Below are 123,776 nucleotides of genomic sequence, written 5' to 3'. Positions count from 1 at the left end.
AAAAAAAACGCCTTACTATACTATGTCGAAAAAAAATGCCATTTTTCAAACATGTTGTGAAAACCTGCCATATGATGAAATAATGCAAAGGAGGGCGTGAAAAACACTCCAGAAAGGTTTTCTTTGAAAAAAAGAACATCATCAATTTTGGCGCAAAAAAAAACCGCCTTACTATACTATGTCGAAAAAAAATGCCATTTTTCAAACATGTTGTAAAAACGTGCCATATGATGAAATAATGCAAAGGAGGGTGTGAAAAACACTCCAGAAAGGTTTTCTTTGAAAAAAAAAAACATCATGAATTTTGGCGCAAAAAAAAACGCCTTACTATACTATGTCGAAAAAAAATGCCATTTTTCAAACATGTTGTAAAAACGTGCCATATGATGAAATAATGTAAAGGAGGGCGTGAAAAACACTCCAGAAAGGTTTTCTTTGAAAAAAACATTATCATCAATTTTGGCGCAAAAAAAACGCCTTACTATACTATGTCGAAAAAAAATGCCATTTTTCAAACATGTTGTAAAAACATGCCATATGATAAAATAATGCAAAGGAGGGTGTGAAAAACACTCCAGAAAGGTTTTGTTTGAAAAAAAAAAAAAAAACATCATGAATTTTGGTGCAAAAAAACGCCTTACTATACTATGTCGAAAAAAAATGCCATTTTTCAAACATGTTGTAAAAACGTGCCATATGATAAAATAATGTAAAGGAGGGCGTGAAAAACACTCCAGAAAGGTTTTCTTTGAACAAAAAAAAAAACATCATGAATTTTGGCGCAAAAAAAACACCTTACTATACAATGTCGAAAAAAAATGCCATTTTTCAAACATGTTGTAAAAACATGCCATATGATGAAATAATGCAAAGAAGCGTGTGAAAAACACTCCAGAAAGGTTTTGTTTGAAAAAAAAAAAAAAAAAACATCATGAATTTTGGTGCAAAAAACGCCTTACTATACTATGTCGAAAAAAAATGCCATTTTTCAAACATGTTGTAAAAACATGCCATATGATAAAATACAATACATTTTGGACAACATACTAAACTATGACGTTTTTTCCATATTTTGGTCGACACTAAATTATAACATTTTTTTCCACATTTTGGATGACATTATGACGTTTTTGTCATATTTTGGTCGACATACTAAATTATGATGCATTTTCCACATTTTGGACGACAAACTAAACTATGACATTTTTGTGACATTTTGGTCGACATACTAAATTATGACATTTTTTTCCACATTTTGGACCACATACTAAACTGTGACATTTTGACAACTGTTATGACCGGCTCTGTAGGCCGCATCAAAGAAGGAAATGTACAGACGTTTTACGTGAACCAAAAGATTATTTACAAATAAAAAACATAATAATAGGGTGTGGTAGTTAGGATCAGTGGTGTGTGAGGGTGTGTGGTGGTAGTGGAAAATGTGTAGTGCATATTGTCAGTGTAAAACAAAACCAAATACCACAAAGGGCCGCATGGCTGGCTGCAGGTGTGGAATGGAGCAGAGAGGAGCTGAGCAGTGGCAAAGCAAAGCAGATCAGAGAGCAGAGGCGAGGAAGAGGCAGAGAGAGCGCTGGCTCAGCCAGCTGGCTTATACAACCTGCTGCACTTCCTAGGTGTGGCTGATTAGTTGATTACAGCTCCGCCCAGCCAGAGACCTGTAAGAAGAGCAGCAGAAGACAACCGTAACAGTAGTATGCCGTAACAACGACATACTAAACTATGATTTTTTTTTTCACATTTTGGACGACATACTAAACTATGATGTTTTTTTTCCACATTTTGGACGACATACTAAACGATGATGTCTTAATTACATTTTGGACAACATACTAAACTATGACGTTTTTGTCTAAGTTGTTTTTTGGGCCCTTTTGTTGGTTTTATTCTACAGGTAAGTAGAGAGGAAGACAGGAAAGCAGGGAAGACCTGGAGTAAAGGGCCATGAGCTGGAATTGAACCTGCATGTTTGACTCAGTCCTGTTTATGAGCTGCCCTCTCAACCAGTTGAGCTACCTGGGCACCTATTTTCCATTTGTTGGACGACATACTAAACTATGACTTTTTTCCCACATTTAGGACGACATAGTTGTTTTTTGCGCCCTGTTGTTGGTTTTATTCAATAAGTAAGTAGAAAGGGATGACCTGCAGTAAAGGGCCACAAGCTGGAATTGAGCCTGCGTCGCCAAGACAGTCCTGTTTACGAGTCTCCCTCTCAACCAGTTGAGCTACCTGAGCACCTTTTTTCTGTTTGTTCGACGACATACTAAACTATGACTTCTTCGTGATATTTTGGACGACATACTAAACTATGATGTTTTTGTCACATTTTTTAATGACATTTTGGAAGACATATTAAACTACTAGAAAAGCACTCAGAGAGCGCAGTTCTCCGCCAAGGCTGTTCGGCTGAGGTATTATTTCCGACGAATGAAATATTTAATAATAAATGACCTTGTGCTGAGCACAAGCATGTGTTGTGCATGTGCATGTTATGTATGGATACCAACTTGCAGGTAATTGACACAATGTTCACGTCATGGTTACAGTGATACCGTGCCGGCAGCTATATCTCGCAATGGGAAATCCTTAACAAAGCCATGGATCCAGACTATAAGCTGCATCACTTTGAAAATTTAATGAACTGGTCCTTGTGTCATTTCTGACCTCCCCTGAAAATTTCATCCAAATCTGTTGGTCCATTTTTGAGTAATGTTTCACAGACAGACAGACAGACAGACAGACAGATTCACAGACAAACGTATGCCAATAATCACATAACTCTGCTGTTCCTCAGTGAAGTAACTATAAGGATAATGATCTATATCCAACCTTGTAGTTTTTATGTAATCCTGCTTATAGACAAAACGCAACAAAACACACTGAAAACTGAGAAATTATTTCCCAAATCCTAAAATGTCTTCACATGAACGGAGCATTGTAAAAACAGTTGACAGTGAGAGTCATGGCAGCATTTGTCTAATTTTTTTTCTTTTCTTTTTTGCAACTGGTCTCAAAAATTATCCAGTTCATGGTTCAAAGTAGTGATACAATCCAAACCATGATTTTCTTGATATGTTGCACTCTTAGTACTTGATCCAGTCACCAGTATGAGTAGACATATTAATCATTCATGTCTTTCATCCCAATAATGATTGTGATCCCAGTGTCGTTTTTAGCTGTAATTCTTTGAGAATTAATGTCCTTTTTGTAAACTTGTGGGCCTGTAAAAGCCTTTAAGATGACAGCATGTTATCTGTGCAGGAGAAGAGCAGCAAGCTCAGAATCTGCCTCTAGAACAGTAATAAAATAAATTTGCCAATACTGACAGACTTTTTTGTGTTGGACATTGCCATGTTGTCAGATAAATTTTAAGTGTCTTTATAGTTGATAAAAATCAGTGGCTCAGTGATTTACTCCATCAGATTCGTGTATTTCTCTGAGCAGTTACTGCAATCTGCTGGCAGTTCAGCTCGACGTGAGTCAAGCGGCGGCTCTAAACTGGTCATGAGTGTGAATGTGACGCACTGTGATAAAGTGAGGGCCTGTTTCCCTGTCTCACACTTAAAGCATGTTGGAATAGTCGACAGCCCAATATGGCCAGAAACAAAACTAAGATGGTGGAAGTGATTAATTGTTTAGTGAAAATGTTCTTTTTAAAACTGAAAAACAGATAAATATTTACTATACACAGTAAAAAAAAAAAAAGAAAAAGAAAAAAGAAATGCAGCCAAATTCTAACAGTAGTGTACTGTTTTTCCAAAGTATGGTTAAATACTGGAAAATCTGATGTCTTTTTGAAACCAAAAATAAAACAATGACCCTGAACAGCAGGCTAGTGTAACAACTAATGCTGAGAATTGAACAAAATGTGTTCACATAACACTGTTTAGACTAGCGACTTGATTTAGACAGCTAAGAATAATATCGCCGACTTTACACTGATGTTTGGTGTTTCTTACTTTTCTTTTTTTTTACATTAAGTTAAATAATTTTTCTTTGTTTTTTAAGATCCATTTAATACAGTACAGTTAGTCATATATTGTTACTGCCATTGACAAAATGTTCCCAATCTATAAAAATGTAACACATCTTTTACACTTTTTTTTTTAGGTGTTATAGTGGTATATAAATGTTAAACAGAGTTAGTGGATCGTAATTTTGGATCATAAAGATTGAAGACGTATTGTAACTTATGCTATTTATCTGCAATTCACAGCAGTGTTTATACATTTTAACAGAAGAAACTGTTGTAAATTTACAGGAAACTACAGTTAAAGTTAATGCTGACTATAGTGACAAAAACTATGTAAATGCAGCATATTAGTGGAAAGCTCAGTCACTGTAAAAAAAAATAGTGTAGAAGTAGAGTGTAGAATAGTTTAATAAATTATACAACAGTTAACTGTTTAAATAAATTTCAATAGAAACACTTAAAATACTTTGAAATACAACCACAGCTGCCTGTATTTTTACTTTAATTTTACAGGAAAACTTCTTACATTGTGACCTATTTTGAGAGTAAACGCCAAACTATGACGTGATAATCTGCAGTAGGATAATAGCGGATGTACCAAACAGTATGTCAGCGTATGAAGCTACACCTGCAGGAGTAAGTGTTTCTTATCAGACAGCAGTGTGGAGCTTTTATACAGGCCTTTATTCCAGCCGCAGGATCTCCAGACTGCAGACACTGTGGAGGTGTTGGTCGCTATCGGTCAGACATGCCAGAGCTGGAAGCCACTTCCTGATAGCTGCACCACTCACACTCACCGAGACCACTTTGATTTCCCTGCCAGGGTCCTGGGCTGCCCGGCATATCTGCTGCCCCGTGGCGTCACGAGTGGCCCGGCACTCAGCGGCTCTACAGCAGGGGAGCAGAGTGTACAGACAGACGGACAGACGGACGGACGGACAGATCTGGAGGTAGGAAACAGGGTCAGAGCTCTCTGACAGCAGGGGAGAGGAAGCTGGGTGAGGAGGGGGCAACGGTGTTTGGGAGAGAGACAGGTGGTAGGTGTGTGTGTGTGTGTGTGTGTGTGTGTGTCAGTGTGAGTTGCTCTGACCTTTACTCTGACTGATGGGTTGATTAACAGCCTTCAAACACATACAGCAAACACACATCTGCTTCCTGATGCAGATGGGCAAGAAGGAAGCCCTGTACACATCAGTAAGATGTTAAAATCAGTTTTTAAATGTGTTATTTGGTCATTTATCTAATATATCTATTATAAAAAGTAGCTGTAAATTACGAAGTACAATCATCTACACGTCAACCTTTGAGAAGCAAACTCATACAATAAGCATAAGACTCCTCTTAAAATTAAGTATTAGTAACACTGAAGAGTCTTAGCCCTAATGTTTATTGCGGTCAGGCAAAACTGCAATTTTTAAGAATGTTTTGTCGGGTTTTAATCCTTACTATGTTAATTACTCTGTTAAATTTACACAATAAATAACACCGTAGGGTCTAAACTCCAATACTTAAACTCAGTTCCTAATGCCAGTCACTGTTTTCTCCAGGAAAACCCTCTGGCAACAGTTGTTGTTTTAAATGTGCTTTAAAAAAACGAGAATTAACTTGACTTTCCTCAAGAGACCGTCTGTCTCAACTAAGCAGGACAAAAACCCTTGTTGTCAAAATGGCAGTGCCAAAATGTGCCACTTAGGAATGGAAACTATTTTGGAGTTTTAATACAGATATGTAAGGTGTTTAAACTTTTTGAAATGTACATTAGAGTTTCAAAAAGTTCATGCAACAAAGAAGACCGGAGTTTTCAGTTGTATTATCTTTGAGAAAGCCTTTAAAAATAATTTTGAGATCAGAATTTCACAGGGATAAAGGGCCAAAGTTTGCAAAATCCAGTTTTGCATCATTTTTGTGCATAATGTTTCATTAGTGAGTTTAGAGACGAACAAAATATGAAGAAAGACACATTTCCTCATTTTTTTCCCCTATTTCTATAGATAACAGCTCAAAAAGGGCATCCTGAATGAGCCATTCAAGTTTGCAGCGTGTTATGTCACAACAGGTACGTTTCTGGCTCCTCCTCTTCCTCTGAGCTTCTTACAGCCACTAACTGCACAGAGAAGATGCATAGAAAGTTGTTCTGCAGCAGCTCTGTAAACATTGAATGATTATTTCTAATTTGAAAGTTAGGTTTTAATTTTTTGGGCAAATTATGTGTCAAAAGTCGGAATATTATTTTAGCAGCAAACAAGTGAGACACCTTTCTTGTTTACTGAATCTGTGTGAATTTGAAACTTAAGTCATCAAAAAGCACTTGTCTGAAATTGGTTCTATTGTTGGCTTTGAAAAAAATACAGTTATAAAGTCTTAGATCTGGAGCAACCGTTTAGTGGAATTAGGTTCAGCTTACTCAATAAAAGGAGCTAGGCAATTTCTTATCAAGTTGTTTCTTATATTGTTGTCAAAACTGTAATATTCAATAAAATCACAAACATATTATTTTGTAAAAGTGAAATTTGGGCCTGTATATATGCTGTAGTGGCATCAAGCAAGCCCCTGAATGCCATTAAGACAAGATAATTTACCAGAAAGTTTCTTGTAATGGCACAGAAAAAAAAGACCGTCCATCAAATCACTATTTGATTGATAGCTTGTTAAGATCCTAATATTTATTTCAGTCTTAAATCAAGTCTATATTTTCATCTTTTACTGGATCCCCTGGAGAGATTTCTTGGTAGAAACTGACCACCAGTGAGATCCTAGTACATTAATGTTCTATACGAGGTTAGTGAGGCTCCTGCACAGTGATGGGGTTGCACCTGCTTCTACCTACAACATGGATTCATCCTTACATGAATGTTCAGACTGACCAGGGAGGTAGAGGGAAGTGCAGCAAACTTCACTGTCAGGAATCAATAAGCACAGGGCTGCTGTGAATTATTCATAGTTCCAGATACCGAGAAGGACTAGACCTGGAAAAGTGGTGCAAAATGGACTAACGGAGGAACGGATAAATGTTTCTGTATGTAAAATGAGTTGTATTTTTAAACTGTGACCTATATTTGAACATTTTAAAATGCAGTTTTTTATTACAAACTGCATTCAAATACCCAGTTCTCTATTCAATATTTGGCACATGAAATATTGGGATCTTTTACTAGACTTGGCAGATAATCAGAAACAACCATGTAAACAGTCAATATTCTGACACTTGAACAACAACATGATGACTAACAGAAGGCAGAGGCTTCACCATCATGTGCCTTTATTGCATTGAGGAATTCTGCTTCTATTATGATGCAAAATTACTACCACACAGCCCGTTTGTGTTTATTTTTTCCCAACATGCCAACCCAAAAATGAATCAGCTAAACATGAAGCAGTGGAATCACACCGTATTCAAATACAATTTATTGGTTTTCCTTTGTACATGTATTGCAGTGGGATATAAGTGACAGTGATGTTTGCATTGTGAGGAGGTTTGCATTTTCTTTTTACAGCCACACACACAAAGAATATACTACATGTATGTGGAGACTACGATATTTGCTAGGCACTAGGTATGCACAGTACATATTATGGGATGTGACAACTGTAGAGTGGCTCAATAATAGAAAATCAGGTCCCTGACACAGAAAAAAACCAAATGAAAAACGCCTATACTGCACCGTTAATGTCTGATTTCACAGACCGTGACCGCCTGAGATCGTCTGCTTGCCTCAAGGGCGTTCATGATTCCTGCAGGAGAAGAGCGCAGTGTACATTAGCTAGCCTACATTTGTCTGCAGTATTTAAGGTATCGATTAGTCTGGCTTTGTACCAAGTCACTGTATTACTGAATGTCGTTATTCACACTAACAAGGTTCTGAGGATAAAGCAAGAATGAAGTATGCAAACAACAAAGTAAATAAATAGTGTAGTGTATCCCATGAAATACAGAAACAACTAGTATAAAAAAGTGCATTATGTAGTTTTCTAGTTGTTATTTGCTAAAAAGATAATAATAATGTTAGACACAAAATCACATCCTTGCTCGATTCAAATGAACAGCCCTTGTAGATGCACGTTTTAAACACTCTGAATCACCATCCGTTACTCCCATTGATGAAAACTGTAATGGTAAATACTGCAGTTCTAACTGTAGTATTGAAGATAAGAAAAACGAAAAAAAAAGAAAGAATTTTTGAAAAGCACAACTTTGCAAATACAGACGCTTCTGTTGATGTTGCTGCTGCGCTTGCATGCATGTGTGCAGCCCAGATGCTATCCTAAGCAAAAGCCTTGAGGGTGTATTGAAAGAGCTGAACAGCTGAGTTGTTGTAACATTTACATAACACTAAACATGTTTGTAAAGTTGCAAAAAGGAGCTAAAAATGCACTTACACAGTTTCTGGGCAACATGCTAATTAGGTGTGAGCGGTAAACAGTATCAAAGGGAGAATAAATCTGAAAGCGCCGTCGGTAAAAGGAGCAGGTTTCGCTAATTTACTCGGGTGTGAGATTAGAAAACTAAACAAATAAGAGTAAGAAGAGTCATGCAGACCTCACAGCAACTGGCACAGGATTATATACAAACTCTGGATGGTTCTGTGAGCGACTGTAGAAAAAGAAGTGATACGTCTTCTGCAAAGCAAAAGTTTTTCTTCTGCTTTAATTATAATGTTCAAGTAATATCGGTTCACACCAGATGATAATATGCAGTTTGTCAGAGACTAAGATGAGATTCCTTTTTCAAACATTTTTTAGTAGGTCTACAGTAGTTTATAGTAAACTAGGATACATAAATAAGCAGTCAGGTTTACATGAAACACACATAGAAATAACTAAGTTGTTTTTAGTCAAGAGTGTGATTTAAATCTGAATATTTGCTTCCAACAACAAAATATCAGTAAAGTTTGGAAAATCAATCCGAAAGCTGAAATATTGCATCTCCATTAACATCTCAAAGATACAACAGAACATCATATGCATAAAGGTGACCACTTGCTCTTTTTCAAACAGTTATTGCTTTGTGTGATAAACATCACTTTCAGACAATACGACTGAATGAGTTTAGTGTATTATTGACTGATTTGCCTGAAATTTAGTGAGATTTGCATACAAAACACTCCACAAACTTTGGTGTGATTCTCTTCATTTTTAAGTTGAAAATTGTGGGGTTGATTTTGAACAATTAAGCTTGAGAATATCTGCGATTTGAGTTTAGGTACTGATCCTGACCACCTTTTGCTGCAGATCCTGTTTTCTGTTTCTCTGTGCGATCTCCAGTTAAGTTAAATAAAAATTAAAAAAAAAAAAATCTGCAAACTAATTTTGTCACCTAATGCATTTTGTGTCCTAAGACAGTGCCTCCAGGACACGATGTGAATTTCAGTAAAACACCACGCTCATAACAAGCCTCTATTAATTATTTTTTGAGCATCCAAATAGGTTCCACAGGGCATAATTTGGGCATAGAACAAAAACACAACAGACCTAAAAAAAAAACACTGTGTAAAAATACTTAAAAACCTTCAACTTTGTCCCATTCAGAAACTCTCAAGGTGGATAACAACGCAGGAGCCGAAACTAAACAAAATGAAAATGCAAAATGATCATAGAAGAGGAACTCATTATTGGCACTGTATAATGAAATCCAATTGAAGGAGAATAATAACAGTCCCAAACAGACCCGAGGGATTCCAATTTCCACTCTCATTACCCAGTAATGGCTCGGGCATTAGTGAGATGAGGTGAATAGAATGTCAGGTCCAGGAGAAAAGGTTCCCTTCCTAATGCTTTTGGACACAAATCAGCGGCATCCGATGAACTCTTATTGAGGCATTTATAACAGAGGCACACTGCAATATACATCCTGCAAAAATATCCGCACTGTCCTTGGCTGTTGATCAAAACTGTAGCGTTATAACAGCAGGGTTGAGCTTCGCAGCAGTTTCAATATCTGTGTGAATTGACTTTGGCATAGCGACACGTCGGCCAAACTGCTGCTGGAGGAGAGTGAGATTCAGGGTTAGAAAAGAAATGGATTCATGGATTTACATTGTGATGATCTGAATTTACATTTTGACTCGTATAAAATTTCTTGTAATTAACTGGCAGTGTCTCTCTTCTAAGATACAGTAGAATATTGTGTGGCATATTACTACTCACATGACTATGGTCCATACACCCATCAAAACCCATTCTAAATCAGCTGTAAGACAGGGTGTTGCTTATTTTAATTGGGAATATTCTCACTAAGCCATGTTCATTCATTAGTCTTAAATCTGCATTAATCAATTGCTAACTTCTGGAGTGCCATCTTTTTCCTTATTATGTCTGTAAAGATTATTTTTCTGGGCTCCCCACATAGCTCCACTTTGGTCTCCACCAGCGTATGAAGAAAATGTTTGATTTTCGTCATGAACTAGCTGCTAAATATGTCTTTCATTCTTTCTTTCATTATAAAGCAGCTTCTTGCTCAAAGTGGTGAAAGAGATGAGGAGGTTTGTGGATCTTAAACCAAAACAATGAGCTAAAAGAGGCTAGAAAGCTACAATGAGATCCAGAGTTGAGTGATCTTTCTCTTTTGGTTCACTGCACTTAGTCATTTGATTCACTGTTAATATTATGTGTATTGATTAATGCAGCTTTAAATGAAACAAACATGCAGACATTTCCCATAGAAATCGATGGCTTGGCTGGAACAAGACAATTTGTCCCACAGCTGTAATTTCAGTATGAAGGATATATTCATTGTCTTTGATCTGAAATGCCCCCGGACTCATATTTGTCTGACTATCAGAGGCAGGGAAGACTTACAAAAGAGGCCGACTGAATTCTGAAAATGTCATTTTGATTCATAAATATACTCATTCATCCATTTGTAACAATAGAGTGGGGAAAACATGGCTTAAAATATTTGTGAACATAAGGGTATTCAAAGGGGAGTGCTTTTACCTTGTATTTTTATATCACACTTAATATTGTCCAGTTTTGTGCTTAGAAATTTGGTCTTTAGAGTTTTTCATGGGAATCCTTGAAAAACACAAAAAGCACTCCAGTCTGTATGATTTTTTTTTTTTTTTAACAAAACTACATTTACTCTTATGCCTGTGTGAGAAGATCATCTTTTTCAGCCAGCCTACCAACAACGTGCGATAGATACAGTAGTTAAACCTCACTAAAGTGCCAACTTCTGATATCTGAAGCAGGTCCCTGAATTTCTTTTAACCCCATCTAACCCCAAGTTTGCATTAAATGAGGTGAATGAGAGGATAGTGAAGCAATTATGCCCATATTGTTGTCGACTATGTTGTGAAATAAAGATGCTACTTCACCACTACCAATCTGTGCAACTACTGTGTGAGTACAAACATCTCAATGCTGCAGTTTTCAAACATCTCCATACAGACTTTATTATGTTAGAACAGTCTCCTCTCTTCCCTGTTGCTGCTCACTCAACATTCATACATTCGGATAGTCAAACTAGAGTAGACGGAGGAGGAACTGTAGGGAAGAGAACACGAATTTCCCCTAGTTCCTGCAGTCGAGCTCCCCCACTGAGTCACGTTTCCAGCACAATTTAATTAAGATCACAAGTTTGAGGATAGCCTGGATCTGACTTTGATGTGGTCTGTCTCAGGAAGGCTCGATATTGAGTCCTTCTTGGGTAGTCCCGAGTCCCCTAGACCTGTTCCCAGACCTCCTACTGCCAGTCCTGTGCCAGGAGTGAAACCAGGCACAGAACCAGGCAGGGATGCTACAGGAAATGCTCCGACGGACATTTGGTGGGGGAGTACTACCCTATGTGGTATAGCGCTCCGGACGCCTGTAAGACCTGTTGGGGTCTGAGGGGGTCCAATGGAAGTGGAGGAGACTCGTGTTGATTGGGGAGGACTAGGGGCACCTGGTTGTACCCCCTCATGAGGCAGTGAGGGCTGAGAGGCTGACAGCGCCCTGGCATCTTGGCTCAGGCTGCCCATTTGCAAGGAATGGGTACTCTTATGTGTGCTGGGCCGGTGTGCAGGGCTGGTTATGTGCTGCTGGGCTAGAGAAAGCTGGGAGCCTGAGGTAGGACTGGCTCCATACTGGAATGATCGTCCTCCAACCACCAGTGGGCTCTGGACAGGAGGGCTGGACAGAACCGGAGCAAAGGCACCAGAAGCAAGAAGTTGAGACTGCAGTGGAGAGGCTGATACAGGGCTGGAAACGCCTTGTATCACCTGGAATCTCCTCACCATCCTGGGAGACTGCAGGGTCCCTGTTCCCACCGAGTTCCCTTGCACGGGGGGACAAAAGTTCATGGCTACGGCCTGCTGCAGAGTGGCAATTGCTGAATTCTGGGGCTGGGTGGAGGAACCTGAAGGAGTATAGATCCCACCAGGCAGAGGAGGCGTCATGGACATGGCCCGAGGTCGTGGAACATCCACCTGTTGTACCATCTCCCGATCGTATTTAACTATTTCCTGGATCATCTCGTTCTCACGATTGTTGAAAACACCTGAGTTGAGATCATGCTGAACTTTGTGCATCAGGATTGAATTCTTCTTGCCTGTAATGACACAAAGATGGGAAATTGCAACAGTTTTAGTTGTGCAACTGAAGTTTTGCTACCTTGCATTTCTTCCAACCTTATTTTTAGTCTTTTTCTTTTGCTTAACAAAAATAATCAATCACCTTTACATTTTATTCTACCAGAGGTAAAATAAAAGGTCCAGCCTTGCTGGATCTGCAGTTTTTGGTCAACTATATTTTTCTGTACACATAAAATCCATCACTGAAAAACACATACAGAAAAAAAAGGATAACAACTCAGACACTCATTCCCTGTGATGAACATGGGCAGACAGTGTTTTTGCAAACTCACTTCAGTGCAGAAGATATGGGACAGAGCATGTCCATTGTTAGAATGTTTGTTTACTCTGGTTCTCTGCATGCATTAGCCCGCCAGAAAAAGATAATTATTACCTTGATGCAATTCCAACTGTGTATATATGTAGCCATCGAAGAGGAATTACTACTCCCAACTAGCTTAAGTCCCATCAGTTTGCAGCACCAAGAACAACTGAGGCATTCCCTACTGATTTAATGGTATGCCATATGAAGGAGCCACAAGCTCAACAAACCATAAACAAGAGACAAGTGCTGGAGATAGAACTCCATGTTCCACCTACTATGCATCTAAGACTCGCATCTGTGGCTCACTTGTGTTTAATGAGATGTTGGCCAGCTGCATGCCCTCTTTAGATCCAAAGGACTAGGTTAGCTTTGGCTTATTAGAAGCATGGAGATGGCATCAGAGTTGCCTGCAGTGCACTGCATCCAGCAGCAGTTCAAAGCACAGCTGGATGCAGTGGTCCCAACTTTACAAGCAGATGTGCAGCTGACTTGAGGGCAAACAGAGACATCACCATCTCAGACATGAGTGTAGTGGCAAAAAAAGAAACAACAAATGCTTGAGCAAGCACTGAATCTGTTGACTTAACTTTAGCGCCCACTTTTTGTATTTGGTGGTACAGCAGAATTCCCAACTGCAATGTCTCCAGAAAAATAAGCAAGGCAGAGAGGACACACCCAAATATAAGAGGAGAGCTGTGGTATATACACTCTATCAAGGAGCTACACGAAACCCTTGACAGGAGTGAAGCCAAAATTAACTACAAGACTCTTCGCCTTCCTGACATGCCTTCGCACTATATCATACCTCAGTTCCGTCGTCTCTCATGACTCATATGAAGGTCATGTCACTTTACGAATCTCACATGTGACCTCAACAAGTCTCTCGAGTGTGATCTCAGGCCGTGAATATCTCACAGAAATGTACTCCTTCTCACCCGTACGTAAAACTGATGAAGCCTCTTCAAAGCACTTCAGACTAAAAGAGCAAGTCCCAGTTTCCTTCTGCCATTACAGATTTGAGATAAGACTTGTAGAAGGCACCTGGATTTAGGAAGCTGGCCAGTGAACTGTAGAATTGCACTTAGTCCTGAAAAAGCTGGTTAATGCTGGGTATCTCTCTGAAAGTAGAAGTGCATTTGAGCAGAGGACCCATCCAGGATCACAGAGAAAAACATAATGGGATCACACAAGTTCAAACTCACTATTGTTAGATTGTTAGCCTGAGTGATGAATTTACAAGTTCTTCTCTCTGGTGTAATGATCAGGAAGGGGGATGGAGCAGGTAAACCGAGTTCTTGTTTCAGCTAAACCTTTCTAACCAGAATATGACTTGCTCTGATTTGTGAAGAAAATTAACTAAAGATACAGTGAGGCAGACAACACCTCAACATTTCAGCTGCTACCTTTATTAACCACATAATAAATTCAAGAAAAAAGGAAAAAGTCTGTTGTAGGTGAGCATTAGATACACAATCTACCCAGAACTGCTACAGAATGAGGTTCAGGTAATGAAGATTCCTTGATGAATGATATCATGTGATGGGCAACAAATGCTACAGGACTTAAAGGTTGACACCAACGGCAAGATTTTGGCTCAGTCTTAGCTTTAGCTGCATCCAGATGATCCGACATCTGTTGTTTCTTGGGGACAAAGGGGGACTCAGCGGAAATGGGCATGCAGAGAATTTTCAGTGTGGTAACTGTAGCAGTGGATGTACCGTAGCTCTTCTGTGCTACTGTCACTGGCAGTGGGCTCGGTTCTCTGGTGCAGAAGGCGGTCCAGAAAGCTGACTAGAAAGTGAAGTTATTAGTCAGTGCAACAGCCTGAGAAACACTCACATAACCAAGAGGTCAAAAAGCCTGGCCATGAACTTGTTCCTTCCCAACACAGTCAGCTAACTAGCCAGAAGGAGGAGCTTCGGAGGGGGCAGATGATGATTGTGATGAACTGAAAACACACAGTCTGGCAGCCTAAGCTTGGTTTCAGGGTCCTTTCTCAAAGTTTGGAAGGAGGAGGCAGAGGAATCCCCATTTGGTGTGCAGCATATTGGAAAAGCTTGGCAGTAACGCAGAGAGTGTTCTTAGTTTCTCAAATATACAATCTTTCTTGTTGTACATCCTCCTGAGGATGCTATAAACTGGCAGCATAGGCCTCTGCTAGCCAAATGTCCTTCCTGAGGAAACACGGATGGCAAACAGATGCTACAAGTGACGAGAAAGGGCGACAATAACTTGCTAAGAGCACTTGAGGGTGAGCTGAAAGCAGATGGTAGGCCGAAGCTGCCTCTTTTGCAGAACTTACTGATGCAGGCATCCAAAGATATAACACATTCTGTGCATCACTGCCTTCTCAACAATGCCTATTCATTACCGAGTAACACCTCCATCCCCCATCCAATCACGGCCCTGCAGTTTCTTCAGCAGATTTTATGTGACACTATGTACATGGCATTGTAATGAATAATAACTCACATACTCAAGGTTCTACTACAACCGATAGTTCCCAACAGCCAACACAATGTGATACATATAGACTTAAAGACAATGTAGAACAGTCTATCTGCCTGGCAACAAAGCCAAAGAGTTTTTTTATAGACAGGAGTGGATGTCTGATAGCAACCGTGGTTCCATTAAATATATGAATAGATTTCTGGTTGCAAATACTCATAAAAAAATCATAAAACTTGTCAATCTTGAAGTATAATTTTTAAGCAGGAATCTTAACCCTTTGAACTCCTTGCATTTTCTGGCTGTTTTTAACCTCCTGTCACATTTTTAGTCACTGTGGAAACATTTTTTTCGCTGAAAAAAAGCTAAAACCATCTTTTATGCAGTATGACAAAGTTAAAATGTTGTCATTCATTAAAAAAACAGCAAATTAAAGCTGAATTTCTTTATTCTTTTTTAAATTATTTTACCTGGAATCAATATGTAAAACAATAATTAAAAGGAAAAAAGGAGAGATTCTTTGATGACTTATTTCACAAAAATTGTGCCTCGTAGTGTTACAATATTGGAAAAAAGAAATTGTGGCACATACATACTGTAGATGTTCTGCTATTTACATTTTTGCAATCTCTACAAACGAGCTGTTTTTTTTCTACTATTTATACTCTTTATACTATTGTTGGAAGATATTTCACCGTGCAGAATGTATCTTTTAACAACTTGCTGACAACATGCTCCACTGTATACTGTTTTTGACCGAGGTCGCATTCATTACATTGCTCAAGCATGTTTTTATTTTCTGTCACTCTGTTTTGTTTCCATGCTTGTCACCTATCTGATCTATGTCAGCACTCCTTGCAGTTCTGCCAAAATAATTTTTTTCCAGGTTGGTTGCAGCTGAGTCATTAATAGCTTCATGGTTTCACTGTGGACCTCAGATGGTTTTAGTTTTTTTTTTTTGAGTATCTAGTTAGAGGTGGAGCACCACTTTATTTATAGCATCTTTTTATATAACACATTTACCAAAATTACAACCTTAGTTTTAGTTACACTTTCCAACAGAACAGATAAGTAGTTTTAAGATGGCTGAAAATTCAACAATTCTTCCTGTTTTTTGCAGTCTCCGGCTCTGATAAATGGTGTAATTTTGGTGATTTTACATAACAACATCCCTTCAAAACCTGCTGGTGGGTTCTGGAGTTTAGAGGGTTAAGGAGATTTATCCAACTATTTCTCATAGCAGTTAAAAGAAACAAATGTTGTGGGTTTGAGTTGGGATTTTATAGATCTAAAATGGCTTCTGATAGCCCACGATGTGTTTGATCCAGATGTTTTTCCTGACAATGACTTTTAAAAAAGCCAAACAAAAGAGCACATTTTTAACGAATAACATGCATCAAGTCACACATGGAGCCCAGTGGGAACATTTGTTTGGTGTTCAAGTCTTCATGCAGCCATGTCAGCCTCCATCCAAATATGTGAGCTGCTCATGTGTGGAATCTGGCTGCTATGGCAACAGCTGGCAGGTGGCACATGCAGGGCTCTTTTTTTGAAAATGTGAAGTGCAATCATGTGATGGGGGGATGTGACATCAGCCGCACTGCTGACCTTGGGGGGCAATGTTGAGAAGAGGAAGGTGGATCTACAGTCAGTGTGCCTGTTTGTGTTAACATGTTTGTGCATTCAAACTGAAACTGTTCACTCACTGCTGAGCCATCATATCACAAATCAAAATTAAACATCTCAAGGTTCTCAGATATCTGTTTTCCAAAATAGCAAATATGTGAAGCATTAAACTGCAGCACCATTAATACATTTTCACCCTGGGTTCCCTTCCTCCACCCGACACCACCCAGGCCTTGTTAGAATCATCCATACAGTATATCACAGCTGTCAGGCAGAGCAGTGTTTTGACAGAAACATGACACTAATGAATGAATACATTTTCTTTATGCTCCATTTCATCTCATGAGTGACTCATATGCTTATGAGACACCATACCTGTGGCTTTTATCAGTGAGGCGTAATGCTAATTATCCAGAACTAAATCTCCGAGACACATTTCAGAAATTAAATCTGGATGGAAATATGAAATCATTACCAGTTTCAGTGTGTTGCTTTGATTTTAAAGGTTTGTTTTATGTTAGTATAGGTCAGCACTATTACAGTTTTAGTATAAATTGGACAGATGGATTGGACTGAGGGGATCTATGACAGTATATGGGGTAACTATTTCTTACATTTTACTCTTCCAAAAATCAGCCTTGATCTACACCAAATGAAACTAAAGCTCTCAATCCTACAATTCCAAAAAAGTGTAGCTGTTTTCCCTCCTTTGCACACAACTTTTTCTAGTGCAATTTTATGTTGATGTCAAATAAAAGCACCAGCTGGAGTCTACAAGTCCTCCTCTTTGTTGAACAATGTTACGGTCTTACCTATCCTGTCCAATCTGTCGATGGCAACCGTCTCAAAGGCCCTCCTCATCATGGGATACTCCTCCAGGACCTCGTTGAAATTGTCCACCGAGAGAGAGTACAGGCGACAGTAGGTGTCTGCTCGCACGCTGGCCGTCCGTCTGCCACGGGTCAGTAGACAGATCTCTGGTGGGGTGAAAGAAAACCAGACAAGATTGAGAAAAATGGCAGACTGACAAATTTCCAGGTGTCAGACAAAGAAAAGAACAGAGACGCTACGAATGAGTGACTTATTGAGCAGTCTGACATCGATCACCAGTTATAAAACTGCCACAAAACTTTGATGTTAATTTTCTCTGAGCTGGAAAAATTTTTGGCCTTTAGCAAATCTGTGATCAAAATCAAAGTGTTTTATGCATGCAGAGGTCGTGACAGAGTATTTCTTCCATCACTGGAACAGCACTGACAGCTGTGTGAGGAAGCTCACACTATATTTAGAGATGTGCAGCTAAGCTTCGTTACATTCAGTTGTTCCCCTTCCCTTCCCTTACTATCTTCTTCTCTCTAGCTTTTCCTCTTTATGGGCTGGGGTGAACTGTTGTCTTGACAACCATATGCCCTCCTTTTCCTTCGCCTGAAAGGTCGACCTCCTGACTCTGTGGGAAAGAGTGGAAAGTCACGAAATGCAAGGAAATTCCGTTGGGAACAGGCACTGCACGGGATGGACTGTAACTATCTGTTTTGAAGTGAAGTGTGGTTCAGTAGCTTGGAAAACAAGCACATTTGCTTCCTTGATGAAAAGCCTGGCTGTGCATAAAAGATGGATGTGGCCACCATGACATCACTAATTGGTTTGTGGATTATCATTTTGAAATTTTGAGTTCGGAATCTGACCATCTGGCTGCATTTTTTTAAAATCAGACATAATGAAGTGGATATAACCGAGAACTCTAACGATGATATGGCAGCGACCTGTCAATGTCACCTCTGTTTTCTCATCTATTTTACTCTGAATAGGACCACAATTTACATGATTACATCATGTTGTATTCAAAAAGCCTTGAAATTAGTAATTGAGACCATAAACTAATTTGGAAAATGTTCACTGAGGTAAAAGTTGGTTGATTTTCTCATAAACTACTTCACAACTAGACTATTTTTGCAGCCAGAACAATCGCCCCCTGCTGGCTGTTAGAAAGAGTACGAGTTTAAGGCACTTTCCCATTGGCTCTCCCTTTCAGACCTCGAGGCTATACAGTGTGACTTCCTTTTGCCACCATAGACTTTACGTGAAACATGGACCTAGTTGCTGTGACATCACTCATTGGTTTGTGGACAATCACTCTGAAGCCTCAAATTTATAGTTTGACATCACCAACTTGGTCTGTTGAATCAGTCATATTATGAGAGTGGTGGATTGGACTGGAGAACCAAAGGACATTATGCATGGTGGTATGGTAGCAACATAGTCTTAAGGTAGCATCGCCCTAAAACAACACTGTGCTTTATCCCCCATTTCACTCTAAATGGGACCATAATTGCCAAAATAACATAATGCTATATTCAAAAACGCTTGAAACTAACAATTGAGGCCATAAACCCATTTGTAAAATGTGTAATGAAGTAACAGATTAATTGAGAAATAGACTAATTTTCTCATAGACTTCTATATAATCTGGCTCTTTTGGCAACCAGAAGAGTCACCCTCTGCTGGCTGTTGGCACTTCTGCATTGACTTAACTTTTCAGTCCCACTCCCACTACATTCATCTTTTATATACAGTCAATGCCATGCCCATTGAATATGAAGCTACTGCCAGTGATCAGTTAGCTTACCTTTGGCCTGGCTTCACGTAGTGCTAAACAAAGCCTACCACTAGCTCTGAAGGTCGTGAATACCAAAGTGTATAAACTGGACTCTTTCTTTCTATTACACTTTCTTTTCATACAGATTTTGCTTCGACTGGACAGAGTCAGGCTTGCTGCTTTTTTACCTTGTCAACTATATGTATGCCAAGCTAAGCTACCTGGCAACTGGTTGTACCCTTAGAATAAAGATATGAGTGAGATATAATTCTACTTGTCTCACTCTTGGAAATAAGAAAAAGACAACCTAAGATGTAAAACTATTCCTTTATGTTGGAAAATTGCAAAAATATTCATAGTGGTGAGACATAGGTCACAACTGTCTTCACTTGTATGTAAACACACACACATTGTCTTTAAACAGCAGAAGTAAACTATACATAAAATACATTCAGATACATTCACTGTGAGTCAGAACACAGTAGCTTTGTTTAGAGGTTACTGAAGTGAAATGTGATCATGTTTTCTGTCTGATAAAGGATTTATATTTTCCCGGTAGATTAAGGACTAATATCCTATACAGACAGATGATGCAATGTTTACTGTTATGTTGTTCGTGGTCAGCTGGTATAATGGAAATAAAAGCTGTAGAATTAACTGTATAAAGCCCTTCAGTTATTATGCTGTCTATTGATGAATGTTTATGGAAAAAAACAACAGTCTGCAGATGGGTTTTCTTTGTTATATAAGTTGTGCCCAGTCATGTTACAGAAACAGTGTAGGAGCTCCAACTTTTATGAAAGTTGTGTCACAACTCTCCTCAAACTGCCCCCAACATGCTTCTTTCATAGATTCTCACTTGGGATCCTCCTGGTTATACATAACACAGCCATTTGCATATTGCTAGCATCATTAGCATGCTGTGGGAAGTGCTGGTGGAGGATAATAGCAGTAATGAAACCACCAGGGCTGAATTAAAAGGTTGTTCAAACCGCTGGGTAACCATTTGTAGCTGACGGATCATACCACTGTCTCTGAAATGTGAAGAAAAACACTGGGAAGCTGTGAAGTGGATTTTCGCTGGGATTTGAATATTCCCTAGCACTATTTGGAATCATGACAGTTTTAACCTTTATCCTTCGAATTGGTTGCACCATTTCCCCATTCCTATTAGTAGACGATTTAAGCTAAGTTTTACTACCTGAAATTCCTCATTTTCTAGTCTCCATTTAAACATATTTTTATCTCTTCTCCTTGGGGAGGAGTTTGCTCATCATTGGAGGCATGATTCAGACTGTCAAAACGGTTGTCGTATAAAGTCTTCTTTATTCAAGTCTGACAAATTAATTGAGATGACGTCTTCAGGGGAATCTTTGGTTGGTAGGCGCTGCACAGGGATGGACTGTAACTGAGGGTTTTTAAATGGTAAAAGTGATTTATAAGCCTATTTGCTTCCTTGATGAGAAATCCAACTGTATAATAAACATGGGTGCAGCCACCGTGACATCAACCATTTTGAAATCTTGTTTTTTGAATTTTGCCATTGTTGCATCTTGCTCTTTTGAAACTAGATGTAATCGCAACCTGTCAATCGCATGTTTTATCATCCATTTTCCTCTAAATGGGACCTTAATTTACAAAATGAACATCAAGTGGTATTCAGAAAGTGTTAAAACTAGTGAATGAGACCATAAACTCATTCGGAAAATGTTAACCGAGGTAACAGATCAAGAGAGAAATTGACTCATTTCCTCATAAATCTCTATACTACCAGGCTTCTTTTTGCAACTAGAGAAGTCGCCCCCTGCTGGATGTTAGACAGAATGCAGTTTTAAGGCACTTCTGCATTCACTTTTCAGACCAAGTTGCTATCCAATCGGACTTCTTTTTGCAACTCAGGCTAGCCTTGGAAGACATAAGTATTAGAATTTGAAAGATGCAGGCACCTGCTAGGTCTATAGGATCAAATGAAAGATGTTCTGAGCTGTGCTACTGGAAATGTAGAATCCACTGTTTACATATTCAAACATATTATGAAAGTTTTGGAAGTCTAGCCTCACAACATTCAGTATATCGTTATGGTATAAATAAAGTGAATATGCAGTTGTACAGAATGTTGCAGTATTTTTAAGGCATCCACTTTTACACAGTCACATAGTTATTGTATGATATATGTAAACAGATAGGGATGTGATGGCAGTGGCTGGACAAGTAGTGGTTTGTTCTGCTAGCTTGCAATTTCAAGAAACTGAGCTACAAAGACATGGTATGATAAGGCTAAAGAAATAGAAATGAATGCTAGAAGATACAACCATTGCTTTCCAAGTGCAACGGTCTCTAACCAAAATCTGAAAGCAGAAGAAATTGCATGTAAGTTTCACAGTGATGTTAACATCTGCTTAGTAATTCAGAGACTTTACCACTCACACACTCCTGCAGTGGTTAAATCTTGTTGTCCCTCCAACCCGCTGCTTGTTTTGTTCAGATAGGAAGACCTGTGGCTTCCTACCTAGCGACAGACTCGGCTTTCAACAGTGTATGTTTGACATTGCAAATGGCCCCGTCGTCACCGTTCTGCCATGCTAATTAGCTGTTATTAATTGGCTGTGTGTGTATGTATGTGTGTGTGTGTTTGCATGTGCATGCCATGGATTTGTGTGACACTTTTCTCTGGGCAACTGCAACATGAACATCGCTGCCAGTGAACTCTGGCCGGCTGCAGAGGGCACCGGATGTTAGAAACGGAGCCCAAACAGTCAAAACCATAGGACTTACATGATAACAGTAATGAAAAAAGAAAGTATGTGTGTGTTATGCCTGTGCGGGTTTTATGGGCAGCAGCAGAGGCACCACATGCTCCTAAACAGCCACAGAGAAACAACAGCCGGTGGAAAGTGGGACAGAAGTGGCTGGAAGGCAGGGCTGCACAAGTAAAATGTCAGGGTGTTGTTTTCATTTTTCATTTTTGTTTTACATCTGCTTGTTGCTGTGATTCTCATCTAAGTAGTAAACACACATCTGGGGGATGTTACTGTAACGAAGACAGTGAGGTACCTCCGAAGTAGGAGCCGTCCATCAGCTTCATGCCCATGCTTCCTTTGGTCAGGACGGTCACCACCCCGTGCTGGATGAAGTACATCTTCTTGCCGATGGTGCCCTCTCTGATGATGTAGTCTCCGGGCTGGAAGACTTCAAACCTCAGTTTGGTCAGCATGGCCGTCACAAAGTTGGGATCGGCGTTGGCAAACAACGGCATGGAGGCCACCAGCTTGCGGCAGTTGAAGTTGACGATTTCCTAAATGGTGACAGCAGAAAGCCTTTGGGTTAGGGTTGTTTTTTTTTTTTTTGCATTGGGATCTGCAGCTAATGATACAACCACTGATTTCATAATGGCTGTGCATGAGAAATGTGGCGAATATTAGTTCTTTTTTTCAAAGTAAAACTGAAATACAGTAATAAAAACACAGTTTCCATTAATAACACGGTGCAGACTCAAGCCTTTTTGTAGCTATGTTCTTATTCATTACCTTGAGGGACCTTGACACAGCTCATTTTAGCTTCCCCTTCTATTTTTCTCTCATTTTCCGTTACCTGAAGTGCACTTGGAGCCGTCCTCGAAGCCAGAGGACTTTGTTTACTGTAAAATGCAGTAAACAGTATCCACTAGCAGCAGGGGAAACATTTTTTCAAGTGTGGGAGTATTAAATCCACATTAAAATCATATTTCTTTCTTGTAACATTATTTTTCAGTAGAAAAAAACACCGACTCATTGAATAACCACCAAGCGAGTAAGAAAACAAGACCAGTTAATGAGCAAACTGATACAGAGAAGGCTGTAAATGACTTCTTTCTACTGTTATGGTTTTCAGAGACCATAACTGAGCATTATAAAGCATTTGTTCCAGGCTACCTACTCAGTGGATAGTTGAGAGGTCTGTGTATTTATGGGTGAATGAGCACATTACAGTGAAGGTTCGGATGTTTTCATACCTCACGTAGAGGCTCATTAAGCTCCTCCAGGATGCTCTCCTCATCAAACATCTTGCCCTGGTATCTGTGCTCGTAGTAGTCATGGATTTTCTGTCGGAAGTCGGCCGGTAGCTTGTGGAATGACATGTACTGCTCCACTTGTTTGTACTGGAAGATGGAAAAAAAAAAAGGCATGAAAGGCAAAACAGAAGCAGAAATCAATAACAGAAAGGATATTTCGGCTACTTTTTTGCTAATTGGAGAAGTTTGGAGCATCATGTTGATTTTACTGCACAGGTTAGAGCAGCTGAGAAGGCGTCATGTGCTGCTTGTTTCTGCTTAAAATGATTATTTCTCATCAGCTCCTTGTGTTTCCGAAGCTACTGAGATGTACAGCTCTGCACACATGAGGATTCTGTGACCCATTTATACCTTGTAGCTATGGGAAGAAAACTGCAATGAAGCTGTTAAGGAAACATGACAGCTCTGTAAAGCCCACGAGGATTCATCACGCTCTGCTGTGTTTAGGCAAGAAAGACGCTGCGATTGTAGACGTTAACCACAGACTCTCTGGTGATCCTGGTTTACTAAATGCTGTTTTATTGAAGCGACAAATCTACAGGAAATATAATCACCTGGGAAAACATATCTGTTACTGTTCTGTGTTCCATTTTTTCATGAGAAAAACATGTGAAACAAATCTCGCATGATCTGTAAAGATGGAATGGGGGGAATGACAAGATACAGGTAAATAATTAAATGGAACCACTGGGCATTTGTGAGTTTCTAGAAAACATGCTTGTTATTTATGTCAGAATTGATAAATATGTAACTGCATGGCTGGAAATAAGGATCTGAAAACAGAGGTTGGGTCCATCACATCATGTTTGCTTAGTGGAGAGTCAAACTGAAACCAAGTGACTGACAAAATCACATGTTCACCACTGTTTTATCAAGTCATTCTGATGCTTCCTAACACATTTCATGTCTGTTTTAATTTGTATAGCTTTCTTTCAAATAACAGCACATATCTGGAAAACAATGATAATTTTGACTGATTTCAATAGTAAAAGTGATAATGTTAAATGGAACCTCTGGGCATTTGTGAGTTTCTATTCAGAGAAAAGATGTTTATTTATGTCAGAATTGTGGGTGGAAGTAAGAAGCTGAAGACAGAAATTGGGTCCAACTCATCATGTTTGTTCACTGGAGGGTCAAACTGAAACCAAGTGAATCACAAAATCACATATTCACCACGAATGCAGCCCGAATGTCCACTTTTATCAGCTCATTGTGATGCTCCATAACACATTTCACGCCTGGTTTCCTCCACAGCTGGATCTACTGTATAGCTTTAAGGTGGAACTGCATGGCGGCGGTGTCAACTGGGGGATAAATTCCTTATTCATTGTACGCAAATGGCTTCGGGTTTGCTTTGTTTATTCCAGGAACACGGGTCATCTATGCGGTTTCATGCATCGCTACCTTCTTGTAAACAAAAGAAGGAGAAAAAAAACAACAGATCTTTACGCCCTGAGGATGAAAAGTGGTCACGTGATTTAGAAGAACAGGCCGAGAAGATAACCTCTGTAGCTCTCTTCTTTATGGGTCAATATATATAATTGAGAGACTTTTGAAGTCCATGGGATATATCTTGCATACACTTTTATTAAATATAAAAATATAATGCTTTTTATGTTCATTATGATCATGTCTTTACAAATTCCATCATTATTTATTGTGGAAGCAATCATTTATGAATAAAAAATGGCTGGATATCACTAAAATGTCAACTAAATAATCGACCGAATTTAATACCAACCACCTTCTAATGAGCTAAACAATAATAAAATGAACTGATTCAGAAATAGTTTGGATTGTGTTCTTTTTATTAAGTTGAGATAATCATGACAGATATTCCTTTTTTGGCAGTATATCAAATTTTATATGGAAAGTAACAAATTGTATCTGTGTCTGAGAAATCACTTTCAACTAAGTTACTCATTACAAAAACACCTCAAGGAAGTGTGTTAATTCCAGATCACATGACCTGCTCCACATGATGTCATTTCCTCCTGAAGAAAAGACTGGCCAGACTCCAAGGCTTTCTGAGTTATTTAATATAAAGTAGTGTGTGAGTCAAGTGTGGATTTATCACATGTCAACATTGTTTCTACAATATCCTTATTAATAACTTTAAATTTCAATTTTACTCAATTGTATATATAATATTTAGAAGAATATTTCTCCAAAAATGCCATGTGGTGTTTGGTTATAGGCAGCCATGTTGATTTTAGACCTGAAAACAGCAAAAATGTCAACTATGATACCTGTCAACTATGTCGCAAGAAGTCCCACAATTATACATTGACCCTTATAGATGCACGAAACACACGAAATCACAGAGCAAAATACAGTATAAAAGACAATCAGAATTGTGGGTGAATACTATGAATTAATCTGAAAAGCTGTTTAAAAATCAATACTGTGCAACAAATCCACGTGGCCCTGTGGTCGGAGTTGTTTTAAATGTTACATAAGGTCGCTCTCCCTCCCCGGCGACTGTCTTTGTGTTAAGCAGTGTGAGTCATCCCTCAGTGGAATAAACTGTCAACTGGACAAGTAGTAGATTTCAAACAGGGTTGAGGGAGAACCTCCTCCTGTCCAACACCGACAGTCGGATTTAGAGTGCGCAGGAGCAGCGGGGGAGCTGACAATGACCTTCCATGTAACAGTCAATGACACACAAGCGTCGGACAGCATCGCTCGCTGTCTGGGAAAATTAAATTTTGTCACATTGTAAGGTGACATATGGCTCAGAGAATAAAAAGGCTTGACCTCGGTGGCATGGGTGACACAGCAAATCACAATATTATTAATACGGCACACGCTGGCTGTCACGGTAGGACATCATTTCTCTACAGGAGGATTGTCTCCTCATATATGAAGTGATGAAGGTTGCCACAAAAGGGGAAAAAGTTCACTTTATGCAAGAATTACAAACAGAGGAGTGACATTTCTCCCTAGTTTCTATAATAAACCCACCCTTTCTCCTATAATCCTCCTATTTTCTGCTTTTTAATCAGTCTTTTCTTCATTTTCCCCCCTTGTTCTGCACACATAAAGACCCCTACATGTACATACAGGACAACGTGGCCTCATACATGACAAAAAGATAATCTGAGTGGATCACTTACTTTAATGAACCACATAATCAAATTACATCTGCAAAAACAATTTACAGCATCCTCTCCTTTCTTACATAAACCAATTTTAATCTCCATCTCATTCAGTCTTAATTAATTGCCTTGGGTCACGGTTCATTTAGCGTGAAAAGCCGTGGCAGCGCTGAATGGAAACCTTCACAGGTTGTGTAACTCACATTTAAACAAATCTTCACTGTAAAAACACAATCCAGACAGAGTTTCTTTTCCAATCTTTACCTCATTTATTTACTATACAGGAGGGGATTCCCTAAAAAGGAACACACTCCAGTAAAACTGCACTGAAACTCACTGAAACTTGACAAATTCCTCCCAATTTGCCACGTGTCAGGAACAATAAAGATGCAGCCGCCTCTCAGAGTATCCGGTCATTCAGTCGAGCACGAAGGATAAACTGTGTGGCTCCTATTAAGTGTTTCCTGCCTCGGGATTCACTGTGTGACAGTCTTAATTAAACTGGGATGACATCTCTGTCTCGCTCGCTCCCTCGTCCTCCCACTCCTTTAAAAGTGGTCGGAGGAGAGGCTCAGCTTTATTGACTTGCTGATTTTCTCAGCATTAGACTCAGATTAGCGACCACGTCAGTCAAAGTCAGCGGGATGGGAGTGAGATTTTAAATGGTCTCATGATTCCAAAAATAAAAAAAGCATAAAAAACATTCTTGTGGGGAAAATATTTAGAAATGATGTTCTGGAAAACAGCAAGGCACAAATGTTGAGAGAAAAAGAAAGGGAAAAAATGGAAATGTTTCTTCCTACCCTGAACATAAATACATTCTTAAAGCACAGAAAGTGTACATACACTGTAAAAAAAAAAAAAAAAAAAAAAACTAAAAAGGGAAAAAAACTGAAAATATGATAACAGGGGTGTCAAAAAATATGTTCTAAAAATGATAGAATACTGTAATGTTCAGAAAAAAACCTGTGGAAACAGTAAAAATAAAACCAGCCAATATCTAAAGTAGTGATGTTTTTAGCTGAATTACATTCAGTAAAATGGTGTAATTTTACAATTTTTTTTAACATAATTTTAACATAGTAAAAGAACAAATTCTGATTTGTAAAAAATAAAAGCAGAGAGAATATGAATTATTATTAAATTTTTTTACAGTCGACATGTAATTTATATTCTTTTTCTGTGATTTCACAAAATATAATCTGTAGAAAACTGTCAAAAGTTACACAGTGAAAGCATTTTTTAAAAAACGTTTTTTCCATCGCAATTGTACATAATTTTTCTTTTAAATATCAGCAACTATCTGTTAAATATATTTTTTAGCTGATTTAAATACAGTAAAAATAGTGCAATTTTATGGTCAAACTCTGTAAAATAACAAATTATTATCTGTAAAAATATAGATTACTGATGTGGACATTATGCATACTTTTTTATAGTCAGTATGGAAATTAATACCGTTTTCCAGTAAATTTTCCTTTATTTGTAATTTCACAAAACAGATGAACTCTAATAATTTTCATTTCAAATAACATCAAATTTCCCTAAAGTAGTTTGATTTAAATATAGGAAAAAATAGTGTAATTCTATGGTCAAAAATTGTAAAAGAAGGAATTTGCATTTGGAATTTTATTTTTAATGTGGATATCATTTACACTTTTGGCCTGTTTTCTTTAAAGCCAACATGTAAATGAATATTTTTTTCTGTAATTTTACTACATTTTATCTGTAATTTAACAAAACAGAAAATATTTACAATTTTAAAAATTATGATTTAAAAACTATTTTAAAAATACATTCTTTTTTACAATGTATATGAGCACATTCACATTTTCAGGCAAAATATACACTTATACAATGAATATTTATCATTTCAGACATCAAGTTTAAAAAGTCTAAACTTCAAAATATATATGCTTTCTTAATCGTGCTAATAAGGTCAAATCCATCTTATAAAATCAAACTTTGAGGAAAGGATGCAGATAAAACTGGACTCAGATCATCCTGCAGTCTCATATAAACCTAACAAATGCATTACATTCGTGAAATTAAATCTGCTTGTGGACTTATCAAGGGCCAGAACCTGCTCTGAGGTTCTTTTTGTGGGACATGAAGCCCAGAGTTGGTGGCTTGATGCGCGACTGTACGACTGTCGCTCTAAGCTGCCGCAGAGGGAAAGCAGAGATTGAATTGGCTTCTTAGTAATGGGCCATGTCACCGAGCGTCATGGCTCAGGATGTGACATGTCTTATATCTGTGGGTGTGTGTGTGTGTGTGTGTGTGTGTGTGTGTGCATGATGTCCTGAGACTATAAAACGCAAGTTGACTGAAGCAGTATCCTTTGGCTTATCGACTGAACAGCAGAGACAGACCCAAAACAAACACACATACAGTGAACACTAATGTGCTCCCTATCAGTTACGCACAAATGAACTCATATCACTATAAACTGCGTGACCAATGTGTGTGTGTGTGTGTGTGTGTGTGTGTGTGTGTGTGCGTGTGTGTGTGTGTGTGTGTGTTGATGATGGCATGGACGGATTAACAAATGATGAAAAAATGGGTTCACACAAGCAAAACAAAGCGTTAGGGGAAGTCGACACTGTAAAAAATGAAGTTGTTAACTAGAATTTTTGAACAATTTACTGTTATTTTACAGATTTTTCCTGTTTTGTGCAGAAAAAAATATTATTTTGGACCTTAACCTTAAAAAAAGAACAGGCCAAAAGTGTAAATAATGTTTATTATTCCAAATGGTACTTCATTCCTTTAGATTTGACTGTAAAATTACACAGTTTTACTGCATTTAAATCAGCAAAAATGTCATTATTTCACAGATATTTGCTTTATTTGAAAGAAAAATGGCACATAAGATTAAAATTGAGGATCATTTTATTATTTTACGGATTATTAAAAGCTGTTTAACAGTTTTGTTAAACTAATTGGTCAAATTACAGATAATAACTACTAAAGTCAGAGAAAAAAAATTATTTTCATGTTGACTACTAAAATTAAATTTAAAAAAAGTCGAAACTGCAAATCATGTCCACACCAAAACTGCATTTTTAGAAATAGCAATTTGTCCTTTTATGACATTTCACGTAAAAATTACTAAATCCTTGCACATTTGCTGCCAGATTTCCTCTTTTTAAATGTTTTTTTATAGTGCATCTAACAAATTCTGTAATTAAATCTGTCTTTCAAACCTATAACTTCAGTATCAGAGAGTTCCTATTTTTATTAAATGCACTGATAACACGGATTTTCAAATGATGCGTAAGAAAATGTACAGAATGTTTAGATGTGGATTATATGTGGAGTAATTCAAGCAAACACTCTTTTCACCTGACTTCAGTTTACTTGTTTTGGGGACTTTGAGGTTATTAACTTGATTTGCACTGAGACACTTTAAATCCTTAACAGAAAGCCTATGATATAAGCTGGGGGCAGTGGTTTCCAAGAACAGAAATTTAACTCTTACAAAACTCCACTACAGAAGCGCATTACCTAAATCACTGGAGTTCTCCTTCAAAGCCACTACACGAGTAATTTGAAAACTTAGTATGATTAGTGGTAACGTGAAAAAAAAGGTACCAGCATCAATCAGAATGACACAGTCTTTCCACAAACACAAAATCATTCCATTTAAATTTCAGAGGACCGACAATCCAGGAAACAAAGCCACACATAGTAGCTAAAACAGTACCAGTAATGAGCCAATATAGACTCTCTTTGAAATACAGTAGGAGCATCCCAAACTCAGACAAATTCCAGGTGAAGCTGAGTGTAAATGTTTGAATTAATTACCAAAGAAATCTTAACTTTACTTACTAAATTTCTGGAACTTTCAACTGCAACTGAGAGTTTGGTGTTTGTCATTTTCAGCCATGAGAAATGGCTGAAAGCTCCAGAAAAAAGAAAGTAAACGGAGACAATGGACATCACCCATAGGTTTCCTGAAAAGCCGTTTAAAGCTCAGTGCAGTAGCTCCGACTGATGACATGTTGGTAATGACTGACTCCAAATAACTCCCAGCTAATCCAAAAATGAGCAAAGAGGTGGAATGTGAGTGGAGCTGAGTCTCTTGGTCATGGAATTTAAGGCCTAATAAAATTTAAATTAATGATTTATATAAAAAATTCTCACTTGTATCATTTTCATGAATGGAGAAACTAGTTATAGAGACCAAACCCAGTTTTTATACAATGCAGCAAACATATTTATTTCTGCTGTAAAGTTCGGCATTTTAACATGGAGGTCTATGAGGATTGACTCAGTTTTGGAGCCACTAGTGGTCATTTGAGGAAGTGCAGTTTCTGGCACTTTCTTGTTTGCTATATTTTTCAGCCCTGGAGGCTGCTGCTTGGCAGAGACTTGAGTAAAAATCTTTTTTTTTGTCAAACGTCACATCATGTCGTTAATCTCTAAAGTGTCAGACCCCTGGTACTGCGGGTCAGGCCTCGGTGATTGTCCAGGTTATGAACGGAGCAGTTCGTCGAATGGCTGTTTGATGCGTCAAGGCCAAGTGCATGAGTGCTCATCACTGAGGCCCCGGGGGGTCGCATCTCGCTCCTCTCACAACTATTTGGACACGCTGCTCCACGGCTCTTGAGGGGGGGAGGAAGAGAAGCGGGAGAGCGGTTACATAATGGCTAATGCCCTCTGTCCATGTGCAGTGTCCGCTGGCAGATGGTGTATTGCCCAACAGTCAAGGGCAAACGGACAGATGAAACGGAGGAGGGCTGGAGGTACAAAGATGGGAAGAGGGTTGTGGAGGGACACAGGATGAGGACAGGGTCACCTCAACGTGAAGGAGGGGATGACAAAGGAACGCTGAGCTGCCTCATCATTTCTACTGTAGCACTGTTAGTGGAGATGATGTAAACACTGAACACCATCTAAAGCTTGACAAGCCAACCACCAGGGAACCTCTCAAACTCTTGCAACATATTCTTGCATGTTAAAAAGTCATATGTTCCTTGGTTTTTCTACAGTTGATTCCCAAGCAGATGTACCTCTATCACTGGAAGGTCCATGGAAATATCATGGAGCAACCAGGACTACATCTTGGTATGATAGAGATCTGATACAGAAACCAGAAAGCTACCAGCTACAGTGAGATGACTGCACAGTAGATCAACCTGAGTCAGTTGTAACCTAACCATGTTGCCAGAGAGTGCATGAAAGCTAGACTATAAAACAAATATGTAAAATCTAGCACTAAGGGTGCCAGAAAAGATGTGTTAAAAAACTGTTATGTTAAAAAATGTGATATCTGCAGAAACAAAATGATATTTTCAGCTGATTTAGATACAGTAAAACATTATAAATGTATGGTCACATATGTAAAAGAATGAATTAATATGTGTAAAAATATTTTTTTATGTAGACATTATGTATAGTTTGGGCCTTTTTTTTTTACAATTAACACGTAAATTTATAGGTTATTCAGCGATTTTAATAGTTACTATGTATAATTTGACAAAACACAGAAAAAAGGAAAAACAGCTAGATTTCATTATTTACTATTTTTTCAACCTCGTTATACACAACTTTTCTATTAAATAATGGAAAGTATCTGTAGAATAATGAGATTTTCCTGATTTAAATACAGTAAAAACAGTGTAATTTTATTGTTGCACATTGTATAAGAACAATTTTCTATTATTATTATTATTATTTCCTATAAAATATAAATCTATTTATTTTTCAATTTAACCTGTAAATTAATAATTTTTTCTGTGATCCGAGGTATTTCCTTCAATTTAACAAAACAAGGAAAATATGTAAAATAACCGTAAATAGTTCTAAAAATTACAGCTAAAGCCTAATTTTAACGTGCAGTTAGCAAACAAGCAGAGAGTTAGCTAAGAAGACATGGAGTTACTGTTCTTTCCCTATTCAAAAGCACAGTCTTGCAACTTCAGTCTATTATTTATTGTTTACAGGTTCAGATTTTCTGCTCTCTTTTTTAAATAGTCCCTTAGGTGCAAATCTGCTCTGCATCTGCTCAAAACTCTGACTGCATTCAGATACACTTCTGCTTACAAAAATATCGTGTCGTGCTTCAGTTTTAGTGGGTTTCCAGATTGCTTCTGTGCACTTGCAAAACTTCTGCTCTCAGATTTGTGTTTTATGTAAACATAAATATAGATAAACATAGACAGAAAAGGTTGGGAATCACTGTTCACTAGTGCTTCTAGTGTCTCTCAGTTACTGTTTCCATTTTCATTCTCGTCCACAGAGCTGCTGCACACCCTAATAACCAAACAACATATGTCTGTTCTGATAAAGTCGACAAACGCTGGCATGCTTTGTGTAACTCAAACCCACAGTAAACAGCTAGAATCCTCGTCTCTCTTTGGTCGGCGGAACAAACGGGACTAGATGCTCAGCGCCGAAGCTATTATGACATTTCTGTCTCAACACGGAAAGCAATGCAAACTGTTTACTCAGTTTTATGTCAACACAAGTCCACGTCGTCGCTAGCATTCAGACTAACTTATACAAAGAGTTCCAAGCCATAGCTCTGTCTCCAGTCTGTTATCTGGTGGCCGGATGGTTCAGTTCAGCGGCTAATGATGCACAAACAGTCGTGAAGTCCTGGAGACCGAACAGGATGCTGATGAGGTGTCTTGGCTGAGCCTTGCAGGGTGGAGCTGCTGCTCTGGTAAGTATTTCACTGTTGTGCATCATGGAAGAATCAGATAGACGGCAGCGACTGATTAGAGACGTCACAGGACTGACAAAGCACAGCTATACATAACTGACACAAAACAGACTCCAGCACAGAGTCTGCGGCTCATTTCCCCTTTACTTCCTACTTTTCTCTTGAGTCTCTATTAGAAGCAGAACTGTGGTTTGTGCTCACTGAAAAAGAACCGTCACACTTGTGGCTTTAATGTCAAATAGCACCTGGAAACCAATTACATTACAACTGTAAGGCAACTTTGTTCAGATCCATCCAAGGAAGTCAAAGAATGGTTTAAAATGTCAAAATGGTGGAGGGCTTGCTGAGGTAAAAACACAAATCAATACCAGAAAACAAGGAGGATTCATCTACACCTTAAGATTCAGGTAGTAGGAGGCAAAACGTAAAGCAAATTCCAATAAAATCTGATTTTACCAGACAAACAAACTCAAGCAGAACCAGTGATACGATATAACCGTCTTTTCAAGGGTAATATGGACAAGAAGAACAAGAAATTTTGAAAATAACCAAACAAAGTTGACAAAATTCATTACAGGACAGCGAGAAGGCAAGAAGGAAATAATAAAAAGACAAACTAATAAAAGATAAAAACACAACAGGGATATAAGAATAGAAAACATGATCAAAAGAAAAGTAACTTCAAAAAATGAAATTAGTTTTTTTCTAAAGATGCACGGCTAAGCATCACAAGGTTAAAAGTTGGCAAGATCAAAAGGCAATTACATAAAAGCGAGTCTGTGAGAGTGTATTTGGAGACGTGGATTTAAAGGATGGAGCTGAATTAGTGGCTCTGGTTTGTTTGAGCAGATCTGAGGTCACTGACTGGAAAGTTAGAAAAGCAGAAAACTGTTTAGAGAAGTTTGTGGATTATCAAGAGGGTCTTTGAACTGTGTTGCATTTTCAAGGAATCAACCCTTTTGATTGTTGTTTGCCTTCGACCAACATCACTGAGGTGAAATCGAGGCCACAGAGCAGTTTGTTTTATGTTGGTACGTATACATGACATACATTTATACATGAAGTTCAGTATGGTGTAACCCAGATACACTCATTATGGATCCATTTCCTGCTGCAGCTACCAGGCTCATATATTCAACACATACATACATAAATACAGCAGAACTATTTCATTTCAGAGGCGAGTCAGCCTGCTATAATCTCAACATCATCATGGATGCTCACTGATATCATGACCTACAAAATAAAGCAAGACGATCATCTCTCCAACGTGATGCTTCCGCAAGACAACCGTCTTCAGTCAGAATAAAAAGCAGGTTCATTTCATCTCAAATGTCCACATTTTTAGAACAATTTCTGCTCGACTCTCACAGATTTACCTGAAATCTTTATAGCATTCAGTATTTTGGATATTTTTAAAGATATTTGTGAAATTTTAGCTTGATATATCCAAAATTTTCCAAGATAAAAGTTTTAAAAATATTGTCCGGTAACCCACCTACTCAGCATGTTTTTGGTTTTTTGTTGAAGTTTGAGGCCGTTTGAATGACAGTATCTCAGGAACTATTTAAGACAAAAGCTTGAATTGTTCACTTTTATTTTTCATCATAACATTGATTCAGAATCTACAATATTGGACATATAGATAAAATAATCTCTGATTATGGATAAGTTGAAAAAAAAATTGAAGGCGTCATGGAAAGTCCCATCTTTGAGCTCATGTTAACAAAAAAAATGATAATGAAGAAGTCAACTAGTGAAATTTTCTGGACCAAATGTAGTTTCATTTCACAATAAAAGAAGATAAAACATATAGAATAACTTTTAATATAAAATACTTGATCACAAAAATGACAAAAAGTTATTTTCACATAATTTTCATAACTAAATGAGCAGGTATGACAAGGTGTACCACAAGAATAAACATATTGCCAGATTGCCTAATCCAAGTAAAACAAAGTTCTGGGGTTTTGAAATAGTTCTGAAAGTGTAGCTAAGACAGTATTTTTTTCAATATGGACATAATTTCAAATGAAATCAATATCAAAATCAAAATATACTTTATTAATCCTGAAGGAAACTGAGGTATCCAGCAGCTCCCTCCCCACAACTCTGCAAACCTTTACACATTTAGACCCCCTTCTGTAGGCATTTGGAGGCGACTGTTCATGTAGTTTTGTGGAATTTCATTGTAAATTACAACGGCATTAGGTCATTAAGATGACATCAGCTTAATATAACCAAAAACATAGATAGATGGGATAGTGGGACTTTTCTTGAGGATAATGTTCCTGCCTTGACTAAATCTAATCTAATAGGTAATAGTTTTCAGCCTACAAAGTGAGATCAGAAAATTAAAAATATGCTCAAATTATCAATAAAATCCTATCTCAGTTCAGCATATCATAGATTATTTAATCTATTTGTCCAATACTGCAGATTTGATTCATTTTAATGGTCGATGAGAAATAACTGTGAAATCTCAGTTTTTTATCTTAATAGTTCTGAGATACTATACCTCAAATTTTAAAATGCAAAAAATCGTCCTAGAAGTGTGCTGATAAGCAGTTTTTAAAAAATGATCTTGGAAAGCACTTATTACATCATTCAAACATTTCTCGGAAACCATTTCAAATATCCTTAGTTTATGATAAAAGAGTTTGAAGCTAATCAGAAGTGTCTGAGCAGAAGGCCTCTGATGATCTGAGACTGAAAAACAAAGCATAGAGCTCCATTTTTATCATGAGTCAGAAAGAGAGAATAAAATCTAATCAGCCTTTGTTCTACACATTGTCCAGAGACTTCAACCGCACAGCTAAGCTCGACCATTCACTCTGATGTCTGTGCCTGCATGGATGAGTCTGTGGGACAGACAGCACCAGACTTCTCCACATCATCCAGGATCTGAGGAAGCTATGAAGACTCAGAGCACTGCTGACACCGAGGCCTTACAAAGCAGGAGGCGCTTCTCTCCCAGACACCCGAAGCTTTGATCTGCTGCTCAGAGACGACAGACGGGCCGAGGCCCAGCAAGACGCAGCCATGAATATCGAACTAATAGAACAGATGCTGTTCCTATCAAAGTGAGTTGGAATCAAATGAGCAATCCCTCTCTGTTCAAATTAAATGTGATAACCACGCTGTTGTAAAGGACAAACAATGTAGATTAAATCTCTTATGGCGTCAGACGGAGACAGAGGAGCCACCTGGTTAGAAGTAATCCTGTAGCTAAACACACGATCTATAACACTATAGATAGACTTAGTGCAATCATCCCTCTTTCGTTTAACTGATTTTTCTTAACAAAGCAACAAAAGTACAAGTTAACAAACTGTGCTATTTACTCAGCCATCCACGTATGCTAAGATTTGTAAAATTTTTAAAAATCTACCTCTGGAATTGTGTTTTTAGTGCAAGTGAGTAAAATTCTGTTTGTGATGCTGACAGTCCACAGTATTCAAGATGATTATTCCTTCAGAAGTAAGAAACATTTCCAAAGATAACTGCAAATAGTATCTGTAATATCTGTGTATTAGTCAAGAATTGTTTCTGAAAAGTGTTTTTCTAAAAATTTTTATGCTCTGAACAACACATACCTCAGAGACATATTTTATAATCTGTACAAATAAAAAGCAAAACTATCTTTATGGTGCATCGTAAGACTGAGTTTGCATTATTTTGTGAACTCAGTCTAAAAACCTGTATTATTTTAAGTCTTTTGGGGGATAATCAATCTATGTACATCCATAACTTGTCAGCAAACAACTACTCATCTATAAAGATGTAGAGTGACACTAGCATTCATTTAGAGTCACCTTTTAGCTCAGTTTTTGGTCTCCACCAGTTTCTTGATGCTAACTTTGTCTGCCAAGTAGTATACAACGGGCTTAATAATGCTTTTTTGTTGTTGAAAATAGCTGCTTTTGGAAGCAAACCTGGCAGTGAACCAAAAACAATAACAATATGGGCTGGAAAACAAGAATAGTCAGCTGAAAGACAGTAGGTTGTTTTTTTACTACAGTTAATCATCCGATTCTTTCCTAACAAAAACAGTTGATTATGGCGGCTTTCACTTCTTTAAATCTCAGACATGTCTGCTCTATTCAAAAATGACGCAGCAACTTTAAAAACCAGGATCCCAGGAATTAGCCAGATCCTTACCTTCTCCTGGTACTGTCGTCTGGACGAGTCGAGTGACTGGATGAGGGCGGTTGCGTGGCCGATGAACATGGCGTAGCAGGTGGCTCCTACGATCATACTGAGCATGGTGAGCCAGATGTCCGACATGCTCTCTGGGGCTTGTCTTCCATATCCGATGCACAGCATGTGGCTCATGGCCTTAAAGAGAGCGAAGGAGTAGAGCTCGCTCCACGAGTCATTCTGCAGGAAGAGACATGGGAGGATAACAAGATATATGTAAGAACACAAAGATGGGTATTCAGCTCTTGTAAAAGTTTGAGTTTCGTGCAACAGCTGCTTTGACCTGATGACCTGAGCCTGCCAAAGGTAGAAAATTTATACCAGTTAGAGTGCTACAGAAGTGGTGGCAGAGAGAGTAAAATGAAAAAACAAGAGGTCTAGAGAGCAAGATGTTCCTGGTGAAGTCTTTAGTTCTGTGTCTGGTGATTGTTTCAGGGCCTAATCATCATCACTGAGCAGCCTCGCCTTGTCTTCATGGAGCAGGAGGGGATGAGCAAAAGGCGAGTGGTTAATGAGGAGCCCGTACATCTGCCTGCTTCAGTCCGCCTTTGATTGGAGCTCGCACACTCAGTCAGCCCTAATTCTCCCATGTTGGATTCATTAGAAAGCCCTCCACAGGCACTGCTGAACCTCACATCCTCCCCTTATAACAGCGCCCGTTCACACTGGTTGTCCAGAGATTACTGCTGCATATGTGAGTGTTTCTTCTAAAAACTACTAAGCCCCTCAGCTGCTGATTGACTGGATAGATTCTTATCTCATTTCTATTTTTCCTTCGGGGCGATTTGCATTTAATTTGGGATTCAAATTTGGTTGGTTTTTGGAGGAGGTGAAAGAGGACGGACTGGCAGAGGGCTGACATCAGATGTTGTGAAGATTAGAAAGGTGATTTGAGAGGCCTGCAAAGAAAGAAAGCAGATGAGATTTCCAAGGCCTTCAGCCTCCAGAAACTCAGCCCTGGTGTCACTCTGTGAGCTCAGCTCCAGCTCCGAGCGTGGCTTAAAGTTTGGAGCTGTCTGCTGTATCGGTTGTTTTGATTTGTCCGAGGAGATAAACTGGACCCTCTAATCTTAGATAAAAGACCGATGACGGCGGTTTGAATCATTTAAGATTATAAGCACCATCATCATATCTCCAGCTTTGTTGTTATTTCAATGCGATGCTGCCTTGTAACTGCAATACCCCTTAAGCCCAATATAATAAAAAATATCTCCCGCAAACTCGGACAGAACGTGTAAAAGCCCGGCCTCAGACAGAACCGCTGCCACAGGTGGTGAACAGACGTGGATTTGCCATCAGCATGCTCGCCACACTGCCGGTGGATAAACAGCAGGAGTAGGGAGCCCTAACCCCGAGCTGAGGCACACAAACAAACACCTTTTTCCCTTGGATGCATCTGTCTGGGTCTGTTTCAAGCTTAATCTCTTATAGCCAAACACACACACACAAAAAAAGTGTACAGTGTGTGCAGTATTTCAATGCACAGACAGATACACCGATCAGCCACAGCATTCTGACCACTGACAGGTGAAGAAAATAGCATTGATCATCTTGTAATAATGCAACGTTCCACTGGGAGTCCTGACATTCACGTGGATGTTCGACACCCACCTAAGCATTGCAGGTCCAGCAACCCCCCCCAAACCTCAGCCCCCCATGGCAGCAGCAGTCCTTGATGCCAGCTGCCACCCTCATCAGGACAATGCACCCTGACACACTGCAAAAACTGCTCAGGAGTGACCCAGGAACACGACAGAGCAAATGTGTTCACCCGGGTTCCACTCTCTCCAGATCCAAACCTTACTGAGCATCTATGGGATGTGCCAGGACAAGTCTGATGTAGGTAGGTCCCACCCTGCAACCCACAGGACCCACAGAATTCACTGCCACCAGGACATCCCCAGAGGTCCTCTATCCATGACCTACTGGGTCAGAAGAGTTTTAAAGGGGATCAACACAATATCAGGCAGGTGGTCATAATGTTGTGCCTGATCGGTGTATATTCTACAGTATATGTGTAAAAATGATTTGTCACTGAGGAGAAACTGCACGTAAAATCATAAGTAATACCTAATCCATCTATTCATACTCCTGGGTCGATCAGTTCATGACCACACCCTGTTCAACATCAAGAAATAGCCCTCATCTTGTCTGTCTGTGCTCCATCCAACAACTCCTCATGGTAAAATATGTCTCCCTACTACTGTCAAGATGCTATTGTGACATTTATAGGACATCATTACTGTAAACCCATGGTGCCTGCCAATAGTTTTTTTTTTTTTTTTTTACTGTCTTGGCACAGATACAGGAGGTGGCCATATAACTCATCTATGGGTCGAAGGTACATTATCCTGAATGTCTGTCTGTGTGAGTATTAGTAAAAGCCCACAAGTATAAATCAGCTCATCGCTCCAGCTTTCCTAGAAATGTTTGTATTGACGTCAAGGCCTGCGTTGGGCGAGTCTCCTGTTTCATGCAAATATACAGCACGAGGATCTGGGTGGCACAGGATTGTTGTTTCAAGCTGCACGTGCTGAAGCATGTGGTTGCAATCTTACATTACGAAGGATTGCTTTTGTTAAAGTAAAATGGATATAGCATGTCTAGTTACATGTTTACTGATTAAAATCCAAAAGGGTTATTTCTGTGTATCATAGTTATACATTTAGAAGCTTTTTTTCCCCATGGAAATAATCCCAACCTGCCTTGAAAGGACTTAGGTGTAACGATACCATCGCCACTTTTAGAATATGTGGATTAAGCTGCACACACTACCTGCAGCAGCTCAAGCACACCAGCTCACCTACTATAAACCAAACTCTTTGCTGCACAGTGGCAAGCTGTAACAGAATGATTCAGCAAAACATGTTCCAACAAGAAATTAGTTATAAGGATGAATGATGACGCGGAAAAGCCCACCCTGGTGACTGGTTTGGATATTCAGGTTTGTGACATATGAAACCCTGGAAGTCTAAATCTGTGTTTCTGAGGCTATCGTTGGTACACTGCGGTTTCAGAGAGGAAATGCTCAGCCATGGCGTTGACCACTGATTTTAATCGCTATATATCTTCTAGCATATAAAAAACACCAAATACACCTCAAGGCCAAGAGTTCTGCTGGAAAAACATTGCACTATTTTTGTTACACCTATCCAGGAACAACATGGGGCTGTGGTGATGCCTGTTGGAGACTTTGCAGGACTAATGAAGCCAGTAGCTTTCAGATCTTTTGGGACTGCCAGGTTATTAGAACTTATTGGAAATGGGTCAATGAACATATAAATTATATTATTTGTTTAAAGATCAAATGTCAAATTGTGTATTTGGGCAATTTTTTTGTACTTCAGCCTACCTGTAATTCTTCATCTACTTTTCGTTTTCATCTTTTTTTATTTGGTGATGTGAAGATAATTATAGAGGAACTTTCCTGGTTCTGCTGTTCTTATGCAATGACAAAAGAGTGTTTAAAAAAGGTTTTTGATGTTGTAAATGTGATATACATTGGAAATTAGTAATAACTTTTTCTTTCGATTCAAATAGAATACAAACAAAATATTTTATTGATCCCCAAGGGGAAATTCTGTTATTACAGTAGCGAGCAGGAGTAAAGTGGTCGCTAACGCAAGAGAAAAATATAAAATATAATAGAAATAGAAATATAACAGAAAGAAATATACTAAGATGCAATATGTACAATAAAGTGTAAAATATACTATCAATACAAAATGTACTCAATTGAAAAATGCACCCAAAAGTATCAAATGCTAACAATAAAAATACACAGTAAATGAGGAAATGAATGTCCTGTAAAAAGCAGTGCATCATGTGCAAGTAATGCAATGAAGTCAACATCAACAATATAAAAATAGTATGAATAAAACACAAAATAGCAAATGTTTACAAGGTAAAATACCTGGTTTTCAAGGATAGCACTCAGAAATTTGAGAAACATCTGCATTTTTGCATTCTAGAGAGTAGTACAAATCAAATTTGCTCTCAGAAAGAAAGCAAGTCAGTATATTTGTCTAAACGTTGAGCTGCTCCTTCATATGTGGAAAACCCTTTGAGATGGCACACACTGGCCAGCTGCAACCAGTCAGTATGTGTTTAAGTTGGAGATAATAGCTGATTAAAGCTGACAGTGCACAGCTGTCTCTTACTATTAACATCTACAAGCTTCATAGTAACACAATAAACTAATTCTACAGAGATACCACCCTTTGTGAGGGTGGGTGAGGAGGGCAAAAGACAGAGGAAACAAATGAAATTAGCTCTTGTGTTCATTTTATTTGCTATCGGTCTTAACTGAGCTGCATGGTAAGCTAATTGTACATAATACATTTAGTGAGGAACACAAAGGTAGCACGGGACATCTATGATGCATGGTGGCGTAATTATAGAATAGTGAGTGTATGTGCACGCTGGCAGTCCCTCTCCCAGAGTCCAAAACTGACAGTTTGTTTTGCTTCAAAGGACTTTTAATATGTAAACTTCCATAAAAGAGCTTGTTAGCAGTGGTAAGATTCATTATTCAGAGCCAGCGGGTCTGTGTTTGTATTTATTATTCATCAGCAAATGAGTAGAGAAAGTTGCAAGATGGTTTGGTGTCTGCTAGAATCACTTAATGGTAATTAGGAAAGCTGATTTTCACAAAATAATTATATTTTTTGATTAGTTAACTTAGTGTAATTTAGAGCATCAATGCTAAATAAAGGACCAATGAGCAAACTGTGAATCAAGATAGCAAAGACAACAGCTATAACAAGTCTGAATCTCTAACTTTAACCAGGGATCAACCGATATGTTTTTTGTTTGCTTTGTTGGTCAATATTTATGCTGAATATTGGCAATCAAGAGGGCCGACAACCAATATTTGAAACCAATATACACTATATTGCCAAAAGTATTCGCTCACCTGCCTTGACTCGCATATGAACGTAAGTGACATCCCATTCCTAATCCACAGGGTTCAATATGACGTCGGTCCACCCTTTGCAGCTAGAACAGCTTCAACTCCACCCCGCTCCGTCAGTTTACATGTCCTACCACTTGGTGGCTGAGTTGCTGTCGTTCCTACACACTTCCACTTTCTTATAATACAGCTGACAGTTGACTGTGGAATATTTAGGAGCCAGGAAATGTCACGACTGGATTTGTTGCACAGGTGGCATCCTATCACAGTTCCACGCTGGAATTCACTGAGCTCCTGAGAGCGACTCATTCTTTCACAAATGTTTGTAAAAGCAGTCTGCAGCCTAGGTGCTGGATTTTATACACCTGTGGACATGGAAGTGATTGGAACACCTGATTCTGATTATTTGGATGGGTGAGCCAATACTTAATATAGCCAATATAGTGTACATTACATGTAATGTTCTTCAAGCATGTGATAACAGGGAACTTGACTAGACTTCTTCATTAATAAGGGGGATTATAACTAACTATGTAAAACAGAAATAGGAGTTATTGAATTAGGACACTCTCCTCTGTTTATGTGAGATCGATTGAGATGGATTAGTTTATCTCCTGTTTTCTTAATCTTGCAATGTTTTATCACTTTCACTATCCTCTAAGGTCCATAACCTAAAATATGATTATTTTTTGTTTTCCAGACTCTGTTTCAGGGTAATCTGTGATTGCCTTCTTCCTTTTTTTTTCTTATTTTTTGGCTTTGGTTCAGCTTTACTGACAGTAATGACAGGAAAAAAATGGAGAAGGACCTGCAGCAAAGGCCCATGGGCTGGAATCAAACCCCTGACTACTGCTTTGGTGACTACAGCCCCTGTTTATTGGTCGCCTGTTTAACCTGTTGAGCTACAGGGGTGCCCATGGTCTTCTCGGTTTGTGGCAGCTGTTTGTGTTTCTTGTTCAGTTTGTGCAATCGCTGCTTGAGAGACATATATGAGACCACAGAGTGACTACAGACAGAGAGAGGAGGCTGCGTCACACCTGAAGTAGCACATCTGATTTATCAATAATCAGCCATGATAATCGACCAGGTTGACAATCGGTGTATCCCTAACTTAAACTGAACCTTTAATGTTGTTTTTAAGTGAATTAAAGTCAACCAAATGCAGCATTTTTCTACTTTCTGAAAAACAAAAACAGCTGTGAATTGTAACTGTAGCATCATCATGCAAAACTGAATATACTTTAGACTGAGTTATTGCAATAAATGAGAAATATTTCAAAGTGATACATTAAAAAAGAAGAAAATGCAAATAAAAAGTTTCAGGGTTTGCATTTGTCCTTATACTCGTCATCAAATCCATTATGATCCATCTAAATCTTCTTGAGATATTTTAATGTGGGCTGAACTGGTTGGTCCCTAGAGCTTTGCAACTAGCATGGCTGAAAAGTAAACGAACACTAAAAGAACATTTGTGTTGTGCATGATAATCAATTTAATATTATATTCTAGTCTGGTTTATGAAATTCTTACCCCTGTGTATTCTTTAACTGACTATATCAGATGTGAAATGGATCCTTGTAAATTACTTTGCGGGACATAATGGATTTGCAAGAAGAATTTGACTCAGTGGATCTTGACTTGCTGCTCAATAAGCTGCTGTTACTGGGTTTGAGCTCATTAGCCTTTAACTGGTATTTATCCTTTGACAGATACACTGAGGAAGAAGTCCATGTGATCAAATAACAGCTACCACATAATAGAAATTAGATCTGATGAACTGGTTATTTGTTGGCTACACGCAGTATTTCACGTATAAAAACTGAAAACCATTCAGTAGTTGGCTGCATTGTTGCCAGCTTGACATCTGTATTTTTGGGGGATTTTGTTTTGTGGAAGTTGTTTTTATCCAAACATTAAGCCCTGAGGTACTCAGTACTGGCAGCACTGCAACAAAAAACACCACAGCTGTCATCCCTCTGCATTCAGAGACACTGAGAATCTAGCCATGCAAGAGGAATTTATTGCAGACAAGGGCGGAAATCACTGGTGCACTACTGTAACTAGGAGTAATTTGGATCATTTCTGAGAAAAAAAAGCAGATTGAAGTCCTCTGAGAGCTCCACCTTCATGTAAAGTTGGATGATCCAGCCTCTGAACTGAGACACAGCTGTAGAGTTCAGATCGCTGTTGGTGTGCAACCATGTGCATCTGGAGAATGTGTTGAGCTGATGATGCAAGCTGTGCCCATATGAGTCAAGTCCAAAGTATATTCTGCTCTGCTCGCATCAAATGTGAGGACGGGCCTTTGATGCAGCAGTAACAAAAAGAAAAAAATCTGTATTGCTGCTTTGAACATACAGTAACAACACTGTGGAGAGCTGGTTATCTTTGTTGCCATAGTCACATGATCTGTTTATTTAGTTCATAACAGCTACTGGATGGACTCACATTCAAGTTTTAATGGACAAAGCTCTTCTCACCCAGTACTCTACATAAGTGCCTCCTCATACATCAAGCCCTTCAGATTAGGGCCAAACCAACTATCAGCCTGATCGATGGCTGATATTTTCCATTTTTACAAATATAGGTATCATTATTTTGATCGACCGATTATTGATAAATTAAATTCTCTGTTCAGGTCTGATGCAGCCTCCTCTCTCTGTCTGTCATCACTCTATGGTCTCAGAAATGCCTCACAAGCAGAAACTAAACAATAATTAATAAGGCTTAAGAGATTTGGACCTCAGTGGACAATAAAAGTGATAGAACAGTGAAAGATCCTAATTTAATCACTCTGATTTCTAATTCACATATTCAGTTATAGTTACATTTATAAATGAAGAAGCCTCGTTAGAAATGACAGGTTCCCTGTTAGAACATGCTGTTAAAACATTACATTTAATGTATGTCGGGCCAAAATATCGATTAACTACCTTTCTTTATTAATATGTAAAACCCATGTCAGTCGGTCCCTACTTCAGATGCCGACATCTATCACTCAAAGGAAAAACCTGCAAAATCCTTACAAAATCTGTATAATCTATAAATGGCAGCAAAATGCACTAGATATTAGCATTGTATTTTTTAAAAAAGGAATAAAAATCAATGCTGCTGTGTCACTGTATGAGAAAAAAACATCCACTGCACAGTTTGTGTGTGAGACATCAAGGTGGCAGCGTCTGGTGTGATGCAAAGGAGCATTTTAAAGTGAAACCGCATGAGAGGAAACTACATCAGAGGGAGAACCAGCCCAGAAAGTGAAACATAAGCTTACATACATTATATTTAAACTACACAAAGTTGATCAATCATTCTGAGAGTGTACCTGTGTTTGGAAAAAGCACCACCTCTCTTACACAAATCTGAATTATTGTTAATTCTACTTGTGTTATTTCAAGATATATAATAAGGAAAGTGTACAAAAAAGTTAATGTTATTCAATAAAAAGCTGCACTCACTGTATTTCAGTGCATATCTAAAAATGGCAACTTTTCCTTTATAGAATGGGGTTGGTTTCACAGGGCCGACTTGCCCCACAAAGACTAACCAGCCTGTGAAGCTACTTTCTTTGACTAGCTACCACATGGTGTGACCCAGCAAAAAAAAAAACAAAACTCAAATCTGAGCTTATAATCTCCTTCCAACAAAAATACATATTCATGGATACCTTAAATATTGTAATAGTGACCTTAATTTTCTTTATATAACATAGAATCCTGCATGATTCTGCAATAAATCGACCTTGTGGGGCAGCAAAACAGCGTACTCTCATACACGTGCCTGACATGCCATTGGAAAACCTCAATTTACTGAGGATTCAACCAATTTCTACAAGCCTCTCACTCTTATTGGTTCTGTTTTATATCGTTCACTGTACTGTGTCACCCACTTTAATTTATTCTCTCTGAAAAATTCTGATTGTGTTACTGAGCTCTGTAGCAAATTAGTGCTGAGCGTTGCTGTCGGATCCTAAGAGGCAGTTGTCAGTCACACACACACCAACACCTCCACCCACCAATCCCACACCGGAACTGTCCATTATTCTCATGTGCGCTGACAGTCCTGCCTGCCAGTTAGATGCCCTCAGTTATTGAATGAATGGAGGATCTCCCTATTAACTTTCAAAGCATGAGTGTGTCTCATACAGCGCACATGAATAAATAAGGCCGCACAAATTGGTGCACGATCGTAGTCACAGCAGCAACTCTTCTCCTTCTACTATGGTAAAATGTCTCCCAGCAGCCCTAAATATTAAACCACAGAAACACAGTTCAGCCTGAGGCACGGGGAAGAAGTTGAGAGGGAAAAGAGCGGCTTTATTCTCATGCCATTGATCTAACAGTCAATCAGGCTGAGATAGATTGGACAAAAGCACCTGTCATCATCCACATAACAGAGTCACTTACATAACAGACCGAGGTGATCCGGTCTCTTGTGATCACGATGCTGCAGGAGCCTGATTATCGGGATTACAGTAAACACCACTGTCTGCTGCGTGCATGTCTTTCACAAGTCGCAGATTTTGTTTTTGAGCATCTGGACACAGAGATGAATACATTACAGGACAAAAAGAACCTGAAAGGAGGCTTTTACGGTTATTTCCATAGTCTCATGGGCACATAAAGCTAAAAAAAATAAGCACATGGATGTAAGAGCAGGTATAATAGTTCTCATAAGATTGATATGAGAGCAAGTGTCACATGCTTTTCAATGCAATAAAGGCAAAAAGGAAAGTCCAGCAGCCTGAGGTGAAGCCTTAGGATCATTTAACGCTGCGTCTCTCATCCTCCAAAGAGGATCTGACCTTGATTACCCCGAGATGGCAGCGGCACAACGTACCAGGTGGCCACGCCCACATGGGTGCTCGCTGGTATCGTGGCACTGAGCTCAGAAACAGGCACAAACAACACGGCGAGGCATCAAAGAGGGAAAACTGATACCGTAGACAGAACGAGAGGGAGATGAGGCGAAGTGAGCAATGCATTTTCTCTGTATTCATAGGCATCTGTGATAATTAACAGTATATACAAAAGTGTCACAGTGCAATATAAGAGCTGAGACGTCTGTGAGATTGGAAAACATCCACATCGACCCAAAATATCTCTTTAGATTGGAGCTGAATGCTGACAAGAGGCTCATTTAAAGCTGCCACTGGGAACTGGGAGATATGTTTGAGCAATATGGGAAATATGCAAGATTATTTCTTCACACAGTCTAAGTCAAACTCTACAGAAGTGACATAAAGAGATAGAAAAAAAAAAGCGTGTGTAGAGAGTAAAAAGAGGGCCAGAGATGAAACGAGAAAACCGAGATGGAGCGACAGGGAAGCAACAGCGATGTCCCCCAGGGTCAATGGGTGTGAGATCCATCTGTTCCCGGAGATCACATATACACACCTATCAGCACGAACACATGCACCAGTGTGTCGCAGTGTTGTTTTCAGGGGCCCTGAATGTCACAATATCTACGAGCCAAAATTAGAAGGTTCCCTCTCGGCCTATGGAACATTTCTTAGCAGATAGCAGCAGAATCAGAGCGGCTCATGAAAACAGCCTGACAAAAGCATGAAGGAGGAATTAGCCAGTCGACCGAACTTCCTTAGATGCAGCAAAGATCTAGCTTTCCCTCCAAAAAATAAAAAATGTTGCAACACAGCTACAGTCATGTGCAGATTCTGATATTGCAGCAGTGAACTTATAACATCTTTCCACTTGGTTTCTGTTACAGATGATTTTAATTCAAAAACTGCAATTTCTATTAAGTCAGTCATTTACAACACATTCTTCCTGCATTTATTCCTCGAATATCAGCGCAAATCGTCCCCTGTAACTCCCTGTAAATCTATTTATTTCATTAGTGCAAGTCTCTCTTTCTCTGTGGCTACATGCAAATCACTTCTCCAGTGTTTGCTCATCTGTTTTGCCAAAGCTGCTCCCCGAACCAGTCATCACCTCTTTGTTAAATACACACTCCCTCTACCAACTGTAGGCAACAGATCAGGGGAAAAAAAAGCCTTTCTTTGAGTTCATCACATCAACTGCAAGAAGTACTGAAATATCCCTCAAGTATTAAATAAAAAAGGTTCAAACCAGTGTCAGAGTTTAAGTTTAATTCTCATGCATGTTTAAAAAAAAGCACAAACAGCTTGTATTGCTGCTTTAAGTGTTAATAAAACTGAAGATAATGCTTCATCTGTAATCTTTTTTTTTTGCTGGTGCACAAACATGCTGTATATGTGAATGCAGATACACATGTGAATAGTAACAAAAACAAGTGTTAAAGTGGCACATATTGAGTGACAAGGTTTACAGTTTACACAGTTCATATCCTCTGACTTCTCGCTGCCTCCGGCCCTGTCAGTCACCAACTTCCAATCTGTTATCTCCAATACAGAAAGACGAGTCAGGCTGGATGGAAGGGCTTAAGTCCAAAAGGATAAAGACCCATACAGCATTCTTTTTTTTGTGTGTGTGTGTGTGTGTGTGTGTGTAAGTAAGGGGGTGGGGGTTCTTCTGTATTTGTGTCCAGATTTGGGATTTATTGGAGATCTCAAATAGCATTAAGATAGGCAGGTATTTGTCCTTGCTAGAATATTTAGGGACAGCAACGATTTAGAGGTTTTTGCAATCTGTGTGGATGTATTATTACTGTTTAGCTGCTTAAAGGGAATGCTAAAGGGAGAATTGGGGTTCAAAAGGTTAACTGAGCAAGTGATGCTCCTGTTCTGCAAATATTGGCCGGTTGATAAAGATTGCAATTACAAAATGAACGTGTTTTTAGTCCTGACTGTTCATTAATGATCTAGTTAGGTAATTGTTTTCCATGCAGCTCGAGTGTTACACCACTCTCCAGAGAGGTTTTGTTTTTTCATGCCAGCATTAATGTTGGAGAAAACCTCTCCTAATGGTCTGTCTGTCAGCAGATGGCCAGAAGCTACCTGCCAGCTAGAAGGAAGGAAGAACATCTGAGAGGAGAAGCAAAGAAGAGAAAATGCTCAATAACAAACGGCATGACAGTGCTGTACGGACCGAGTGAAAAGAGGCTTCTTCTGCATGCTAGCACGTCTGCTGGGTTTAACTAGTAGAGGTTTTAATTGAGGCCAGTGCTGCGTATGTATCTGTGCACGAATATGTGCAAAACTCAGCTTTACATGAATCCTATTTCCCCATCTGAGAAGAAAACAAAACACCTCTGTGCTCCACAGGGATTGTGGTTTTATGATTTTGGTTTTGCCATAGCTGTTGCTTTGCTAACAAACACTTTTGCGATTGCGTCACCCACAAACATATTTTCTGCTTACCACCATCTTGTTGAGGGAGACCCAGCAGTCAGCTGGAAAGTCCTGCAGCATCGGAACGAGGAACTGGAGACATCCATCCCAGTGGCACAGCAGCAGCATCATACCGATCAGGTTGAATATTCGCATCACAGCGCTGGCCAGGTCATAGGTCATGTGGAAGATCTGTCAGCAGGAGGAGGAGAGAGGGAGAAAAAGTCGGGTTAGATGTGTGAGGAGAATGAAAAATCAGTGTTTATACAGATGGAGTCAGAAGTGAATGGATGGTAAACACTGCTGAAGTGGCACATCCAGGATATTGTCATACTGAGGAGAGCTCGGCTATAGTTTGGCCGATAATGAGGTTATTTTCAGTAGATCTGCACACCTCAATGCAATTTCTCATTCACTCTGTCGTTCGAAATCTTTCAGTGCATATTATACTGCTTACATATTAGGATTTATGAGCTAACAGTGAAGGATAAGTTGTTTAACTTTGAAGAATAATTACTTCAGTGAACGTTGCACTCTTAATACCCTGCCCTCTCGCCCAGTGTCAGCTGGGATCGACTCCAGGCCCAAGCAACCCTCCACAGGATTCTGCAGGTGCAGTTGATGGATGGATGGATAAATCATAGGTCCAATCTCAGTCCCCACGCTCATGGATGAACAGACTTTGAGATGCGTTCCTGCTAACTGCATGAGGCTTTAGGAGTGTCCCGCTGTCAGAGCATCAAGCGGCGCTCTGGTGCAAACTTTTGGACTTCCTGAGTCTGCAGACTTCCCTGAGGGACTTTCCCATAGCTCATAGAGAAGTTGGTGACGTTGATGGTGATGTTCATGGCTTTTCTGACTTTTCATAGTGTGCTATGATATACAAACACTGTAATGTCACAAATCAAGAAAGATCAACTGAGCAGCTGATTAAACTGCGAGTCCAAATTCACTTTTTTCATGCTAATCACAATATATTGTCAGATTTCTCCGTTTTGTATCATTTAGAGCCCCCAGAAGCTCATACAATCAGTAGCATTGCAGCTGCAAAGTCAGTTGAGCCTGTGAGAGTTTAGTGCTTGAGCCTCTGGGTGGAGACTGGGACACGGCTATACTCCAGGCAGGTTTAACTAGTCTGTTTTGGCCACTTGGGGGTGTGTGAAAAGTTGTACACACAACATCAACATGTTCACCTCACCTCTTATATTTACAGGTTAACAAACAGTATTTACACATTTGGTAAGGTTAGTTGCTAAATTTGGAGTGAGAGTGACTCAAAACAATAAAGTTGGGATCTGGAAAGCCAAAACAATGGGCTAAAAGAGGCATTCGAGCTGAGAGGAGCTGCAAAGTCAATAGTTTAAGAGCAGCCCCATTCTCGTTGGCTTATTAGTAGTTATTTAGCCTATTTTTATATAAAAATACAGGCAGGTGCAGCTGAAAAGAGGAACTGTAGGGAATAATATCTTTATGAATGTATTTGTGCTTAACGTTACAAGGGATACACTTTAATTGGGGTTTTTGCATAATGTGCTATATTGTGGCCTCTAAGTCTCAGCAGAATCATGTCTCAAGTTCTCCCTTATAACTAGGTGTGGAAAAAACTCAACAGGGTGCGTGGTTTGTAATCATTTATGACAAAACAAGATGCTGATGAAGCTTTGATCAGCCTCAGGTAAGGAGGCTCATTCGTGTGAGAGCTGGTCACAACCTTGTAAACGCAACTCAGTGTGGCTTCGTTGGATATCAGCCAGGCCTTATTACCGCCGTGTGTGTGAGTGTGTGTGTTTTACATGCATGTGTGTGTGCACTGGTGTGAAATCCTTGCTTAACTGGGCCAACTGGATGCTTCACTAAATCATAAGTAAACGCATATTTCCCAACCAGGGGCCAAGAAAAATGTCCAACAGGGAAGAGAAGTAGGCCAGACACTGTACATCTCCATTATATATATATATATATCTTACATATATATATATATATATATATATATATATATATATATATATATATATATATATATATATATATATATATATATATATATATATATATATATATATATATATATATATATATATATATATATATATATATATATATATATACACATACATACATATTGGAAAGTCCTGTCTTATGAGCCCATTTGGTGGTTTCTTATATCAGAAACAAAGGCACATTTCTCACTTGAGTCATGAGAATCGTCCTACATGTGAACTAGGCCAAATACTGTGTGTGTATGTGTGTGTGTGTGCGTGTGTGTGCGTGTGTGTGTGTGTGTGCGTGTGTGTGCGTGTGTGTGCGTGCGTCTGCAGACGAGCCGCCTGTTTTGAATTTCCACTTGGGGAGCAGCCAGGTCGGGACGATCTGTGACTCATCCCGTCACTTCAGAGGCCTCGCTGCCCTCGACTTGCAGCTCACTTGAATATCAAAACCTCACACACATTATACTCGACTTGTTAATGTGCATAATTCCGGCTCAAACAGCTCCGGGCCATTCTCTTACAGTCTGTGTTTGGCTGAATAATGACATGTTTACAAAAAAAACATGAATTTCTCCCATGTGCAATTTACACGATGAGTGCACAAAACGATCTCTCATTTACAACGAGAGCTCAAGGGCTCAGAAAAATGTGGTATCTTATCTGTGTGCAGCATTTCACATCACATCTCTCCTCTAAATCTAAAATACCTACATATCTTCAGCATCTGGCTGCTTTTACGATGTGGATAACATCTTTTAATATATGCTGAATATTCCTTCTTCTTTATTCTCTCTACTGCTCGCCGTCATTGGGTCAAAAAATGTAATTTAGCCACAAACCACCACAGTCGCCACTTTCTTTGCTTTGTTTTTTGAGTATCTTCCATAACGGCTAATGGCCCTGGGTCATTTTGGAGAAGCAGAAAGGGAAACACACTGTGAGGCCCTGCCCTGTGATTAGGAAGCATTCCCATCATGATTAATGAGGCTCCAGGACTAATGTTCCCCTCGACACCAGAACAGCACCTGGCCATGTGTCACTGTCAGACCACAATCTGGGTCAAGGCATATTACTGTGACCACAAGTCACAGCCTGGAAAACACAGATAAACTATTTTCTGCTCCTCTCTGTTGCACATGGTCAAATGCATTTAGAGAAAAACTAGTTACCATGATGAATGTGAGCCCTGCTACCAATATGTCACTCTTGTGGATACACTCCCACCCATTCAAAATCATCATCTAGCACATGAAAAAGGCATCAATACGACCTCCCTGCCTCAGGAAATTGCTCTGGACACTCTCAGCAATGCTCGTCATGAGCTTCCATGAACTCATACATCAATTTATACTAAGATCATGCCAGAAATATGGATATTAAGTTTGTGCGTGGTCCAGTGCTCGCCACTGTGCTGGTCTACAGCTGAGTTTTATGGTGAAATCATCACAATACTAAGGCGATCTTTTTAGGAAACCCCCACTGCTGCCTATTTGAGCTGAGCCGAGCTGAGCTGGGCAGAGGGGGAAACACAGTCAGCCACGTTTGGATCGAGCTGAGCAGAGCAGAGCTGAGCTGAACTAAGAGGATCAGGGCAGGGCTGAGTCGCAGCAAAGGAGCCTTCGGTTGTGTGTGTTTGAATCGGTAATTATGGTTCTCGCCGAGCTCAAATTACCACTCTGTAATCAGCAAAGTAGCGGTCATTGTCAGAGTGAGGGAACACACATTGGGTAGGTATATGTTCAGTTAATCCAAGCAGGGATCCTCGTACAAGGAAACGCCTGCTGAGAGTAGACGGGGGTTAATTGTGTTTATGTAGCATGAGGGCATATGATGGATGATAATGCAACTATCTATAGATGGACATTGTTTCCTGGTGTGTAATGGAATCAATGAAGCCTGAGTGTATGCATTAGCCAGTCTGTCAGCATCCATTAACCACCATTTGATGCTTTAATTGGTTGAAATGCCACATATAGGAACAGGGGGGAAAGGTATTCTTGCTATGAGATTTTTAAAAAGTTGGTGTTTGTGTTAATTTCTCAGAAAATTCCTCTCCCGTTGAGCACAGATTATTTTTTCATGAATTCTTAGCTGCATCGGTAAAGTGAAAAGAAAGTAGAGGAGCCAAACTCACCTTACTTCTGCACAATAACTTCAGTGATAATCGATACAGCTCTAACAGCTTTCATTTGTGGGAGAAGTAATGCTAATGAGGCTCTTCTGTGAGACACTGAAACTCACCAGCAGGATTCATTAGAGAAACATACTATTGTGTTAACATTTAATTAAATTCCACACATGCTAATATAATCTACAAATGCAACATACATCATACAAAAAACACAGAAAGTGTTTCTAATTCAATTGTTGCTGTTTTCTGTTCAAGATTTTGGTACAGAAAATGCTTATATTGTAAAGTTTCAGTAGGTGACTAAAGAAAGATGTTTAAAATGATGCTAATGTGGACAAATATCAACTAACATCAATATATGAGCTACCACTGCTTAAATATAGTGAACAACCTAAAACAGGGGAGTCCCAGGCATATGCCATGTGATTCTCCTGAGTAATCCGTGTTTCCTGGGTAACAGTGCCACATGATTTACTCTACTCATGATTTACTCTAAATCCAGCGAATTTCACTGGATTTTGGTTGATTTTTATGTGAATGTTCTTAAAGAAAATATTAGAAGTTTAACTGATATATATGTAATCACTTTAGATATTTTTAGGATTTTTTGGAAGATTTTTACTCATTTTTTGAAAATATTTACAAGAATTTTCTTGCCAAATTTGGGGGATTTTGTTAAAATGAAAATTTTAAAGGAAACTTTTATGGAATTGTTGGAATTTTCTTTTTCTAATTTTTAGATCTCAATATTCTAAATATCATATCTTATTTCAAGAAATCTTACCAAGCCATTTTTCACTTGTTCTATTGGCAGATTTTTTCCACTTATTTTAAGGTAAAAAATTCCTTGAAATAAGTTTTTTTCTTGTTTTGAGAGGGGCATTTTTTCCAGTGCAGTGGTTCCCCAGTCTGACCTTACATGGTCGCCTAAAGCCTCCATCCCTCCTGAGCTTATATAACAACCCCATCGTACCTCCTCCCACTGGTGGATGTAGCGGATGAGTCTGGACAGCCTCAGCAGCCGCAGCAGACTGAGGATCTTGGTGAAGCGGACGATGCGGAGTGCCCGGGCTGTTTTGTACACCTCCGAGTCGATGCCCTTCTCCACGATGAGGAAGATATAATCCACAGGTATGGAGGAGACAAAGTCCACAATGAACCAGCTCTTCAGGTACTTCTTCTTGATCTTCTTGGGGTCCAGGATGATCTCCGTGTTGTCCTCGAATACGATGCCAGTCCTGAAATTGAGCACCAGGTCCATGAGGAAGAAGGTGTCTGAGACCACGTTGAAGATGATCCACGGCGTCGTGGTCTCGTCCTTGAAGAAGGTGATGCCCACGGGGATGATGATCAGGTTGCCCACCATGAACATCAGCATGGTGAAGTCCCAGTAGAACCTGTGGGGATGCAGAACATGATTAGAGATGGAGAAGGTGCACATTTAATCCTTCATACATGTAAAATGCACAAAAACACCAAACCAGAGACTGTAAATAACTGCATGTATTCGATCCAACTGTAAAATCTGAGAGGATATCAGATAACACAGTATCAGGCAGAATTTGAGCCTCAGTGTAGCAGCCAAAATAAACACACCTAAAAATTCAAACACTGGGGTCAGGACTAAGGATTGACCATTTATCTTCCTGGATGATGATCATATTATGGTGGATATTTGCCATTTTTCCAATTATCAGCATCTGTAAATTATTGATAAATTAAAGGTGGTACTTCAGGTCTAAAGCAGCTCCATCTCTGTCATCAATCTGTGGTCTCAGTAATGACTCTCAAGCAGAGACCACAAAAACTGAACAAGAAACACAAACCAGGAAATCAGCTTCTCTCACAGTGACTAAGGCTAACGGCTAGTGGCTGTAAAACAATAATTAATGCTACACTTGGCCAACAAAAGGCACCTGACACAACCACCACAACAGGGCCCAAGGTTGACAGCTAGACGCTTCTCCTCTGTGGTTCTCCAGTGGTGGAACAAGTCACCAAACTCTGTTCGATCTGCAGAATCCCTCTCTGTCTTTAAGAAAGGACTAAGGACCCAGCTTAACACCTTTAACAGACTGCTAAACATAAAAATTAAAAAAAAAAAAAATCCTATTACTTCCCACACTGCCTGTAAGCACCAAGGTTCTATCAGACTTGAACTTATTTAATGGCACTTATCCAGGTTGTGTTCTCCTGACTAGATCCTGGCTTGTGATGTATCTACCCTCAGATGTGCGTTGCTTTGGATAAAAGCGTCTGCTAAATGAAGTTGTAGAATTGTAGAAATTGTAATAAGCTCTAAGATCTGGACCTTAGTGGACGATAAAAGTGACAGAACAGTGAAATATTAAGAAAATAGAGAGGAACAGCAGATGTAACTTCAGGAAATAAGCTGATTGAACTCAGTTGATCCCACATAAACAGATGAGAGCGTTGTAATTTAATCACTCCTATTTCTATTTTACATATTCAGTTATAGTCACCCTTTTTAATGAAGAAGTCTAGTTTTGAATGACAGGTTCTCTGCTATCACGTGCTGTTGAAACATTACATTTAATATATATCGATTCCAAATATCATTTCTCTGCCTTTCTTGAATACTAATAATCGGCATCAGCCCTTAAAAAACCATATCAGTGGATCCCTAGTCCAGACACTCAAAGTGCTGCTGTTTGCTATGGATATCACATGCCAGCAAAGATGCTGATTCTGCTTGATTTGTGACAAGTGGAGATTCTAGCTTCCTCTGTGTTGTGAAGAAATGCACTCTCATGGGTCACACACACTCAGAAAACAGCTCTACCTGAAACACAAAGGCTCGATATTTTATGAAAACACGCATTTTTGTTTCCGCTAAGTGCATTATATCAACCTAAGTTAACTCACACCATCAGGGTCAAGACCAGGTCAAACAAAAGCAACACAAAACTGCTAAATTCATTCCAAATCAAGTCCAAATAGACTCAGGGACCTCAAATCTCCATAGCAACTACAGGGGACACAATCAGAAGTCATCACGGCTGCAGTTCTGTGCTCCATCAACGAACCCAAGCAGTGAATTTTTTGACATGTATTTGTCCAAAACAACTCAAATCAGCAAATCATTCAAAAGTGGCACCAAGGTGTTTATAGCTGAAGATAAAAATCACATTTAAAGGTGTCCCTACTGATTTGCCCACTTCCTTAACATATGGAGGTAACATATTAGGAATAAAAAAAGCAAACTTAAAAATAAATTATCATAAAGTAGAAATATAACCTTGTAGTTAAGCATTGTACAAGCAGGATTTATGGCAGGGCTGTGGATTGCATTACATTTCACTGGTTTCAGGTTTAATACATTCTGATAAAGTGGTTGGTGATTGTATATGCAAATAGAATGAATATACATCAATTATCGAGTTACTTTTAAAGCAAAAGAAAAAAAGCCAAACTTACTCTATATCTGTCTGTTCCACTGCAAAGATTCTCTGCTTTCTTTTTCATACAGTATGTGACTTTAAACTTCATGTCTCAGGGTTTTAGATGATTGGTGAGACAAAAAAAAGGCATTTTTAGAATGTAATTGTGGACAAATTGTGCTTTTTTTCACCATTTCATTACATTTGACAGACCAAGCCATCAATAGCTGGCAGAATAATAATTTGTCAGTGTCGCTAAACGAGCCTGAGACACACTCTGCTGTCTGATCAGCTGAAAGTAAGCCGGGGGAAACTGACGGAAGTGCCTTGCTGAGTCATGACTTGAACGCTCCGTTTCAGAAAATGTCCTACTGTTAAACATCGTCTGTCACTTCACAGAATGAAACCACTGACAAATAATCAAAAGAATGATATTTTGATGAAACACGTCCTAATAAAAAGCGGTGAAGACAAGAAATCACTGGTTTAGATAATGAGGGGAACTGTCCTCGGTGCTGAAACTCAACTTTACGTTTCTAAAGGCTTTTTTTTGGTGGAATATATCACTTGCAGCACACTGTATAGGAATAAGGAAGATCTGTGTGGACAGTGACTGCAATCGTTTAAAAAGAGGGTCTACAATAGAGTGACTATGTTCCCTTGCTCCGTAAAATAGGGAATGCTGCCCTCTAAATATTATATTTCTGGAATAAAAACTAACTTTGCCTTCATTATGTGAGCTTATAATTCTTTTTAAACATCGTGCGTAAAAAAAACATCTGTTTTTATCACTTATTCAAGTTTATATTTTTGTTTTTTAGTGTGTTTATAGGTACAATGCATTCATTTTTTCTTCATTTAAAGTTGTTGGATTTGGAGAAGAGAACAAACATCATTTTCTCTTTATCCTCCAAGCAGAGCAGCTCAGTGTAGCAGCCCGCCCTGTTCATGAACCTAACTCAATTTGACCCATACCTGAAGTCGCTGTATGGGTGGATAATCCAATTACCCGCTGACTTTACGCGCTCTTGTTCCTTCTCCACCGCCTTCTGGCTGCCAAACATGCGCAGGGAGAACTTGTTAACTCCGGGCTGCAGCATGGAACTAAACTGCCGCTGCATGTACGTCTGGTTCGACCTGGACTCTCCATCATCCGGCACTATCTGTGATCCGTCCTCCGCTTTGGAGAAAGTGACAGAATTTCTCGACTGCTGACTCGGAGTCTGTCCTTTACTAGTCGGGGCGTTGGAGAAGGAAACTCTGGAGTCCTTCTTCTCCATCGCTGCCACGGTCTTGACCTCGGGCCCCACTGAAGGGACAGAGCCGTCCATGCTTGCGATCTTGCCGTCTTCGGCTGCCACTACTCCATCTGGCTGCTTCTCCTGCCTGGAGATGAGAGAGGAGAGGCTCCCTGAACTGGCCGGGTCCCTTCTACAGTCTCCGTTTTTGTTGCATATCATGCCGATGCCCCCCTCTGCTGTGTCCCTTCTGAGGTGTGACTCTGAGCCGCCTTGGCCGCCGGCAGCCTCCCTCTGGCTCGACAGGGCAGAGGCAGCGCTGCCACTGGCACTGAGCGGCGCGCAGCAGTCCTCGTCTTGCAGGAGCCACAGCTCATTGCTGTTGGAGTTTTTGCGCGCAATGGACGCGGCTCCGCCTCCTGGCGTAAATTTCTTCATCTTGGCTCCTCCGCTGCTCCCATGATCCTCGCAACCGGTCGAGCTGCCTGCTGGGGGCTGTGGAGGCTGCAGGAATTTGGGCTCCTCCTCGCCGTCCTCCGCCTCGTCCATGGACACAGACAGAGACAGACAGACGGACGCACGGACGGACACTCCTTGAACCTGGCGAGACTGAACGGCGGTTTCAAAGCAGCAGCATCCCTCTGCTTTCCATCCGCACCACTTTAGGATAAACAGCGCGCCGGTGCCGTTGCCATGGATGCAACCTGGATGCTGTTATTGTGTGTGTGAAAGAGGGGTGAAAAGACGACAGCATCACCATCACCAATAAACCTCAGGTAGCTGAAAGTGGAACACAAAAAAGAAATTTTCTCCACGCAGGACACACCCAACCTGACAGTGTAATCACACAGAAAGCTCTACTAAACACAAATAAACCCATGAATCCATCATTTTAACTCACCTGCAGGGTTGAGATGACAAATGAAGGTCACCACAGATCAAGTTCTGCCTCTTTTTGCATCCATTGTTGATCTGAGCAGCTATAAATGAAAAAAAAACCTCATGTTGCAATAATCAGATGATCAATACAATAATATCACGTTTATCCATTTAAAAACAAACTGGACAGGGAGGGTAGCAACAGCGCCCGCCTGTTGCTCTCGTTCGCTGGTAGCGTTCCAAAATGATGAGGCTCTCCTGGTCAAATGGCGCCACCTGGTGGAGAAATATGCAGATTGCACAGCTTCAACAAAATCTGCAGCCCGAGAGCTTCAGGAAAAAGCAACTGGATTTCTCTTTCTGGTTCTTGAAGATGTTTCACCTCCAGTCCAAGAGGTTTCAGATATATACTGCCCTACCAACAGCCCCAACATGGTTAAAAGTCGATTAAAGACCCAAACATCTGACTTGGATGAGAGTTGAAAGATCTTCCAAGAACCAAAGAGGAGTTCTGTTGTTCTAAGACTGCCATAAAAACTGCCATAAAACCTTTTTCTGTCGACAGGACTTTGAGGTAAACCCTCATTGTTTCTTTATCGCTACTTCTACAACATTTGTCATATTTAAACTTTTTTTTAAAAAAAAGTGGTATCACGTAATCTAGACCCCTAGACGGCACTCACTAATGCCAGTGATGCAAATTATTGAGTTAAACATATTAGAATGGGGCAACTATTTAGGTTCTCAAATAAACAAGGTAAATTATCTATAAAAAAAACATATCACATTTTATTCAGAGTTTTGCTAAGCGGGTCTTTTCTGAAGGAGATTTGCTCTGTATGCTTATTACTTAGAATTCATAAGCATTAATGCATTCTAATTAATAAGACAAAGCAAACTCCTTGTTTAAAACACCTTTTTTTCCCTTCATGATTCACAGGAGTAAACATTTTCAGAAAAGGCTTCTTCTGTATTGCAACTATTCTATGCAACTCTTACATCCGAGTAAACACGAAAGAAGTAAAACACACATAAATTTCAATACCTTTATTCAGCTTGTGGAAGTTGTACAAGAGGTGGTGTTTCCATGTACTTGGATGGTACAACTACTTACACAATTCTGACTAGGTCTCTTAATCAGTGTAATTCTGAAATGGTAACATCCAGTCACAACACTATTCAGGTTAAATGGAACGTATGGCTTCTGTATAATCTACACAGTGAAGAAAGAGACAATCGCGCATACATTTCAGATCACTTTAAAAATAAAACATCCATGATTATCTGCAGTTTTAAACATCAGTGCGCTGTAGAAAAGTTGCATTCAACAGAAGCAACAGTTGCATCTCTTGCACTTGGTCCTAAAGAGATTACTGTAGATGTGAAATCAGCAACACAAGCATTGGTGGCTAAAACTTAATTTACAATATGTGAACAGGAAAAGGAAATAAAGTACTATTTAAATATAAAGTTTCTTACTCAAAACTAATTTTTTATGGCAAGAAAACCTAGCTTTTATCTTGGTCATTTCTAGGGTTGGGCATCGCTTGTAACGATTCTGCTTATCGATTTTGGTTCTTCATTATTCCGATTCAAAGGCCAGGTTAGGGTTAGCACATCAGTAAAATCTCACTTTTTCCATCAATGTATGAGAAATAAATTAATAATATAATTTAGGGTATTCCAGTATACAGGAGACATTACTGGTTCAGACAGACAGCAGTAGATACACGGTAGTGTTTGCAGTATATCATTTAAGAACTAGCACAGGTGAAAACTGTTCAGGAATCAATAAGCAGAATAGAAACTAAACTTTCTTCATGATTCCTTTGGAGTTGCGACTTGATGCCCAACCCTAGTCATTTCTGCATTATTTTAATTGTCACTTTGAAGTCTTGTAACAGTTAGCACTATGCAAAAAGACAAGAGAAATGGTGCTTCTTAAGGCAAAGTATAGAACTCTGCTAAGGGAGTTTTGTGGATGTGTAGGGACAGACCAAACATGAATTCAAACGCACACCAGTCTTTGCTATAAGAATGGCAGTGATGTATCCGGATCCAAAAACGTTTCCGATCCTCTAAACAGATCTTGTGCTGCTTTACAAGTAACCATTCCAGATCTGAATAAAATAAAAAGCAAAGACTGACAGCTGTGAGGTCATTGTAGGAAGCATCTGCATCGACGGAACATAACCACAAACTAAGCATTCCTCACGTGAACGTTAATGATTTTACAACAAACACACACTTGGCTAGAACGGCATTTAAACTCATGCAATATTTGCCCCACGGCCTCAAGCAGAAATTATTTCACACTATGTTCTCTGGCTGCACAATGTGGAGAAGAATATAGAAGAAACCAAAAATAGGAGGAAATCATTTTCTTAAAACATTAACACCCAAGCACAAAAAGGTACTTAAAATTGCAGGGTGCACAGTATAATGTGCCACACAACCGCTGAATGCTGGACTGACATCTGGACGTCTATCTAAGAAAGAAATAAAAAGACAGGAGTGACAAACAACACTCATTAAAATGTTCTATTTTTTTTTCTATATAATAAAAAATGAACTTGCAGATTTTGACAGCTTTATTCTCCAATGGACAGTTCCACATACCTCTTTCAGCTTCTAGTTAGAGTTCCTTTGCCTAACATTCTTGTCTTTGTGGTTTGCAGTAGAATTGCTCTTCCTGAAAAACGTCATGTAACATGAGCTCTGTGACAAAATGCAATATCCAAAGTGACAATAAGCACAGGAAGTTGTTGAATGTACTTACAGAGGAGCAGATCCTGAGTCGTCATCTGAACACCAGTAAGTAAGTGAAGAAAGGTGGAAAAAAGAAGAAAAAAAACGGTCAGTTAAAAGCAGATATATAGTCTGTGATTGGTGTAAGACATTCATGCCAACCCCCCTGCCCACAAATGATGGTAGAAAATGTTATAACATGACAACCTCTGTAACGTGATTGCAATGAGGTTATGATTAAATCCAACTAAACATGAATAAAAGCATGCCCACCTGTTGCATTTCAGATGACTGACAGAACAAAATCCTTAGAAAAATCATTTATCAAGCCATTCCACACACAATCATCCCTGTTCTAGAAAAGACTTATTGCTAAATACTGGTACTTTGAATACTGCATGTGGCTTCAGTACATCTAAAACATTTGAAAATAAACAGCTATTTATGAACATTATAATGCACTATCCTGTGTCACCCCTTAGCATCACAGAGGTTCATGCAATACAAGCAAAGGACACCAAAATCACACTGCAGTGGCTGTGTATGAAGAAAAACAGTCTTTAAACTGGACATCCTGGCATGTACAGTGGCAGTATTCACACGGAGCAAGAGCACGTATTCACAAGAATAGGCAGAAAGTAGGCTAACTGGCCAAATGATGAACGAGACAAATGGTGTATGATATACTGATCTCTTGAGAAGAGGGTTGTCTGTCATTTCTCATGCATAAAGTACAAGATGCAGAAAGCATGCAGACAGATCGCTGAAACCTCTTTTAAACCTACTCAGTTCCATTTCAAACCATGACGCTGTGGTGTCTCATTTGACTCTTTCATTGGCTCAAACATATGATTTTGAGGACCAAAACAAATGAAGTGAAAAAGAAAGAACTGGAGCTTGTATTAAGACTCAGGGCCAGTGAAAGAGTGACCAAATCCTCGAGCACATTCATCTTAGAAGTGGTTACTATGAAAGCAGTTCATTCAGACTCCCATAGCTTTTCTCCACACGGTCATCTCAGCTCAACCACTTCAGTCTGACATGCAGTTTTGTTCACTTACCAAAATGCAAAATCAGCAGCGAACAGAGAAGTAAAAATGTAAATAATAAAATAATATGTTTCTATCACAGATTGTTTACACAGAGGCGGAAGCCAATTCCTGATTTTTTTTACGTACATAAACGTAAATAATGACAAAACCAAAGACAATACGGGTTCACGTTGAATGCATGCAACTAGTCGATACACCTCCCTGATACGTCCCCAAACGATCTCAGTCTTCTGAACTAGTGGCTCAGTAAACTAGGTTTGCAGTTTGATGCATTTTTGTTCTATTAGAAGCTGAATAACGTAAAAGGAGGATTCTTTACATAGAGAACAACAAAAGTTTGAGTTGAAGAGTTCAGATACAGGTTGAGAAATGAGCAAATTTCATATATTGTGCAATCATTTTCTGGCAGATATTTTTACATCCAGTTGGGCAGCAAAATACTAGTAATAAGAATTTTCCACAAAAATCTGTGAAATTACTATACCAGCAAAAAGGCCTGCAAATTTTGCAAACCACTGCCAACCACTGTGACCAACAAACAAAAGTGGAAACGGTAGCAGAATTAAAACAAAAAGAAAAAGGGCCAGCATTCATGGAGGCTCGTCGCTACAGGTATCCATGAGGATGTTAAATACAGTCTAGGCAAGAGTCCAGGTGATGCCCTAAACATTACAATCGTACCGTGAGATATGATTGAGTCAGAACAGTTTTAAACCACTTTTTAAATACTTTCAGCGACAAGTTATCAAACCAGTACTAACTTCATCTTTTGATATTTGTAAGAGAAAACAGTGGAATTAAATAGAATGTGAACTTGCACATATTTGACTTGCAAATGTAGTGCCAAGACAGAGGACTTTCAACAAAAGTTCAGGGTGTTTTATAAACTGCTGGAACGCTGCGATGTCCTCACTGTGTCAAGTCTGTAGTCTCATTAATATGAACGAGAAGAATTTATTACGCAATATCAGTCCGAACACGGCCAAGTTGGTGTCACGTGTAATACTATAAGTAACATGGCCTACGTACCGTCATTGACTTCATCAGGCTTTCTCCTCTTCTCGTAGATGAAGATGATGGTCACGAGGATGATGACCTCAGCCACGATGCCGAGGAAGGGCCAGAGAGCAGCCAGGCGACTGCGGACACGCAGGTGGATCTTATCGCTGCCTGGGCCCAGTTCATTGGTTCCGAGGCAGGTGTAGTCCCCGATGTCGTCCTGGATGCTCAGTTCATTAATGGTCAGAGTGGTCTTGTTGGGGGTGCTCTTGATCTCATATTTGTCACCAGTGCCATTGAGGATTTGCTGGAGGTTACATTGAAGTGACAAGTTAGTGATGCAAAACATTTTTTTACATTTTCATTTTTATAGTTGGGCAGGCATAATCATTTAACACAATACTAATTTTAGCATTCTCTACTTTTAGGATTAGGCCTGAAACTTCCAACTTCAATAAATCGCATAGCTAGTTGCTGGTCTACCGGTGCCCTGATCAGTTAGTTTGCTTGTCATTGTGTGACTTTTGTGCTAGTTCTGATCCTAACTAATGTGTTACAACACAAAAGCAACAAAAAGCAAACTACCTGAGACAGCAATAGACCAGTAACTCCAATGTGCTCAGAGGTAAAACTACTGTTTTGTCAAAGGAGTCTGGTGGCTTTGAAAAGATTAAAATAACTGCTTCAGTTCCCCATGTGAAAAAGCTGCCTACAGACATGGTAAAGTGGTGAAAATATTTCAAATATACTTTAACTGATACAGATCCTTTTCAGCTGGACTACTGCTATTGTAAAGGGGCTAAAATTAAGTTTGCTGCTGTAGTTTGTTCTTTATCCTCTCTCCCTGTACCTTTTCAGGTATCTCTGGCTGCATATTTCTGACCTGCCCAGTGTTTGTTGGTAAACTGTTTGTTTCTTGCTGCTCATCTTCTCCTGACACAGATGGACAAATTCCCTGAGTCTGGTCCTGCCTGCAGTTTCTTCCTGTTATGTGGGAGTTTTTTCCTCCCCATCGTCACCAAATGCTCACTCAATGGAAAATTGCTGGGTTTCTCTCTATGATATTGCATGATCTTGACCTGACAATGTAAACATATTTTGTGCTATTGCACTACATAAATAAAACTTATTTAAAATGTTAAATTCGTAGTCAAAATTCATAGCCTAACAGACACATACCTTGCGGTTGCCATCTTCCTCTTTGAACCAGCCCCAGTCAGTGGGCAGTGGATGGCCATGACCCACACAGACCATCACACCTTTGTCATTCTCATTTCCATGCTCAGAGTGCTTGTAGGCAACAACATGAGGGAGTGCTATATAAAGAAGAGAAACACATTCAGATTATTTTATTACTGATTGTGAATTAAATAACAAACTGATCTGAAATGTATTTCCTGGAAGAAGAAGCGACTCAACATAAACATTGGCCAAATAATGAAAAATATATTTTTATTATTTAATTGATTCACATGATTTTTTTGTTTTTAAACATTTCTATGATGTGAAAATGAATTTAAAGCTAATATCCAACTATTACATGTGATTGTTCTCATGTGCAGGCGAGTCAGAGTTTGCAGCTCCTACAGATTTTCCTTATATGCAAAGACAAAGCAACAACAACAACAAAAAACAATACAGACAGAAGATAGACTGGAAGAGATAACCCATTCAGTAATTACAGTAAAGCTGTAATGTTATGGATGTTCAATAGTGTCTTTTCTTAAAAAAAATAAAATAAAATACACAAAAACAAAATGCAGTTTCAATTACTCAGTATTTCATTCATTAAAGGTGCAAATGATGTTGATGTGAACAGCCATAGTTCCCGTAGATGTGATCAGTATATCAATCATCGGTATAAACATCTGGCTCTAAAAGTAAAATGTAATCTAAAGCATATTCTTTAATCTACAGACAACACAATTAGTTACTATAAAAACATAACATTTGCACCCCATGTCAGGTAAAACATGATTTAAATGACCACTGATACGAAAAACAACTTTAATGTGAAATATTTGTTTACTTACTTTTGACTTCGATTGTCTGCTTCACTTGTGGCTCAGTCTTGAACACACATTCATACGTTCCACTATTACTGTGGGTGATCTTATCCAAACTAAGGAAAGAAAAACAGTTGAGGCCTGTTAAGTACCCACACAAAATTAATCTAATAAAAATCAGATGTATTGGTTCCCTCTGGGCCTCAGCATCTAACATGTAGCAGGTGACTAGTGACCAAAGCTGAAGCTACTATCACTTCGCTAAGTAAACATTTCACAGTGCAATCCTGTTTACATGCAACAGCTGGAGGTAGAACTAATGCTGCTTGTCCATCCAACACATATTCCAAATTTCCCCCTCTTAATCACAGTCCCACCTTTGTTTGGTGCTACTGTACTGTACAGTCCTGCCTTTTCTCCCTAATGGGGAATTAAGGTCAGCCCAAGTGAGCACACTGCTAGGGGCGCTTATCCCTGCTGCCAAGACTACAGGCAAAGCTGCACGTCTGCACGCTCCATCTCTCTGCTAATCAAGAGCAGTGAATGCCCGAATGGTGCCCCTAGCTCTGCTGCTAATGGAGGCAGTCAGGGAGGGAGGGAGGGAGAAAAGGGAGAGAGGGGGAGGGATGGCATACATGCAAAAGGCAACATGCAAAGAGAGAACATTAGAGGATAAAGATGGCAATATAGTGTACAAACAGAGCCAGAGAAATGGACAGTATAAGAGTTGGAACAAAGGAAGAGGAGAGAGAAAGGCTACAGCAAGACATGCAAAACCAAAATAGCTATCTTACTGGCAAATTAACTCTTAAATGTTCTCTATGCAAAAGATGCTCAGTCTTCAGTATATGGAACACTTAGAAATTAATTTACTTGTATGGTTCATATACTCAGTGGTGCCAATATGTGAACTGCATCGCTGTACATAACAGGCCTCTCAGGAAAAAAAGCCTTTGGCTTTATCAGGGAGGAAGAACACACCTAACAAATGTATACAATTGATGAATAAGAGCCGTTCTCTGCTATAGTGTTGGTAATCATCAACAGTTCTGAATCCATATGGGACCCAAGTGACGTCTGGACACAATCTCCTACCCCCTAGTGTTCTGAAACTTTAATCTCATCACCTTCTTTGTTTTTTGCCAGACCTTTCGATCTCCTTACATTTGATCATTGTTAAGTACCTACATGCAAACCATCCAAACTACTGATGTATTTACATCCTGTCCTCTTTCTACATTTTAACCATTCCTGTACCCTGTCAATGCTCTAGGTCAGCTTTTTTTCCCAGACCAGTTTTGCATCTGTACGCCCACCCTACACTGGAATACCAACAAAAATAGCTCACAGTGGCAAACCATGGAACAGTACTGAGTCAATGTAAATACTTACCGGTGAACTGTGAATGGACTGGCATCAGCAGATACGGAATCCTCAAGGATATTGCCATTGAGTGTCCAGTAGGAGCCCTTGATGAGAAGGCTGGAGTCGGTCAAGTTGCAGCTGAGCACCGCAGAGGTTTGGTTGCTGACCTCATGAGGCTCGGTAACGATGTTTGGAGCTTAAGGTAAAAAGAAGCAGGAACAAAAATTATCTTCTTTTAACAAGGTGTAAAATGATGGTTAGACATTTTAACACGCTTGTATGTCAATAATGATTTTAAAACTAATGTACTCAGATACTGAAAATACAGTCTTGCCTTAAAAAGCATCATTATTAATGGATGAATTTTTTTATAGTTTAAGTTACATTTTGTTCCAACACTCAACCGCTGTCTCTGGGAAAAACAAAGTAACAAAGTGAAATGTCAGAGTGCAAATCATGTACCATGACAACTTCACGTTCACACTCATTGATGTGCCAAACAGTTTACAAGTATGTAGAAGTAAAGAACAGTACATCATTCCCTAGTTAGTTATCATAATTTTACCGTTGCCAGGAGTAGATTTTGGTGGTTGTTTTTTCTTTTTTTTTTTAGTTAAAACAACTGTTGAGTGTTGGCTAGTCAAGTAGGAACTAACAAGTTCCATCAACTTGCAAAGTCTGGGAAGGAAAAAACATCCACTTCACAAATTTAACCATAGACACAACGTGACATGACCACAAGTTCTGTAGAAATTCACAGAACTTTCCAAGAAAGGTGGAAAGAGCTCCCCAAAATTGGGAGATCTGCCACACCAACGGTAAAAAGGGAGGAAGAATAGGACATGTACTGGGAAGGTAATATATACAGTAACTACAAAAGGTTGTGGGGAAAAGATCCTTTAATAAATACATGCAGAAGAAGCAACAACAGGCAGATACAATTAATTGGCAGTTTAAATGCCAATCACATGACTAAAAGGAAACACTAAAGTAATGCATTTAAAGTAAAGTAGTTTTGCTTTAATTGAATGTAGAAACTGACCTTGTAAACATAATACTGGGCCACAAGGCAGAAAGATGCCCCATGGCTGAAATATGTATCTTTAAAAATGAGTTGCCATCTTCTGTGCCTACAGTTCAGTAGGCTGTTAGCCACAGGAATGGACTACAAGCATTAACAAAAGGGGCATCGTCAATGTTAGTATAAATTAAGGAAAATGCTAGCAATATAAATATCTACCAAGAGGAAACGCTAATGAAGAAATCTGACACCCCTTTTCATCTTTCTTTGACTCCCATTAGTCAAATTAACTAAATATTATATTATGTAGATATACAAAAATGTTTCTGCAGGAGCCATTTGCAAATTTCCAACCTTATGGCCAGTATTATATGCAAGAAAAACCTATGAGGTTATCTAAGCCTTGACACAAGGGGGAAAAAAAGGCATCAGATTGAAGACGTATTCTGTCGGGTAATACAGGATTAGGAAGCAGCCCAGCCATGCTTCATGACCAGGTTCGAATTCTACTACAGGACAGCTTTGGAGCTTTTGAGGAAAGAGGGAGACTGTGTACTGGGTGAAGCAGGATGGAGAGGGTACTGGGCCGGGAAACATGGCAGTTGGGTGTAACGGGAGTTGAATGCCCAGGACTTCACTAATGAGGAGATAACAGTCGACTGCTTCGACTGGAGTCTCCTCGTGCTTCCTCTGCCACTCACTTTCAATCACAATAATGTTTGCCTGCGAGCGGATCCACTTGATTTTTGGCGTCTTCTTCAGTTCATTGCGGTCAGGGTCGTTGGAAGCACGGCACTCATATGTGCCTGAGTCGTCGAGGGTGAGGCTAGTGAGGTGAATGATGCTAGTGGCATGTACTATATATGTAGCATTTATTTGTACACGGTCATTCCGTGCTCCGTCAAACAGCTGGGTGAAGGTCTCATTGGGCTCTTCACCCTCTACGAACCACCACTGCACCTCAGGGATGGGGTTCCCTATTACCTCGCAGTGCAGCTCTGCACTGTCATCGATCAACTTCATCTGAGACAGGGGAGACTTGGTAAAACCCGCTGAGCACCATTTACAGTCAGCCCAGCAAACAGATTTTAAGAAATTTTGAATGTGGTGGGTTTAAAGCAAACAGGGTGATTTTATGGATTAATGATTAAATGCAATAATGGAAAAAGAAAAGACAAGCAAACAGGAAAGAGAAAAATAATAGTTAATAAAACACAAATGAAATGAAAATATGAACGTAAGGACATAGAAAAGGCATAGATCAGAGCAGCATTATCGCCCAATTATTTTGGCTAATGTTTTGATCAATCTTGGTACTCTGACCCATTAATATAAATATAATAAATGCAAAATAGAAGGCAGTTAGGGATGACTCGAGCTGATCTGAGTGCAGCATCATACTCAGTTTCCAATATATTATACTTTTCTAACTAAACTTATTTACAACACCCTTTCAGAAAAATCCTACCTTGATGAAACATAATTAACAACTTTTCTTACTTTAACTATCTTAGAAACTGTGCTGATTCAATAACATAAAGGCTTTGGATACAGGCTGGGATTGTTGCCAAAAGAGCTTGATCAAAACATCCCTAAAAGCAGGAATAACACACACAAAAAAACAAAAAAGAACAATGACAACAAGACACTAAAAGCACACAATAGCATTCCCATGAAATTAAGACAGTATGTAATGAGTGAAACAGAACATGAAAAGCAGATGAGGCTGAGATGGAAAAACATTTCACATTACAAAATCAAACCAAAAATGCATGAAAAATGCACAAAGCATTTTGGGCTGATTATGTTTGTCTGTTGAACCAAGTTCAAACTACAGTGGTCACTGTGTTAAACTGGGTCAACACACTTGTTTTTAAAAGAAAAAAATCTGCAAGTGATTTCTTATTTAGCTGTCGCACAAACCTGACCGTACTATTTTGAAAGAAATGTATGTGTATGAACAGTAATATAGGTTTTTTAAATTCTAAGCCTGGAAAAATAATCAGTGTTCCATGGCATGTTGTGGTGTCTTTGATTAGGCTGTAAAATCCTGCCTCTGTGTGTATGATGACTGTCAGGAGACTTATTTTCTGGCAGCACCTTAAGATGTAAATAAGTTCAGAGTGCACTGGGATCTGAATGTGATCGGATCAACCCGACCACCTTCGGAGGGAGTCAGGCTTGTACTGTATTTGATCTCAGCCAGGCGTAAATGCTGTATGTACAGACTGACCACATTCTTGAGGAGAAAAAAATAAAACAACCGCCTAGCAAGTTGAAAGGTCACTTGTCTCCACCGCTTAACACTAACTGAAGAAAAGCTACAGGTGCAGCCCTCTGCTACAGGGAGTAGCAGTAGTGTTAGTGCGATGAGAGCCTGGTACCAATTCCTGAGACCTGGGGGGCTGCATATCTGTTGTCAAGGCAGCCAACCTACGTAAACAGCATCTTCAGATCAAGTTGTGGACACAATTGAGAAAACAAGAGTTATTTTAATACCCAGTGTGAATCCAAGGCAGATGGATCAGGTGTCACTATTTATAATGAAACTGTGGAACATATGTTTCCAAAGTATGGTATATCCTTTGTATTCTGAAGGACTGACTTTTAAAAATATTTCTTCTCCTCCAGGTATTCCAGCTTTACGTGACCATAGCAGGCAGAGTGGAATTCTTTGGTCACTCCATAGACCAAGCATGTTCCCCTTATTTTAGAAACAACACTGAACTAACACCAAATACAACAAAACCTATGTTGGGCTGAAATGCCAAGCATCCCCATTTTTAAGCTCACAAAGAAACTTTTTCTACATATTTTTCATGAAGTTGGACCAGATTTTGGGATAGTCATTTTGAGTTTTCATTTTCCATTAAAATATTTAGCAAATAAAGATCCAACTAAAGATGCATACATGTGAACATGTCAACAAGATCCCCAGTCTCCACATGTATATCGTGTAACATTCCCAGCTTAGAATGGCTTCCCCATACTCACAAAAAGGTCACCTTCATAGCACATGCTGCATGAAAGTTCATGATTAAATATAGTCTAGGCTGAAATCCCAGCTCTTATTAAATGTAAATGACATGAATCTTGACAGTGTAATTCACTGCCTTTAACCCTCTGCCCTATAACACGAGAATCTGTTCGTTGTGCTTAGAGCCCCTTCAAAGATCAAATTTCCAAGCGAGTATTTGACATTTACGTGTGGTAAACAGCAAGTGAAATGGCCTGAACAATGCAACCGGATTGGCCTGAAAAATCTAACTGGTTACAAGGCAGGTAAGAAAGATTAGAGATTGTATTTGAAAAGGACATGCCATGAAATTTGTTGGCAAAAGAAGCCCACACTATGGGAGTACATGCTTTATCTTATTCACAGAAAGTTTGTCCTCTCTTTTCATTCAACCAGCTGGTTGAAAATTAACAACTCAAGTAGGAATTTGCTGAAAAGACAAAAATCTTTTCACAGGCTGAAATTTGTAATCCTCAGGCTACTTTCAACACTCATGCAACAAATATAAGAACATTGTGAAGCTGAATAGGAAAGGCTAGTACAATGCATTGTGCTTCCTAATAGAAGATGGATGCAAATGGTTTCAACGTGATGAAAGTGACGAATTGGGAAACAATCACACTGATGTTTAAACAGGCCATTTCAAGCTGTCATTTCAGCCACGTATTATCTAGTCAAGGTCACTGCATGGAAATAAACAACTGAGGGGAGAAGCTCTTGTCTCATACAGCCCACATAAATCCATTAGATGCTCAGTTATCCAAAGCAACTAACTTTCTATGTCTATATATCCAGAGTGCACTTACCAAGTAGCTCACTTTGTTCATTGCAACCATTTAACTGTGGTAGACCAGCACAGATTTGTCACTGCTATTAAAAGGATGTCACCTCTTACAGATGGAAAAAAAAATGTGCGATCATCACTGCTACTGCATAGAGCTGCAGGCTTATATCATGAAAGGATAATTTAAGTGAGAGCAGGTTAAGCAGATGGAGTCTCAAAATGGTGGGCAATAACAAAATGAGTCCGTATTCCCCAGCATTTGCCAAATTACTTGAACTGAACAACAAGTACCCAATATGTGAAAAAAACAGGTCTGTTTACTTTTAGGAGCCTCTTTTCAAACACAGAGCAGCCTTATCTACCCATCTGCTTTGTAACCTATTTTTCATGTTATAGTTAAAGCTGGGGAAGAAGCTGAAACTCTACAGAAATATAATTTTACCCCTGATCTACTATAGAGTAGGCATTACCAAAGCAGAAAACAAGAAGTGGCATGAGGGCTTCTTAGGTATGTTTGTCTAACGTGCATATGACATTCACAAACAATCTGACTATTGGGAGCAACTCTCGATAAAATAAAAGCTATAATTAAGCTTGTGAGAAACAAAACAAAATGAAGTGAAGTCCATATTTGCACAACACATTAAGTCAGTGCATGTACTTGCCCATTTCTCTTAACTGTCTTATGGTGAAGAAACACAGAAAGGAAAATGACTCAGCTTGGCTCAACATGATTGGGGTTACAGCTCAGCATCAAACAAATATATCGAAGCAATTTTTAACATGTCTTGTTGAACAACACTGCAATGTTGAAAGCTGTTGGGTTGCTCGACTAGAATTCAGCTTCAAACATGCTCAACTGTGACTGGTAAGACACGCAAAGCTGACTGGTTTTACAGACTCTCCTAATCAAAAACAACCATTTAGACAGAGTAAGATAATCACTCAACGAAGCTGATTATTTAAAGGCTACAGGCTAATACTCTGGCTTCTTAAAGGCTGTAATGCAAGACTCGCCAAAAAACAAGATTACTTTACCATTTAGACGGTTTTGGTAGATGTAAACAGGGCGGGTTAAAACAATATTTAACCTAACTACGAATGGTAATCAACCATTTTAAACGTTACGCAACTGCGAGTTTACACAGTCCGTGACTACAATCGTTACCAGACCACCATAGGGTATAAATTAACAGCAGGCATCACGTGTCCCATTAAATCCGCTGGCAGAAATCACAGTATCTTTCTGTAAAACGCTAACACTCGAAGGAGGTTCCGAAAAACAGATGGCTTTCTACATTAATTTGGTCTAACTGCCATCACGAAACAGACAGACCAGGATTTCTTGACCGCTAATTAGCAAAATATGTTGGCTAACAACAATGCTGCGCCTAACGGAGCTAACATTATCGGCACCAGTGGCCTGTTTAGTTCCTGCTAACCGTTGTTACTGTAGAGTAGCAGCTCTAGGACACAGTATTCGACGTCGAAAACCATAAAATGTCGTAACATTAACATAGCGGAGTCCCCGAAGAAAACATTTTGTTAATGTTCGTACTGAGGGCAAAGTCTACATCTTCAAACAAACATGGCTGACGCAAAACTGTTACCTGTGGACGCATCGGTTCGCCAACAGCTGAGCAGAAGGGCACTGACAGCCCACAGTAACTTCATGGTTAATGCTAGACCGTCGACTTATAAAGCAACGCTGAGCTTCGTTCTTCTGAATCTTCTCCCTCTTGTTTTTTTTTCGTGTGGTCCTCAGGCAGCGGTATGTAGGGGCTGAACGTTTCGACTCTGAGCCGTTGGAGCTGCTCGTCCTCTAGTTGCACCACACGCACGCACACGCCCTGAGCGGCACGTACGCATGACGTGTTGCTTAGGGGCGTGGCCACGTCACACAAGTTAGATTGTTTTTGTTTAGCGCCATAGATTTTGCAACCATTCTACTTAGGCCTCTTAAACTAATTACATATTCTTATGAAAATGTCTTTGAAAATGATCAGAGTTTGCTCCCCATGACAACAAAATGTAAAACTGTGTTCTCTCTTTACAGCTCTTCTAGATCAATCGACAAATTAACACTTCTTATGCAGGCTTTCGTTCTTTTTTTTCTCTCAGCTCATAATGTCTAATAGCATCATGTTAACACTGGTCTTTTCTTTCAATTACATATTTAACTACAATAACATAAATGTAGGTACAGTATCTCCCATGACATACCTCTACATATGTAAATTCCTCATGTCATATGTGTATATATCCATATTTCAATTCATCATGCCTTGTCCATGGTCTTCATGATACCTTTATTATAATTTTATTTTCAGCCCTGTTGTACTTTTTGTCATTGCTGTCCTGCTTCTTCCATGCCTCATCTGTATGTAGCACCTAGAACATGTACATTTTTCCAGTGAGGTATCAATAAAGTTTGTCATCTTAGTGTATTTCATACTTAATTTCTAAGGTGCAATATTTGAATTTCATATGCAATATTTCTTTGCAATGTGCAACATTTGGTTACATGTGCAGTATTTCACTTTCATGTACAACAGTCACTGTAATGTGCAATATATCAGTTCAATCTTATTTTTCAGGTGCACTAATTCATTTTCATGTGCAATATTTTATTATTGCATATGTGATACTACTTAGTACCTCACTATAATTGCCAGCATTGTTTTTTACTGTTATATTCTGGCCTTATTATTGCTCACTTATTTTATTTCAGTCATGTATCTTACTTATATTTATTGGTTATCTAAACTCTAGGCTATGCATTTCTTATGTCATTTTTTTCTGGCACAAAAATGTTCTTCATGATTAGTAGTTTATCTTAATAGTGTGGTAATTTTACTCATCTACAAGTATTTTAAAAGTGTTTTTAAGATACTAGTATCATATTTTTTATTATATTATGCTTTTGTTTACAGAATTATGTCTTTAACCTGCATATTTGGAATGCATTCCAGTAAAATTGACAAATCAGAAGCAAAAATAATCACTACTCAGTCACACCTTTCAGATTTAAAATTAAAAAACAAATATTGCACATTCAGGCTCAATAAGTTCCTCAGCCAGTGTCTGAGTGCATATATTGAGCCATTGCAGGGAAATGTTTGCAGTATTAACACACTGAATTGTTAAGATTCCTCTCCCTGGATTGCAATAACTAACTCAGTACTGAAATGCTGGATGCTTATAAGAGTGTAGGCTCAGTCTTTAGCAATCTGAGACAAAATCAGAAGATTAAAAGCCTTTCTTAGTAATATAATCCACACAGAAGAAACTCATCCCGCCCTGCACACCAAACATCGCGACTGTTTTACAGGGAAGCCAACGTGACCATATATACAAGCTAAAGACCACAGCTGGACTTTGAACATGACAGAACTGAAATGCTAAGAGTATATGTAACTAAAACAGAGACTTGTGAAAGAAAAAGTGATAAAGCAAAGTGTACTAGAGCCAAAAGACAGTGTGTTGAGTAGCCTGACTAAAATTTACAATTCAGTGGAGTATATTTAAAGTTTACTACTCAGATATTCCCAAAGTGCTATGGTATTGACGGTTTTCTAAAAAAAAATGCTGCCAACATTTTTAACCAGTTTTTGTTTCCTATGTTCTCCCTCTGTTACAAGATGTTTTTTTGCAGCATCACAAAATCTAAATTCAAACTCTAACACCAGAAAAAGTTTCAAACCTACATTTTCACAATTTAAAGTGCTAAATGGTAGCGCTAGACATTGAATTGCAGTACAGCTGAACCTATAAAAACCAAACATTGAGTTTGTCATACTCCCCGGTATGTCATTACAAGGCACAGACATTTCACATCAACCACAATATTCTGAAAAAAAAAACAGAATATGAATCAACAAATTCACAATGTAAAGTCAAATGTATTAATTTGTCTTGCAGCTACACTAATGCTCTGTCCGTAACAACAATCCCCTCAGATTAAAGGCCTTTGAAAATGAACCCCTGAGGAGAGAAGCTGTACAATGTGGAGGAAATACACCCATGTGGCTAACAATAAAAGGAAGCAGATTTTATTGGTTCATTGATAACATGAAGCAGGAAAGCTTTTCTAATACACACTCTGTTTACTATCCGCATGCCTGTGGACCGGGGCCTCACTTTGAAAGTACAAAATGATCTCAAAACCTTATTATGCATTGAAAGCACGTCCAACAGTGCTCGCCAATAGGTTTATTGTTCCCTGGATGCTGCCTGGTTGTTCTAAGAGCCTGCAAGTCGTCATGAAAGGAACAAGTAATTTAGACCAGGAAACACAGAGCAGAACAACACACAACTTTCCCAGTTTTCCAAAAGAATTTCATCATACTAGTGTTTTTGCATTTGAACAACTGTTGATAAATTATCTATTTATTGTCTTACTGCACTTCTACTATCTGAATAAAGAGGTATATATTTAAATGGTCTGCATGTGTACTGCGCTATTCCAGATAACTGGCACTCAAAGCACTTTATAACGTATATCTAATTCATCAATTCACTGACACATTCACACACCAATGGATGCAGAGCTTCCATGCAAGGTGCTTGCCTTTTTGCCTTAGGTTTAGTGTTTTGCCCGAGGACACTCCAGCATGCAGAGAGGTCAGGGATCAAATCACAACCTTGCAATTAGTAGACAATCTGCTCTAGAGCTGCCCAAGAATCTCATCGTTAATATTTTTGATTTTATGACCATTTTTGCTCCTTAATTATCCTTTAAAAGAATACTATAAACACAGACACTTAAAATGTCTTACATGAAATGAGTGGTAGCACCCAAATATCTTTATTTTCATATCAGTTAATTCTTTTTGTACATGTTCATACTGCAAATCAAGGTTTTCAACTGGCAAAACATTTATCTTTAAGTTAAAAAGCACAACTGTACTGAAATGTTTCCGAGTGTATTGTGTGTAAAGTCAATCCACATTTTAGGCTTGCAGATAAAATGTAACTAAATCTTGATGTAGTTTCATTATCGACATTACTATTCAAACACACAAATTACTGCAATTATGCACATCATTTCAAGTGCCAACAGTTCTACCTGTGTGGTGTCAGGTAATCTTAAAACGGCAAGTGGAGACTGACAATAAAATAATTATATGAAGTACTGTCAGGTTATCTGCAGAGCTAAAGGGATCAAATGTAATATTCTTCCACATCATGAAGAAACTTCTGTGCACACTTCACCAGTGCACAACAGTGCACTTTGCGTCATCTGATCTGTGCGATATGAATGCTACCTATAAAAAAAGGAATAACTGTACATTTCTTTTTGCTTCATTGGCAAAAGTGTTTCATCTTAAACCATACAAGTCTAGAGTTTAAAAAAAAGAACAAAAACTGTCTTGTTGTTCACGATCTTCTACCTTTGGATTCCGTTATTTGCTCTTCTTGTATGAAGTGATTCAAGCAGATCGAGCCTCTTGAAGTTTCAATGCTTCTCCACATCCTCCCTGACAGAAGCTGCACCCCAGGCCTCCGCCCTTCCTTTGTTCAGATTCCTGATGAAGGTGGGAGCAACAGGACAGGCAGAAATACATGAACCTCATGTATCACTTACCCCTGAATCAGGCGCGAGTGTTCCTGGCGAGATGCACTCAGCTCTCTGCCCTTCTGCAGGGAGAGAATGGAGGTCACTGCTCTGAGATACAGCAGCCTAGGAGCTATAAACAGCTCGTAGGGTGAGAAGGACAGTCGTCCTTACTAAGAGTTATCAGTGGAGTTCTCATTGCTGGTCGAACTTGAGGACTGGGGGGTTGAGGAGGATGAAGAGGATGAGGAGGAGGAAGATGAGGAGGTAAAGTTCATCCCTGATAGTTCTGGAGGGTTTGTTGCTGTGTTCTGTCCACTCAAGCTCTTCCTGCACACTGGACAAGTGTCATGCTGGAGAAAAATATGAAGCAGCTTTAGTGGCACTACCCCGAGGTTTTACATAGCAACCGATGAATATGTTGTGTAAGTGGAAGGAGAATTGTGTAGATGGTGTGTAGTACCTGTTCCAGCCACGGGACTATGCAATCATTGTGGAACATGTGATTGCATGGGAGCTGCCTCACATTTTCTCCCACACTGTAATCTTCTTTACACACTGGACATTCTAGTCCCAAAGCTGAATGTCAGACATATAAAAAAGTGATGTTAAACATGATATGTAACTTGGTTTTAGCTGTATTTTTAACCAAAAAGGGACACTGCATTACAAGCTACTAATGTTCTTTGAAAAAAAATCACAGTTCAACAGTCTGAACCCTAAAACCCAATAGTGTGTTTCAAAGGCATGCAAAAACTGCTTGAGCTTATCATGTGTGATGTGCAGGTCTATCACAAAATCTAACCAAACTGAAGTTTAAAATTGTGATATTTCATCAAAACTGTATTCTGAATGTTTCATTTGAAAATATGCCAATAAATAAACCACTTTCCCTAACTGGATTCTCTGAAAAACTGAAAATTTTGTGCTTCTCAGCAAAAGCCATGAGTAACTCGGCTGCGAACAACAGTCACATGACAAAAACAGGAATTATTCATTTGGCCTGGGCTTAACTGCATGTTGTGTTCACATGGAGCAGATAGGAAACATGTACAGAAACAAATTTAAGTAGTAAAATATCTTCAGGGCATATTATGTATGTCTGTGAATAATCTCTTTTTTCTCCGATTTTGTTAATAGTATTTGAAAAAATGTTGTGGATATGCATTTCAGGTTTGGGATATTTTTGTAAAACAAATAAATCAAAGAAAATCAACTTTTGTTTGTGTCATTTTTAATGATTTCTGGCTTTGTAAGTGTGTCATATGGCACGAAAAACATTTTTGAACTCTCTCTCTACTCCTATCCATTGTTATAATTATATTATATTATATATAATTAATTATAATTACACACTATAATTCAGTAAAAAAAATACGTGAATAAAAATGTGACAGTATCAGAAACACCAAGAAACTTCTTGGGGTTTAGAGGGTTAACAGATATTGAAATCTCCAAAATTTTAATATCAGATCTGAAAACCAAAAGTGCTATTTTCAGAAAGATGCTTCGATGCTATGCTACTGGACTCACTTTCCATTAGATGTGTAGATAACAGTTGCAAACCAGTTCCCAAAAAACTGATGTGATGAGCGTGTTAAGTTTTAAAATGCCATAAAGTGGAAGTTTCTGATGCAAAACATGCCTGACTATTTAGAAAGTTTTTTTAAGGAATTGTTACATGGTGATTTCAGTAAGACATCTGTTGTGGTTGATGATTAATCTACAAATAAGAGAAATTAAGTACATTTCAAATCAGTAACCAGTAATATTTTGACAATATCATAGTCCATGCCTTTGAACCCAGTGTAGTTATTAACTCAAGTCCAGAGGCGTCAAGTAAGATGCTTCAAATTAAACATTTTTAAGTTCAAAACTGATAAACTCATACAGCTGAAGTCTCACGGAGCCACCTTGTCAGGCAAATGGTACTTGCGTCAATTAAATTGCAATTAAATTTGACCTTGTAACAGTCGGTTTTCAAGAAAATTATACTGCTGCTCAATTTTGAAAATAATACAGTTTATCTAATAGAAAAGAAGGGAACCAACCATAAAACATTTTATGCCACCAGTGGTGATCATCATCCTTTAACTTACCAACATGTTCATCTGTAATTTGTACTGTAGGAAGACTTTTTATTTTATCCCTATCAGCAGGCGGCGGTCCCGTGTTCTCAAACTGGTTTAATAACTACACATTAGAGGAGAAAATTGTTAGATAGGGAGTTAAATGAAACACATGCTGAATGCACATTAGTGTGTGTGTAGTGCAGACTTCCTTACACAACATCTACAATCTTTAGTCCAATAATACCAATTAAAATTGTTCCTTTTTGACACTGTAAATGGTCATACCTGTGTTATAATAGCATCTAATCCATTAGCCCCCCAAGCATAGTCCATAGGATTTGAGTGAAGAACACCCCTTTAAAAAAAGAGAGACATTAGTTCAAATTAAGCACATTTTGTTTGGATTTTACTTTTCATTTTTTTACAGCTCCACTCCACATACTCACCAGGGTCCAACACCAATATTTGGCATTGCTGTAGGTGCAATTATTCCATTCACTAGCTGCTGAATTATTCTACAAAAAAGAACATAAAAAGGGATGAAATAGTTGTGGGAGAGCGCCATTTGGGCTGTTACATTAATAATTAATTCTCAGGGAAAAACTGATGAATGATTAAAAGAATGGAAGACTTCAGTTCAGCAAGTCAGTAATTGTACTTCTCACCCCTCTAAAGTTGGAACTCCCTCATGCCGCCCTGCTTGCCGCCTTGAACCATGACGACTTCTCGGCTGCCTGGCACCATATCGTTGCCGTGATGCCGTTTCCCTTTCCCGACGATTCTCTGCATCCCGGTTGTCCTCTGTTCCAAGTCCAGCCCCGAAGTCGAAGCTGTCATCAAAGACACCCAGGGCAAACTGACCATAGCCAGAAGGGAATGTAAACAAGTGCTGGTCTGCATTCTGGAAGACAAATACAATAAAGAAAACTGACTGAAAAACAATCAGCAAAGCAGAAAGCAATTAAGATTCCTCCACATAACCCGAATTATTTACAGTATAAACAACACTCTTGGAACGTTCAAGAGCCATGTTGACTATCAGGTCAAATTTCATCCCAATGGGAAAAAAAACAAAACACAGATTGCCTGCTGACATATCCCTGTGTAGATTCTCAATCATCCAGGTCATGGTAATCTCACGAACTTCAGTAAAAAAACAACTGGACTTCTCTCCTAGGTTCTTAGAGACATTTCACATCCCTTCCAAGAGGCTTTTTGAGTTCTCAGTTCTCATAACTAAAGAAGCCTCTAGGCTGAGGGATGAAACACCTGCTGACATACAAACTTTCATCGATTACTGAGAAAACAGTATCATTACAACCCTTGTGTGTTTCAACCAAAATGTTCCCAAAAAAGTTACACAAACTACAAATCAGGTTAAAATGGCACTCATTTGACTGGACAAAGCTAAAAAAACCCATTGACTCAATATAATACCACTGTAAAGTGTAGCTGCAAAAGCAGAAGTGGAAACCTATGATACCAGATCAGCACAAATGTCATTGGAAGCAGTTTTAAGAAATGATGACTCTATTATGCAACAGTATGCGTACCAGAGTCAGAGTGGTGCAGAGCACAGAAAGGTTAAGTGACAGAGATAAAGTCTAAGTAAAGAATGAGTTACAAACCTCAAATGGTTGTTGGTTCTGAGGTCCGCTGGAGATGGTAGACATGGAGCCATTGTCAGTACTAAACAGGAGACAAATAGTGGACAAAGTTACATCAAGTTTTTCATCACCATGTCATAGCTTTCATAATTTCTAACATTTATGACAGCATAGTTTTCTATTATTGCTTCTCCAAAACTCCTCCACTTTCTGATTTTACATGTGAAATACAGCAGCTGTGGCCTTAGTTTTAAATGTTTTTTTTTTTAAATTGTACTACCATGATCATATGATAATAAATCAGAAATACAATATCAAGCTGACTTAAAAAAGATTGAAACCATTGAAAGGACTGTTGAGTGGCACCCAATGTTAACTTGAGTGTTTTTATGAAGGTCACTCCAAATGAAAAACATTCCGCAACACATGGCTTTAAAGTAGCATCTATTAGTATGAACAACAAAATTTAGCAAAACAACAAATACGATCCACTATGCATTTGAGACTCAAATCAAATGTGTATGTTTAAAAGCGGACGTGCATATTTTGATTACAGTGGCACAAAGTCAAGCCTGCATTGCTATTCTTTATAGTTGCAGGTGTACAGCTGGGTTTGACAGGTTCTGTCCATCCTAAATGCTAGCTACTGTCGTTGAAACATTACAATGAATAACAGCAAAACATATGAAGGGGAAAAAAACCCTAATAAAAATGCAGAATTTCTTTCATGAAGACTATTTCAGAAATTGCATCATAGTCAATGCATGATGTCAGTCTCTTGATAGTGATTCTGTGATAAATGCAATACAATATTCACATGTTGGGGAAAAGATATTACTTTTGATTAAGTAAACTAGACACATGATGCATTTTATACACACCTCCTCTCTTCCAGCAGCTCCTCGATGAACCCTGACTCACATCTTGGACATGTATACTCCTGCAGCGAAACAGACATTAGTAGAAACCAAAACATAAAATTCAATCTTCACTGTGAAATTAGAGAAAGAAAGCGCTCATTAGAGCGTCACTGTGTGGCAAATGTAAACTGTAACTAGCTGATTAAACTCATAATAAAGCTCCAGCTGAAGAAACACAAACTGTTTCAGTCCAGAGAACTGACACAAGGTTGTCTAGCTAAACAGGAAAAAGACGATGTAAAGTCATGAGCAAAGAAGCAGCACCAAATTGTCTCTTATTAAGGTACTACAGATTTGTGCTTTATCAATCTCCTGGATAAGAAGTTCAGCAGAAGAAGCACCACTTCCTGTCCTCAACACCATCTACTGATAGTGATGAGAATGCAACATGAATGCATTCAAACCTGTGCATTATGGACATTTGATACATTAAGAAGACTGTATAATATTAATGCTTTCTAAATACAATACAGTGTTTCTTCTAGGATTTTTTTCAGCAGCGATGGCAGGCTCTCCGGAAAAAAGAGTAGATACTGAGCAAGGTAGTTATCTGTAGTCAACCTTAGTACTCGCGAGTACCCGACACAGTGCAGCACTCTGCTGTGAAGGTGGAGACATGCGGCGGTGGTGTATTTGCGAGGATTTTTTAAAAAAAAAAAAAAAAAAAAAAAGAAATTTGAAGGAGCGGCGGCTGGGATTTCAGCAGCGGCGGGCTGCTGCTGCTGAATGAATGTAGAGGAAACCCTGCAATAAGAATGTACATATTGAATAACCCTGTGCAATGTTGCTGTTTCCCACATTTTTATTTTTTTATATATATATATATATATATATATATATATATATATATATATATATATATATATATATATATATATATATATATATATATATATACACACATTTTTTTCTGCATATAGAAAAAAACCCTTACAATATCAGTGATTTTCTTTTCTTTTTTTTTTTCAGATGTTTTTAAAAAAATCCTACATTTCTGCACTGTCCCTTTTGCTGCTGTGATACTGTGAATTTTCCTTCTTTGGAATCAAATCATTATATTGTCTTGTTCAACCAGCTGCTGCATCATTACCGGATGTGTAGTTCATATGTATGTAATCCAATCAGTGAACCCTTAGGTGGACTGAAAGGTTCAGAAGCGACGGTGTTTTCTTCAAAGTGTGTCCATGCTTACAGTGGAGCTTGACCACCTGAATATGCAGTCTGCCTGATTGATTGCATTCTGATTCCAATGCATGCATTTATAATAGGCCTGCATGATAAAAGGAAAATCTTTGAAATTAAAGTTTAATCTGGTTGGTCAAATGGTGTGAATGCATGGCCTGTATGTTCAGGGCACCATCTGATGGGCCAAGGTTCGAGTATGAATGCATGGCACATTTAAATAAAATAATTTTCTTTACTCATTGCATATTCAGTCTCTTGCCATGTGTTTATTAGGCATGTTCATATTGCAATGAGGATGTAATACGACTTGTTAGTCAGCAGTACCCCTGAGTATTGTCAAGCTGTGCAGATTGCATTTATGCCAAGCTGAGATCATACAGCAACATGAGTTTGACCACCTGCAAATGCAATCTGGCAGATGTGATTACGTTCCAAATATGATGCACAGATTTACATTTATCCTGGCACAAATGACACGTTAACCCTTCACACACTACCGGACCTCATGCTAAACACCTTATTGCAGAACAGCATTCAAACACAGCATAAAAACAGACTTACACCTTGTGACCTTACATAAATTTAACATCTTCTACTCGAGCTGCACAATATATTGTTTCAACATTGCCATTGCCATGTGTGCATATGCAGTAGTCACATCGCAGGAAGTGCAAAGTGAAGTAAATCACATGTTATAGCTTTTTTGTTGCTTGTGACATAAAGAAGACACACTCAGCTCTCATTTTCTATGAGCAATCTGCAAGACAAGTCTTTCTGATACAACATAATGTACTCTGATTTCAGGGTTCTTGGTTATGCTGATTGTTTTTTTGAAACTTTATTTACAAGACACAGAGTTTGTTGACATGCAGGCTCCACATGTGCACGGTAAAAAGAAAGGTTTGGCAGCAAAAAGAAGCGCAACATCAATCATTACTCCGCCAAGGAACACAGTGGAGTTTGGTGACAATCGGCATACCTTTGTCCTTCCATCTGTTTGTCTGTGCGCAACATTACTCAAAAACGGATTTGTAGGACATTTTTAGGAAAGGTCAGAAATGACATAAGGACCAAGTGATTAGATTTTGGCAGTGATGCGGCTTATAGTCTGAATCCATGAATTTGTTAAAGATTTGTGTGCCATTGTGAGATAGCATCATTCATTGTCACTGTAACCATGACAACAAGTGAACGCTACGTCAGCTGCCTGCTGATGATCACATGATTGCGATCCAACTAAAAATCGACTGTTGCGGATTTATCAAAACTTATCTGTTGGAAATCATACAAGGAACAATTGATTTAATTGTGGGGCTGTTTCCAAGTCCCATCAATTCCCACCGCCTGCTACATATTTAGGTCATGCAATTTGGTGTCCTTCCATAATGTACACATGCATAACACACACGTGCTCATCACAATGTCATTTTGTTTGTGGGTACATCTATACAAAATGACAACATTCTATGATGCTGTGGTTTCTGCCACAAATTTTTTTTCAAGATTTCAGGAGTTGGAAATCATACAATGACTAAGCAGCTTTGGTGGAGTACTGCGCTCTCTTGTTTGGTAATGTTTTGGCAAAACAAAGAATGATGTTGACCAGGAACTTGAATTTGTTTGGCTATTGAAAATCAACACTACAAAGCTCTGTATGATGGATGCAAACCCAAAGCAGAAAACATTTTGGATACCTTTGCCAGTATCACACAAAATAAGAGAGATTCCAAATAGCTTATTTTCAAAAACAAACAAAAAGATAAATCAAATGCAGATGCACTCTCCTACAGAATCTCCTCAGTTACTCTAAAATAATGAATCCTTTGTAGGTGGAGTTATTCAAGTCAACTATATTCCTATATTTTTTCACGTCACAATGCATGTTGAAGAAAAACAATATACTCCAAAGTCTGTTTTGCTTTCCACATACAATACATATCCATATGTGTTGTCTTTGTTTGGTGTTGCATTTGCTGTTATTTTGTTTTGCTGTGTTCTTATACCCTAATCCTGATTTCAACATGTTACTTGATTGCATGTTTTTAAAGACTGAATTACAAATGAATACTAAAAGACTACTCTATACAATAAAGCAGCAGCTACATGGCATGCTCATGTGACTACAGGTCTTTGCCAGCAATCTACAGAAACAACCTACAGACGGCTGATGTTTTACATTGTAAAGAGCACATTTACTGTCCTGTGACGGATCATTCTAGCTTGTGACAGACATGACACTTATGCGTTTCACTGAATGACAACGCAAGAATAAGGACGCAGAGGCATTGTTGCCGCTGGTACATTCACATAATTGATTACCAATCTGGTACACGCAGCCTCAAGACAGACTAGTGACAATAAAGTTCACTAACGAGAGAAATAAATGGATTTTTTACACGCGATCACAGCCTTAACATTACAACATACTAACGGTTAACGGTTAGTCAATACAGCTAACGATGGGGCTAACACGCCACGAAAAACACACACAACATAATTACCCAACAACTACGCCTTACGTCACTGCACATTATGTACGCAAAGCAGCAGTGTCCCGTGTGTACTGACTACGCAGTTAGAGTTAGTATGTTGACAGATCCTCTGTTTAGATAACGAGCTAAATGAGAAGCGTTAGCAAGACGAACGGGAGCTAGCTCAAACTGTTAGCATGCTAACAGTTGTCCCGCTGCTACAACGATATCTGCTGAAGAAACACCAACACCGGTGTGTTGTTTGGTTGTCCAACTGTCCAAATCCACAAATTCAGTCTGTGGTACTCACGGGAAGCCGTGGACTAATCTCTGCGGAGCACCTGTGACAGAAGAACCGGCTGGGCCATGGAGGAGCTTCAGCCATCTTTAGCCACTAAACGGGCAGGCGGAGAGGAGGAGGAAGGACTACGGAGCACCGAGAGGGACAATGATAACTCGCTGGAACATACGACGACCATGTGATTTAAATGTATTGCATCACAGACGCTCAATATCTAAATGTGTTTCATAAATACAAATTATATCAAAATACTTACATTTTCACGCATCTTAAGAAAATTTCCGTGAATGTGAAATTTTCACTAAAGACTCTTTTTCAATAAATGCATTCTATACAGCATAAACAAATGAATCCAAACAACAAAACACACACAAACACAAAAAGTGCTCATAAAGAACTAAATAATTCATATATCTTAATTCTACATCCACAAACCTGAATTACAAAATATTGCCACATGGTGGTGCTTTTGTGTATCAAGTGCTGAGTTACTGCATTTCACGTTGTTGCCAGTGACTGAAGATACAATAAACCCCTAGTAGGTTTCCTTTCTTTTTGTCTATAGGAACCAGTCAGATTGTCATATGCTACAGAATCTGGCTGTATATTTCACTAATCCATACTTACATCCTGAGGCAAAAGCTGTAATAGATGACTGGTTAATGTAACCCCCCAACAAACCTGTACCATGCGCCACCACACTGTGTCTCCACTGAACTCATGTTGTCCCTGCAGGTTTACAGCAACCAGTTCCCCCTCCTCACATGAAATCCAAAGATGTGTTTTTGCGATCTGGCATCAAACTTTGATTTATTTTTATTTTGACACATGTTACTTTTCCACTGGATTCCTGTCAACCACCTTATGAGCCCAACAGGCGTACTTGAAGTGTTCATAAGTTGTGCAGCATCTGTTTTTGAACAACACATCTCTTTAATGGTGGATTTGTATTTTGTTCTTGGTTATCTGACAGCTTTTCCAGGAAGCATTTTATTGAGTGTCAACCCTGAGACACAAAACTGTAAAGAAGTAGCCTTTCAAATTGTGTCTTGCTTTACATGAACACAACCAAATTCTCGCTGGCGCCTATCTGGTGGCCCTGAGACAGCAACGAAGGTTTCAGAAATCACTTTGTTACGTAGGATCTGAGGGCAAAATTACAAATCTTATTTGGTTTTCAGGCCTGTCAAGTTGTCAAATAAAATTTCAGCGATATATTTTTTCACAGGTATCCTTAATGTGAGTACTTGAGCTGCAGACTGCTGGCTATAAACATGCCACTCATGTCTGGAGTATATTGTGTGCTTGGCAGGAGATGTTGAAAGTAAGTAGGAGTTCCCATCCGACTGCCTGTCAGCCAATCGTGGCTCTCAGGCATTCTGGCCTGATTTTTACGTAAAAACATTTGGTTTCATGGTCTTGAGGACAGTATCTCTGGATGCTACCAGCTCCCCTTATATTTTATGGGTTTACTGTTTTTGCATGAAAAATACTGGATGGATTTAGTCACGTATATATGTATGTGTGCATGTATGCATGCAGAAAAACCTTTTTTGTTATGTATTCTGTGAACCAACTGCAAAATGTTAGAGAAACTATAACTAGTTTGCAACATTTTCAAACTGAAATGCAAAATATAGTTATTATTGAGTATGAAAAGACTGGATGTTTCTGTATAGCAGAGCTCACCATCTAACCTAGTTAGGTCCGAATGTGCTTTCTAAGTCGGTGTTGTGTCTGATCTGGACACGTGGGAGCTGGAAAGACACTGCTGTCCCATGGACTGAGATTAGAGAGGGTCTGATAGCACCGAGGTTTGCTATGTCTGCCTGGCTGAGGTAAGCCATTGTCTCCCTGCACCCAGTGCGTCACAGCCATTGCAGTCGAATGCTCATTGTAGCCATGCAATCTGGGGAGTGAGTGACTGTGGGTCAGAGTGAGGTCATGTGAGCAGCAGAAAACAACACTTGCCAGACTGAGAGGCCTCCCATTTCGTGTAGTTTTAGGTTAATCAGTAAGCTGATTTGGGGTATTTAAACCAAAAATGTTTTGTTCTGCAGGTAAACCACTATATTAGATGTTTTCTTGCTGCGATATGGGTTAAAACACTGCACTCTGCAAGGTATAAAAATATGCTGCCACTGTAATAGAGTAGCTTTAAGTGTGAATTGCATATATATATATGCACATGCATCCAAGTCAGCTACTCATTTAACACATTATTTTCTTGACCTACTTTTTATGGTTTCATTCTATTACACTCTAAAAAAAACAGTAAAGTGTTGGAGCCAAGGCAGCAGACAGATATGCTGCAAGGGACACTGCTGCTTTTGTCACTCCACAGAGTTTTTCCAGACACTCCAGCCAGGATTGCCCCACACTGTCCCTGTGGGCCCCCGAATCACACTCGCATACACACACAAACACACACGCGCAGACACGCACATCCACACAATCAGCAATAACAGCCGCCTGCTGGAACTTCCTGGGCCTCTTAGTCATGCGTCACTTGTTTTCAGTCCCACCCATCGAAGACTCTCTCCCCTCCAGACACACTCTGTCTGAGGCCATGTGTCACAAGACCTGTGCATCAGGCGCGCACATACACACACACACACACACACACTGTAAGATCCCTGAACAAACAGCAAGAAGGTAGTGATGGTCAAAGCTGCCTCTAACAAAATAAACCCAACACATCCATGACCATGCATATACTCATATCTGGATCCCAGCAGGTATCTCTTCTGTTCTGTGCAGTGTTTTTCCACTCTACTTGTGTTCCAGAACAAAATCCCATGATACGGCGTTGGTACACAAGTGTTTGGGATTACATCACTGAGCAGCTAACAAAATATAGATGTTGCTAGAGGAACATATGTGCACAATTAACAATTCAGGGTTCAACCAACTGTGTTGTAGTGGGGTGTTTGTGGTTACTCACTGCAGATGTTTCAGCTGAGTTCAACTTGGTCTGCTTTTATTGTTTCATTAGATTGTGGCAACCTGTCCCGATCATTACACCGCAGGGTTTTTGTTTGCACATTTTATTCTTTCAGCATATCTCTGTGTTTATTTCAGTGCTACAGTGCAATTTGTTTTTACTGTCAGGCATGCTTCAACAATGCTAATGGCGTGGAATAGGAATAGCAAAGTCCATTATTTTGATCCAGACTGAAACAACTTTGACAGCTATTAAATTGTCTCAAAAACTATCAGATGGATTGTCATAAATGTGATCACCTACATGCATTCATAATCCCCCACAAATAGTTTTAATAACTTTGCTAATCGATCAAAATACATGCACTTCCAATATCATGTCAAAATAGAATTAATAAGTACAAGGAGCTATTTTGGGCATTCTTAGTTCTGAAAATAAAATTCCCACTCATCCTCCTCCTGTTTTTCCATTGATGTATTAAAAGATCTTCTTCCTGATACGTCCATAATTTTGTTTTATTTTTTTCCCCAATATCAGTGTTAAATGTAGGATGACTCACACTTGGAGCACCTCTGGTGCGTTGGAGGAGTATAAAAATCTCTTGGTTAAATCATCAGTTCCTGGTCAACTGTTGCATTTTGAGATGTCTGGTTCTTTGATTTAAAAAAAGGTATAGCCTGTCTGTGCTGGAATTCTGGAAACTGGTTCATGGGTTGTGTACTATTTTGACCCATCCGATATGTCGAAATGGCAGACAAGGGATGTTTTCCCAGAAACAAAGCTGAAAGGATTATAATGAAATGATTAAACGGAGTTGCTAAAACATCAAACTATGCAGTTGTTGCATTATCTGGGGGAGTCCAGTGTTTCTGTGAAAATCCAAAAAAAATTGGAAAAAAACCCTTCTGGAACTGGTGGCCTCTTTCATTTTCCAAGTCTTATGTAATCTCTTACCAAATGCATTAAAAATAACATTCTACTCAACGTTTATGGTACCTACGGCTTAGTATTGTGTTAATTAGCCACTGTTAGCATGTCAACCATTATACATGCTAAACATCAGCAAGTCAGCCTCATCATTGTGAGCATTTTTCCATGTTAACCTTTGCACTTAGCTCAGAACAAAGCTCAGACTAGACTTTTTAAATTATTTACACTGACTGATGCAATTATGAAATTTACAGAATGGTCTAAGACTTGACTGTGATAATTTACAGTAAGTACAATCAAACCAACCATTATTCACAGGACAAAATGATGCACTTGATTGTGCATCACACTCCCACTTGAGGGTAGAAAATTCCCTACTGGAGTTGCTAATGTTTTGTTTTTGACATGTAGTGTATTCCTAAGTATGTGGTAAATGTCTGTTTGAATGTATGCTGAGGTGGATATCCAATACAGAGTCCAGAAAGTTACTGGAATATTTTGTACACACAGCATATGTGAGTTATCAAGTGTTTGCTAACACAGGTGTCCACGCCCTGCAACCCTCCTGGCTGTATACATGAGGTCAGTTAATCTACAAGTGACCCTCTTTCTATGTCTGCAGTCTGTGGGAAGAGGCACCATGTGGGCCTCCTGTGTTTACTTGTGGTATACTGGCCTACTTTGACAAGCAGATGATTTGATTAGTTGTGTCCTTGTAGCTATTGTAGCTGTTTGACTAAAAGAAGCTGTTGATAATGTGCAGGACAAAAAATCTCACGAAATCCAAGCCAAGGGAACTTTTCCACGCTCATCTTTGCTGAATTTGTGTAATGCATGACAGCAAATTAAGTGCCTGAGCAATTTTCCACAACGACCAACCAACTTTCCATTATAAACAAGGTAGGTATCAGGCCAAGGCTTATAAAAAATAAGGTATTTTTGTCTCGTTTCCATGCGAGAGCCACCTGAAAAGCTGATGTTAAATTATGGTCACGGTCTGGTGATCTTCCAAGCCTCAAACTTGCACAATTGGACTCAATTTGAATCAGGTTTGGGAGCTAAGCGCAGCCCAATTATCACACTTCGTTGCCTTCTTTCATATTGTGCAGCTTGATATTTCAATGCAAACTCAAACCAGAGTTGATTCAATGACCTTGTTGCTGCCAAGGCAGAGAGGCAATCATCTCGTATATGGTCCCAGGCACACGTTCCTAAACACTTAAGCCCCACTTAGGAGACTTTTCCACAATATTTATCGACCACAACGAAGTAAATTCATCACAGATAACAACTATTATTCTATAATCATTTTAACATATTTTTAGAGCCTTGCAGTTGATTTTGTTGTGCTTCTTGTACGTTTGCCTCGTGTTAAGCCTTGGTACATATGGGCCGGACCACACGCAGCGCCCGTGGAGAAGCCATCCAGAGGTCACAATGAGGAAGTAAAACAACTCACCAAGAATAATTAGGGATAATTAGCATTTACACAACTTCCTAACTCTGCTGATTTGTTGTTGATGATCTGATGCTGAAAAACACAGTTGATTTGCAGTGCGCTCGCTTGGATCTCAGTTGTTGCTTAAAGCGATTGCGAAGAGAGCTGATTTTAGTGCAAAGCTTTGCTGTCAATGTTTCTGTCAGATGAGTTAATCAATAGTTTTGCAGCTTTTTAAGAGCACTGTCCTTTGCCTGACATCCTCCCTGAGGCTTTCAAAGCACGAACTGATCAGACCTGTAATAAGACTTCAAAGATTTTCCTTCCTTGTCATGTTCACCAGGTTTAAATCTGTTCAATGAGTTGTAATCTGTGCTGACAGTTTGATTGACCGTCCGTGTAATTTCCCCCTAACACAATCTGTATTACCTCAGATTATAGAAAGCTTAAAAAAAACATTTCCGAGAACTACATGAAACATCATCTGTAACATTACTGGCTATATGACTGGAGTGTGGGCTGCTGTGTCGGTGTAATGATCAATTGTCAGAAGTAAAATATTATACACGTGGAAAATTAAAAGGACATGCCATGTAACAAAGCAGCTCTGAGAAATAACATCTGAGGCAGATATAGTCTAATGGAGTGATGGATCTGATATCTATTAGTTTCAGCTGTGAGATGGAGCTGTTTACAATCTAGTGGCGCGATCCAGAGAGTGGGTGGTCTCCGAAACACTCCGCAGCGCCTCGGTTTCATCACAACATCATTTCAGATCTAAATGTTGGCTGTTAACTTACTGGAAGTAGTATGGCAAGCTGGAGGAAATGATACCATGTGGACGTCGTTGAGAAAGAAGCTCGACATGTCAGAGCGGGATGATTACGCATCCCTGAAATGTCAGTGTGGGCGTCACATTATGGCCCCATGTGTTTGTCGGGATATAAACAACTCAGCCAGGGGTTGTGATGTAATGTGTGTGACTGATCCTACGGTCATAACAGGTGAGCTCCAACAGGAGGGATGCAGCCATAATGACACCCACACACTCACTCACATGAAGCGATGTTGCAGTGGAAGGGAGCCTGACACCTTTTTGGACACACCACAAACCGTAAGTTGTAAAAAAAAGAGAATGAAATATGGAGCGAAGTGGGCAGAGAATTCCTGAGGTCTCTTGTTGAGTGTAATTAGAATAGCTCTGAAATGGCTCATAGGTTTAGGCTGTGGTTATGTCATTACCACCCCTGGTGTGACAGAGGCGCATCATATCCGACATCCGTCAGAGGGCTGTGTGAGTAAAAAATGATATACAGGTTGTTCCTGGTGAAGGTATTACACAGTCATAATGACAACAGCAAATGGGATTTTTGTTTGTCTTGAACAACATGTACCTATCGGGATGGTTTGTCCAGACACATGTACCAAAAGTGCTGACTCAACCTTATTTTTGTGTGTTTTTTCTGAAAAAAAAAGAAACTAATGTACACCTCAAAGGGTGGCAAATGCCATATTCCAGTTGGTGTTCATTGCAAATTCCTGTGGGGTCACCATATTTCAAACTGTGACACAGAACTCTGGTTTGGTGAGTTTATTGTGTGGGTCACACAAGAATTTAAAGATGAGGAATAAATGGTTTAAACATTCCATGTAGCACATGTTGTGATGAAGCAGGTAAAGCCATAATATTTGGAATATTCATCCCATAACTTATAAAACTCAGAGAATACTGATGTGATGTCTACATGCCTGATGACAAAGTCTGACCAGTATGTTTGTGTGGTGCCAAGCTTCTCTGATTTCTCTGGATCGATCAATCACATATGATTTTGTACACAATGCGTCACAAACTTCCAATGATCCGTCTCTGAAAAAAGGCATTCTTGTGTGTTTTATGTGTGGGCACAGGAACAGCCCCTCGGTGGCATCGTTATGTGGCCTGTTCGAACTAACAAAACATCTAATTCCATTCCCAGTGTAATAAAAGGGTACTTGGACAGGAATATAAACATCTCCCTAAAGTTGAACCAGATGCTGCTGCATGGCCGAGTGCAGGATTCAGAGGAGGGAGAGCTACAGACAGAAAAACAAGGGAGGTACTTTACACAGGAAAGTGAGTCAGTACCCAGGCCTTGGCGCTTTGAAATATTCATTCCTTTGCTCCTTCGCCCTCCGTCCCCCTGACCCTTCCTGCCTTAATCCAGAGCAGGGGGATATCCCTGAGGAGAGAGCGAGAGGAAAGCTACCCAGCCTGGATTTGATTCCCCGCCGCCTTGAGAGGTCTTTCGTAGAGGCGACTCAGCTGCTGCACGCACAGCAGAAGAGGTCTAACCACTGCACGCACAGACTGGCAGCATCTAGGTGGCTGATCCACCACCCAAAACCCCAGTGTGAGAGCAAAACTGTGCAGGGTGCAAGTCACATTTAGTTGGAACTGACTACAATTGGGACTCTGACATAGATTAGCAAATATAAAATATTATAAATCGCATCTCGGACACTCTTTCTCAGTTTTAGAGCCCTGGTTGTATTGTTTTTAATCGCCAATGGTGAGATATAATCGAGAAAGCAGATTGTTAACTTCAATCTGTTTCCAAGAATGAAGAATGTTCCTGTTTTATTTTAAAAGAAACAAGACATGTTGTGACAAATATTAAACTTTATGCTGTTTTGAAGTGGCAGTACAAAAATACAAAAATATGTTGATGCATTTATCATTCAAATTTCACAGTAGGTACACAGGCAGGTACACACAAGTCTGTTATTTACAGAAGAATCATTAAAATGTGACACTAGAAGGTACTAAAGTATCCAGACATCTGCTTTGAGTTTGGAGGATTTAACTGGATCACTTGACCGTTTGAAATCCATCTGTGTGCAGGTTTACCGGCGTCAACAGCAGATTGTCTCCTTTCTGATGGCAGTATAATCATGTATGTTCAATTGGTCCAAATGACGAACCATTCCCAGACAAATTTAATTTTCCTTAAAGTCAGGCGGTGCTAATTACATTGGTCTTTCCGGTAAAAAAAAAAAAAAAGAAATTCAACCCAATCAAAGCGGCAAAACAGCATCAGAACCAACTAGCAAGAGCTACAAAACTGCATTTACAGAACAAAGCTAAGCCTTCAACAGAGGAGGTATTGTAGAGTGCTTGGGGTTGTACCAGCAGAGTCCTACAAACACATCAAACTGTTAATTTTGGTGATCAGTGGGTGGCCAAGAGTTTGGATCAGGATCCAGAGTAAACATGTGTAGTCGGGGGGGGGGACTATATAGGTCTGTTTAGATTGAACCCCTTCCTCACCACCCCAACTAAAGCTCGAGTACGTACAGTAGACTATAGCTATCTTGTTATTGTTTTTGTGGTGAATTGAAACCACATTGGCAGACTATAAACTGGAATCAGCTTTCCAAACAAATTAGGATTGCTTTCCATCAGCTCGAGGGGAATGATGAAGAATGTAAAACTCCAGAAAGCTGTGAAAAGCCAATACCAGTGATGGCTATTGTACATACACAATGAACAACAACAAAAAATAACAATAAATACATTTCTTTTTCTTTTTTTGCATCAGCTTTCCCAAGGGTATATAAAGTTGTTACTGGGATAAAAACATAAATAGAGCTTGCTACCTTCTCCAATAAATAGTACTGGTATTCTATTTACAATATGCACACATCTCCCAAAGAGCTCATAGGTAAATTTCCATTCATGTGCTTCCACTTCCCAGTTTAACACAAGGTTATCACAGATCATTTCATATCAAATGTATTGTCATTTTGTGTACAAAAGAGGAGTGATTGTCAAATAAAAAAGAGGTCATGTTGGGAAGCTAGTGGTGTGAAATGTTTCTGGCAAGAAGGCTGTGAAGGATCCTCCATTTAGACTGAGTTTTCCTCGCTGCCTTCGGTGGATTTCCGAGGTGGATCTAGACGAAAAAAGGAGTTCAAATTGACATGATTGTACCAATAATGTTAGAAATGAGTAAAGAGAAGTGATAGGTGTGTACTTACTGTTGCAGTGGCCATAGTGGCGGACTCCTATGGAGCGTCCGAGGAAGCAGGTGGCCCGGCGGAGGTGGCAGGCACTCGGATAGGTCACATTGTCGTTGCCACAGATCGGCTGCTCAGACGGCATTGGTATCGGGCAAGGCGTGGTGCGGCACACGACGCAGTGGGCGCTGTTGGTCTGGTCGGTCACGCAGGTGTGAGTTCCTGGACAAACCACGCTGGAGCACGACTCTGCAAAAGGCACAAGGAATGCATTCAGACTAATTTGCTTTTGTGCAGGACAGCTCAGCTTGCACGAACGAGATGAATCTTGCTTACTCTTGCACTCTCCCTGGTACATGACCTCCAGGTCCGGATGTCCCATACAGCGGGCCATGAGCAGAGTGCACTCATCCTTATATGACTTCCCATCGCTGCCGCACACAGCATGCTTCCGGGAAATGTGAGAGCAGTCTGGAGAGCACACACACTGGGGCCTTCCCGTCTTCATCTTACAAACCTTCCCGGGGCTGCATTTGACTCCTTCACATGTCTCTGCACGCGCGCACACACACACACACACACACACACACACACACACACGCACACATGCACACACGCACGCACACACACACACACACACACACACACGCACACACACACAAAAGCACAGCGAGAAGCTTCAGTGTGCATCAGTGTCAGTTACTGTATTAACAAGTCTGCAGACATCAGGTGATTTCGCAGGCATTTTCACACAAAACAAGCCTGAAATCTTGGGGTTTCCCAGACCGTAACACAAGTTTCACCTTGCACAATATTTACAATAATCACATCTCTTTATTGACCGTTACACACAGAGGTGTCTCGCCGGGTGGAATGTGAGGCTGGCGTGTTTTCATAACACATCTATGTGTACGGCTGCACTCAGACTGGGCTGAGCTCCTGCAGGGGGAACGGAGGAGGTAGATGGAGTTCAAATAGCTGTCGGAGAAGTTTACTGGATGAGAAATGAGGAAGCCCTGGGCTCTTCTGACACCCAATAATGTCAAAGCACAGGGGGAACTGTAACCTTACACAGTGCAGAGTCAACACAAGACAGTGCTCACAGGTTTCTTCCCAGGACCTTTTTTTGAGTCTGTGGAGATGATGCCTGGTCACAGTCCTGAGGATTCAATAAACAATCGGGAACTTATTTCCTGCATCTGCCACCACTTCAATATCCTGTGTTTTTGTTCTCTTATTCCAGTGCTCTGTTTTTGGTTGATTCCCGTCTCTTATATTTGCTTCTTGCAGCACATGCATTTTCTCTCTACCTCCTCTGTTTATCACAATAAGGTGGTCTTTGAATACAAGCTGCGGTCTGGTGAGGATGTTGGTGTCTTTCAATTAATGTGGCATTAGTAATACCAATGTTTTTCCTCCTACGGAATTCCACATGATGAAGACACATTATGATTCCCAGGCATCTGTGCATGTGGCAGGCATTTATTCCAGACGGCAGGAATGTATTTTCTTGTTTTGCTTGTGAAAGCAAACAGCTTCTTTTTAACTAGCTTTGGAAAAATTCAACACATAATGAAGGGAGGGAAGGTTCTGATTCATTTGCAATGAAATACAGTTGTTTGGCTTTATGCAAGAGTGAGTTTAACAAAGCTGTGTGCTACCTTTAACGGCCCACTTATCCCAGGTTAATCAAGCTACTTCCCACATCTCTTCATGATAAGCCAGAAAAAGCCAAAGTTAAGGCTGGGCGCGTTTTTATAAAATTGTTAGTAGTTTTTTTTTTTTTTTTTTGCTGGAATTTACCATCAGACTGATCACATCATGCAGGAGCAGCTTATGAAAACGGACTTTATCTGCGAGTGAACCTGAATGAACCTTGCACAGATTCCAGGACGTTTCTCAGGACAGCTGGAGTTATGCGGATCGCCTCTCCTTGATCCACGTCTGCTATTTTTTAGAAAGCTGCATCGGGAACTCATTGTTTAAATGTCATGATTCATAAATGATGTGTTTTAACTGAACTTTCACTAACTCTCTGAGAGATGCCAGGGGTTATATTGTGTAATGGAATAGCCAATTTATCAGTTACAGCTGTGATATTTCAAAGTTCGTCAGTTTTACGTCAGAAAATTAAATCTAAACAGTTACTGAAAATGTTAGTGCTCACCATAAAACAACCACCTGATAGTAGCAGCATGAGTCCAGTAAAACATTTTTTATACTGTTTAATCCAAATGTGACTGTTTGGAATTTAAATGTAGCTTTAAAGCGGTTTAGTTTGGCATTTAGCTTTGACTAATAAGGTGTCCTGCAGTGATTAATCAAAGCAGCATATGGTAACTTCTTCTTGGCAGATTTAACTCATTACTTTTTCTTTTTGGTTGTTTACCTTTGCACGGTTTACAGGAGACGATTCCAAGGAAGCCCAGCAGGCTGACCTCATTCATGGGCAGGCTGGTGTTGGACCACGCGGTGTCCAGGCGGTCCCCGGCACAGCACTCCTCCCTGGTCACCCCTCTCATCAGCACCATGTCGCAGCGCTGTTCCTGACTCTGCTGCAGCCAGCACATCCCGGCTGGAGGACACAAGTTCATTTAAACACACGGAAACTAATATAGAAAGTATATTTCGGAATTTGTATTGATTGTCAGTTAAATTTTAAGATTTATGGCTCATCATAAAACATTTTTTAATGTAAAATCCTCATATAAAGCTGTGTCTGTTGCTGCAGCAGGTTTTCTTTGTATAGAGTTTCTACTTTACTAATAGACAAATAGCAGGACATTTGTCTTCTATGTATTAATTTAAAACAGAAATATACAATACTTTTTCATAAGGTTGATTGACAGTAAATGCAGGACGTGAAAAGCATCTCATCCACAAAAAAAGTTCACTCACCAGCGGCAGGATTCCTTCCAATCTGATAGAAAGTGAGAATCACCCCCAAAACAGAAAACAAAGGGCTCATTGTGTATTCTGAATTAGTATAAAAACCTGTAATTTTTACTCCCAGACGGTTGTCTAAGTAAATATCTACAAGGAGAAGTGATGTTCCAAACACGGCGTCTCACTCTAACTCAACTCTGCAAGTAGCTCTCCCTTATGTGAATGAATGTGTTGTGGATAAGTGATGTCGTTCCCCCTCTGTATAAATATTTAGCCCAGATGGAATTATGCTGCTGGGATGGGCGATCCTCTCAGCCAGTAATAAGCCAGGGCAGGACACAGTTTGACTCTGACTCAATTTCCAGAGTCGGGAAATGATCCATGCCCTCCAGCGCCAGACGCTGGGCACTTAAATGACCTCACAAAACATTTTCACACCATATTAGATTAATTAAAGGCTAATGAAGTCCTGGAAAAGACTGATGTTTTTTCTTGAAAAGGCTTTTTTAAATTAAACTTTTCAGCTTTTTCACAGACAGTAGACTTATTTTTAAAAAGATAAATCCCAGGTTGAGGTATTTTTAAAAAAATACCTTCTTTAATAGCAACCTCTGAATGTGACATTTATTTGCCTGTTGGGTACTTTATTCTGAAATGTCTCCTTTTAAATGCTCCATAACTCTGAGATCTTCTTACAAAGCATATACTGCTGGACTGTTTTCTTTCTATACGCTAATTCTATGTGGTTTTTTGTTTGTTCGTTTGTTTTGTTCTGTTTTTTTCTGGTGGAAAAGGGGTTCTATAGAGATGGCAAACTTATTTGTTATTTCATTATTGTGTTTAAAAAATACTCTTTTAAACAACATGATCCAGTAGTTAGGCTCAGTTGTGCTTCTTTGTAGTAGCGATGGAAAAGCACCACCTTTTTAAGGTTCATCTTAAATGATTCATTTAAATATTCTGCTAAATTATATTACAATCAAGTGCCCACATACATATATATTAGTATATATATCGAGCACTTCAATAAATAGGCCCATTTGCCTGTCAGACTGCCTTTTGTTGACTGTCTGGGTTTATCAATGAATATTTCACTCTACAGCTGCGGTTAGAATAATACCTAAAGAGATGACAGGGAGGAGAGGGAGTGAAGAAGGTGGTCTGCCCTTGAGCAATTTATCAAGTTCAATAAACAAAACTATGTTGGAGCTTATCAAGAAACACTCACATCTACCCCCTCATTGTTAGTTACTGTGATCAGACACAGACAGCCACAGACTGAACACACACTGAAAAAAAAAATACCGTGGGTAAAAATACAGTATCTGTCAGCCGTAGGGACAGATGTGTTTGTTCAGCACCACCCAGTCTTCAAAAAACGCCACACTAGAGGTGACTAAAGGCTAAACTGTGCTGGATCAGAACATCTGCGCTGCTCGTCTCTCTTCCTGCACTCATTCACCCCTGACACTGAGAGGTATGCACTAATGACAAAGTTATGTGCCCATCTGTCTGTCACAGCTTTTTTTCCCCTTCTTTCTGCTCCTAAATGTTCCCGTTTGATCACTGGTGGGGGGGAAATGAAGGTAGCATATGCTGTAGCATCTATGTGAATGATGTTGGCTTCTTCAGCCAAGATCCCCAAGGGCAACGAAGGAATGCTGCCTGACCTAGGAGGGGAGGAAAGACGAAAAAGAGAGCACTGAGTGATGGCTGTGGGTGGCCTGCCTCCTCACTGGCTCTCTGCAGATCCACTCAGCTCCTCATATGGTTTGGATCATCACTGCCGAGCCATACAAATGAATACAGCATGGCGGGGACTCTGGAGCACCCACTTATGTATGATCTTTATTAAGGTGCAGCTTACTGTGTCCGATCTTTGAGGAATACTGGTCTGTTTCATGTGGTTGCACATATGAGGGGCGGCATTAAATTGGAGAAACACACTGTGGACTGTGTCTAATGTGGAATAGAGTGAGTGCATCCCATGACAGGGCAGGTGTGGGGCTCAGTGTCCTACTGTACATGAGTCTGTAACCACACAGAGAAGGTAAGAACACCACTGCCATCTAGTGGAAGAGGCTGGTACATATATATACACAATACATACAGTCCTTTAAAGGAGTGCTACAGACCTAGCATTATACAGCCATCACCCATTACATTAACCCACTTACTTGTGAGGTGAACAACACTGACCGTCTTGTTACAATGCAGTCATTCTACTGGAAAACCCGGTGCCTTGGCATGTATGTGGATGTTGTTTTGGAACACACCACCCACATTGTTGCAGTTCAAGTGCACCCTCCCGTGGGAACAGCATTATCTAACTGCAATGGTCTCTCCCAGCAGAGTAAGGCATCCTACCATATCACAAAACTCCTCAGTAACAGCTTAAAGAACACGGAAAAGAGCCCAAGACATTGACCCAGCCTCCAGACTCCCCAGATCCCAATCCAATGGAGCATCTGCAGAATGCTCTGAAACAATCCCAATCCATGGAGGCCCCACCCCATGACCTACAGGTCCGGGAGGATTCACTGCCATTGGCCAAACACCATGGGATGGATGGATGGATAGATGGATAGATGGATAGATACTTTATTAATTCAGAGGGAAATTCAAGGTAGGTGGTTTTTACTGTTGTGGCTAATCAGTGTAGCTATATTATGCATATGTTACAGTTATACATCAGCCTTAGATATAAAATATACTAGTATACAGACAAATGTGAATACTTTCTGCTTAAAATGGGTGACAAAATTAGAGGCATTGACACAAAAGAGGCCCCAAACACAAATAGTTGAGGATAGAAATGCAAGCTTCAGCTGCCAATTTAAATGGAGATAAAAATCGTTAGCTGAGTTTCAGGAGCAGGACCACACCTTAATCACTCCCCTTCCTATACATACCACTCACACTTTGTGTGCCCCACCCATCCTCGCTTTACTTCTGAATTCTTTTTCTGTCTTCTCTTCAGCCCAACTCAGTCATTGCTAGCAAAACACTCATTTGCATCCAATAAGCAATGAAGCTTCAAATTGACGGTGTGGTCCTAGCTTGTGAAAAACAAAACAAAATGAATTGTTGACTATTATTCTATAGAGAGCTGTCTTTTACTGCAATCATATAACCCTCTAAAACCTTTGGTTAAAAAGTCAGTGTTAGTATTAGAGGTTTGAACCTGGTGTAGTTGGAGTTCTGTAACTAAGTTGAGGCTGCACAGTTAGTTGCTTAGCAACCTAACTCAGCTAATTAACAGTTAATAATGATGCTTCTGCTTCTTAGTTAACGGTAACTTAAATTAGAGTCCTGTCAAAACCACCAATTCTCATTTTTGCCCCCTGCATTTTACAGATGTAAAATCTTGTTGAACATGCTAGGAACACCATTGATAGTGTATGAAATTCATTTTCAAATTTGCAAATCCTTTATTCTGGAAAAAAGGCAGCTTCTTGGCATCTGCACCACACAAGACCAGGTTCAGATCAAAAACTACTATTTATGATCTCCTTTTTAAAAAAGCTTCATTTAAAAATCAGAGACTGTGACTTTTTAGCTTCTGTAGGACAGTCTAGCATAGATTTTCCTAGGTTTTAAATCTGGACCTGGTTTAATGTGGTCCAGATGATTAAAAAAAAAAAAGCAGCAAAATATCACCTTTTTTGCATTTTCACAAATGGAATAAAGGTTTCACAACTGTGTTTTCAAGAGTCTTTAGCCTTTATTCCAGATTTGACCAGTTTATAAATATTTGGTTTTACATCTGGACTTAATGTTGTCCACATGTGAAAGAAAACAGTGAAATCAGTTTTTTTATGTAGTTGTTTTTTGTATTTTCATGAAAAGAATAAAGGTTGCACAAACCACAGAATATTATTATTGACTTGTTGGCCTTTATATGTCAATCTAGTCCAGACTTGACCAGTCCATATCGTAGTATATGTGGTTTTAGATCTACTGTTACGATTTCTGGAGGCTGAGGCGCAGGAAATGAGAAGCAGATAATTTTCAATGATAATGAGTGATTTATTTACAATGTGAAAAGAATACAACTACAAATCCAAACCGGAAGACTACAATATGTCAGGAATATGTGAGGAAACAGAGTTGGTCACTCAGCACTTTAACCTAACTACAGCTTCAGAAGCTAACTTACTTAGCGTTGATTTCAACATGCAAAAAAAATCCTCTGCTGACTTTTCAACAGTAATTTGTATCATGTAACATTAACTGTATTCAGGACCAAACAAAACTGAACGTCAGCTAACTGTAACTAAATTAAAGTTAGCTGCATTGATTACTGCATTCCAGTTTAATTTTAGGCCCAGTTGTTTAGGAGTAATTTGATCAGATGTTGGCCCTCAAATTAGATTAAATCTTGAAAATAGGCTGTTCAAAAGCATTCTGAAATCAAAGTAGATCATGTAAACTCATCTTAGTTTTTGGGCTAGATCAAAATTTGAGTTTTGTTCAAAACTATGTTGTAGGTCAACTATTGGCTCAACAATCTGGATTATCCTGATTCTAGCAGAAGGTTGGATTCAGAGTGAATTCCAGACACAAATGGAATAAAATTTTACAAATGATCAAATAACACAACATTGTACCATGTATGCTATGCATATTTATATATATATTTTGCATTTAATTTGTTTAACCATTACAGCAAAAGTCAATGAGACAGGCAATATAAGTTTAAAGAAAAAAATTTTTTTCTGCAAAATAATCCCCCAGCAGCTCCAACAGCTGTCAATATCAAATAAATATAAATAACATGTTTTGTAACATTTATCACTGAATATTAATTACAATGATAATCTTTAGTGATTGTAACTGTAAACTTCCTTGAATTATTTTATTGACTTTTGGACATTTCGGCCTTTTATGATCTAAAACACATGTTCAAAATATCCACATTTGTATTAGTGAATAATGTGTCTTAGGTTGTTCATATTTGTATGGTGCTGGTCAGATAAAAATGTCTGACTCTTTAAAAGATGCTTTTCATCATGTCGTTGTGCTGTTTTCTGTCTCTTGAAATTACAACACTCAAAGTGACTCCATGCTGGTTGTTCTAGCTGTGGTTCCTTACAGAGCTAGTAGCCTATATTGTGATGTGAAATCACATTTAGAACACTGGTATTCCAGATTTGCTAGAATCTATCTGGATCAGAAGACCAAATCTGGTATCCAGAGTTCCAAAAACCAGATAAATCTTGTTGAACAACTGGGCCTTTTGTGTCAGTGCTCTACAGCTGCAACTGACAACAACAACCAGATGAGGGCGACCTGCACATGTGTCTCAAACTTCCATCCTTTGCTCAAACTGTTTCTAGCAGCCTCCCTAAGTCACTTTACATCCTCACTTCATAAAAAGAACATTAGGCTTTAATTTGGGTGCATTAGAGCAGCTTGTTCTTACCCAGAAACATATGTCATCTGCTTGATACGTGATGTTGGTGATGCCCTGAGGTATGACAGCTGACATTTCAACATCAGAAGCTGAACTGGTTACAAACTGACCTTTAAACCTTGAGATTAAGCCATTTTTTCTTTTTTTTTTTTTTGTCTGCCGAGTCACATTAAGAAACTAGTTCACTTCATGGATGCTGACATTTTCATGTTTTGACTTAAATTTTACACTGGTCAGTCATTTCTTGATCTTTAAATTGTACATTTTTCTTTGCAAAATGTGGCAGAACTTGCCCTCATGAACGATTGCAAATATGAAATCTGTGTGTTTATATCGAACATGAAAGATTGTTTTCTTTCTTTCCATTGCAGACAACAGGTCAGTTGAGAATACAGAGATACAGCCAGCCCTCTTCTGTGTGTCCTGTCTGAAGTCACAGTGCTGCTGTTGTGTACGTCACGCAGCTAAACGGGGCCCAGCGGTGGTAATTGCTTCGTCTGCCCCAGACTTGCTGAAAGCAGCTGCATCATCTATCCACTCAATTTACTCCTAATGTGTGTTACTGATTGAACCGGCAATGAGGGCAGGAAAAGTGGCGAGGCCGGATAGGTTCACCCTCCTCTGTCCCCATGTGCAACACACAACTTTCCTCCCCCTCCACTGCCTCACCTCTCCTGCCCTCTGCTTCCCCGCTTCCTTCCTGTGTTTGCCCATGTGAAGTCCCCTCCAGCGCTTCATTAATGGGGAAGGTTAATGTTGGTGCACGCGCTGCTCATATAAACTGCACTCTCTCGCTTCCTCTTCACCTTTCTCCGTCCTCCCCTCTTCCTCCCCCTCTCTGCCCCAGTGTCACCCTTTTCCGTTCTCTTTTTGCCCTTCCACTTTGCAATGGGAGCAGGACACTTGGTGCAGTAGTCGTGACTCAGGGTCTCCCTCTGTGTCGGAGTGACGGTTGTTTAGCTCCAGCTCTGTGATGCTCCGGATCTTGCTGTTTCTCCCCCCAGTGGGCTGAAAGCTCCCTGGTGTTCGACTCCCCGTAGACGCCACATGATCCTGCATTCATGAGAACTGGTAAAAGCTCTCCAGTGGGTTTTTTTTTTTTGCTGAACTTGAATAGCAGGCTTTCGATCCCCACAGTGTCTCCAGACATTACAGTCTTATTCATAATAACAAAACACGCTTTTTGGGAGAAGTCAGGCCTGGATGTGGGGTTTTATTTTCCACTAACTTTATCTAATAGTAAATGAGCTTGATAGTGATGATACAATTTAGTCAGTATATTAACACCAATATATCCAAAATATTGAACAACAAATATAATCTGTGTTGAATTTCTGGCAAATGGTGTGATGAAAGTATCTAATTTGCTGTTTTATGGCTGATTACTGGAACTTGCGTGGCCTCTGTCAATAGTTTCGGTATGTTCATTGCAATATAGCTCTTAATTTCCTTAACAGTGTTTTCAAAGAACGTCAGATATTTTGTTCTGGGAAAAAGATTCACATTAAGTTTAATGCGTTTATTGGGGCATATCAAGCGTATTTCCACAGTATTTCTATTATAAGAACATTCCTGCCAGTTGTCACCTTGTTGGTAGTGCTTGCACTGTAAACACGATCATCTGACTGAGGAATCTGCGAACAAAAAGCTCTGAATGTCTGACCTTGATACTGCAGGAAATCAGTATGTTATGAGCAAAAATGATGTTAAGATCTATTTTTGAAGTGATTTGCAGCTGAATCCGTTAACAGCCCCCGTTATCATTTTTTAAAAATTGAACTTTCTGAACTGCGAGTTTGGTTTATCATTCACTGTCATACAGTACTAAGTGTAATTAAATGGTGGACCACAGCTCAAAGTATCAATTTGATTATTTTACATCACACCACCCAACTCTGCTGTCTCGTTTATCTAAAGAAGATCTAACAATAATAAGATTTCAAGCAACATTCGATAATATTATTCAAACAGTTCTCTTTAAAGTCAGTTTCTGCATTTGACAAGTGTCCTGATCACAGCTACATCACATACATATTGATTTACATACTCTACGCGTCTTGTGATTGGAACTGATATGCCAGCAAACCATCTGCTGTCTTCACACTTCAGGTTGCCTTATGTTGTTTTGAGAGCTCACTCATACAAACAGAGTTTGTCAGACCTGATTTAAAGCTGCCACATTACGTACTGTTAATTGGTATTCAACTCCATATGACTCACTTACTGTAGGCAGATGCTACTTTTACTGTGGTCTCTTCCTGTTCTGCTGGTGCAAAATTACATAATGTGGCAAAGGGAGAAAAGTCTCAATAGTCACGGTAATGCATTACAAACACAGAAAGTGTATCAGAAAACAAAGCTAGAAACCACAAATAGAGCTACTTTTTTTCCAGCATTGATGAAAAGATGTACAACAAACCAAACTTTTGCACTGAAGCAACACTGTGAAAAAAAGATAAATATCTGAGCATCATTAGAACTGTTCTATGATTTTTCAAACTGCTTGCAAAAGTGAAACATAGTGTTGATGACATAACTGGAGGGCATGAGATTCTGCCATTGTATGAGTTGTTTTTCAGTTATTGTTGAGAGTTCAATCACAACCAGTTTGGTTCTCTTTAAACCACAAAATTCACATCCTCGTTGGGACCATTAGGGAAGCAGAGTATAAAATCCCTGTGGACTGTAGCTTAGACAGTAGATGTGATAAGCTTGCTTTATCTCTTTGACATTTGTAACACCTTCCTTTCTAATCAATCCTGGGTGATCAATCAAGTGTCAGTAGTCACATTTGGAGCTGGCCAGAAACAATGCAGGGGGTGAGATTTCAATATATATCAAGACTGTGTGTGTTTTAATTCGAGTTGTGAATATAGTCCAGCAATGTTGCTGATGTGGTGCAACCTGGATATGAATCACAATCAAACTCCTCTATCCTGTAAAATTTTACAAGCTATATGTCAGTGCATTATGCAGTACATTTCCCACTTAAGTGCACAGCTGCTGTAATAGAAAACATGATAACAGGTTAGTATGCAAAAACACAAATGTTACCTTTATGCATGCTGAATACTGGTAAACACCACTACCGCATGTGGTGGAAAACGTCAGTAAAAAACACATAATATGTTTGTTGTTTATCCCGAAATTACACTGAAACAAGGTCCCCTTTCCACTGCTTCAACAAGACCTGGCAGACAGGTTCTTGATACAATACATCAAACCACATAAGTAAGTAATCATTCTCCTGTTTGCCTGTGAAGCAGCAATTTCACTCACAGTCCCGCACACCTGAGAAACAGTGCTCCAAAAAATGAAACGCAGATGACATTTTAGACAAAATGCAATAACACCTTCAGCAGATTCGTGTGTGTGTGTGTGTGTGTGTGTGTGTGTGTGTGTCTGTGTGTACAGGCTTTTGTTTGTAGCCTGTATTGTGTTGAAATGAAGCTTATTTGCTTTGAGCCTTTCATCATTATGTTTGTGAATGGATTTACTGGCAGGACAGTGAAGCACTGCTCGGATGACAACATGCAGAATGAGGCAGAGTGTGCAGGATCCCATAGCTCAAACACAGAAAATCTTAAATGAATACATGTTAGGGAGTGTATAAAAACATCAATTGCATACATGCACGTAAAACATTGACAAACAGCTTGCCAGAAATAAGCAGAGCTAAATAATATCCATGCATGAAACATTTCACGTGCTGTAAGGGATCATCAACAGGTGACTTAGAGCTTTATATTCATATTTGCTGTCAAATTAAATCAAAAGAAATCATCTCTCATTTAGTCATTTTCCAACTTCCCAGCCTGTTTCTGTGAACTAGCCCTTTAAGGACTCTTGCATGTACAAGAGCTGATGCTCACACTGGCAGCAGTTCCCATGGCAACAAAAGTGCATCTGTTGCCGCTGTTGCGCTGAAAGCTGTCAGAAACAGATAAATAAAATCAAACAGAGGAGGGAAAGTTTTGATTCTCACTTTCAGAATCCGGCGTGACACATGACAGCTCTGAAAGTTTGATTCACTGCATTCAGTCTGGAAATGAATCAGTTCTGAAAACAAACACATCCATGAGTCAAGTGTGCGCACGCTGATGTCACTGTCGGTTACTGTCACTGCAAACACAATCTTATTTTTTACAGCTCTTGATATTTGCAGCTGGTTTTCAGTTGCAGAACAATGCCTGGCAAGCTGATCGATGAGCTTCCTTTGCCTGCTTCTCCGCTCGTCAACAGCAATGAATTATTCCAGAGAGTTAAATCAATTTGTTTGCCATATATGGGAGTTGTTTTCTTTTTTCTTAATAGAGCCAGGCAGAGTGGATGGGAATAAATGGCAACTGAAGAAACAACTGACTGCTGTATAAATATTTAAACAAGCAAAAGGGCAGATGGGTCTTTAGAATTAATTACCCCACTCAGTGTAAATATGAATGTCATGAGTGGAGGCACCATGCTGGAGTCTATGCAGTATTAATGACTGGCAGCAGAAGCACCTTAAAGTGGAATACATTCACTGGGATACAGATGGAAGCCTTCAGGGTTACGCTGCAATCAGAGGGAATTCCAGTGTAATTGATATTCAACAGCACTTTTAGTAGCATGTACATGAGGCCCGTACAGGAATCATTCTAAGGTCTATGATCAGGACCCTGTGTGGAATCACTGGGTTATGAAAAATTCTAAAACTGCTGCTGTATATTGGCGACAGAACCCACACAGCTGCTAACAGGTTACTGTTGGTACAGGTATGTGGGTCAGCTAGTAAGTAACAAAAAACTGCAGTACTCTAATGCAAAACATACTGTTTTGTAGTTTAGAAATGGTACCACAGTTTTTCATTTGTTTGTCCATTTTCTTGGTCCAGACTGAAATGTCTCAATGATTAAGTGAGAAGTCACAATATATTGTACATGTTCAAGATCCTCAGAGGGTAAACCTCAATTACTTTGGTGATTTCCTCCCTTTACAAAAGTTGGTCAAGGTTTTCCCTCAACCACTGAAAAACACTACCTTAACAGCTACATTACTGATTGCTTTAAATGTTGTAATGAAACTCCTGGTCCTCAGAGATGGATCTTCATAACTTTGATGATCTCTTCTTCTGTTATTATTCTTTTCTTTAACCACCATGAAGTTGCGTTTGAAATGTGTCCACAGTTTTATTTATGTCCTAATATCTGCAAACTACCCATACTCCCATCGAAGTGAACTTTGTATTTGTTGTTAATTAGCAAATGTTAGCTTGCTAAATGCTACATTGAAATACTGACTGTAAACCTGCTAAACATTAGCACTTTTTATTTTTATTTTAAGTGCTTAAAAATGAATACCACCCAATATATGGGTATCACAATATTTAAAACTCTCATGGATCTGTATAAGTATCTACTTTAAAAATCCAATATCTTCCATATCAGGCTGAAAATAGTGTTTGTCAGATATAAAAACAAATATAGCTCTGAAAGGTCTCCATCAGAAAAAGTTGCTGACAATACAGATTAGTATACTTTTGAAAGGACAAGCCAAAAGTAGCACATTCTAATTAGAAAATGCATGCAAAGCTTAATTAAAATGATACATTTTGTTCATGATAGCATGTAATATTAAATATAGAAAAACAGCTGATACTTGTTTCTCTTCACATACACTTGCAGCAATTTTTAAAATCCAAATGCAATATGCTTGAAATATGTAAGAGGCAAGGTGTTAACAGTGAAAATGGACTACTGAGAGGAGAAAAAGGAAACGTAACATTTGGCCATTAGAAGATATATAGGTCTTTACAGCTTTGTGAAAAGGTTATTGAAAAGCATAAGTCATACAATGTCCCTTAGAGTGCACATAAATTCATAATTAAGAAATGGAAGTAACATGGCACTTCTCTAAATCTTCCAAGAGCAGGCCGTCCTCTAAAACTGAGTGATCAAACAAGAAAAGACGAGTGAGGAAGGCCACTAAGACACCTATGACTGCTCTGAAGAAGCTACAACTTTCAGCAGGTGAGATGGGAGAGACTGTGAATATAACAACTGTTGCCTGTTCTTCACCAGTCAAAGCTTTATGGAGAGTGTCAAATTAAAGGTCACTGTTAAAAAAAGTACATAATAAATCTGCATGTGGGAGACTCTGAAGTCAACAGGAACAAGGTTCTTTAGTCTGATAAGGACCAAAATTGAGCTTTGTGGCCATTAGACTAGATGCTATATTTTATAGACTCAAAACAATGCACATCATCACAAACATACTATTACCACAGTGAAGCATGGTGGTGGCAGCATCATGATGTGAAGCATGGTGGTGGCAGCATCATGATGTGAAGCATGGTGGTGGCAGCATCATGATATGAAGCATGGTGGTGGCAGCATCATGATGTGAAGCATGGTGGTGGCAGCATCATGATGTGAAGCATGGTGGTGGCAGTATCATGATGTGAAACACGGTAGTGGCAGCATCATGATGTGAAGCATGGTGGTGGCAGCATCATGATATGAAGCATGGTGGTGGCAGCATCATGATGTGAAGCATGGTGGTGGCAGCATCATGATGTGAAGCATGGTGGTGGCAGCATCATGATGTGACGCACGGTGGTGGCAGCATTATGATATGAAGCATGGTGGTGGCAGCATCATGATGTGAAACACGGTGGTGGCAGCATCATGATGTGAAGCATGGTGGTGGCAGCATCATGATGTGAAGCATGGTGGTGGCAGCATTATGATATGAAGCATGGTGGTGGCAGCATCATGATGTGAAGCATGGTGGTGGCAGCATCATGATGTGAAGCATGGTGGTGGCAGCATCATGATGTGAAGCATGGTGGTGGCAGCATCATGATGTGAAGCATGGTGGTGGCAGCATCATGATGTGACGCACGGTGGTGGCAGCATTATGATATGAAGCATGGTGGTGGCAGCATCATGATGTGAAACACGGTGGTGGCAGCATCATGATGTGAAGCATGGTGGTGGCAGCATCATGATGTGAAGCATGGTGGTGGCAGCATTATGATATGAAGCATGGTGGTGGCAGCATCATGATGTGAAGCATGGTGGTGGCAGCATCATGATGTGAAGCATGGTGGTGGCAGCATCATGATGTGAAGCATGGTGGTGGCAGCATTATGATGTGAAGCACGGTGGTGGCAGCATCATGATGTGAAGCACGGTGGTGGCAGCATCATGATGTGAAGCATGGTGGTGGCAGCATCATGATATGGAGATGCTTCTCTGCAGCAGGCCTTGGAAGGCTTAGAGGGTCGAATGAATGCAACTCCTATCCTGGAGAACCACCAGATGCAGTCTGCTAGAGAACTACGTCTTGGGAGAAAATCTGTTTTCTAGCAATACAACGAGCCAAAACATACAGCCAAAGCTACACAGAAATGTTTTAAAGACAACAAGGTAAATGATCTGGAGTGGCTGAGTCAGAGCCCGGAACTCAGGCTAATTCAGAATTTGTGGCAGGACGTAAAAAGGGCTTAGCAGTTACAATCCCAATGTAAATTGAGAGTTTTGGAAATACGACTGTGGAAAGATCACAGTGTCCAGATGTGCAAGGCTCGCTGAGACAGGCTGTGATTGTGGCCCATAGTGCATCTGCTAAATGCTGACTTGAAAGAGGTGAATATTTATGCAGTCATGTTTTTCACATTTTATATTTTCAATTAATTGACATTACTTTGTAGAAATATGTTTTTACTTTGACAGAAAAAGTCTTTTTTTTTTTTTTTTTTAATTCTCGTCCAGAAAGTCAAATTATATTGACCATGACAGTGTTGAAGAGCAATGAAAGGGGAAAATATCCAAGAAGGGTGAATACTTTTATAGGCACTGTGGTTTTTGCTTGTGTTTGCATATAGTTACCGCACCTTTAATTCCAAAATTGTTAACTCTACATACTGCACTAACATTTACATGACATCTTTGCAAGTTCCAATTTGTGGCATCACTCGGTTTTGAACATTAAATGGTCAAGTAAAGGTAAAAAAAAAATCCAAGATTTGTAAAATAAAAGAAATGCTAAACCTTGAAGTCCCAGCTACAGCATGACATAAGCCCAATAATCACTCTGCTGAAGATTTTTTTTTGGTTCATTGTTGAACCTGTTGAAAGACACAGATAATTGTCCTCTTTTAATGTGTTTTTATATAACTGCAGTGGTAGAGGTGGTGGAATAAGATGAGCTATTTAACGCAGGAAAATGGGAGCAGGTAGAAGAGCTCTTAGTCTAGGGGAAAAAGGAAGAAAAAGTCATTTCTGGATATAATAGGCACTGAGAAAAGAAAATCAAGCGGCAGGCGATAACAAGGCCAGCAAACATGTACTGTACATGTGACAACAGCACAAAGAAATCGATGTTTCCCAGAGCGTTCGTCTCTACAGTGCATGAAAGCATACACATGCACCTCCCACGCATCACACACTCTTCACTACACTCACACCTTCCACGCTTGTGCCCACGCATACACACATACTACTTCACGTAAGTTCGGCTATAAAAAAAGCGCTCTCTCTGCACCAACACACACTCACACATATACAGGAACACACACTCAGTCACTCACAGCTACCTACCTCATGCCCCTGTGGCTCAGCTGGCACCACTCATGCTCTCTGAGCTGTTACAAAACAAAAAGGTCTTCATGCCTCCATTTCCAAACATTACTCACTGCTCGCACAGAGAGGATGCTGTGAGTTACATGCTTCACTATTCAATATTTTTGGAAAGAAGAAGGACAAGTGGGCCTTTTTTTGTTGTCTCCTGGACGATACGTAATCCCAACAGGAGACAACCATCTACTGAGCACACATGGAGTATGATGGTGACAGTGAATACAACTGCTGTGAAAACAGTCTATTATTCTGTGTGCATCCTTGTGTCTTTTTTTTGTCATTCGAAGGCCGTTTGAACCACATTTATATAATTTTTTTTTGTTATATAAGTGTTTTGTAACAGGTAGCTCGGGTGGAGAGGAAAAGTGACATATCCTTGACATGAAATGATCAGCAGTCGATATTTAGGAATCCACAGTGAAAAGTTTCCATAAAAGGTCAGAATAGAGTAGCAGGGTAAAGGTACAAGAGCATTCTGAATTTCAAATGCGTCTTGATATTCATGAATGACAGAGTTAATATTCATAAGAGCGAGGAGGGTGAATGAGAATGGGTGCCGGTTGTTTCCACCAGGCCCTAATTAAGACCGCAGAAGCTTCATTGCTTTTGTGCACGAGCGACTGTGTGCGATTGTCACAAGTGGACTGAATAAAATGTGTGAAAGAGAAAGGGCACACTCTATAATGAGATGACACTAGTCACGACCCCGGTTTTTAAAAATTTCTTCCCTTTCTTTTGTCGACCGCACGGCACACACATCTTTGTCCGGCATTAGTCAGTATGTCCTTTGTAGATCTGCAAGCGTGTTTCTTATCTCCTAACAAGCTGTCAGAGCATTGATGTATTGTCTTTGTCCTTGCTGCTGAATTGTTGTTTATATATTTTTTTTTTTAAATTGTATTTTCAGGAGAAACTTTAAACCGCTAAAAACTGCTGCAAAAAGAGTGACATTCAAAAAGTTCTCAAAACTAAAACAAAATATACATCAATTATCAGACTAGACTTCATTTTCTGGTTCTGTCTTTTGTTCTTGGTGTTTACTATGTTGTGAGGAAAAAGGAAAAGGAGGAAGATGAGGCCTTCTCTGGGGAGAATAATACCAGCTACCTTCAGGTAAGTGTGTGCTATATAAAGCTCAACCCTGCAGAGTGATGTAAGGATGATGGTGGTGGAGAGGCTGAAAGGATTGATACAGCAGTATGGGATGGAAAGTAAACACCAACAACAAATTACTAATGAAACAATTGAATAAATTCAGAAAGCTCACTACATTGGCCTTCTTTTACACACATTTGGGCATAGTATAAAATAATAAACAACCATCAAAGTTATTCCTATATATAGAAGAGTAAGCTGGCTCTATGTACATTCACACCTTGTTTAATATTGTAGATTAGCAGAATAATTAGCAAAACTCCCCTTGCATAGCTTTCCTGTTTCAGTATATCAATTAGAGAATTAAAACATGTAAAGTGTCCCAAGAGAACATTTGGGAGCATTTTGTAAGCAAAAAGAGCATGAATGCAGCATCAAGGGTAACTGTTACATAACACATCGTTATTCCTGCTGAATGCCGCCTTGACGTGCAGTTTGTGCCAAACACTTTTCAGGGATAAATACAGCAACTAAGGTCTCATTCCGGGTGTGCATCTCCCCACCCTTTTTCAGCACCCTCAGTTATCTTTCATTTAGCGGTCACGTACACATACAAATACACCTCCCTGGTTCATTTTCATTACTTCTCCCTACTCCTTTGCCTGATTTCATTACTCTTTACTTCAATCTTCTATCCTCTTCTTTTTCCTCCACACCGATCGAGCTGACTTTTTGTCCTTGTCGCAGACTCGGGGAGATTTCAGGAAGATGGCTCTGTGTGATGATGCTCTCCATTATGGTATATGGGAGCAGGACTGATTATATGCTGTTAATAATTGTCACTTACGTTGTCAGGGTCTCCTTTAGCCACAGTGTTCCTTTTTTTTTTAACTTGATGTGGCAAATATTAAACAAGAGAGACGTAATGTTTGCATCCAAACGCCCATATATCAAATGGCTGGGCTGTATATAACATGAATGTAAGAACCATTAAAGGAACAGCAGTTTTCCATCTGCTTCATAAGAAGCCTTCATTTCGAATGTGACATTGTTAAACATCATTAGAAGTATACAAATGACTGTCAACACTCAGTGGTGCTGATGGCTGAAATAGGTGCAGTAATTAGAAATAAGGAGCTACTTAGGTTGTCTGTAAATACGCTCGTGCTGAGATATCATTGGTCGGTGGCGGCAGTTTAACACTGCCAAGTAAAAGAGGATCACACTATAAAACACACCCAGGAGGTACTGCTGTTTGTCTGATAGGAAACCACTGAAGGATCAAATTCTTTTTGCTGCACTTTCAGGTCTTTTTGAGGGTCACGGCAGCTTTGTGCTGTTCAGCGGGAGCTTGAGTCTCACTGTGACTAAAGGTATGTTTTGTCATTTGGAGTACATAATTACACTTTTAGCAGTTTGAATGATAGGGTAGAGAAATTGACTTGCAAGACACGGCATTGTACTATTCATGTATTTGGCTAAAATACTGCACCACTTACTGCTGTAGGGTTACAGCAATTACAACCACTAAATTACAAAGGTGTACCTTACAACTTCCCGCTGTGTCTGGGCTCCATCGATGGAAAGCATGCTCAAGTCAAAGGACATCTAAAGTCTTGCAGCGACTACTTCAATTACAACTCTGTTAATGATGAGTTACAAAGGTGTGGATGTCCGAGCATCTCCTTATAAAACCTCTCCTCATCCCAAACATTTGTTTCCAGCACCAGTTCTTTTTTTGGCACATGTTGGAGCATGTTGAGCATGTAGCAGCAGATTTTGGTGGATGACTAATTTCACGCTGCATGTCTCCTTACAGATCCAAACAGAAAAGTTGAAAGCATGAAGTGGCCTTAAGAGTATTACAAACAATGTAGTCACAGCTGCAGTATGTAGCATCTACTTACAAATTAGTCTGTAGCATTGTGTTCGTGGATATTCCTGAGGTCTGACAAGCACAAGATTCCTGGAGATTTTAGAACTTCCCACTGTGCCTGAGCTCCAGCAATGGAAAACATGTACAAATCAAAGAACCTCCAAAACCCTGCAGTGACTAATTCAGTTTCAACTGGTAACGAAGAAGCACAAAGATGTGCACAGTTGGAGCACATGTGGAAGCAGATTTAGGTGGATGACTAAATTATCGTTGTGCATACCCTTGTAGACACGAGCACAGATGTGAAAAGCATGAATTGTCATGAAAAGTGTTGCAATGTAATCTCAGCTGCTGTATTTAGGAGCTACTTACAAATTGGTCTGTAGCATCATGTTATTGGATCTTACTGAGGTATGATGAGCACAAGATTCCTGGAGATTTTAGAACTTCCCACTGTGCCTGGGTTCCGCCGATGGAAGACATGTACAACTCAAAGGACCTCCAATTACCAATTACTTTTAACCCCTCGATGTCTGTTGTCACGAATTTGCAACATACCACTTTCATTCAGACTGCAGCCGAGATAGCATATCCATTCCCCCAATGCTGACTTGTGCATATTCAATACGTACCTCGGAACCTTTTGCAAGCACTGGTTTCTTATAGGACCGGTCAGAGTGGGACCTAATTATTATATATCTGTTACTATTATTATATATCTGTTCATGTGTAATAAATAAATTAACAATCTCCACTTATTTTAGCATCAGCTGGAAAGCAAAAACACACAAAAAAAGTTTTTTATTCAATTGTAAATAAATTCAGGCATCAAGGGGTTCATTTCAACTCTGTTAATAAGGAGTTACAATGGTGTGCACAGTTGGAGCAAATGTACTAGCTGATTTGGGTGGATGATGACGTTTACATCATGTGTACTCTTGTGGACATGTGGAACACATGAACTGGCCTCAAGAGCATTACAAAGAATGTAGTCTCAGAGAGCTCAGCTGGACAAACTCAATGTAGCATCGTGTCAGTAGGTGTTTATGAGGTGTGTCAAGAACAGGATTTCTGGAGATTTTAGAACTAATTCCACAAATTTTGGCCGGTCCCATGCGGATTTAGCTGGATAATGAAATTTACACCATATGTATCCATGCAGACACGGACCAAAAAGCATGAACTGATCTTAAGAGTATTACAAGCAACGGAGTTTTAGCCTATTTTTCCGCCTTATGTTCTGTTAAAATAAGCTTTCATACCAGACAACATCTATGCTGATACCAATATATGAGTGATATTCCCAAATCAGGCGATAAATCAGTTGGGCTCTACTAAACAGGGGAACTTAAAGCACTTTACTAATAAGGATTTAATTCAGTCAAATGCATTTGCTAAAGGGATTACGATATAGTTAAAAAACATTATTAGAATACCAGCTTTGGTAACAATTTATTTCATGTTTTTTCATGTTCAGCAGACCTGCTGTGTGCCAACTAAAACACTCTATTAATCTGAATCAACTAATTAGAAGAACTGAACACCTTTCCCACTTTCCTAATAATTAGCACAAAATTACATTCTTCTTTCCGACAAACCTCCTAGGAAATCATTTGGAGACTATTGCACACTCGTAAAAGTCGTCGTTGCCTTGTATCCTCCAAGCGTGTGTTATCTTGAACTTTAAATAGACTCACATTCCAAGCACTTTACTCAGAAATGTGGAACTTTGTTGTTGTCTCAGATAGAAATAGTGTGTGACGGTGCTCGGGATGATACTGTAGTTGTGTCAGCAGCTATGGCCTGAAGAGGGATTTGCAGGCTGAGTAACAGAAGGTGCTAGCAGCGCTCAATATGTCATTGTCTCTTGTTTGGCTAATTGCAGCATGGTGCCGGTGTCAGGCCTGTAGCAAGCCAACACACACACACACACACACACACACACACACACACACACACACACACACGCAGACTTTCAGCTATGCACACACACATCGATCATTCATGCTGAATACTGAATTGAAATGGATGATCTCACTTCTATTTGTGTGGGCCAAGATTCAGGTTTTATTTTGTTGATAAAGCCAAAAGTTATTGATATCTTTGACTCCAGCACACCAACGTAACAATGCAGATGTAATTATGTACAAATGTTCTCTTGAGATCTGCATGCAGGCGCATCTTCAGTATGACCTTCTTTACTGTAACAGCTGACTGTCGAGAGTTTCGTAGCACTTTTGCCCTCTGTAATTCTTATGAAACTACTTTTTCCCTCTTCCCACTCTCATTGCGGTGACTCCTCTATGAGTCAAGCAGGGTAACAAAAGGCCACAGTGTAACAGTCTCTTCTGAGCCGTTTGTGATCAAACCTCCTCAATCACAGACTCTGTCAGCGTGTTCCTGTGGCCGGCAGACGGAAGTAAAAGAAATAATCCTTTTTCTTTGCTGTTATTACATGTTTGTCTGACTGCACTCCAGTATGTAACTGAAGTCAGACCTGTCTTTTGGGGTCACATGGGAAATTATATCTATTTATTTATGACTTTATCTTATTTTATTGCGTTAGTCTCTGAATTGGAACATTTATTTTCCATAGTGGAGCTTAATGAGCTGCCTGGAACTGTGACTGTGTCCACACAGGAGCCAATTAAATTAAACATGAGGACCATAATTCTTCTCTCCCCGTGCTTTGGTGTTTCTCCCACCTCCAGAGCAGTAGTGACGTGGAGTGGGGCATGGTCTGATTCATTTTCTATTTTTCTAATTAATTGTAGGTTAAGTGTGTCAGACTGGAGTCTTGTTTATGTGCGGTGGGAAATTGGATTAACTCTTCTTCCACCCAAACTGAGGACGCGCATTATGTCAACAGAATTTGGGGAATGCAGACAAATTATTGCGGGGGAGGGGAGGTCATGAGGGGTGGAGGAGGAATTCTTCTGTGTTTTGCTGAGATTGGGGCAGCGTGGAAGAAAAGAAAAAGGAGAAAAATTCATTATTTAACACCCTTACATTTAACAGCCTCAGACTGATAATAATGGATCAAATAGTTGACAGAGGACAACAGACTCTGCATTTCCTTTTTCTTTTCCTTCCGCATTATAACATTATTTTAAAAGGGTTTTGTGTTACAGAAATTTCATTCATTCAAGCTTAGCATTATGTTTTATTTGTCATAAATCTGTAAATTCCTAATTCCGCCACTAATTTTTTGTGTAAAAGAACATCTCATAAAAACAGCATGGTTTGTATTAAATTACACTATGCCTTTGTTTAGTTATTAATGTACTAACTGGATTCTCTATGAGACATTAGTGGGAGGGTGTTGGGCATAAATAAAATATTAATAATTCCAGTGAGAGACGTTTTTTTAATATTATGTAATTAAATACGCCTCCCTACTTCAGAAATTTTTGAACACTTCCTTAAATGTGTAATTCTGCTGTCTGTGATGACAGAAGTTCATCTTGTGTTCATTATTATTTCATTATTTCTTTAATTTCCATATTCACAAGAGGAAGAGATGCGTTAACACTCAGTTACAAAACAGAACATCATGCTCACCGACAGTCAAGTGAGAAATCAAAGGATTGGGTTTTTTTGTGTGTTTTTTTTCAGTTTCACAGCTTTTCAATGAGCTTGTGCATCATCAGAAACAGCTGGACGTGTGTCATTGGAAGATTTCCAGTTGTTACATATCAACAGGAAGAGCGTTTGAAGACCCGGAACAGTGGAAACTTGGGGTGAAAATGAATTCTAAAGGGTTTTTTAGTGTTTTTATAGTGGGAGGCCAGACTTTATCCTACATGACTCTTACTTACCAAGGGCATTCGCGCTTAACACCCACACATATCAGTCCACTACAGTGGAGGACAAGGAGCCGCTGGGTTTCACACTGCAGTGCTGAGAAAGAGAATGAGAGAGAGGTGTGGTTGCAGCTGAGCATTTTGTCTAACATCTCCCGCCTTTTGCCATATAGAGGCTTTTAAAGCTTGCTGCCAGTGCGCTGCCCTCAACAACCCCCGTCTTTTTCCCCTCTCCTCTCAATGATTTTCTGGAAATGTACATTTTTTTCCTCTCCCCGTTAGCCACCTTTCCATCAGTTGTGGAAATCGCATATTAGAGGAGAGCGTGTCTTTAGGTTGCCATAGCAACAGGGTGAGTCATTCTGCTGCAGTCAGTTTAGTCACACTTGCACTGACTGTATGTTTCCCTCTCTTCTCTCTTTTTTTTTACTTTTTTCATCTCACTGTCCATCTACACACACACACACACACACACACACACACACGCACGCACACACACACACACACGCACACACACACCCACACGCACACCCTTTCAAAATCTGCCATTCCCATTGTTAAATTTCATCACAGCAGGAAAGCAAATGACTCAACTGACACCCTTGTATCCCCAATTATGCCAAAAAATCTGCATAAAAATGGGGTAAAATGCAATCCACAAAAACAAAAAGGTGGAGGTGTGCCTGTGCATGTGTTCGTGATGCGTGTGAGCGATCGAGCAGACTGATAATAAGGCCGTGTGGAATGTCGCTGCTCTCGCTTTGATTACTTATTTATGGATCAGGCTAATCAGTAAACCCACAGATGAGAAGCACACTGTGAAGGAGGCGGTTGGTGTGAGAAGAAGAAGAAGAAGCAAAGAAAAAAAAAGAAGGGGCCATCTAACACTCATTTTCTTCCAAGAACACTTGTTAGCTTTGATTAAATGAACCCAGTTTGCACAGAGCAGATTTTTTTTTCTCCTTTGAGTGCCATTATGGGAAGTTATTTCCGGTTTTCCTATAATAGGACATCACAACTTTACAGCTGCGCCTCCTGACAGTAACACTACACCCCTGCTTTGGAAATGAATCATCAAACGCCTCATTGTCACTTAATTGTCACACAGCTTGGACGTGTTATGTTGGAAAAAGAGAAAAAGAGCCGTTACAATTAGAAATGCTGTCTTCTCTTATACTTTGCTCCGGTTGTTAGGAATTTAAATAGGTCATGGAGTAATTTTTTATCACAACTTTTATACTTACCTAAGCAAAACAGTCATATATGTAATAGGCCCCTTACCTAGAATCTACATAGGGACAAAGTGTTTTATATTTTGGCCTTTGCAGTTTATGTTATTTGGACTAGTCTGTTTCATGTGGCCCCACACACTCAGACACAAAATATCCAAGGATACAGTATTAAAATTGTGTTTTTATTTTACAAGCTGAATACACAACTTTAATCACTTTCTTGCAAACTAATCAAATGCAGACTATAATCAATTCATGGGCAGAGCAAAATAAATGTTCATCTTTTTAAGGTTTCAATTATTTGCCTTCTATTGAAAATGAAATCTTACTTTTTTCATATAATTACAATTTTATTTCTTTCATTTGTGCAAAAACACGTCATCAGTAAAGGAAACTTCGTAGTAGTGTCCCTGCAGTGTATTTAGGCTACAGGTCTGGAGTATCAAAGCATAGCTACTGCTTAAAACTATTTTTCAGACTTTAGAAATGCATATCTAAAGGGGTATGGAGACTACAAGACAATGTCATACAAGAAAAGCAATGCCTTGACGTTTCATGCATGTCTTTTCTCAGCATGCTATTTGACACATCTGCATAAACAACTAGTGCAATTTATAGTAAAAAGAGTGCAATGTGAGCATGACTTGGTCTGACAATTTGAAGAAGAGGATATTTTCTGTGATTTAATTGTGAAATTTGACAAGATTTTGTCTTTTTTCATCATTTAGTTTGCTATGGAAACTTTAAAAACCTCTGAAAGTGGGTACAGAAAAAAAAAGCCTTTTAGGGCAGAAAATCTTCATTATCTCCCTAAAATGTGAATGGATTCTTCCTTGTAAGTCTGTGAATTTGTGAAGAAGCAACACAGACTATGGCATTATACTGCCAATAGGCAAAAAAGCAGCAGACCCTCTGACTTCCTGTCCAAATTGTCCACAGTCATTACCCAATGACTGTGTTGCTGTCAGCTGACCTGTGACCCTGTTTGCGTGTTCGTCCAGAGTGACAGATGCCCCTCCTTATTGTAAATACACGCTTAATACTCAGATACCTAAATACCTAAACTTTCACTGGCATACAATTTAAAGGTACAGTTCAATTACAAAACTCACTATAATTGAATCTTGCAAAAAGAAAAAAAAAGGTGGTAAACCTGATAGTGACACACTAACTGAAAAGAAATCTTTGTTTTTTTTTCATTGCCCCCTCATTTGATTTTAATCTTCATTGTTCCATTAGTACATTATCTTTTAGACCCAGTGTTGATGAGAAAAATACATATTTATTTATGAAAAACATGAGCGTATGTTCTCGAAAAGGAGGTGTAACCTGACCTAAGCCACACTTTACTGTGGCCTATAAACCACCCTTTGGTGTTAGGCCAGACTATAGTTTGTTGAGAATCTGGGCTGCTAGACCTGTATCTGATGATGGACTGAATACTGAAGCTGATCACGCCACTTAATTGTGAATTTTATCTGAATTAGCTAATCAGTTTTCAGAAGTCATGTGAATTGCATCTCTATGCATCGGTATGCAAATGTTGTCCTTGTTAGACAATGAATGTTATCGTAATGACCCTACAGTATTGGTTTAAGTTAGCATTTAGCTTATAGCACCATGTGTTGCTTGAATGGCTTTCGTCCTTTAATAAAATTTAATAAAACAGTTGTCTGCGGCTGCTGTAAATAATAACAGTGGGAGTGAACTAAAAAAGCAAAACTGTGAGTTAAAACAGTAAGTTGTTATTATTCTCTGAAAACGCTGGAGGAAGCGTAAATTCAGATAAAAATTCTCATTAGCTTTATCACTACAAACAATTGCTTTTATATTATCTGCTTATTGTCATTTCCTACATCATTATTAAAATGATTGTTTGTAGGAGCTTTAACTTCTCCTTTTTTGGTATCTCTTCTACCAGGTCTCAGTTTCCTGATGACAGGCAGGATGTGAGTCAGATAAATGAATTAGATCTTAATTTCTTATTGGCCAGTTCCTTATCCCATTCAGTCTCACAGGCCTGTGTGACCTGAACATGTATTGATATTTCAATGAGGAGGATAATTTGAGTCATAACCCTCCAGTCACATCCCAGCGGTGGTGTTGACATTAGCGTTGATGTTTTAGGTTGCATGTCTCAAGATGTAGTGAGTCACTCTCGTCTTTGATTTACCTCAGCACTGACCTGAATCTCCTCGAAGGTTAGTTTAAGGAGGACTGATGAGATCAGTCACCAGTGTGGACGCAGCACTCAGCATTATATGTGTGAGCGGTTAACCAAGGCAGAGAGAGATTCTTTCTATCTGCAGACCCAGCTGACAGGGAACATTACCTACAAGTCCTTTTACATTGTTAATTTAATAAAGAAAAAAACAATTAAATGTCCAAAGAACAATTAAGGAATATTTTAATTTCCAATAAAATTTATACAGTGTTTTAACATCAACATCTAGAGGATTATTGTCAGGAACATTGATTACAGGAAGAATTGTTATGGCGGGTGCAGAGGCTCAAGAACAGGGAAATGAGACGGCAGACAAGCGACTCAATTTAAACAAGATTTATTGCACAACGGCTAAACCAAAAACTACAACCGGAACTCTATTACCGGAAATGGAAGTTAATTAGAATACACAGTCGGCGTAACAAACCAAGACTTCCTAGAGGGAAGGCGTTAACACTATATACTGAATAGTTAACCCACGTTTGATACCTACAAACAGGACAACTTCAAAACTTAAACTACTAAAACCTAGTCCACACAAATGTTCCAAACTCTAATCCCAGAATCTTACTAAACTAGCAGGAATAACAACTATACATAACAACAACGCTCTATTCTCTGATGCTGCTAGAATGAGAATTTAGCTGAACAGTCTCCATTTGGTATGGAGTTGGAACCAAGGAGTCTTGTCCCAGGTGTTCGGCAGCCAACAGTTGGAATCCTAGGCTGCAGGTAAGTGGACTGTAAGTGGCTGCAGGTGGTTCCAGCTCCCAGTGGAATGGAGTTCCTGTAGTGGTGTAGCAGCAGCCAGAGTCCTCCTTAGCCTTTGGAGACT

At 39.3% G+C, this 123,776-nt stretch overlaps 4 protein-coding genes across 5 annotated transcripts; all 4 read right to left on the bottom strand.

Annotated features, from left to right (window-relative positions):
• Positions 1-7,381: 7,381 nt before the first annotated feature.
• On the bottom strand, positions 7,382-59,787 carry hcn2b (hyperpolarization activated cyclic nucleotide-gated potassium channel 2b). The gene is made up of 9 exons (XM_023286241.3): positions 59,399-59,787; positions 58,235-59,208; positions 54,832-55,255; positions 49,770-49,931; positions 37,519-37,737; positions 23,530-23,676; positions 22,593-22,833; positions 17,755-17,919; positions 7,382-12,521 (listed from the first exon to the last, which is right to left on the bottom strand). The coding sequence occupies exons 2-9, from the start codon at positions 59,044-59,046 to the stop codon at positions 11,563-11,565; spliced, it is 3,129 nt and encodes a 1,042-aa protein (XP_023142009.1). The 5' UTR covers positions 59,047-59,208; positions 59,399-59,787; the 3' UTR covers positions 7,382-11,562.
• Positions 59,788-60,408: 621 nt separating this feature from the next.
• Positions 60,409-74,210, bottom strand: bsg (basigin). 2 transcript variants are annotated; one of them, XM_035955430.2, is made up of 9 exons: positions 73,978-74,210; positions 69,269-69,619; positions 67,574-67,742; positions 66,209-66,297; positions 65,355-65,491; positions 64,206-64,482; positions 62,156-62,180; positions 61,996-62,068; positions 60,409-61,865 (listed from the first exon to the last, which is right to left on the bottom strand). In XM_035955430.2, the coding sequence occupies exons 1-8, from the start codon at positions 74,039-74,041 to the stop codon at positions 62,008-62,010; spliced, it is 1,173 nt and encodes a 390-aa protein (XP_035811323.2). In that variant the 5' UTR covers positions 74,042-74,210; the 3' UTR covers positions 60,409-61,865; positions 61,996-62,007. The 2 variants fall into 2 exon arrangements, with proteins under 2 accessions (XP_035811323.2, XP_023142005.2); XM_023286237.3 differs by lacking the exon at positions 69,269-69,619 and having other exon boundaries at positions 73,978-74,204.
• A 2,927-nt stretch (positions 74,211-77,137) lies between these two features.
• Positions 77,138-86,640, bottom strand: LOC111579114 (E3 ubiquitin-protein ligase RNF126-like). Its single transcript, XM_023286244.3, has 10 exons — positions 86,490-86,640; positions 82,485-82,543; positions 81,625-81,685; positions 80,662-80,897; positions 80,443-80,511; positions 80,282-80,351; positions 80,024-80,117; positions 78,388-78,503; positions 78,099-78,277; positions 77,138-78,007 (listed from the first exon to the last, which is right to left on the bottom strand). Coding segments are annotated over exons 1-10 (960 nt in total). The 5' UTR covers positions 86,565-86,640; the 3' UTR covers positions 77,138-78,006.
• Positions 86,641-94,433: 7,793 nt separating this feature from the next.
• Positions 94,434-98,912, bottom strand: fstl3 (follistatin-like 3 (secreted glycoprotein)). The gene is made up of 5 exons (XM_023286240.3): positions 98,687-98,912; positions 98,178-98,363; positions 96,125-96,340; positions 95,810-96,037; positions 94,434-95,724 (listed from the first exon to the last, which is right to left on the bottom strand). The coding sequence occupies exons 1-5, from the start codon at positions 98,754-98,756 to the stop codon at positions 95,678-95,680; spliced, it is 747 nt and encodes a 248-aa protein (XP_023142008.1). The 5' UTR covers positions 98,757-98,912; the 3' UTR covers positions 94,434-95,677.
• Positions 98,913-123,776: the final 24,864 nt, after the last annotated feature.

This window comes from Amphiprion ocellaris, chromosome 2 (assembly GCF_022539595.1).
Source record: "Amphiprion ocellaris isolate individual 3 ecotype Okinawa chromosome 2, ASM2253959v1, whole genome shotgun sequence".
NCBI classification, from domain to species: domain Eukaryota; kingdom Metazoa; phylum Chordata; class Actinopteri; family Pomacentridae; genus Amphiprion; species Amphiprion ocellaris.
Note: the sequence above shows the minus strand (reverse complement) of the source record. Positions and strands in the feature narration are given on the sequence as shown.

Coding starts and splice junctions, on each gene's coding strand:
- hcn2b (XM_023286241.3), bottom strand. CDS start 59,046: ATGGACGAGGCGGAGGACGGCGAGGAGGAGCCCAAATTCCTGCAGCCT. Junction 49,932..54,831: donor ACATCCACCAGTGGGAGGAG/GTACGATGGGGT, acceptor TCCTGCTGACAG/ATCTTCCACATGACCTATGA. Junction 22,834..23,529: donor TTAATGAGCCTCTACGTGAG/GTATGAAAACAT, acceptor GTCACCATTTAG/GAAATCGTCAACTTCAACTG.
- LOC111579114 (XM_023286244.3), bottom strand. CDS start 86,564: ATGGCTGAAGCTCCTCCATGGCCCAGCCGGTTCTTCTGTCACAGGTGC. Junction 82,544..86,489: donor AGATTAGTCCACGGCTTCCC/GTGAGTACCACA, acceptor GTTTCGCTGCAG/GAGTATACATGTCCAAGATG. Junction 81,686..82,484: donor GAGCTGCTGGAAGAGAGGAG/GTGTGTATAAAA, acceptor TCTCCTGTTTAG/TACTGACAATGGCTCCATGT.
- bsg (XM_035955430.2), bottom strand. CDS start 74,041: ATGAAGTTACTGTGGGCTGTCAGTGCCCTTCTGCTCAGCTGTTGGCGA. Junction 62,181..64,205: donor GCCTGATGAAGTCAATGACG/GTACGTAGGCCA, acceptor ACTGGTGTTCAG/ATGACGACTCAGGATCTGCT. Junction 62,069..62,155: donor GACTCAGGATCTGCTCCTCT/GTAAGTACATTC, acceptor GACGTTTTTCAG/GAAGAGCAATTCTACTGCAA.
- fstl3 (XM_023286240.3), bottom strand. CDS start 98,756: ATGAGCCCTTTGTTTTCTGTTTTGGGGGTGATTCTCACTTTCTATCAG. Junction 96,341..98,177: donor CTCCTGTAAACCGTGCAAAG/GTAAACAACCAA, acceptor GCGCGCGTGCAG/AGACATGTGAAGGAGTCAAA. Junction 95,725..95,809: donor CCACTATGGCCACTGCAACA/GTAAGTACACAC, acceptor TTTTTCGTCTAG/ATCCACCTCGGAAATCCACC.